The 144,179-nt window shown below is 38.3% G+C and overlaps 3 protein-coding genes and 1 long non-coding RNA gene across 7 annotated transcripts in view; 3 read left to right on the top strand and 1 right to left on the bottom strand.

The window, feature by feature from the left end:
• Window positions 1–20,972: 20,972 nt before the first annotated feature.
• HSD17B11 (hydroxysteroid 17-beta dehydrogenase 11) lies at window positions 20,973–55,563 on the top strand. Its single transcript, XM_027853388.1, has 7 exons — window positions 20,973–21,549; window positions 24,394–24,501; window positions 27,919–28,050; window positions 30,614–30,720; window positions 37,253–37,390; window positions 48,714–48,830; window positions 54,471–55,563. The coding sequence occupies exons 1-7, from the start codon at window positions 21,340–21,342 to the stop codon at window positions 54,559–54,561; spliced, it is 903 nt and encodes a 300-aa protein (XP_027709189.1). The 5' UTR covers window positions 20,973–21,339; the 3' UTR covers window positions 54,562–55,563.
• LOC114036709 lies at window positions 21,655–44,092 on the bottom strand. 3 transcript variants are annotated; one of them, XR_003568361.1, is made up of 5 exons: window positions 44,053–44,092; window positions 43,290–43,354; window positions 43,123–43,210; window positions 41,882–41,977; window positions 30,627–31,242 (listed from the first exon to the last, which is right to left on the bottom strand). It is a non-coding gene; the product is annotated as an uncharacterized LOC114036709 (long non-coding RNA). The 3 variants fall into 3 exon arrangements; XR_003568360.1 differs by lacking the exons at window positions 30,627–31,242; window positions 43,123–43,210 and adding an exon at window positions 21,655–22,224; XR_003568359.1 differs by lacking the exon at window positions 43,123–43,210.
• Window positions 55,564–65,343: 9,780 nt separating the features above from the next.
• HSD17B13 (hydroxysteroid 17-beta dehydrogenase 13) lies at window positions 65,344–89,557 on the top strand. The gene is made up of 7 exons (XM_027853416.1): window positions 65,344–65,766; window positions 74,017–74,124; window positions 76,446–76,577; window positions 76,719–76,825; window positions 78,738–78,875; window positions 82,882–82,998; window positions 88,200–89,557. Exons 1-7 carry the CDS (start codon window positions 65,557–65,559, stop codon window positions 88,288–88,290), a joined length of 903 nt encoding a protein of 300 aa, XP_027709217.1. The 5' UTR covers window positions 65,344–65,556; the 3' UTR covers window positions 88,291–89,557.
• A 33,097-nt stretch (window positions 89,558–122,654) lies between these two features.
• Window positions 122,655–144,179, top strand: part of KLHL8 (kelch like family member 8) — a 49,137-nt gene continuing 27,612 nt past the window's right edge. Inside the window, exons 1-2 of one of the 2 annotated variants that reach the window (XM_027853431.1) lie at window positions 122,655–122,780; window positions 137,164–137,517. In XM_027853431.1, the coding sequence (XP_027709232.1) occupies window positions 137,260–137,517 (258 nt within the window). In that variant the 5' untranslated portion in view covers window positions 122,655–122,780; window positions 137,164–137,259. The remainder of the gene's footprint in view (window positions 122,781–137,163; window positions 137,518–144,179) is intronic. The other variant, XM_027853432.1, reaches the window with a different exon arrangement.

Below are 144,179 nucleotides of genomic sequence, written 5' to 3' on the forward strand. Positions count from 1 at the left end.
TGGTCAAAAGCAAAACAGACTTTTAAAGAGGGACGAGAGAGAGAGAGAGATAAACTCAAGAAAATAGGATGGAGGAAAATGCACAACAATCATAACTGTAAATGTGAATGAACCACACTCACCCATAAAATGGAAGTGGATCGCAGAATGGATTAGAAACCAGAATCCAACAATATGTTGTTTCCAAAACAAAACAAAACAAAACAAAACACACACTTGATACAGAAAGACACACAGAGAGTTAAAATGAGGGATTGGAGCAGAATCTATTATGCTTCAACTAAGTAAAAAAAACATAAGGGCAACAATCATGATCTCAGACAAAGCAAAAGCAAAAATAGACCTAATTAAATAAGATAATCAGGGAAACTACATTTTGCTATAAGGTACAATTGACAAAGTAATATAAACACTAAACATATGTGTACCAACTAGTATTGCGTCCAGATTCTTAAAGGAAAAGTTAAATAAATTACAGGAGGAAATAGTAAAGCTACCCTAGTGGGGAACCTCAACGTATCCCTCTCAGAGCTCAATAAATCTGACTATAAAACAAATTAAAAAGAAGTTAAGATAATGAATAGAACTTTAGAAAAAGATATAATAGACCTCTGGGAAAAAAACTGAATGGGCATAGAAAAAAGTATGCCCTTTTTCTCGGCTGTAGATGGCACATTCACAAAATCTGACTATGTGTTATAGCATAAAAAAGCCGAACAAATGCGGAAAAGCAGAAATATCAAACGCATCCTTTGGGGATAATGACACAATAAAAAGCACATTTGAAGCAAAGATTAAAAATTAATTGGGAACCAAATAATCTTATCCTAAAGAATGAATGGATCCAAAGAACAAATCATAGAAACAATCAATAATTTCATTAAACAATGAGACAACATACAAACATTTATGGGATGCCACCAAAGAAGTACTTAGGGGGAAAATTATATCTCTAAACACTTACATCAATAAAAGCAAGAAAGAACAGATTATGCATGCAACTAAAAAAAAAACTAGAAAAAACTAAAAAATTCTCAATTAAACATCAAAAAAGAGATTCTAAAGATTAAAGGAGAGATTAAAAAAACTAAAAGTTAAAAAAAGATTAATAAATGAAAAACTGGGAGTTGGTTTAATGAAAAACAATAAAATAGATAAATCATTGATTAATTTTATTAAAGAAAGAAGAAAACCAAATTACCAGCATCAAAAAATAAAAAGGGTGAACACACAACCAGTGAAGATGAAATTAAAGCATTTATTAGGAGATATTATGCTCAATTATATGCCAATAAAACTAATAATTTAAATGAAATAGATGAACATTTACAAAAGTATGAATTGTCCAGATTAACAGAAGAGAAAATAGTGTACTTAAATAACCATATCTTAGAAAAATAAATTGAATAAACCATAAATTGATTCCCTAAGAAAAAATCCCCAGGACCAGATGGATTCACAAGTGAATTATCAAACATTTAAAGAACAATTAATTCTAATACTACATAAACTATTTTTTTTTTTGGTTTTTTTTTTTTGGTTGGGCAATGGGGGTTAAGTGACTTGCTCAGGGTCACACAGCTAGTTAAGTGTTATGTGTCTGAGGCCGGATTTGAACTCGTGTCCTCCTGAATCCAGGGCTGGTGCTCTACCCACTGTACCACCTAGCTGCCCCCTACATAAACTATTTTATATGCCTTCTATGATACAAATATGGTTTTGATACCTAAACCAAAAAGAGAGAAAGAATACTATAGACCAGTTTCTCTAATGAAAATTGATGGAAAATTTTTAAATAAAATGCTAGCAAAGAGATTATAGCAATATATCACGAAGATCATATACTATGACCAGGTTTGATTTATACCAGGAATAGAGGGCTCATTTGATATTAGGAAAACTATGAGTATACTTGACCATATCAACAACAAAAACAAAAATCATATCATATTAATAGATGCAGAAAAAGCTTTTAGCAAAATACAACACCCAGTCCCATTAAAAACACTACAAAGCATAGGAATAAATAGAGCTTTTCTTACAATAATAAGTAATATCTTATCTATCTATCTATAGCAGGCATTTTCTGTAATAGGGTTAAACTAAAAGCATTTTCAATAAGACTTGGGAGAAAGTAAGAATGTTTATTATCGTCATTATTATTCAATATTGTACTAGAAAAGCTAGCTATAAAAATTAAGACAAGAGAAAGAAATTAAAGAAATAAGCATAGAAAATGAGGGAACAAACCTACCACTTCACAGATGATATGGTAAAGTTGTGGGATATAAAATAAACCCACATAAGTCATCAATGTGTATGTATGTCTGTGTATGCGTGTGTATGTATGTATGTATGTATTAATGTATGTATAGCCAACAAAACCCAAAAGGAAGAGATAGAATTTCCTTTTAAAATAATCACAGTCAGATAGTACAAAATACTTGGAGTATACCTGCCAAGACATACACAGGAACTATATGAACACTTTTCACACAAATGAAGACAGAGCTAAACAATTAGAGAAATATTAAGTGCTCATGGATAGCCTGAGCCAATATAATTAAATGACAATACTACATAAATTAATACATATTCAGTGTCAAACTACAAAAAAAAATTATTTTTTAGAGCTAGAAAAAATAATATAACAATTCATCTGGAAGAAGAAAAAGTCAAGTATATCAAGAGAATCAATGGAAAAAAAAAAATGAAGGTACTGGCCCTTAGTTTCTCTGAACCTGGCCCCTTTTGGATATATCTGGAACTGTATGTGGTCAGTATGTCATCTGGTATGGTTTTAGGTAACTACATCATCTGAGAGGCCCCAACTGTGAGACTTGTCTGGGACCTTTTACCAGAAAGCTGCATCACTTAGCACTACTAAATCTCAAACTGTGCTACAAAGTAGTAATCATCAAAATAATCTGGTGCTGGATAAGAAATAGAGTGGTTGATCAATGGAACAGACTAGGTATACAATATACAAAAGTAAATGACCACAGTAACTTATTGATTTATCAACCCAAGGATCCTGGCTTTCGGGGCAAGGATTCACTATTTGACAAAAACTAGTAGGAAAACTGAAAAGCAGTCTGGCAGAAACTAGGCATTGACCAATATCTCACATCATTTATGTTGTTATTATTGTTAGATATTATCACATGATAATTATGTTATATTATTGTTAGATACTATCACATGATAAGCTCAAAATGGGTACATGATTTAGACATAAAGGGCGCCATCATAAACCAACCTTGTTGCTGTTTGGTCATTTTCAGTTCTGTCCAACTCTTCATGACTTTATTTGGGGTTTTCTTGGTAGAGAAACTGCAGCGGTTTGCCATTTTCTTCTTCAATTCATTTTACAGATGAGGAAACCGAGGAAAACAAAGTTAAGTGACTTGCCCAGGGTCACACAGCCAGTAAGTGTCTAAGGCCGGATTTGAATTCAGATCTTCCTGGCCTGATACTCTATCCACTGCACCACCTAGCTGCTCAGTTTTATAATGAAGACACAGAAATAGAGCTGAGACCGGCTTTATCTCCATGTTGAGTCACTAGGAGAGAGGCAAAATCTAGGGAGACAAAGTGAGGCCTGATTCTGAGGCTACCGAATAGGGTGTTATTTGAGTCATGTTTTCTATTTTCCATTTTAATTTACATATTTTCCTTCCAATTTTGTCCTCAAGAATGTTATTTTAATTTTTATCTTGTTTCACTTCTTTCTTCTATTCTTGGAGTCCTAGTGGTCAAAGCCCTTCTTCTTTTCTGATATTCTAATTGTATTTTTTGTGCTGTTACACTTTGTTCTGACACATACCAATTATGAAAAACAACTAACCTGGAAGATGGGAATAACTTAAGAATTGTCAGACTCCTCTCTAGGAGGTGGAGGGGGAGAGATACTTGAGATAACTATGATGATGTAAGAAACAGAAGATATTGATAAAAATTTAATTCTTAAAAAACAGAATTATCAGACTCCCTGAATACCATATTTTAAGAAACCATAAATAAAAATTGTCCAGATCTATTAGAACAAAATGGTAAAGTGAAAATAGAAAAAATATACTGGTTACCTCCTAAACAAACCCCAAAATGAAAACACCCAGGCACTTTACTTAAACTAATCTATTTATTCAATGCCATCCCAATTAAATTACCAAAAATTATTTTAAAGAGTTAGAAAAAATAATAACAAAATTCATTTGGAAGAACAAAAGGTCAAGAATATCAAAGGAATTAATGAAAAAACAATATAAAGGAAGGGGGTTTAGCAGTACCAGAGCTTAAACTCTACTATAAAGCAGTAATTATCAAAACTATCTGGCACTGGCTAATAAATAGAAAGGTGGATCAGTGGAACAGGGTACACACACAGTGCACAGTAGCAAATGGTTAAAATAACCTTGTATTTGACAAATATAAAGATTTAAGCTTTTAGGTTAAATTCATTATTTGGTAAAAAAAAAAAATTCGTTCGGAAAGCTAGAAAATAGTCTGGCAGAAATTGGGCATAAACCACTATCTTACACCATTTACCAATATAAAGTCAAAATGTATACACACGACCTGGATATAAAAGGAGATATAAGAAAATGGAACATATTACTTACCAGATTTATTGGGCACTCCACTGGAGGCTTCTTCCAATTTGGCATGGAACCATTAATGAGTACTCCTTAGGTCTTAGCACTCAATCAGTTTCAAATTCGTTTAACTGTACTTTTGTTTAGCCTTATATTTCTACATTTGTTCCACAAGAATAGCATAAAAACTTTGTCAAATTCTTTGCTAATATCTAGGTTAAGTCTATATTTATAGGATTTCTTTGATCTACTAGTATAATAACCCTACCAAGAAAAGAAATGAGGTTAGTTTGGTATGATATATTTTTAAATGTTTAATTTATGCCTTTGTCTCATATTATTGTAATTTCCCAGTACTACCTCCCCCTCCCTTGAAAAAAAAAAGCACAGTTAAAGAAGTTGATGCCCTGACCATATATCATGCTACATTCTAGATTTGTAGTCTACTACCTCTCTACTGAGGAGAGAGAAACATTTTTCATCATCAGTTCTCAGGAGCTGAGATTGTAAATTTCTTTTGTATGAGGTCTTCTTTTAGCGTTGGTTTCCTTTATTTAACTGTATTGTGTATATTGTTCTACTGATTCTGCTTACTTTATTCTGCATCAGTTCATACAAGTCTTCTCATGATACTCTGAATTCTTTATAGATTTTCTTATAGTGTCATGTTAAATTTTTATACAGCAATTTGTTCAATCATCCTCTAAATTAATGGGCACCCCAATTTGTTTCCAGAAGTTTACTATCATAATATGTATTGTTATGGGTACTTTGTTATTTATGTGACCTTTTCTGTCATTGACCAACTTGATGAAGCTAGGGGATATAGTATATAGAGTGCTGGACTTGGAGTCAGGGAAATCTGAATTCAACTCTTGTCTCAGACATTCTTTCAGCCTTATTTTTCTTATTTTTTAACATGGAATAAATAATAGCTAAGAAAGCTAAAATAATAACACTTATTTCCCAGGGTTATTGGGAAGATCATGTAAGATAAAATATATAAAGCACTCTATAATACAAACCTTAAAGCACTACATGAATATTAGTGATGTCTACATGCCTGACAATAAGATTTCGGTTAATAATCATTTATTAAACATCTACTATGTGCCAGGCATTGTGCTAAGTACTGGGTCAGAGATTTCTGAGTCAAAAAGTATGAACAATTCAGTGACTCTTCTGGTAGGGTTTCAAATCATTTTGCAGATGGTTGAACCAATTCACAGCTCCCCCAAGAGTGTATTAGTGTGCCTGTATTCCCACAACACCTCTAAAATGAACTATGTGCATTTCTTTTCTCAATCAATTTGTTAAGCATGAAATGAAATGTGAGAGATGTTTTAACTTTCATTTCTTTTATTTTTAATGCTTTGTCCACATGTTTTTTATCATTTGAATTTCTGAAAAATCTTTTAGGGAATGTCATAGGTGTGGCTCTAAAGCCAGCACCCTCAGTTCAGGATTGATGTTAGGATTAAATAAGGCACCTGTGAGTCATTAAACAAAAGAGATTTACTTTGTTCATACGCAGCAAGGATACGATGGCCCTTGGTTTCTCTGAACATGGCCCCTTTTGGATATATCTGGAAATATATGTGGTCAGGATGTCATCTGGTATGGTTTTAGGTAACTACAATGTCTAAGAGGTACTAACTATTAGACTTGTCTGGGACCTTTTACCAGAAAGCTGCATCGGAAAAGCTGGGGCCAATCAGGTTGAGTAGGATAAAGAGGTCAAGGCAGTTAGGGAATTCAATCAAGAAAATTCTGGTTTCATGATAAGGAAACATGATCTGTTCTTGATAAACCATATTGGCTCTTTGTGATCACTACTTTCTTTTTCAGATGTTCATTAATTACCCCTTTAATTAAAAGTTCTAGAATTTTGCCAGAATTGAGGTCAAACTCCCTGGTATGTTCTTTACTTTTTTGACAAAAGGAACATTTGCCTTTCTCCAAACCCGTGGCACCATTCCTGTTCTCCATAAACTTTGATAGATGACCACCTAGCTCAGCAATTACATACCAATACTTCTGATACCAAAGAACATAGTTCATTTAAGCCTGGTGACTTGAACTAATAGATTTTAGGGTGGGAAGGGACCTGAGAGAGTATCTAGACCAGTTCCCTGATTATACAGAAGAGAAAACTTGAGTCCCCTGAAAGGTTAAGTGACTTGCCCAAGGTCATTAAGGAAAGACAACTAAGTGCTCTCTTGGTATCTACTTATTTACACTTGATATCAACTCTCACTGACGTAGAGTTGGTCTCAGAGGCAGGAAGGTTCAGCTTCAAGTATTACCTCTGATACAAACTAGCTGTGTGACCCAAGTTAAGTTGTTTAACCTCTTAGTGCTCTAGGCAACTCACTAGGACTATAAATTGCAAAGAAAGTGTATTTCAGGCAGAGCTTTCTCATCAGAGAATTCCCTATAACAAAAAATACATATCTCTCTTGATTCTCTATTAGCTGTTATTATTCCATCCCTCTTGGTTCAAAGATAATTAATTGTCTTGAGAACACAGAAGCAAAATGAGAGTTGAACAATTCTGCCTTGTCTCTGTCATTAGTTATCATCATCCTATCACCCCAGAGAAGTGGTTCTACCTTTTCCTTAATTCCACCAAATAATTTTTAAAAAGAAGAAAAACTTGGAAACAATAAACATGAACATGAACTTGGACAGACTTCAAAAGATAGTGGAGGATAGAAGGGCATGGCATGCCACAAAGAGTTGGACAGAACTGAATGACAGCAACAGCCCTTAGTTTTCTTAGAGAGTCTCAGCTCATTCTGAGCTTTACCACTCCTTGCATTAGTCTTACAGGAACACAGCCCATATTTTTTTTTAAAAGCTCAGGTAAATTTTATTTCAATCAAAATAAATGCTAAAGAATACTTTAAATATGAAATGAAAGATTCAGAGTCTAATATATTTTCTGGAATTAAATAGTTATACTTTGATGATAGATTATATCATCATTATGACAAACCAGGTGATCCCTTTATGGGGATTTAACAAGTCCCTTGGATGAATACAGTAGTGAGATCAGATGAGCAATGATAAACCATGCCACCCCTGCCTTGTAGATGACATTTAAAATCATTTTAGGTGGAAATGGGTCTAAATTTTTTTAAAAACTAAATTTATTGTGTTATCTAAATAAAAGGTAATTATTTTTTCTTTACTTATGGTTATTCCCCTAATCTCCTTTTCTTGTCTTATCATAAGACCATCTTCTTCTTTCCCCTGAAAGTCCACTCCCAATTCAGAATCAATTACTCTTGGCTGTGTCCCTCACACACTGGAAATCTCTCCTATTTAGATCTAGCCATTTAAATAGACTCAAAAGAGGAAACATCTAGTCTTCTTTGTATTACAGAATAAGAAGTGAAACAAAGAGAGAGGCTGAAAAATTACAAGAGGCAGGGTAATAATCAAAATGACAAAAAAAAGTGTAGAAAATAAAGAAAAGGAAATTAATGCAATGTTTTAAAAGGTACACAAAGGATAAGAAGAAAAATCAGAAGGTGATATATATAGCATAGTGTTGGAAATACTATGTTAAATTCAATATATACTTTTATTAAAAAAACTACATAATAGAGATTCATGATGACATATGCAATCCTCTTTTTGTTCTTTGTGTAAAGTCAGTCACTTCACCTATCTCAACCTCAGTTTCTTCATCTGTAAAATGGAGGAATTGGATTCGATGGTTCCTCTCAGGTCTAAATCTGTAATCCCGTATGAAATATTCATGTTTGTTTATTTTTTCCAAGTTCAAAAATAAATGTTCAATCACTAGTGATAAAACTTTTTAATCACTAAATGATAGGAAAAGTTGGAACTAAACTCACTCCGAAGTTTCACTTCAAGCACATCAAATTGGCAAAGATGATGCTGGAGGAACAGTGGGAAAAAAATTAGAATTATGTGAGAAAAGCCAACAAATTATTCATACCCTTTGATCCAGTAATCTTCTTACCGGGAATTTACCTGAAAGACAAACAGAATATACCAAAATATTCACAGAAGCATCTGGAAGCAAAACAATAACAACACAATTGGTTTTTATAAACTGAGAAATGACTGAACAACTTATGTAATAGAATATCATTTTACTATGAGAAATTACTAAGATGAGGAAGTCAGAAAAATATACAAAAATTTATGTGATTTTAAAAAGAGCAAAGAAAGTAATACCAGAAGAACAATTTACACCATGAGTATAATAATATAAATGATGTGCTGTAGTACCTAAAACAGCTCCGCCTCACTTAAATCCAAGTCATGTCATTGGACAAACAACAAAACAACAACAAAATAGATAAAGGGAAGGGGGGGAGGACTGTACATGGCCCTAATGGGAAGAGTGGTACATACACACACACACACACACACACACACACACACATTATATATATACACACATATACACACACACATATATATACATACACATATGTATGTATATGTATATGTTTATGTATATGTGTGTATATATATGTGTGTGTATATATATATATTTCTCTACTTAAATAAAACTGTTATATGTATTAAGACTTTGTAAGCAGGAGGGCTTGAAACGAGGAGATACTGGCTACCCTTTTGGAAAGTGGAAGTATCAGATGTTGAAGTTCCCAGGTACCACTGGAGTAGAGACAATAGCCAAATAAGTGAAGGGTTCCCATAGTGTACCCAGACCTTTCATAACAGGAGAAAACCTCTTCCATAAAAATCTTACAGGAAGAAAAAGAGAAGCCAAATCCTTTTATCTTAAGTTGCTAACAAAATAAATGTTTATTGAAGTACTTTCAGTTGCAAAGTGTTCTTTTTAAATAGGTCAGCACCACCTACCATGAGTTGAGCAATGAGTATTTTGTTCATTTTTTTCTTATAAAAAGGAGATTTATTTGCATTCAAAATAAAAAATAAACAGTGAGGCTAATTACTAGTAAAAATTACACTTCAAAGAACTGTATCTCATTTGTCAAATTTCGAAAATATTGGATATGCTTCTGAAAACAAGCCAGCATTTGTGCTATGTAACCTTGCAAGTCATTTCCATTCTTCAAATATGCCTCTTTGATGCATATATAAAGCCTCTTAGAAATCAAAAGTATGATAAGAAATTATGTACTTGGCTGAAATTTAATGCTATACCTAAGCTTTAACCTGATTATTTTTTAGTCCTTATCTTATTCCAATTTTTTTAAGAATTCTATTCTTTATGAGTTATGGAATCAAATATCCTATGTTACTAGTAGGAAAAGACATTAGAGATCATTTATAATGAGAATTAGCAAAACACTTCCTTATACCCAGCATCCCCCAAACAAGAAGTATTATTAAATGAACAGGGCTTCTGGACAGCCCCAGACACAAAAGAACACTGGTTACATAACTTGATTCCGAAGAGATTAATAAATAAAACATGATCATTTAGCTAGTTATAAATCTAGTTAAGATACTGAGAAAGAACTTTGTCACTCATCAAAATTTAGAACTTAAGCTAATTGATGGGGTGCTTGGGTGCTTGTGTTGGGTGCTTGTGCTTGTACTTGGACCCCAATTTCTCCCTAGCCTCAGAAACACTGTCTCTGACAACCACTCCCCAGCCCAAGGACACTGTGCCCAGCAGTTATTCATGCATGGGCCCCAGCAAGACCCTTATCTCTCTCCCTGGTGCAGCTACACAAAGCTGGGTGAGAGAGTACTGGGCTGCTCAGGCCCCAGCCCTCAGATCTTGTCTCTGGAAGCCTCCCAATTCCTTAGCAAATTCCTGTCTTGTGAGAAAGCTTTCCCTTGTTGCAGAGCACCCTCTCATCAAGACAGAGGGAGAGGGGTACCTTGCCCAGCCCAAGGAGTTTTGTCCTTGGCCAGCTCAAGGACTCTTCCTCCTGCCAAACTCCCAAGATCCATATCTCTGTCATCTCCCTCCCTATCTGGTATACTCCCTGTACTTTCCCATCCATAGCTCCCAAGACACCTGCACCTTTAGATTACCTCATCAGTGTCCCTGGGATTCCTTTCCCATGCCTTTTTCCATATAAATCCTAAGCTCTATCCCCAGTCTCTCACAGGTTCCTTAAGAATCCTTGCCCGCTGAAAAGCGTAACGATAAATCTTTGCCACCTTGACTTAAAGAATGCTTGAAGGGCAGGTAGGTGGCACAGTGGATAGAGCACCGGCCCTGGATTCAGGAGGACCTGAGTTCAAATCCGGCCTCAGACACTTAACACTTACTAGCTGTGTGACCTTGGGCAAGTCACTTAACCCCATTGCCTAGTCAAAAAAAAAAGAATGCTTGAGTCTATGAATTCATTTCAGACGACCCCATCCTCTACTTCTGTCTTTGAGGGGTCTCAACCTTTCAGACTGCAACATAATGATCTTACAAATTCCTTAATCTAATGCTTCTTGGATTACATTCCTGATAGAAACCAAATGTTGAAATAACTACGCGTGAACAACAAGAGAACAGGGCAGGTTTCATCAGAGGACTTCATTGCTACTTTTCTCTCATTATCGTTGCTTCACAATGTGACAGAGCAAAGATTACAGGTTTACAATCATTTGTTTTCCCTGGCAGATAGAAGGGAGATCAGAGGTTCCTTGGAATAGCAACAGTTTTGCAGATTCCCATATCATCATAACTGAAATAGTCAAATGCTACCAATGTCATATCTGAGAGCACGCAAAAGACTTGCATCGGCTCCTTTCATCAATATATCTTCCCAGATATAGTCAGCGACCACCCATCCAAAACCCCAGTAATAATGGAATATGAGGACTGTGGCCAATGAGTATTCCACCAAAGAACTCAGGTACAGAGAGTTAGCTGCAAGCAGGCTAAACAGCCATGTACAGAGTCCTCTCAGTAATCCAGTGCAAAGCTGCAGATTTAGAGTAAGTAGAAGCTGGTAGACAGGTAGGTGTACTATACTCCTGGGGCAAGACAGTCCAGCAGGGAGACTGAGGCTAACATGGATGTGTCTACTCAGATACTGAGGAGAAGCTAATCCTTCTAGGTACAACAGAAAATTCACATTCTCCAAATCCACTTGCTCTCACCATGTCTGTGTGAAGCTCTCAAGGTCCCACATCAGCCTAGATGTACTTGGGCCATTCTTGTCCCACCTACAAATGCAGAGAGGAAGATTGTGGTTAGGATGGACACATAAAAGGTCATAGAATATCCCATCTCTCCAACTTTTACTCTAGCAATGATCTAAGGCTGCTAGATTGCACAGTGGATAGTGTACTGGATCTGGAATCAGAAGGAGCTCAGTTCAAATCTGACTTTATTAGCTGTGTAACCCTGGACAAGTCACTTCACATTTGTCTGCTTCAGTTTCCTCATTTGTAAAATGGGAATAATAATGAACTCACAGATAAAATGAGATATTTGTAAAGTGCTTTGCAAGCCTTAAAGTGCTATATAAATGCTAGACATTATAAGCATCATCACCATCATTATCTTTAAAAGGCACCAGATTGAGTAATTACCTATAAAGCCAAAGAGAAACATCAGTAAACTCCTTCATCCAGTCCAGGACTACATAAAAAAAGCATCCAGAAGCTACAGGAGCTCTACAGAAGCCACCATAAGCACAGGCTTACCACTTCTTTTCATTATTACTTTACATTATTCTTTTCATGTATTGAGATTACTGATCTTTTGTTCCTCAAGATGAATGCCATTATGATTTTTTTCTAGTTCTATAATATAACCCTTTGGTAGTTTGATTGGTATGGCACTGAATAGTCAATTAGCTTTTGTAGTATTTCTATGTTTATTACATGGGCATTGCTTAACAATGAGAAATGAATATTTCATTTTTAGGCCTGTCTTATTTCTGTAAACAGTGTTGGTAACTGGAATTCCCAGTTGCTTGTCCAATACTTCTCAAGTAATGAACTGACTGGGGAAGCATTAGGAGGGCTAGAAGCCTGTAGTAGCTCCCTAACTGAGGAAGCCCCAAATGACATGGAAACCAAAGGCAATGCCCTGAATAGGGATACTTGGATTGGAGAGTGGGGTAGAAAAAAAAAAGAGTTGTAACTGGAGACCATGAGATTTGCTTTATGCACAGACACATGAGTGGAGGTGGAATCCAGTGTCAGGGACCCCAAAAATTGAGGTCAGGACCAAATAGGGCCTTACCAGCCACATGAAGATTGGATGAAGGGAGACAGATCATGGCCCTGGCACAAAGTCACAAATTAGAAACTGATCCTGAAGATATGAGTAAACAGAACAAGATGCTGAACACAGCAAAAAAAAATATTACAGGTCAAGAGTCAATATAATGCTTAAAAAAATATCTCTATAAAAACTACAAGTACAACCCCAGGGGAAAGAGTGGCTTGGCCACAGGTCTTTATCAGTCCCTGGGAAAAAAAAATGAACTCTGGTGGAAAGAATTGAGAAGAGAATAAATAGCTTAATATGAGGTACAAAATTTTACTCAAGTAACAGATTGCTTAAAAATTAGAATGGACAACACAAAAGTAAATGACTTCATGAGACAACAAAAAAATTAAAATAAAATTAAAAGATTAAAAAATTAGAAGAAAATGTCAAGTATCTACTATCAAAAACACCTGACCTAGAAAATATTTCAAGGAGACATAATTTAAAAATCATAGGATTCTCTGAAAATCATAAGCAAAAAAGAAGCCTAGATACAATATTTTTTAAAAATTAGAAGGAAAATTTTCTAGATTTATTAGAACTGGAGAAAAAGTGAAAATAGGAAAAAACCCTGCCAATTGCCTTCTGAAAGAAATCCAAAATTAAAAGTCTCAGAAACAACACTGCCCATATCTTGAATTTCTAGGTCAAAAAAAAGGATGCTGCAAGTATCAAGAAACAGTTAAAGTACCAAGAAGCCAATCAGGGTCACAAAAGACTTGGTAGCAAACACTGTAAAGAAAAGAAAATCTGGTAATACAATTTTCCTAAACGCAAAAGATAAAGGCTTACAAGAATTATATACCCTACAAGACTGAACATAATCCTACAAGAGAATACACCTAGATCTAATTTATTTATTGGAATAGAATGCTTTCAGGTATTCTTGATGAAACATCAGACCTGAATAGGAAATTTGAAATCTAAACACAGGAGTCAAGAAAAATCTAAAAAGTAAATTAAGTTTATTTGGGCAATTGGAAGGAGCTAAACAATGGTGAAGTGCTTACATTCAAATACTATGATAAGTGTTCTTTCATATTCCTAATGACTTCAAGGATCATAAGATTATAAATTTAGAGTTGAAAGGGATCTTGAAAGATATCAACTTTAACTATGGCATTTTATAGATAAGAAAACTGAGACCCAGAGAAGTGACTTTTCCAGGGCCATACAGCTCACAAGTAATTGGGGCAGTCAGTATTCAAACCTAGGTCTTCTTGAACCTAAGTTTACTAGAGCATGTTACCTTTCAGTGATTTGCCCAGTCACACTGAGACAAGATTCAAACTCTGAACTTCCCAACTCCCAAGTCATCACTCAGATCAAACCCCAAGGTACCTCACTGTCAAGGGTCACAGAAAGAATTAAATTAGAATTGGAGTTTTGTTTTTTGTTTTCTGTGTTGATGGTCTTAAGAGAGGGAAAGGAGAACATATGAGAGAAGAAAGAAGGAAGAAGATGGTGGAACTTAGTGTTTTTCACAATGCAGGTGGCATGAGATGAATTTACAAAATGGAAAAGAAAGTGGGGGGGGCGTCACATGAATCTCATTCTTATCTGAACTCAACAAAGGCTTGAACACACACAAAGAGTTTAGTGCGGTGATATATTAAACTCAACAGAATCTAGTTTTGATAAATGTTATCTTTCCTTTCATTTACATTGAGTATGTTGTTAACCCAGTTCTATTTCCTTCACTTTGTATTAAATCATACCTCTGTTTATGCTTCAATGTAATCTTCAAAATCATCTTGTCTCATGATGTAATAATATGACATATTCATGTCCCATAATTTCTTTAGCCATTTTTGGAAACTATTTTCAATGATTCAAAGAAAACTTTTCCTAAAAAATCGGTACTATTTGAGGAATGGGCTCTTTACCCATGTGAGGGGACAATATCCAATTTTCCCAACAGGTTTTGCACAATAAAGTGAGCCCTTACCACAGAAGTTGAAGTCTTTGGGTTTATCTAACACCATGCTACTATGGTCATTTGCTTCTGGATCTTGTTGAGGAATTCCTCAGTCTGAGGACCATAGAATCCCAAGGAGAATCTCATCCTCAACCTGGATCCACAGACTAGAGGTCAATAACTTTAGAAATGAACAGAAAAGGAAATAATAAGTAGATTCAAAGCTAGCTTGGGAGCCAGCCACTCAATGCCAAGTGGCTTTCCATTTTATCTTGGCTTTTAGTACAACTTACACAGCCATTAAGCAACACATTGTATCTGACAGAAGCCAGTTAGGGTCGTGGTATCTTTGTGAAAGGATGTAAGTTTTTTCTCCTCCCCAATCTTATATCCCTAATGTGTCCCATTGACCAATTTTTCTATCTTTTAACCAGTAACAAATAGTATTAGTTATTACTGCTGTGTAGTAGGCAATCTGATATCACTAAACCCCTTCCTTACCACTTCTTTTTGTTGCGGTCTGAGAGGTTGAGACCCCTCAAAGACTGAAGTACAAGACGGGGTCATCTGGAATGAATTGACAGACTCGAGCATTCTTTAAGTCAAGGTGGCAAAGATTTATTGTTATGTTTTTCAGCGGGCAAGGATTCTTAAGGAACCTGCAAGAGACTGAGGATGGAGCTAGGGTTTATATGGAAAAGGGCATGGGAAAGGAATACTAGGGACACTGATGAGGTAATCCAAAGGTGCAGGTGTCTTTGGAAAAGTACAGGGAGGGGTGACAGCTAGGTGGCACAGTGGATAGAACACCGGCCCTGAAGTCAGACGGACCTGAGTTCAAATCTGGCCTCAGACCAAACACTTGACACTAGCTGTGTGACCCTGGGCAAGTCACTTAACCCCACTTGCCTCACTAAAAAAAAAAAAAAAGAAAAAAAGTACAGGGAGTATACCAGATAGGGAGGGAGATGACAGAGGTATGGATCTTTGGAGTCTAGCAGGAGGAAGAGTCCTTGGGCCAGCCAAGGACAAAACTCCTTGGGCTGGGCAAGGCACCCCTCTCCCTCTGTCTTGATGAGAGAATCCTCTGCAACAAGGGAAAGCTTTCTCACCAGACAAGAACTTACTAAGGAATTGGGAGGCTTCCAGAGACATGATCTGAGGGCTGGGACCTGAGCAGCCCAGCACTCTCTCACCCAGCTTTGTGTAGTTGCACCAGGGAGAGAGATAAGGGTCTTGCTGGGGCCCATGCATGAGGCTAGGCACAATGTCCTTGGGCTGGGGAGTGGTTGTCAGAGAGAGTGTTTCTGAGGCTAGGGAGAAATTGGGGTCCAAGTCCAAGCACAAGCACCCAAGCACCCCATCATTTTCATTATTAATTTACATTATTTTTTTCATGTATTGAGATTCCTGATCTTTTGCTCCTCAAGATGAATGCCATTACGATTTTTTTCTAGTTCTATAATATAACCCTTCGGTAGTTTGATTGACATGACACTGAGTAGTCAATTAACTTTTGTAGTATTACCATGTTTATTACATGGGCATTGCCTAACAGTGAGAAATGAATATTTCTCCAACTAGTTAGGCCTATCTTATTTCTGTAAACAGTGTTGGTTAACTAGAATCCCCAATACTTTATACATTGTATAGTTTTTGTTAACAGATTTTTTCATTCTATCCCTTTCTGCTGGATTTTGTTGGTAATATATAGTGAGGCTGACTGGTATGGTTTATTTATTTATTTTTGTTTTGTTTTAGTGAGGCAATTGGGGTTAAGTGACTTGCTCAGAGTCAGACAGCTAGGAAGTATTATGTGTTTGAGGTTGGATTTGAACTCAGGTCCTCCTGACTCCAGGGCCAGTGCTCCATCCACTGTACCACCTAGCTGCCCCTGGTATGGTTCATTTTATATTCTACCACTTTGCTGAAGTTATTAATTGCTTCAATTAATTTTAGGTGAATCTCTAGATTCTCTAAGTAGATCATCATGTCAACTGCAAAACGAATAATTTTGTTTCCTCTCTTCATAAATTATTCCCTTAGTTTCTTTTTCTTGTCTTAATACTGTTGCTAACACTTCTGTCACCATATCAATTAGTAGTGGTGATAATGGACATTATTTTTTACCCTCAATGGATTGGAAAAGCCTCCAGTATTTCTCCAATGGTGGCTCTTGGTTTTAAGTATATACTATTTAACATTTTAAGCCAAGTCTCGTTCCTCTCCAGGCTATACCCAGGACTTCTCTACCAAACTAAAATAGGTATCTTTGCCTCCTTTCCTCCTTTACAACTTCCTTTTATGTGTTTAATTACCATTAGAACGTAAACTCCTTGAGGGCAGGGATTGTCTTTCTGCTTCTATTTGTATTTTGCACAGTGCTTAACACAAAGTAAACGTTTAATATGTAAACTTATTAACTAACATCTCAATTCTAGTTTTAAGAACAGTAATCAAATCCATATTACTACTCCTTGCAAGGATATCTCAATCAATTTCCCTGTTATACCATCTTCTTAATTATCATCAGCAGTAGACTTACTTAAAGCCTGTTCTGTGCTAATTGCTAGGGATAATTTTTGTTGCTGTTGAGTCATTGTTAGAAAAATCTGAAAAAAGAATCTACTACCCGAAAGTGTGAAGCAAAGCCTTTATTATGCTTCTCGAGAGAAGCGGGCACACTGCACTCTAGTACAGCACGTGTGCACTGATTTGGAAGCAGCGCCAACTTTTTAAGTGGTTAGTAAAATCCATACTCTTCCCATTTGAGCTGGAATTGGACCCCCTCATTTGGGTTACACTCTTCCTGAACTGCCCATCACATGTTACTCTTTGTTATGTTCATTCCTCCAGGTTCATACATCCCATGTTCAAAAATGGCAGCTATCTCTGCCCTTGGGGTGTGTCAGTTAATATTCAGTAAGCTTTTTAAGCAAGCTTAGTGGAGAATAGCGTTTGCCCAGTCCTGGACCCTGACGGGCTGTAACCAGTTTAGCCTCTAGGGTTCTGTCTTAAGGAAGCAGTGGTTTTTCAGAGTGTTTAGGATACTTTCTGATTGGTTGAGGGACTATCCGAAAGATCTTAGAAGTCTCCCTCAGAATTCCTGTGTTCTACTGTGGAAGCCTAACTTCTAAATCTTTCCCACAGTCATTATGACTGACTTCCTTGTGACCGCATTTGGATTTTCTTGGCAAAGATACTGAAGTGGTTTGCATTTCCTTCTCCAGTTCATTCTACAGATAAGGAACTGAGGCAAATAGGGTTAAGTGACTTCTCCAGTCACACATCTAGAAAGTGTCTGAGGCCAGATTTGACCTCAGGAAAATGAGTCCTCCTAACTCCAGGTCCAGCACTCTATCCACTGTGCCACCTAGCTGCCCAATAGGGATATGAAAAAAAAAAAAAAAAGGAAAAACATGATGCCTATCTTCAAGGATCTCAAATTCTAATGAAGGAAACAAAAACATTAATATTGCTTCATATTTTTATAGTTTTTTTGTCAGTAACTTTTTCTTTCTCTTTTCCCCCCGATGTTCTGACTTCCTCTTCTCAAAGAGCCAACCCATATAGCAAATAATATGTTTTGTGAAAAATAATTTTTCTTAGGTTATTATCTTGGAAATTCAAAGTTTCCCCATCCCCTTTTCTTTCTAAGTTCAGTCCGTCTCCAGAAAGGACATTAAGATACAATCTAAATGGTTCTGTTCCTGTTCATTATGTTGCCTAGACAGGTCTGGAAGAATGTTGATTCCTCTCTATTGTCAAGACAGGTGACATGGAAATTGATGTCTCTTTTCCCAGGATTGAGTGACCTGGGTCATGTACTGAAAGACCCTCATTTTAATATAACCCACCTCCCAGAGTTGATTGGCATCCCTTGGGAGCACTTACTCTTAGAAGGGCATATAACTTGTAACCCTAAAAATCCCAATTCAAGCCAGTTGTGTATTGGCCCCCTTAGGGGGCCCAGTTTTGGACTGAACTCCCATGCAATGCATGTCAAGCCAGCTTGAGAGAAATTAAACTGTGGACACGTGTACCCTGATTTCATTTGTCTCTTTCTTAGAGCAGGCTCTGTTTTCAAATTGGGATTCCTAGGGTTCATGAGGTAAATTGGGATTCACAGTTTAATGAAAGAAAAATAAGAGAAAAAATCAGCAAAACTGATTAATAAATTGAAAGAGTTTGAAAATATGTTCAATGTACCAGAAAACCTCCCCTCTTTGCTAAGCAGATGGGGAAGGATGCCTCTATCTCTTCTTTGGAGCCATTCGTGTTCCATTTTCTCTTTTGTAATTGCCTCAGTCCCTTGGTTAGACTATATAGCCTACCAGTAGTTGTGAAATGTGTTTGATCTGATACTCTTCTAAATTTTTTGTATTATCATCTTTAAAACTAAGGTTGTATATCCATTTAGAATGTGTTGTAGAATATGGAGTAATGTGTTTCTATCTCTTTTTTTTTTTTTTGAGGCAATTGGGGTTGTGACTTGCTTAGGGTCACAGACCTAGAGAGTGTCTGAGGCTGAAATTGAACTCAGATCTCTCATATTCTCCTTCACCTCTCTTACCGGAGTCAATTGCAGGACTCCAGAGCTAGTGCTTCATCCAGTACACTACCTAGCTACCCCTCTAAGCCTAATTTCTACTACACTGCTTCCCATCCCAGCAAGATTTATCAAATAGGGAGTTCTTTCCTAATTTATGTTGTCAGTTTTAGCAGACACCAGGTTATCGTGATCCATTGTTTCTGATCCTCTCTGGTCTAGCCTGTTCCCTTGATCTATTTCTCTATGTTTCAGACAGCACCTGATGGTTCTGATGACTGCTGTTTTATTATATAATTTGAGATCTGGAGGTGCCAGCTACCCTTTATCCTTTCCTCTTTTTATTATTTCCCTTGATATTCTATCTAGATCTTTGTTTCTCCAGATGAATTTTATTATTCTATTGAGTTATGTAAAGTATCATTTTAATAGTTTGGAGGTAGCTAGGTAGCACAGTGGATCAAACCCAGGGCCCAGAGTTAAGAAGACCTGAGTTCAGGTCAAGCCTCAGACACTTCCTAGCTGTGTGACCTTGGGCAAGTTATTAAACCTCTATTTGCTTCAGTTTCTGCGGATAATAATAGTACCATCTCAAAGAGTGGTTGTGAGGATCAAACAAGATGATATTTGCACACAGTACCTGGTACATAGCAGATATTAAATAATGCTAGCTATTATTATTAAGACTGATAGAGCATTAAAACTGTTAAGAAATTTTGGTAATATTCTCTTGGCTTAGCACGGTGCCTGGCACATAGTATATGCTTAATAAGTGTTTATTGATTGACTAATTGATTTACTATATCATCATAGCCCACCCGTGAACACTGAAGATTTCTCCAGCTGTTTAAGTTATTCTTTAAGGAATATTTTGTAATCTAATTTATATCAATATTTTGGGTGTTTCAGCGGATTGATCCTCAAGTATTTTATGCATTTGATAATGATTTTGAATGGTACCTTTCTTTCTATCATTTCCTTTTGGATTTCATTATCATTTTATAGAAATGCTGTTGATTTCTGAAGTTTTATTTTGAGGCTCCACCACCTCCTCCATCTGCTAGAAGCAAGCATTTCACAGAATCACAGGTGGATAGGGGAAAGAGAGCTTCTTTTTAAGAAAGAAGTTAAGTTCCTTAGCCAGGGTCTCAGAGGGAATAAATAACACCTTGGTTTTTTTACTGCTGGGCAATTCATTTTCCATTTTACCACACTTTTCAATGGTTCCTTGCCCTTGAGGCATTTTGTCTGTCCTAAAGCAACTTATTTATAGAAAACTTTAAGGCATTTGAATCTCATTTTTTTTTCTCAAAAAGCAGAACCTGGGGGCAGCTAGGTGGCGCAGTGGGTAGAGCACTGGCCCTGGAGTCAGGAGGACCTGAGTTCAAATACGGCCTCGACACATAACATTCACTAGCTGTGTGACCTTGGGCAAGACACTTAACCCCATTGCCTAGCCAAAAAAAAACAAAAAAAGAAAAGAAAAGAAAGAAAAGGATCCTAAGGAAAACAAAATAAAGAGTCAGTTTTCCTGGGCAAGTCACTTAACCCCAACTGCCTTTAAAAAAAAAAAAAAGCAGAACCTGTAACTTTTAACCTACATAGACTTCACTAATTCGTGACGCGAAATCACAAGGGATTCCTGAATACAATGGAGATGTCAGTCATCAACCTTCAAAGAACGGTTTTGGACCCAAAAGGGTTTTGTTTCGCTTTTCTTGGAAGAAATGAGAAACAGTTAATCAAGATTGGAAAGAGTAAATAACTCACAACCCAGGATGAGTTCAGAAAGCTGGAAAAAAGCAGAGTGAAAACCTCACAAAGGGCCTCACAAATCCTTTAAACAGAGCTAACGAGAGCGAGGAAGCCTTGCTCCCATCAGGACTTTGTCCCCTCCCTGCCAGAAGCTGGCTAGTGAGCACTCGGTCTGCATGGTCACCCGAGCCAATTGCAGGAGACCTTATAAAACGCTGCCCTGCGGAAGGAGCCCTTCTTTGCCTTGTTTGTTTCTCTGATTGAAAAGCTTCCTAGCCCAAGGCTCTGATCGGCCGGAGAGCTCTTTGCTGCAAGAATGCACATGTCTTTGCAACTTCTTCTGCTTCTCCCTATTCTGATTTTCTCCATCCTAGAGTCTTTCGTGAAGCTTTTTATACCTAAGAAGAGAAAAGCAGTCAGTGGAGAAATTGTACTTATTACCGGAGCTGGTCATGGAATTGGGAGACTCACTGCCTGTGAATTTGCCAAACTTAAAAGCAAACTGGTTCTGTGGGATATCAATAAGGTAATAGCACTACTCTGTTTTTAAACCTTTCACCTCTTACAGCATCTCAGTAAGGCAGGTATGTAGAATTATTTCTATTGCACAGTTGGAAAAAATAAACATAGATCAGTTAAATGTGTTTATTTAGGATCATGTGATAAGCAGAGAAGCCGTAATTCCTAGATCTTAATCCAGGGCTCTGCCCTCTGGTAATATGACACGGTTTTATTCATCTGACTTCCTCCTCCCCTTACCCCCCAGGTCCCTGTTTCTGATCTCAAAGATTCTCTTAAATCCTTCTTCATTCCACCTTCGTCCCTGCCCAGGTGCAGGGAGTGAGAGATGCCCGTCTCTTAAGCGTCTTGCCTCAGCCTGAGAATAAAAGACTTGGTCCTAGGGTCATCAGTGTCTTTGATATAGTTCTATTTTGCTCACAGGTGCCGTGAAGCTCGCAGTTAGATTAATTAAGATTTCATATGCGTGTGCTTTGAGCTTTTCAGGCTCTGGCTTTGGAGTCAGAGAACTTGAGTTCAGTTCCCCTCCTTTGATGCTTGCTTACTGGGTGACCCTGGACTAGTCACAACGTCTCTGGGCTTCTGTTTCCTCTTCTGAAGATGGTGGGAGGTGTGGGTTGGGGGCGGGAAGGTGAACTGGTTTCTGAAGTCCTTTAGAAATCTAGATGAAATCACTGGAACCCTGTAAAATACAATGAAATACCTTTTGAATAAATCCCTGTTTGTGATTACTGATGAAAATAAAATAGCCTTTCAAGCAGATAGAGAAAGCCTAAAGCTGCCCTTCTTTCAGATTTCTCCTTGCCTGTTTTGTTAAGTGCTTTACCTACTAGAAGCAATAAATATTTGTGGGTCATATTTTTTGGTGAGTATATTTCTCCTCATGCCTTAGTGGAGATCCAGGTTTAGGGTGAGGGAGTCCTGATTGACCCTGCTCATCCCTACTTTCAGGTGACCATTCAAACATACCAAGGCGTTCTGCAGGGCATATTAAGGCCTGGAACATTACTCAGCCTTTCTGAGGCCAGCCTATGGACTGCTGTGTTGGGGTCAGAGTATGGTAATTCCCACTTTAAAGCCGGACAGGGTGACCCAAAACAAGATTTTCACCCAACTGGGAGGATCACTACCTACCTACCCAGTCAAAATGCATTCATGTTAGGGAATTTGTAGTTGAACTTGCCTGACTTAATATAACTATGAAGAAATGAAAACAAGCTTAGGGAGAAGTTAGTGACCTATGATGAGCTGCCTGAGACCTTGTACATCATCTAATCCAACTCCCATTGTACAGAAAGGGTAACTTCAGGAACATTATGTGAGAATTAAGGCCACACAATAAGCCAAACTGGGCTTCAAGCCCAGGTCCTCTGATCTTAGATTCATTCTGCTGCCTGAGGCATCACAATAATTATTAATGTCAACTAGGCCAGTGTTCACTCATTGCAATTTAGTAAATTTTCACTGTTTTCTAAAATAATGTCTTTTTAAGCAGTTATAAATATTGACTAAGTTAACAGTATAGTTTGCACTTGACAATTCTTGAAACATCCTTTCAAAAACTACCGTTGGCCTAAGTATAAGTTGACCTCAACCTTAAGCAGATTATTACTTTTTTAAAAAGGGAAGTTTTAAAAATTGCTCAAATGCAAACTATCCTATGAATACTTTGTGTAACATGTGAAGAGGAAATAACAGTCTCATAAAACGATTTTGTTTTCTGAAACTGATGTGGTACCTTTCTAAGGCTGATCCTGTAACTGAAATAAACTTTCTCCCATCCTGTCTTTTATAACACAATTTGTCACCTTTTGCTCTCTAAAAGATCCAGAGTCTAGTCTAAAATGGCAATTCTCAAGCTTTTTGCAATAGTGGAAAACTTTACTTAACAAAACTTTGGGAGAACTCTTGTAGTAAAATATTTTTAGAAGATTTTATTTAAATGCCTTCCACCAGTGGTTTCGAATAACACTGGGCTAATTTTTTAAAGATTTTTTTTCAAATCATAATTTTATTATGAATCTAACAATGTTACATCCCGTGACTATCATTATTCCATACCAAAAAGGAACTTATATTTGGGAAAATGTCTCACAATATTTTTCCCTCTTTGATGTATATAAGAGTTGTTACCTGAGGGAAGGGGATGGAATCATGAAGGTCAAAAAGAACTGACCTCAGAAAAGCTCTAAGCAGCAGAAAAACTGCAGGTGTCCTTGGTCCTTAGTAGGTGCCTGGCACAAAGTAGGTATTGATTAGGTGGTAGCAAGTGTTGCTGACTGATTTAGTCATTACTACAGGGAGTTCACTCATAGCCCTTAAACCAATGAAATCACAATTTAGGAACATAGGATCAGATGGAGAACTTATAGGGGACTTAGAGGGCAACTAGCCCAACCTCAATTTACAGATGAGGAAACTGAGGCCTCCTCCAGTGGCTCCCTATATTGACTGAACACAAAAATTGTGTGTGAGTGATAGAGATAGTAAAGTAGGTGGGTTTGTGGTGTGTATATTACAACGTCCTTCTTTGTAGAACTCTTTGGATTACTTCAAGGAAGTTTTTATAAAATTTAAGCCACAAGCAAATATATCACTTTGTTGAGTGATTATAGCCACAGACAGAGCCAATACTCATCTTTCCAGACCATAGGTTTAGAGAAGGGCCCTGAAGCTTCACAGTCTACATCCTGAATAGAGTTAAATTTTTTTAATGCTATTTTTATTTAAAAATTTTTTAAAGATTGTTAAATTAATTTAAATAAAATTACTAACTTAATTTTCAGTTGTCATATTTACAATGTGACAGTAATTTGAATTCTAGCCTCACCCCTTTTGTCTTTGATTACAGCATGGCCTTGAAGAGACAGCTGCAGAATGCAAAAAATTGGGCGCGAGAGTTCACACCTACGTGGTAGACTGCAGTAACAGAGAAGACATTTACAATCATGCAAAGAAGGTAATAATTCAAGTGTAATATAGATGGATGGACCATCTAACAAAGATTGGCTTGCCTACTTGTGACATAGATATCTGACCTGGGATCTAGCCCACCTTGTCTAGGGAGATTTCTATTTCCACATTTGTGGAGAGTCCAAGGAAGTCCATGGATGTACCCCTAGTATATTTCCTACCATTAGCAGGAAATTAACAGGCAGAATCTAGGACATTTTTGGCTGGGTGATCCATCACTCTCCTGTCTCCAAGAGGGCTTTTGGGATAGAATTATATCTCTGTTACAGTTTATGTATGTATAGTCTAGGGATGTAATGTTCTTTTACATTTTCAAAATAAAAAGGTTCAGAATAAAAGCCACTTTCCCTGAATGTGCACAAGGGAGCTTACTCTTGCCAACTTTACTCTGTCCCACAAAACTCTGTTTACATGAGATGTGTATTGAGCTGTATATCAAGCAAATGCATTTCTTCAAGCAAATAATAAGCAGAGATGGGGAAATTATACAGATTAGGGCAGATGATGTAATACATAAGAGCAAATTTCAGCTCAACCGAGAAAGAACAAATTCAGTGTAGGCACCAAGAATCAAAGGATAGATTCCCCATATGTGTGCAACCATTCAGAAGTCCAACCTTTGTCTCTCATCTGTTATTCTCTTTCCACTTCTCTCTCTCCTTCTCTGAAGTCTCTCCAAACTGAGGCAGCATGGCTGTATCAGAAGCCTCTCAGTTAATCGACTTCAGAGTTCAGATCTGAGAGTGGCTATTCCAGATTGAAAGTCAACAGCAACAATAAGCATTTGTTAGGTCCTTATCATGCGTTAGGCACTATGCTAAGTTCTGGGGATAAAAATACGAGTAGAAAGAAAGACAGTCCCTGCCTTCAAGGAGCTTAGAGAGAGCTTCTCTCTAATGAGAGAAGACAACATATAAAAAGAAAGAAGTGAAAAAATACTTAGATAGGCTGTGGTTTCTTGATGGATTTTCTGGATCAACAACTACTCAAAACCATAGCTTATGAACCCTGATCAATGTGTCTCTTAACTAAAAGACCCATAGTTCAAAGCAAAGCACATTTTATCAAACTATAAATCAAAAGTAGAATAAGTGATACAGAAAAATCCCTTCCCCATGTACACAGAGGTTACCACGCTAACAGAAACACATGCATTGAGCCCATGAGGTCAGGGAGCATGTGTAGCCAAAGCCATTTAACAATACATAATCACCAAGATTCTCTAGAGATAACGCAATGCTGCTTTTCACTGATCTTCTCTCTCCTGGAGGGATCAGATTTTATATTTCACTTCTGCTGATCCCTTCTGTCTCTTGGTCTTAAGCTTGTAGCCTTGAAAACTGTCTAGAGTTCATTGGTTGCTGCTCCCAACCAGCAAGCTACAAAAGCCCTTAGATGTATTTTTAAAATTTTAATTTTCAAGATTTTTTTTTTATCATGAATTGGACAAATACACTAAATTTAACCTTTCCAGCCTAGTATAATGCCTGGAATAGAGTAGGCGCTTAATAAATGTTTGCTCATTTGACTGGACTTAACACTAAAAACCCAAGATCTTTTGTTCTCTAGCTATGCTCATTCTTGAGAAATAGAGTTTTTGAACCTAAGTTTGAGACTTTATAATTATTCCTATTAAATTTCATGTTGTCACATTCATCCCAGTGTTGCTTAAACCTGTCAAGGCCCTTGTAAGTCTTGATTCTGGCATAAAATGTGTTAGCTACCTTGATGTCACCTGCAAATTTAGTAAGTATCCTGTGCAATTAATTTTTTTAAATGGTCAGCAGCATCGGAACAAAGCACAAATTCTTGGGGCACTCAACCGAAGGTCTCCTTCTAAGTTTACATCAAACTCTTTTTTTTTTCTTTTTTTTTTTTTTGGTGAGCCAGTTGGGGTTAAGTGACTTGCCAAGTGTCATGTGTCTGAGACTGGATTTGAACTCATGTCCTCCTGATTTCCAGGCCAGAGCTCCATCCACTGCGCCGCCTAGCTGCCCCTACGTCAAACTCTTAATGACTAGTCTGTATCTGGTCCACGTCTCTCTCCATCTTTTCCACAAGAATAATACGAGATATTGAAGTATCTCAAATGCTTTACTAAAATCTCATGCATCCACAGCATTACTTTGATCTACCAGTTTTTTGATCCTTTTTAAAAAAGGGAAAAGATAAGTCTGGCACAGCCTGCCTTTGATAAAGCTGGGCTAGGTCTTTTAAATCATCCTTCTCTTTGTTAGATGTTCACTATCTCATAAATGATCCATTCTAGAATTTTGCCATCAATCAAATTCAAATTCATCAGGTCTGTGGTTTGCAAACTGTGTTCTCTTCTCTGTTTTGATAAGTGGAGGACATCTGTTACCAACCCTGCAGTGCATCTCCTATTTTCCTTATCTTTCGACTGTCACCGACAATGGCTTAGCAACCCCATCCTCCAGTTTGGTTTGGTTTTGTTTTCAATACCAAAAGGTAGAGTTCATCTGGTCCAGGTGACTTGGATTCATCATGAACCACTCAGTGCTTTCCTTACTTGTCTATGCTGTGAACTCCCTTTTGGCCATTTTCAATCTATCACTTCCATGTGCAGCTCATTTCCCTTGAAAGAGAAATTGGAAGCTGACTAAAAACTGAGCAACTGAGCCCTATCTCTGTTGTCATCATCCTGACCACCCCAAGAAACCAGCCACAAGTGTCCTAGTCCTTCTTTTTCTCTCTCCTTTCCCATAATAAAGAAAAAAAAAAACAAAAAGCAAACCCTCTTTTTGTTGTCCTCAGTTTCCCTCACCATTTTTGGTACACTGTGAGCTGCAGGGCTTCCAAATTTATTCTTATACAACTGTGCCATATTTATATGTTCGTCCTCTGTTACCTATCCTTGCTTGTATCTTCTGTACACATCTTTTAATTTCTAATTTTTAAAATAATTTTGTCTCCAAATTTAAACACCAAAAATATCAAGCATTTTCATATACACATCAGAATGCAAAAAGAGGATTTTGTATGAAACCATTAGTCACCACTTCACACAGCTTGATTTTTAAAAATTTTATAATGCCTTTCACATGTTACTTTCAGAACTGCCCTGCTTATCTGTGTTTCCTGCTAAACTTTCTTCTTTGCATTTTAAAAAATGCCCCAATAGCCCTCTTTTTCATGGCACCACTATGGCTCACCTCCTTTCTCCTCTAAACATCTCTGCCAGATTAAAACATTGCAGGGAAGTGGGGGAACCTTGTAACAAATAAACATAGTCACACAAAATAAAAGGTAGTCTCCTAAACCTAGTAATTTTTTACATCTGGAAGGAAAATATATTCTAGAGGTAGTTTTGCCAATCACTATATCTAAGCCTATGTTTAATAGCAAATGTTTAATAACATTTTTATTTCCTTTATTTTAAAAGGTGAAAACCGAAGTAGGAGATGTTAGCATCTTAGTAAATAATGCAGGTGTAGTCTACTCAGCAGATTTATTTGCCACTCAAGACCCTCAGATCGAAAAAACATTTGAAGTCAATGTTCTGGCCCACTTCTGGGTAAGTACAATTTATTTTGTAAAATCGTTTCCTTTGAAATTGGCTGAAGGCCAGACTTAGAGGGGCATTTTAGAAAGAGAACAGAATCTAGTCAGGACAGAGTAACAGGGCTGAGTACACAGTCAGGATTCCCTTCAGTTCAATACAGACACACTTTAGGAGTTCAGTGAATTCCAGGCAATGTGTGCTAGCTACTTAATGCTAAATTTCTGTAGAGTTGTTGTGTTTGTCCTTTGTTCTTAAAGAGGACCATGACATCAAGGAGATGATGACATGACTTGCGATTGACTTTGTTTTAAGATGAGGTGGCACAGTGGATAGACTACAGGGCCAGGAGTCAGGAAGACTCAACTTTCTGAGTTGAAATCTGGCCTCAGACACTTATTAGTTCTGTGACCCTAGGCAAAATTTCTATAAGGACTGGAGAGATGAAAACAACAGTAAAGAGTCCTTATGCCCAAAGAGCTTACATTCTATTGAAGTTTCCCTCCACCATACACACAGATAAGTAAATATAAATATATCACGTGCTTTGAGGTGTTTATCTCAACTACCATTCTCACTGAATCAAGGGCCCCCCAGAGCAAGGAGACCTACCTCTTCCTCTCAGGGTTCTAGGGGTAACTTTTCTAGAGATTAGCTTTCTAGTACTGAAGTTCATGAAGCCCTACTCGTGTGCTTCCTCCTATGATTAGCAGTTGAGAACCAATTTAGTCATTCAGCCTTAAGTAGCTCCCTGCCCCAGCTTGATCAATTTATTAGTTAGGCTATCAGTAACCAATCAATTGGGTCAATGACCAAAGACCCTGAGTGAGGCCTGACTAGGTTTTTTAAACCTAGGTGTGCTTTAAATAGCTTTTAGAAAAGGATCATTTACTAAAGTAGTATAGTAAAAGCAGTTGTTACAAAATATCCTCTTCCTCCTGTCCAGCCCCACCCCACCCCCCAAAAAAACCCAAATCTTTGGCTCTCTCACAAGTACAGAGTCCAAAGAAAAGTAGGCTCAGCTTTGGAGAACACATATGGCAAAGAGATGATTCATATTTCCTAGCTGCTGGAAGTTCCCCTTAGACATGATGTAGTTTCTTTGCTGAGCTCCATATGGAGCCATGAATGATGTCCTTGGCTCTCAAAACATGATGCTTTCAGTTGATGAGTGTATGCCACTAGGAAAACAATGGGAAGATGGGAAGTCCAAAATTCATAACACTCTTCAAGTCTTGTAAGGTTCTCCTCAGACCAGAAAGCAAGAGGTAAAGGTAGAGGTCAGGTGGGGGAAGGAGGGAGGGAATTAAAAAAGAAAGTAAATAAACACTCTTTATAAATTTATATATTTATATATTTATATTCCTTCTATATCTTGAATATGGAACCCTTAGCAGAGAAACTTACTGCAAAGATTTTTCCCAATTATCTGTTTCCCCTCTAATTTTAGTTACAGGTTATTTGTTTGCACAAAACTTTTTATATCTTATACTCAAAATTCTTTGTTTCATCTGATATCCCCAAATCTTTTCATTTGTTATTTAAATTTTTTAATCTTTTGTTTCTAATATCACCTGCATTTCCCACAAAGAGAGTCAGTTATCCTTCTTAAAAGAGTAAAAAAGAGGAGGAAAAAACAATTTAGCAAAATTAATGAACACATTACCCATTACGTGCCATATTCAACACCCATAATGGTCACCTGTGCCTGCAAAGAAGGGAGAGAGAAGCATTCTCGTATCTCTTCTTTGGGGCTAAGTTTACTTATTATATTTTCACAGTATTTATTTTTGAGGTTTTGGTTTGGGTTCTTTCCATGTGTATTATTGTAGTCATATTGCTTTCCTGGCTCTTCATATTTCACTTTGCATACTTTATTCACCCAAGTCCTCCCCATGCCACTTTGTATTCATCATTTATCATAGCACACTGATATTCCATTTCATCTATGTACCACAATTTCTTTAACTATTCTTCAATCAATGGGCATCTACTTTGCTTCTTTGTTACTGCTGAGAGTTCTGCTGTAAATATTTGGTTTATGTGAGACTCTTCTTTTTCTCACTGGATCTTTTTTAGACAAACTTTGGCCTCTCTAGCTTGTACTTCTGAAGTTGATTTTTTGAACCTAGGTATAAGATGTTAGGTTTACTTTTTAATCCCCCTTTACCTGCCACCCTCTAATAGTGCCACAGTGAGTTAAGCTTTACTAAAAAGAAATATTTGAAATTTTAAAAAATAATTTCAATAACAATTCTAGGTAGATCCATTTTTACATGAGGAAACTGACGTACAGGGAAGGCAAATCAAAGTTGGAGGTAGAAGTAAGATAGATGCTCAGATTTTTTTTAGATTTTCTTATGTTGTTTAATTTTTCATATAAGATTTTCTTATGTTGTTATTTTTTACACTACACAGGCTAAGCAAGTCTAACCAAGCTTTATCATTCAATTTTATTTAGCATAATTGTCAAATTATGAAAATAATAATTTTTCAAATCTCTACAAGCATGTTATGAATAGATAATAACAACATATTTTTTTTCCTTTAAAAAAAAAACTGACCACACTTTTTCAAGACTACAAAAGCATTCCTCCCTGCAATGATGAAGAAGAATCATGGTCATATTGTAACAGTGGCTTCAGCTGCAGGATATACGGTGGTCCCCTTCTTATTGGCTTATTGGTATGATAGTAACTTATTTTTCTCATTCTTGTTTTGTTTCTTGTTTACTATATGTTGTTTCCCCAATTAGTTAACAAAGTATCTTTACTGTTAATGGTTATGAGATAGGTAACTTGGAAAAGTGACAATCACATGAAGTCATTTTTATCATGGGTATTATGTATGTGTAAACCCGGTTTCCCTAGTAGAATCCTAGTGATGTGTGAAAGGGGAATAATGCATTTCCAAATCAGTCAGATCTCATAATATTTCTCATCCCTTGCAACATGGATGAATCGCAAGAAGCAGGTGGATGCTTATACCGTGAACATTGTTCCTGGCTCCCAAGAAAGTCCTGGTGAAGTGAGCCATTGAGTAAACATATAGGGTACAGATTGTGGATCTCCTGCATTCCAGTGTGCATTCCAGTGTATACCGCTGCAGAGAAGTATTCAGGACCGAAAGTGGTGAATGGAGCATAATGGGGTAGTTCTCCCTGCTCCCTTGAATGACAAGACCATCTCTCTATCAGCTACACTATGGCTGTTAGGAATAAAAGAATAACCAAATGTAAGGCTAGGGATTAGGCTCATGCTCCCTGCTTTCCCTTTGTTGCAGGAATTAACATTCTGACTCAATGGCAAGAATTGAAAACTGCAGGAAGCTCACTAAGAGAGTAGGAAGTACACATTCCCTAAGCCAACGCAACCTCCTTTGCTAAGGAGGCACTTCCAATTATAATCTGAAAATACTGGGAAGTTTTTGATCAAGTTGTGATGTACTTGAATCGACCCTCAGCCTGCTGAAACAAAGACACAGAGATTGAGGAGGGGCCACTGGAAGAGATAAAGTTATAACTGGGTCACTGGCTAAAGGGTACAATTCTCTTAGCCTTCTAAACACCCCCCAGTGAGCCTCCTACATTGAAGAGTTCCCAAGTTTGGAATCAGTGAGTCTGTGTTGAGCCCCTTTTGATAGGTACTCTGTATCCCCTCCCTGATAGTGATTCAGCCTAGGAAATACTTGACTTGAGCAGGGAAAAAAAAAACCAAGATGTAATATCTTCATTATCCTCCCAAATGGATGGCAGTGCTTTTCCTGTGTTTCTTTGCAATTATGTTATTCTATGGAATTTGCTTCTAGCAGGGCTTTGAAGACTGAGGGACATCATTCCCACATTTCTCCATTGTACACACAAGAAAAAGACATCAAATCCTAGACCCTGTGAAGCACCACTTTAAGCTTTAGTCTCCAAAGTACTTTATAACAGTGGATATATTCCTATAGTTATACCATTCTTTGATTCCTACCTTGCTTGGTACTTCAGAAGAGCCATGATTCTGTCATTGTGGATACCCCTATTGATGGGAGATCATAATCTCCTCATATCTTAGTAGACAGTTTCATGAGCTGATATGGTTGAACAAAACATAACCTGGTAGCCGAACATAGCTAGGCTGGGTCCCAGATGATCCGTCACTGGGCCTATATTCAGTGATTTCCTACCGGGGCAAGGCCTTCCAGAAATTGCATTCCACTAACAGTTTTTAAGAACCCAGGATCACTAATATGTCATCAGCATTAATGGAAGCTAAGTTTAGTGAATGTACTGGAGTAAATAGTAACTTCCTCTGACAATTATAATATGGCTCTAGGTCATCCCTAGGGCAATGATGCCATTGTCATAGAACCTGGCTATAGTTCTGGCCTTCAAAACGGCCGCCTTAGTAAATTGTTTTCGTTGTAAGCTTTAAAGTAATTTTTAAATAGTTCATCCAGAGTCTTATTATGTTGCTTTATCAAGACATCAAGGTAACCTTGGGTTGTAGAAGGCTCTGCCAGGAGAGAACAGGTTCCTTAAAAGTCTGCCATGCTTGAAAGGTTGGTGAAGTATAGTCCTGCCAACAGATACAATCTGCTTTCCAAGTCCTAATCTAGTTAAGTATGAGAGACTGATCAGCAGGACGCTAGGCACGTAGTGATGAATTCTTTGGCCGTAAAACAAATAAAATTATGAAATGGCCCTCAGTCTTATGAGCAGCTCCATGGAGCTTCTGCAGTGACAGAAACATGATTAAGAATTTCACAGTTTTTAAAGCATCTATAAACATTAATCTAAAATTCTTGTCCAGTGATCAGATAGATATACTACTGGAGCACATGATTCATGTTCTCTTGATATTAAGACTTTAAGTGAAATAGAGGACAGAAAGAAAATGATAGTTGAATAGAAGGATAGCACACAGGTCCTCCTGGGACAGACAAATAAAGAGCTGGTTCTGTCATGAAGCCAAAGTAAGCAAAAGCATCATTTTCTGAAATTCTTGATTATCTTGTCTTGCAGAACTCATAGTAGGATATTAAGATCATAGATTTAGAACTAGAAGGGACCACAGGGTTACTGAGTCTATACCTTTCAGAAGCACAGAGAGATTGAGAAACTTGTCCAGTATCACACAGCCAATAAGCATCTGATATAGGATCTGAACCCATGTCTGCCCGATGTCATATCCAGTGCTCTGTAAACCATCTACCTCTAGACAAATAGCTCTCAAGTCAAATCAATCAACAAGTATTTATTAAATGATTATTATGTGTCAGGCTTTATGTCTGAGTACTTAAGACAAAAGCAAGACTGCCTCTGCCCTTAAGGAATTTACATTCTCGATGAAGAGACCATGTGCACATGTGTATCCAAAATACAGCAAGACACTCACATGTCAGGCGGAAGGGAAGACATGGGCAGCTGGAAGGACCAGGAAAACCTTGCTCTAGGAGGTGGCCCTTGAGTTGAGTCTTGAAGGAAACAGAGACCCTGGGAGGCAAAGGGTTGAAGGCACTCTTCCAGGCGTGGGAGTTGGCCAGTGAACAAGACATGGAGATTCATGTCTGACTAGTTGGCCAGAAACAAGACACAGAGACTCATGTTAGTACCATCAAGTTCTCATGGTTATCCCATGGAGTGCAGGAAGGGAAGTAATGTGTAAGAAGACTGCAAAAGTACAAAGGGGCCATGCTATGAAGAGCTTTAAATGCCAAACATAAGAGTTTAAAATTGATCCAAAAAGACCATCACACATTATACCGGCAACTTATGTGCCAACATTTATTGAAGATAATGATGAGGTAGAGAAATTCTGTGAAGGAGTCATTGCCCTCCCAATTAAATCACCATGGATATTTGAGGGCTTGAATGCAAAAATGATCCCAGGAAAAGACAGAAGCCTCATACTTTCATATGATGAATACATCTTCAAGATGACAAGTACCAAATAACATAATTCAAAATGAATCTGATTATATTCTAATATAACAGGTAGTTAATGATGTGGCAGTCAATTTTTTTATGCTTCATTTAGTATTTTATTTTTCCCCAGTTACATGTAAAAACAATTTTTAACATTTGTTTTTAAAGCTTTGAGTTCCAAATTCTCTCCCTTCTTCCCTCACCACCCCCTCATTGGGAAGGCAAGCAATTCAATATAGGTTATACATGTGTAGTTATGCAAAACATATCCATAATAGTCATGTTGTGAAAGAAAACAGACAAAAAAAACTTCAAGAAAAATAAAGAAAGCAAAAAATATATATGCTTTAATCTGTATAAAGATACCATCAGTTCTTTCTCTGGGGATGGATAGCATTTTTCATTCTAAGTCCTTCAGAGTTTTCTTAGACCATTGTATTGCTGAGAATAGCAAAGTCATTCACAGCTAATCATCTTACAATATTGCTGTTACTTTATACACAGTACATCTCACTTTGCATCAGCCCATGCAAGTCTTTCTAGGTTTTTCTGAGAGCATTCTGCTCATCATTTCTTATAGTATGATAGTATTACATAATCACATACCACAAGTTGTTCAGCCATTCACCAATTGATGGGCAACCCTCAATTTCTAATTCTTTGTGGCAGTCGTTTTTTTAAAAAGCTGTCTAAATAGCCAATCACAGAGCAAGATAAAAAGACAAATTATATATTGCATACAATTAAGTCAGTTCCAACATAACCAGTTTAAAGAAGCTGTTGATGGCACAAGCAGAAAAAGAGAAATGGATAAAGCAACATACATCAATACAGAGTATCATTTTCTCCTACAGAAGTTTAGCAGATAGAAATCAGTTACCACACTGAGGAGATCAAAAGAGCTTAGAAACTGCCTCATCCAGAAAACACTGCTTAGATTAGATTAATTTAGCTTATTAACTAATGGCTTATTAGCTAATAAATTAGCTTAGATCTAGATTAACATTGATTTAGAATACCATCTCATTTGTAAAATCTAACAGAGATGGAAGAGAGAAGATAAGAGCTATCATATTTTTCTTTTTGGAGGCAGTCAGAGTTAAGTGACTTGCCCAGAGTCACACAGTTAGTAAGTGAGGCCAAATTTGAACTCAAGACCTCCTAACACCAGAGCAAGTGCTCTATCCACTGCACCACCTAGCTGCCTCCAGTATCATCTCATTAAATAGAAACAATGCAATGGAAAACAAGTTTGTGGAAAACTTGTGAAAGATTCAACTAATCCAGGTCATCCCAAAGTCATTTAAGGATGAAATTGTAAAGACAATGAACAGATGAAAATGGAAAAGATTTTTATAATAAACTTAATAACAATGAATCCTCAACATTTGGATTCTAATATTACAGTCCCTGATATGTTTTATGAGGAAGTAAAAATAATACTCAAGAAAATAAAGATGAATTGAAGAGCTGCTGAATACAAAGAAGAGGTGAAACAATTTTGACCCAGTCAGCATTGAAGGATCAATTCTCAACATTACTGGAATAACTCAGGATAATAAATGCTTGGAAAAAATCTTAGGTCTTATTATCACTCAAAAAAAGTGGATGAGAAAATTCAAATATCTAACAACCCATAGTCCTACTTTCCCATCTCCATAAAATTTTTATGAAAATAATTGAATGCATTCTTAATGAACATTTGAAAAGGGAACCTATCGAACATTTGAGAAGGATTTTGTAGATGATAATCCATAGCATACCATATTGTACAGTTGCACAAGTGATTAAGAAGTGTGTTTTTTGTATGGTCTGATGCTGAGTGAAGTGAGCAGAACCAAGAGAACATTGTACAAAATAACAGCCATGTTGTGTGATGACTAATATTGATAAACTTAATCCTTCCCAGCAATACAAGGATCTAAGACACTTCCAGAGGCCTTGTGATGGAAAATGCTGTACACATCTAAAGAAAGAACTATGGAAGTTGAATTGCTGTTTTTTTTTTCTTCTGTTGAGTTTTGTTTCCTCTTTCTGATGGTTCCTCCTATTGGTTTTAATTTTTACTTACAACATCACTAATATGAAACTATGTTTAATATGAATGTAAATGTGTAGCCTATATCAGATTGTGCACCGTCTTGGGGAGGGTGGTGCAGAGGAAGGGGGAGAAAAATTTTAAACTCAAAAGCATGTGGAAGTGATTATAGATAAATCAAAATAAATTAATGAAAAAGTGTGTTTTTTGATAACTATTTGGTTCAGTGGAGCAAAATATGCCCTTAAATAAATAGCTCTCCTTCAACAAAGTATCTCCTATAAAAAAATCAAAATTATATAAAAATGTATTTAACTCTGTTATAAACAAAACAAAAACAACTTACAAGGCTGTCATCATTTAATTCTTGGTATGAAACAAGACATAACGTAGGTATTTGCTATTGTCATGGGAGATATCTAGTGATGAGCACAAATAGAGATGAAGTTTTCCAGATGTTTCTATTTGTGGCTGACATTATCCTAATTATATCAAGTGAAAGAATATTGCAGGGGTTCCTAAATGAGATCCATAGTTGATGGAAAGTTTAGCCCAATTATTCACACAGGAAAACTTAATTGGAAAAAGAATGCCTACTGTCCAGATTGAATGGATTACCCATATAGCCACTCTTTATGGACCATCTTTCTTGAAGAAATACTTCAGTTGGACAAAGAACTTGGCTCAGAATTAAACAAAACAAGAAGAGCAAGTTGGATGGCCTTTGCCATTCTTTTTAAGACCCTGAAATAAATTGGTTCTTCTTGAAGCAAAGGTTCATCTTTCGAGTATTGGTGTTCTTACAGTGATATTATTTGACTATGAATCATGGACTATCATAATCTGTGAAGACCTGGAGTTGTAGGTTACCCAAAGTTATATGATGGGCACCGTCAAAGACTGTGTTGGTGAAATGGTACAAACCACATGTTAGGGAAATGTATGATCAGAAAAGGAGATAGGCTAATCATGTACAAAGAGGGCCAGATAACCCATGGAGAGTGCTTGGGCCCCACTGATATTCTGACAGAGACAGAAGATCTAGAGGAAAATCCCTGGTTCTGAGGGTGAGTGCCTTGAAGAGATTTTTGGGAGAATGCAGACAAAATTTGCATAAAATAAAAAGGCACAGATGTTATGATTTATACAACTGAAGAGACTATACGTAGTGACTGTTAGTTTTTAAGAAGGGCATGGGATGTCACAGAAATGGATTTGGAAGAAATGTCCAGGTTAAATGTGTTCCTTTTATATATTTTCCTCATCAGTTCAAGCAAGTTTGCTGCTGTTGGATTTCATCGAGCTCTTACTGCAGAAATGGCTGCCTTAGAGAAAAATGGAATCAAAACATCATGTCTCTGCCCTAATTTCATAAACACAGGCTTCATCAAAAATCCAAGTATCAGGTAGGTGTAAACTTAGAGAAGGTAAGAAAAAATAAACTGGAAGTTGCTATGCCCATCAGCTTCATGGATAACAAATATCCAAGGCAAACTTTAGAGAAACTTGCCCTAAGATTTGGGTTTTGTATCATGTGGAAGCACAGATAACATGGGCAGAAAGAGAGCTCAGATGGGGATGTCATGTGACAGGCGAATCTGTTTACCCTATCTTCCTTCCCCATTGGAACATGAAAGTTCACACCACACGTGAGTTCCAAGCTGAATTCCTTATCTCACTCATGTATATGGCAGGTTCGGGATCTAATTTCTAAGCCCTGTTTGTTCCTTACATCCTCCCTCAGTTCTTAGCAATTTGGGTGAAATATTTCTCAAGCAAAGAAACAATATGTTTGACCTTATCAAAGATAGGGCAAGCTCTATCTGAAATGTGCCATTATCACAACCAACCCTAAAGGGAGATGGGTGAAGGGGTGAAGAAATGCTTACCAGGAGTCCAGAAAAAGACTGAAGCAATAATAATAATAACAATAACATGGCATGATTGTGGCATCATTTCTTTAGTGCTTTAAGGTTTGCAAAGTGTTTTACATATATTACCTCACTTAATCCTCAAGCACCACCCCAAGTGATCTTAAAGCCCCGACGGAGGCAAGGAAGGATAGGGAGCTGACTGTGAAAAAGTCTTCTGAACACATTTTTTACAGCTTAACCTCAGGCTAGTGCTGACTGTAATCATTTATCTCTTATATTTTCCAATAATTATAGATTCTCATAACTTGCTTCAGCCAAAGTTCCATCTCTGATATAGGATAATGGCATACAATCCAACCATATGATGAAAAGCATAGAATTGTATTGTAATAAAATTATATAGAATATTTTAGCTCATATTTGCTTAACAGAAATGATGTTGCAAGTCTTTAAAACAGAGACAAGTGCCTACATTAATCAACTGTCTTTCCTTTTTTTCTTCTAACACTAAGGAGCTGCTGCTAGGCCCACACAGGGAGTTGGGTTCTATGTGCTCTGTCAGTTTTCTATACCCAGGTATGCAGTTTGGACTAAGTTTAGTCTTGAGAAATTTAGCTTCTAATAGATGGAGTGGGGGAGGAGGTGCTATTTCTCTCTCTCTTTCTCTCTCTCTTTCTCTTTCTCTGTAAGACAGTTGGGATTAAGTGATTTGTTCAAGGTCACACAGTGTGTCAAATGTCTAAGACCAGATTTGAACTCAGGTCCTCTTACATTCTTGGACTTGTTAAATCTATAGCCCAGTGCCTCCAGAAAAAAAAAAAATGTACTTATAGCTTAAGTTATGATTCACACCTAGGATTAAAAAGATACTCAGTTGTACAATGTGAGTCAGTTATGGGATAGGTCGTAGGTAATTCTTTTGTGTATAGACACAGAAGAAATGCTAAACATAGGATAACAGATTTAGAGTTATAAGGGATTTTAGAGGGGATCAAGATCAACCTTCTCATTGTAGAGATTAAGAAAATGAGGCACAGGGGAAGCGCGCAGTGGATAGAGCAGTGACCCTGAAGTCAGGAGGACCTGAGTTCAAATCCAGCCTCAGACCAAACACTTGACACGTACTAGCTGTGTGACCCTGGGCAAGTCACTTAACCCCAATTGCCTCACTAAAAAAAAAAAGAAAGAAAATGAGGCACAGAGAGGTTAGTGTCAGAGACAGCATCTGAATTTAACTCATAATGACTCCAACTCCAACACTATCCACTAGGCCACAAAAATTACTCACAGCAAGCATTAACAGAACAATTGAAAATAGGATTCAGTAACAACTTGTAACTAATTTTGTAATCAGGTGGGAGGCTGATACATAAATCTCACCAGAACAAAAAGCAGGTTTTTAATTTTTTTTTTTTAAATTAGGAATTTTACATTTTGCCTTAACTTTTTCACTGTTCAATTCCTGGTCAATGTCTACACATGAAGTGACCAGATTTGGACCAATACTCTTCTTGGTGACTGTCCTCTCCAAAAATGCTGAAGCAATTGTTGGGAACTCTTTTTCTTGCCTCCATTGATGGGAACTATGAACCTCTTGAATTCACAAAGTCACCTCTAAGCTTGAACATATCCATCTCGGGATTAGATATTCATTCACCCATTAGAATGTGAACCCCTTGAGAGCAAAGAATGTTTTTGTCTTTCCCCAGTACTTATTTAGCACAGTATGTGGCATATAGTAAGCACTTAATAAATGCTTGTTTGTTGATCTAACATCGGGAAAAAATAAAGGCAAAAATGGAAAAGGCAGTCAAGGACCCAGGTATAGGCTTGCCTATACTAGCTGCCATGTGCATGTGGTCAACATGATGCTGGAGTAGAGAAAGGCAGGCCTTTTCCTCCCCTTCCTTGGAAATCCTGTAGTTACATGATGCCCTCTACAGAGTCAGGGAAGAGAGAGCTATTGGATATAGATTGTCCTGAGACATAGAGAGGTTAATAGCTTACCTGTTAGGGTCACACAGCTAATAAGTTGCAGAGGCAAGATTTGAATGTAGGCCTTCCTGACTCCAAGTCTATAACTATCAATTATGCTACACTACCTCTTATGGTAACCACACACACACACACACACACACATATGTATATGTGTGTATACATATATATATTTACACACATACTACATGTGTGTATACACTATGTACATGTGTATGTGTATAATGTGTGCATTGAAATATATAATATATATGTATTAAAAACTCTGGTTTGGAATCAAAACAAGAAAGAAACTATCATAGTTAAAAGAACCCACAACTCACAATTTAAGATTAGAAAAACTTAATTGTTACTCTAAGCCAAGATACGGAGAGATACTGGTTGGCTAACAAGTCTATAAAGCCAGTAGGGTCTCCTCATACAGACAATTTCTAGCCAAAACACAATGAAAATGGAGCAGTTACACCGAATTACAAATTATTGCAACGTAAAAAGTCGTCAGAGTCAAGAAACTGTCTCAGCCAGGAAACACCTGATTTCTTTGCCAGGAAAAGAGACGTAAGAGTCAAGGGCAGCACCAGTTTAAAAACATGATCATTTTCAACTATTACGGGGAAAAGTAAATGGAAAGTTTTGAGCAGTGTTGTGTCACAAGACCACAAAAAGCGGTGGAGGAGAAAAGCATCTAAAGGAAGCTTGGCACGAAGCCAGGCTAAGACAGATTAGCGTAAGAACAGTTACAGATGAACCTGAAGAAAGGAAATGGAACGTATCTACCAATGTTGCTATAGTGGTCTATATTATCTTTATGAATGACAGTGGAATCCTCTTATTTATACTCGACTACAGAGTCCCCAATGTGCCATAGAAAATGAAGATGAACATCAGGGTCCAATCAAATAGGTACAGAAAAAACCGATGCTGGAGGCAGCAAAACAGAATTCAGAGATTTATTTTAAAGTATCTCAAAGGTGGGAAGATTCCAGAAGAATGGGAAAAATCATAGGCAATAAGTCTGCCAGTTTAGTCTGGAATTTCAAAGTCAGCAAGCATTTATTAAGTATGTACTATGTGCCACTCAGCATCGCGTGCCCACGTCAGAGAATGTGCTGTGCTCTGCGAGCAAAGCAGAATTGAAGTAGCTCAAAGGAAACTTGAGATATGCAAATTTAGATAATCCACCCCAAATGTTCACACAGACTGTTTGTGCCTGACCTGTGGTAGAACATTCCAACCTCATGTTGTTCTGATCAGCCACAGTCAGACACACTGTAAGTCGACTCTAGCGTAGTGATGCCATTTTGGTCCTCTTTGAGAATGAAGGACGACAGCCAACCAACCACGTGCCAAGGTCTGTGCTAAGCACTGGGAATACAAATACAAGCAGAAGAGAAAGCAGTCCTTGACCTCAAGGAGTTTATATTGTAGTGAAGGAAGACGACACAAAAAAAGAAGCTGAAAGAGGGAGGATGGAAACAGGAGGGTAGTCAGTGAAAGTACAGGGTCAGGTGTGCAACCTGGAGACCTAGCCTAAAGTCATTCTTAAAATGGAGGTTCTGGGAAGAAGCAGCCAATGAGAGAGAAAGAGGGAGAGCTTAGAGATGGTGAGGATTTCCAGTGGGTGAAGTCCAGAGGTGGAGTGAGCTTCCAAGGTGAAGAACTTTCTATGGTGTGGTGGAGAAAGTCAGGAGAGATGGAGTCTCACAAAGGTGGGGTTTATTGATAGTATTCAAACCTCTTGTGGATTAAAGGTATTGAGGATACATGTGTCCTGACTGCTTCACCCCCCCCCCATCTCATGATATTGAGTCTGATTCTGAGAAATGAAGCAGTACACGCAACAGTCCCATGCAACCATCCCTATCCCAGGGTAGTTAATGCCTGTAGGTGTTATATTGAGGCAGAGAAAAGGAGCTGATGTTTATAACAGTGCAACAATCTAGGGTAAGTAGATTTCTGAAACATTAAAGTAGACGAATCATAAGTTGATAAGATAAAGATAAATGCAAGGGTTTAAAAACAACAAACCTTTTGGTTTCACAGGCTGTGGCCAATGGACTTGTAATTATCCCACTCTTCAGCTGTCCTTCTCCGCTGCTGCTTGGATCAGTAGGTGCCTTGAGGCTGGGGAAGAAGAAAGGAGGTAGACACAGGAAAGGCTATAGGGTGCCTGTGGCAGAGGAGTGTGGAACTCAGGCTTAGGGTCAAAGGGATGCCAGGAACAGCATTAGGGGTGGCAGGCTCCTCCTTTTTGACGGACGGCCACTGAGCCTGCCCCACCCTACTCCATAATGTAGCCAAAAGTTGCAGCCAAAGTCAGAAGGCCCGACAGGATAAGACAAGCAGAACCAAGATCATTATCTGTCATGAGACCCAGGTGTGCAGTCCCTACAAAATGTCTGTATTTTCACATAAATATTGGTTGTGCTATCTGAGTCAGAATTGAATGTGTACAGCTTTGCCCCCTTGGCAGGTAGTGCAACTAGACATGGTCAAACTGTGGCTTTCCTGGAACTACTAAGTTTGAAAAAACTCACGTATTGTGTCAAGGCCTGTTTGGAGGCAGCTCAGCGGTGAAATGGATAGAACTAGAATCAAGGAGATCTGAGTTCAAATGTGACCTTAAAAATCTACTAGCTGTGTGGACCTGGGCAAGTCACTTACCTTCTGTTTGCCTCAGTTTCCTCAGCTAAAAAAGGGGATAATTATAGCACCTATCTCACAGAATTAAATGGCATAATATTTATGTAAATATTATTTGTGCCAATGCCTGGCACATAATAGGAGCTAAATAATATCTTATTCCATTCCCTAACCACTCTGAGAGACTGGCAGGTCAACCAACAGATGTTTTATTACTAGGCATTGTTTCCTAGTTATTATATATTGTCCATATTCTAATCAATTATACGCTAAACAAATGTGTGTGCTTGCCAGCTTTTCTGGAGGGCCATTTCTATTATGACTAGGACTTACTGAAATGTAACAAGTTCAGAGAAGGAGATGGGATTTATCAGTAAATAGGGGTCAAGAGCTGAATTCTGGGTAAATCCACAAATCCATAAACTCTCTAACAAGTTAGCACTGCCCCATAGAAAGAGGTAGAACTGGACATTAGTGACTCTCAGAGAACCATAGAGAGAATAGCCCTTACTTAGGATCTGTATCAAGCACAAACTAGCCCGGTGAGCTTGGGACTCTCCCAAGTTACAGATCTTTAGCGCTAAATGGGATTAAGTGGCTGTCAGAGCCACCTGGTAGTTACTCACCAATCATTCTGTTTCTGTATACGTGTCCCATATCCTTCCTCTGTGTAGAGGACTAGTCACATTAGCAAGAAATCATCAGTATTACTGCCTAAAATAGAAACTAAGAAGAGTTTAGCAACTGAAGATTAGCTAAGATGGTAGAGTTTGAAGGAAATAGTACAACTGACCTCTCATCCACAACTCCTCCATGAAGATCTAGAATATGTACCAGACTGAGTCCTAATCAGGAAATCTAAGGAAAACAAATCAAAACAAATCATTTTTTAGCCCAGATTAGCATAGGGAGGCAGACGTTGAAGTCTATGGATCTTAGGGATAAAGTACGGCCAAGGGCATCTTGTATGGAGCCTTCCAGTGCTGGGATTGAGCCTGTCCCTGGCTATGCTCCAGGACAAGAAGAGGTCTATATCTATTGCAGACGTACCTGACCTTGTGCAGGAACAGGTTGTCAACTGGCTGCTCTGTAGCTCACTACCCAATGCTGGGTAACAGATCTGGGGCAGAGGAGAGGACCTATGGCTATGGGTGGTGATCTAGGGTAAGTAGTGGTAGTGGGCCCTAAACTATGTGCTGAGTGTGAAGCAAGTACAGAAGAAGGAAGCATCTGTGTGACTCTGATCCCAGCAGTGGGGATGGGGGTTGGGGGAGGGTCCTGACTTTGAGTTTTTAGCCCATTGTAAAGTCTACAGTAGAATAATTAGGGCAGGAAAGCCAGACCAAAGGAAGCTGCAGTTCTCTTACTCTTAACCTGCAGAGCTGTCCATCTGGCAGACAGTGATTGAGTCCCCAAATAATCTACTAGTGTTTCAACCAGGAGTAAACTCACAATTGTGTTGCTCAGACCCAAACCCAGGTTGGGAACTTACAATGTGTACCGGCCGTGCTGACCCTCTCCTCCTATAAGGAGCAGGCTGCCAGAGTCATACTCACTCTCGAGTCTTCGGTCCTCAGCCGGATAAACACACAGAGATTAGCCATCGGCAACACCAGAGCTTTATTCAGAGGCCATCACAGCAAGCCCAAGCAGCAAGGCCAGAGCAACAGAGCAGGAGCCAAGAGAGAGAGCATGATCTGACCACGCTCGTCCTTAAGTACCTACTTAGCCCCTCCTCCCCAGCCCGCTTACTAGCCAATGATTGTAGGGTCAGATACCGGAAGGGGCTGTCTGAGTTTAGCACACCAAGGAGGAGGGAGTGACGTAGGAGGCTAGGACCGGATATAGGAAGGAGGCGTCTGGGATTAGTGCATAGACAGAGTACGTGACCTAGGAAGTCAGACTCAGATACTGGGAGGAGGCGTCTGGGGTCAGTGCTACACAAAGGGACCCAGGAAGTCAGGAAGGTCACAGGATGGAGGCGTCTGGGTTTGACGTTGCATATAGGGAGGGGACTAAGCAAAGGGAACTCAGTCCTCTGCCATCCCACTCCCACGTGGCACCGCCCCTTGCCTCAGGAGCACAAGCTCCGGCTACTTCCTTGCACCCAGCTTATCTCACATAGCACTGCCCACTGCCTCAGGGCTTCTCCGTACCCAGCCCATCCCAGTTCACCATGACTCCGCCTACCACAGCCCCTGCCTCGACTTCCAAAAATACCCAGATCTTACCCTAATCTTGCCACAGCGCCCACCTGATAGTTGCCAACATCAGACAGTCCCTCACAACAATGCTCAGATCAGAAGAGCTTGCAGGTCCCTGGACTGAGCTGTGATGAAGCAACACCCAGAAACAAGAAGACACAAAAGAAGACCAAGTATGATCCCTTCAGAGGTGCCCAGAGCATGGCCCTAACACAAAGTCTAAAATCAGGAAGTAGGGCTTGGAGAATAAGCCCCCCCCCCAAAAAAAATCCCACCATTAAGTGTTATTATGGTAACAGAGATGTTCAAGACAAAATCCTAGAAGAACAGAATGACTCCAAAATGTCTGCAGGAAAAGTCTCAAAAATGAACAGAGCTTGAGAACAAGTTAAACTAGCATTCGTGGAAGAGATAAAGTTTTTTTTTAATTTTTTATTAATTTATTTTGATTTATCAACAATCACTTCCATAAGCTTTTGAGTTTTAAATTTTTCTCTCCCTCCCTCCCCCTTCCCCAAGACAGCTCACAATCTGATATAGGCTATACATATACATTCTTATTAAACATATTTTCACATTAGTCATGTTGTAAGGAAGAATTAGAACCAATAGGAGGAACCACTAGAAAGAGGAAACAAAACAGAAGAAAAAAAATAGCAAATAGTATGCTTCAATCTGCATTCAAACTCCATAGTTCATTCTATGGATGCGGATAGCATTTTCTATCATGAGACTTTTGGAGATGTCTTAGGTGCTTGTATTGATGAGAGGGTCTAAGTCTATCAAAGTTAGTCATCGTACAACATGACTATTACTATGCACAATGTTCTGCTCACTTCACTCAGTGAGATGAAGTTTTTTAAAGAGTTAAAATGATTTTATAAATGAAATGAGAGTACTAGAAAAATACTAGAATTTCTAATTGCTTTATCCTAGCATATTACTTTAAAATTGTTACAATCTTTCCCCTGATAAGTCCTTAAAAATGCACTCTTGGGGTCTAGAATGTATAAGGGGTCAACATCAGACCAGGGTATCCGGGATTGGTGTCAGTGTTTGAAGAAGCAGGAAAAGGTCATTAGAAATTGTATGTAGCAAATCCTTGAAAAGGAAATGAAAGAACTAGGGGGAAAGTTGGGGGTCGGTCAAATGAGAGCTGTGGAAGAAAGAATTGGAAAGAAAATTAATTTTGTGCCTCTTATCCCAAGAGGTACAAAACACATAACCTGAGCAACAACCCTCTTGAAAAGTAGAATGAATCAAATAGAAGTTAGTGACTCCAAGAGACAGCAAGAAATATTAAAACAAAGTCAGAAGACTGAAAAAATAGAAGGAGGTTTAAGGTATCTTATAGCAAAATCACTGACCTGGAAAAACAGATCAAGTAAAGATAATTTAAGCCAAGACTACCTGAAAGTTGTGGACAAAAAAAAAAAAAAAGAGCCTAGACATCATATTTCAAAACATCATAGAAAAAACCTCCTGGATCTTTTAGAGCCAGAGGGCAAAGTAGAAATAGAAAAAAAAATCACCAGTTACCTCCTGAAAGAAACTCCAAAATGAACTTCTGGTCAAAGAAAAGATACTGCAAGTAGTTAGAAAAAAAGGATTCAGGTATCAAAGAATCTACCTCAGTCAGAATTGCACAAGATTAAGCATCTACCATTTTAAAGGAGCAAAAAGTTTGGAATACAGTATTCAAGAAGGCAAAAGATAAAGGCTTACAACTGAGAATAATTTACCTAGCAAAACAGTATATTCTTAGATGGCAAAAAAATTGACCTTTAATGAAATGAAGGATGTGTCCAGGCATTGCAGATGAAAAGAACAGAGCTGAATAGAAACTTTGAAATATAATTTAAAAGTCAAGAGAAAAATTATTTTATGTAAACATTTTGTGTAAATTATATATTCTGTAAATATGTAAATATTACTGAGCATTGTAAGGGGAAAAGCAAAGATAAACTATTTAATATTCTAATATGGGGAGACGACATATGTATCCTCTCAGAATCCTCTAATAATCCAGGGTCATAGAGGGAGTCACATGAGACAGAGGATCTGGTAGTGGATTTTTTGGGGGGGGGGGCGGTGTTGTTGATGATCTAAAAAGGAGAAAAGAAAAGGAGGGAGAAAGGAACACTGAGGGGAAAAGAATACCAAGACTTGGGAGTGAGAGAAAGTTATCCCAAATATGCACAAAGCATACAAACAAGGAGAAAAGGGTGGGGAAACAGTCTGACACTTGAACCTGGCTTTCATCTGAACTGGTCAAAGAGGATGAATACACGCACACTGCTGAGGGCCAAAATGCATTTCACTCTATTGGAGAGAAAGGAGAGAAGTTAGGGGGTGGGGTACAAAAGAGGGTAGATTAAAGAAAGGATTAGTCCTAAACAAAACAAACTCTAACCACAAAGAATAGTTCAGTTTAAAAGGAAAGAAAACAAGATAAGAACTTTTGATTGGTCTCTGGGTGAGTCAAAGAGCAGAAGGGGAGGAGAACAGAATCAGATTACATCAAACCTAGAACACAGGTGCTGAGCACACTCGTTTTATACCAGCCTCAAAACAGCTGTCTAAATCCTAGCTATCATTATTATTAGACCCACCCAATAGACTAATGTAGATATTGAACAATAGTTTGAAATCAGTTGTTCAGGTTGCTGCAGCCTTACCTGTATAAGTATTAAGAACATGTAGAATAAGGACATCTCAGAAGTAATTCAGATTTGTGTGATGGTATCTAACTTTCAGTAAGGAATTTTTAAATGAAATCTGAGTATGACATTGTTATTTATATTTTGAGCTATTTGGAACAGTATACCAGTGGTATGTCTTCACTTCCTCTGGATTAGAGGAAGATATCTAGTTAGCTAAGTGATGGCATAGTACTATGGGTGGAATCCCCCAAACATTCCATTCAAGTAAGTTGACTTTTTGATTGTTTGAGAGTCAGCGTAATATGGTAAAAAATGTGCAATCTTGCAACACCCTGACTAGGCAAGCAGATCCCAACATTGGATAGTGGTATATTAAGACATGGCACAATTCTCTTCTGAACCCATTACTCACTGGTGTGGATTATGGGCCAGACTTAGGAACATTAAATAGATTGAATATATTTAGGAAGTTTAAGGATCACCTAATCTAGAATAATACAATTTCTTTTATTCAAATTTCTAATTGCTTTATCCTAGCATATTACTTTAAAATTTTTATAGTCTTTCCCCTGACAAGTCCTTAAAAAATTCATTCTTGTGGTCCAGAATGTATAGGGGATGGACATCAGACCAGGGCATTTGGGATTGGTGGCAGTGTTTGAAGAAGCAGGAAGAGGTCATTAGAAATTGTATGTAGCAAATCCTTGAACTTGGGGACCAAGAAAGACCTAGTAGTCATCATCCTTTAATTGGTGCCAAGTGAACAGGAAAAGTTTTTCAAATAATGCAAGATGAAACCTGGGACAGAAAGAAGAATGTACTCATCAGTGATAATAAGACTTATATGTGTGTGTATGTGTGTGTGCATATGTACATATACATATATGTTGTGTATGTACATGTATGTGCATATACAGGTATTATAAAACATGTATATATTTTGTGTGTGTACATGTATGTGTGTGAATATATACATATATACACGTTGTGTATCTTGGAATAATACAGCAAAAGTTGTATTAAAGTTGTAAAATAACTTCTCTTGTTATACAGAATTAATAGTTCTAAAAAATTAAATCAAGTAAAATCCCAATGTATAGTAAATGTTTAACTTCTGTCATTATTTCTATAGCACAATCAACATCTTTGGTTATATTGGTAATTTTTTTATTATATTTGTCATCAAGTTAAGCCTAAAGTCTTAGTGAAATATGACCAGTTTTTAAAGATTTCCTTTTTTTGTTTTGTTTTGTTTTTGCTAGGCAATGGAGTTAACTGACTTGCTCAGGGTCACACAGCTAGAAAGTGTCAAGTGTCTGAGGCTGGATAAAGATTTCCTTTTAATTTCAGGTTTTTACCTACCCTGGAGCCAGAAGAAGTAGTAGACAAGCTTATGAAGGGCATACTGACTGAACAGAAAATGATTTTTGTTCCATCTTCCTTAAGTTTTGTATCAGTGCTGGAAAGGTAAGCATCTTTTATACTTGTATCAGCATTAGAAATGAAAACTTAGATGTTTGTGTCAGATTTAAAATTAAATGTTTAAAGTCTTATTTAGAATTAATTTACTAGAATTAAATTACTAAAAATTAATAAGCTTAATAATGAACTTAATTTTCAAAAGTATACTTATGTTACCCATGGACTAGTGAAGGCTGACCCCGAAGGAGTCAATATCTTTGTTTGGCTCATCACCCCAAGCAGGTTCTCCATGGAATGACTCCTGTCTTGATGGTCCCAGCTATGAGTAAGGCTGACAGCCTTTATTTGCTCTATCACAGAAATAACTAAGATTTGAAGGATTCATTGGAGCCGGTAAACAAATATGGAAATATGAAGCTATCAAATAGCCCATTAAAATACTTAAGAGTACCCTCAAAACACTTAGTAGGGCTGCTGACTAAATACTCCTCATTCACCTCATACTTTCACCATCTGAGCAACTCACAGAGTAGGTAGTGTCTACTCTTGGTCCCTCGTGGCATTGCTTTAGTCTTCTTCCTATAGGGTGATCTTCTATGATGACCTCTTCTCTGAAGAAGCTGTTAAAGAAATCTCCCTCCCACAGGCCTGGGCTGAGGTTAGGGGAACAATTTAAAAATTCAGGAACTTTCGGTCTCTGGCGGACTCACAAATGCAGGTTTTTTTACCCACAAGTTCAAGACTCTAGGCTCAGAGGAATTCCATCATAAGTAGTGAACTATAAACAAATGTGATTGCATTCTCCATCATCTTTCGGCAATAGTTGAGAAGGTTCTAGAAGACTGTAGGTAGGAAAATTTAATCCCAATTTTCAAAAAGGGAGTGGGAGGGGGAACATCATAGATGACTGAGATTGCTGTGGATTCCTGGAAAAATGATATAATTTTTTAGCATACAGAAAAAGGAGATGTGATCAATAGAGGGCAGTTTGGGCTCACTAAGAAAAGTAATGCCAAATCAGCCTTATTTCCATCTTAAGGGATAAAATGACCATCTGGTACAAAAGTCCAAAACGATGCTGTATGAAAATTGGTTAAAGGAATTAGCCTAAAGAAGAGGAAATAGTCATAGGATGTATAGTTATAGGGGATCTTAGAGGTCAAAGGAGCATAATTTAGAATTAGAAGGAAGTCTTAGAGATCATCTGGTCCAATATTCTCACTTTGCAGAGAAGGAAACTGAGATCCATAGAGACAGAGTAACTTGACAACCAGTAAATGGCCAAGCCAGGATTTCAAAACCGGCTCTCCAGGTTCCTAATCCAGCATTCCTTTTTATTGTTATTATCGATTATGCTACAATATACATTACCACCAACTTTAAGTAATAAAGGGATTAGACCTATTGTGTTAAGCTCCAGAGGGCAGAACTAAGGTCAGTGGATAGAAATAACAAGAAGACAGATTTCAACTCAGTATAAGAATTTTCTGGCAATTAAAGACCAGCCAATTAAAGGCAAAGTGAAAGAAAGCAGTATAGCTCAGTCTGTCCACCCCTGGGCTTCTACATAACTCAACGCCTGACCACAGCACACCTCAGCCCTCTGACCTCAGCCACTCTGATCCAGATCCAGGAGGAGGAGGGTCCTCAGACTCAGCTATCAGGGTGAAGAAAGGGGCCTCAAAAACCTAGAGGTGAGGGGACCTCTGACAGCAGCTAGGGAAAGAAAATGTTCCCTCACAACTCTGTCCAATCTCTGGAAGAGAGGGGAGCTCAGACTCCAGACAAAGGAAGGGCCCTCCCCCCAGGTCAAAGGAAATGGTCTTGATGAGGTTACTGAGATCCAGAAAGGAGCTGCTATTCCCAGGTAAGATGATCTCAGCACCAAAAATGAATAAAAATATATTAACAAAGTATTATAATGTCCATGATGCCCTAAGACATGAACCCAGAAGAGAATAATTCCAAAACACTTATAAGCAAAGCCTCAAAGAAAAACAAAGATCAACTAGAATTCCTAGAAGAAATTAAATTATGCAAGAGTTAAATTTTTTTTTAAAAAAACTTATCATGAGAGCAATAGAGGAAAGAAATATAAAACAAATAAGAGCGATGGAAGAGAAACTTAGAAAGAGAAGTAATAGCTGAACACAAGCAACCGACTGCTTAAAAATTAGAATGGATCCAAGATAATGACTATAGAAGATGAGGAAAAATATTAAAACAAAATCACAATATTGAAAAAATAGAAGAAAATATAAAGTATCTCACGTCATAAACAACTGACCAATAAAACAGATTGAGGAGAGATAATTTAATAATTGCACTACCTGAAAACCATGGCAAAAAAAAAAAGAGCCTGGATATCATTTCATGAAATGAAAAAAAAATGCCCAGAAGTATTACAAACAGAGGGTTCCAGAAGGCCAAGGATATAGGTCAAGAATAACTTAGCTCACAAAACTGAGTAAAATACTGCAGGGGGGTGAAAAATGGATCTTCACTGAAATAGAGTATTTCCAAGCATTTCCAAATAAAAGAATAGAGTTGAATAAAAAACACTAAAATATAACCACAAGTCCAGAGAAACATAAAAAGGTAAATACAATGAACATTCAGAAGAGACTTTATGAGGATGAACTGTTTACATCCTGGTGGAGGTGGGGATAATACAAGAGTCCCTTTAGAACCCTAATGTCATGAGGGGGTCAGAGGGAGTCACATGAGACAGAGGGCCTGGGAGTAGTTTTGTTGTGTTTTGATGATGTCTAAAGAAGAAAGGAAAGGAGGGGAGAAAGGCTACACTAGGGAAAGGGAGAAGAGGAAGGATGGGGAACTTTTCTGTAGGATGCATAGATAAAAGTCTATACAAACATGGAAGAGGTAGAGAAAATATTACATGAACCACACTTCCATCTCCGAAGAGTGTAGGAGACACACACATAAGAGTTAGGTATGGAAGTACTTTCAACTCAACATGGAAATGAGAGAATAAGAAAGGGGAAAGGGGGGGGGGGACTAAGAGGAAGGGTAATTCAAGGAGGGATTAGTAAGAAGGAAAATAACCCTAAAGTTTTGTTTTGTTTTGTTTTGTTTGGAGAGGTGGTTAAAAGGAAAGAAAAAAAGGATAATAAAGAAGGGATGGGAAACAAAGAGGAAATAGTATGAAAATAAGAGGGATGTAAATACACAACTAATGATCATAACTGTGAGTTTGAATGATTTTAACTCATGTAAACCAAAAAAAGTTAGGAAAATATATTGGAAAGCAAAATCCAACGATATGTTGCTTAGCAGAAACACTTGAATCATAAAGACTAACACATAGTTAAAATAAGATGTTGTAGCAAAATCTATTATGCCTTAACTAGACTCAAAAAACCCAGGGTAGCAAGCATGATTTCAGATAAGGCAACAGCAAAAATAGACTTAATTAAAAGAGGTAAATGGGTATTCTAAGTTTTGCTGAAAAGTACCATGGACAATGAATTAATTTTAATACTTAACATATATACATTAATGGAATAGTATCTAAATACTGAAAGAAAAAGCTAAATGAATTACAGATAGAAATAGGAAAACTGTAATAGAAGAGAACTTTAATATACCTCTACCGGAAATGAAAAAATATGCCACAGTAATTATCAAAAAGTTTTGGCATTGATTATAAAAATACACTGGCCAGGGTAACAGATTAGGTATACAATGTACAAAAGCAAAGAAACATATTAACATAATGTTTGATAAACCCTACAGTACCAGCCAGTGGTTAAGGATTCACTATTTGACAAAAACTGTTGTGAAAACTGGACAGCAGTATGGCAGAAATTAGATTTAGATCATTACTTTACACCATATACTAATATAAACTTCAAATGGTTATATGACCCAGATACATCATAAACAAATTAGAAGAAAAAAGAAATTATTTTCTATGAAGAGGAGGAAAATCCATGACCAAAAAGTGAAAGAGAGGATTATAGGAGAGAAAATGGACAATATTGATTACGTGAAATTTTAAAGGTTTCACACGAATCCAATACAGTTAAGATTAGAAAGGAAATAATTAACTAGGAAAAAAAAATTTGCATTGTTTGTCTGATAAAGGTTTCATTTCCCAAATATGTAGGAAACTGATTCAAAAAGAATAAGAGCCATTATCTGAATGATAAATGGTTGAAAGTTGGCAGCTCTCATGGGAAGAAATCTAAGCTTTCTATAGCTATGTGGAAAAATGTAAATCACTAATTAAATTAAAATGAGTTTATTTATTTATTTATTGGTGATTGCAAATTAAAGCAGCTCTGTTGTTCTTCCCTATACCCATCAAATTATCAAAACTGACAAAAGAAAAAGAAAATAACAAATGTTGGAGGAACTGCAGTGAAAACAGGCAGATTGATGCACTCACTGTTGGAGGAATGAATAATAGTCCAGCCATTCTGGAGAGCATTTTGGAACTATGACCCAAAGTTACTAAACTGTGCATGCCCTTTGGCTCAATGATTCCACTACTAGGTCTGTACTGCAAAAAAATAGGTGAAAGAGGAAAAGCACCCATGTATACAAAAAACATTTATAGCAGCTTTTCTTGTAGTGCCAAAGAACAGAAATCTAACAGGCATGCCCATCACTTGGGGAATGACTGAATGTATTATGGCAGATGACTATAAAGGAATACCTTTATGCTGTAAGAAATGAACAAAGAGAGTTTCTGAGAAATCTGGGAAGACTTATATGAGTGGAAAGGTTCAAGATGAGGATGTCCTGTCAGAGGTATTACCAAGGAAATTTATGCTTTAGCTAGGGTGTAGGACTAGATGAAGTCTATGATTTCATGAACTAAATGCAGTGTGATCAAAACCTTTTCATACCCCATATGCTATTGAACTGAGTGATCTACTTGTTTGACTTCTTTCTGAACAAATAAACGATCAGGTACTAATATGCATTCATACTTAGCAATGCCTCTTATTTGATCACTTCCTGGTATGTTTCAGTATGAATTTCAAGATTAGTAGCCTTATGCTTACTGTGTTCAGGGTCTAGTGTTCTGCTTTAAAGAAATTAAATGTATTCCATAAGAGGCAGCAAGACATAGTGAACAGTTCTTACCTTGGAGACAGGAAGACCTGAATTCAAGGGCTGCCTCTGATATATCCTGTCTCTGCAGCTACGAGCAAGTCATTTGACCTCCTAGTGTCTCAGGCAACTCTCTTAAACTGTCAGTTGCAGAATAGCTGCTAATACATGGTGATAGAGGGGATTACTTCACAGGGAGTTCCCTTAACCAATGAATCATCAGTCTAAAAGAAATTAAATGAGTTGCATAAGCTCTTAAGAGGGAAAAGATAAATCTGTATTTCCTAGAAAATATCATTTATTAAACTTCAAATTACCCCTCTCCCACCATTAATATATGTAGTTTTAAAACCTGGAGACTTAAGCTTCTCTCTTCTTGTCCCAAAGAGCAGTTCAGCCTCCCTTTGATGAACACGGACCTCAGTCGTCTGGTTCAGAGGATGTGCTGAAACTCAGGTTCTTGATCCTACACAATATGGAGACTTGAACATGAAGGAATCTTTGAAATGTAACTAAACGTAAGGACAGTTGTTATGCAGATACTGCCTACAAGACCTCCAATACTGATTTCTTAAATTCTTTCATGCATTGTCTTTCTTTTAGACTCCTTCCAGAACGTTTCCAGAATGCCATGAGACGCATCATGAATGTTAAGTTTGATGCAGTGATTGGATTAAAAAACAAAGCACAATAAATGCCTTGGAGCATTTCCTTCATGAAGATCATTACTTCATGTCATATATTAAGATATACTTCCTTCCTGAAGAATGGCTACTATTTGATGTAATTCAGATGCAGCTTATCCAGGACTTGAAGATTTGAGTGTTTCTATTTTTTGTGATTCTCTTTCTCTAATAACAAATTTTTCCTGAACCATACTAATTTTCATTTGCCCCCTGACAGTCATATCCAATGATGAGAGAATGCTCTCATTTTTGCACCTTGGTATCACAAACTATTCCACCTGCAGAATAGCTTACAACCTCCTTTGATGACAGCTCTTCAAAGCTCACACTCAAATTTTTATACTTCAGTTACATGTAAGTTTTTTAACAATTCAACATTCTAGAAGAGATGACTCCTCCTTTTCTCTATGACATCGTTCAGAACTTTTTTTTTTTTTAACCCAGACCTGTGATATCAACAGTATAGGGAAGTCTTAGTCAGGAAAATGTCTGTATCCATACAGATCTGCAACTGTACTTCAATTTAAAGTCTTCAAGAGTTTCCTGGAACACTGAAAGGCTAGCCAAGTCACGGAGGCAGTATGTGTCAGAAGTTGGGCTTGAACCCAGATCTTAATATGTCTCTAATCAAAAGATAGAAGTGTATCATTATCTGAGTGAAGTTGACTGTAGGGGCATTTGGAGACAGAACTTCCTTTGGAACAAGAAATGGTGATTCAGACAATTTGTTAAGTTTTTTTTCTGAAATATAACATTTTTTTTTTTTTTACAAAGAGGTTTAAAATATGGGGATGTTAAGAGGAAATGACTGGGGCAAAAACAAAAGACAATAGAACTTTTTTTTAAAAGAGGGAAATATCCTCTATTCTAATACCAAGTTTTTTGTCTCAGGTATGAAACTAAGGAATTATAGATGTATTGTTGAAATGGAAATATCTCAACAATAAACTTTTGGACTTGAGGCAAGGAACATATTTATGAATAATGATAATAAAGGAATTAAATCTAAATCTTTGGTATCTATATTTTCTTTAGTGTTTCCATGTTCCAGGATAGAGTCTGACTCAAAATAGTCTATTTTTCTTAAAAATTGTAAAGAAATTGTAAAGAAAAAATTTCAGGATTAAAGAAGCTCCCTAGATAGGAAATTACATTTAGAAAAGAAAGCAATGCAATAGTACCACTACAAGTGAAACAGAAGACAAATTAGGTAGATTTCTGTTTAAAGAACCCACTTGCAAAAGTATGCCAAACATATACAACCACACCAGCAAAATGGATGCAAGGATTTACATTGGCCCTCAGAGATCTGCAATTGGCATGACCCAAAAGAGCTCACCTACCTCTCTTGACAATTGATAACCTGCTATTTAAGGAAGCTATCAGGAGAGAGAAGACCATCGTTACTCAGATTTTAAGGCTGGGGACTTAGTGTCTGGTTTTATTTTATGTCAGTTAGCAAACAGTTATTAAGTGTTTACTATGTGCCAAGCACTGTACTATGCATTGGAGATACCAAAAGAAAGCAAAAACAGCCCCTTTCCTCAAGGAGCTTATATTTTGTGATTTGTCCAGTGAAGTCCTAATGCATCTGCTATCTTTGCATCAAATAATCTTAACAGAAGTAGTTGAAGATTTTGGTTACAATCCTGGATTTTGTTTGAAGATATGGGAAGTTGAGAATAATAACATTAGTTTCAACTCTTTGTTAAGCTCAATAGAATTGAGAGTCAATAGAATATATAGGAAATGTTAAGTTTCACAAGTACATATAACACGCTGTACTTTTTGTTGCTGTTATGTTAACATGCTACACTTTAACAGCTGGATATGTTTTCCTGACATATTCCAGAGAATAATCAAATTCTCCCTGTCTTGCCCACCAGACCCCTATCATATATAGATCTAGATCTATGTGTGTATGTATATGTATGTATGTGTGTATATATATGTTTGTGGGTGCATGTATATATATATATATATATATATATAGTGTGTGTGTATATATCTATATCTATGTGTATATATATGTGTGTATGTGTGTATATATATATATGTAGCATTTAAGCTATGTTTTCCATTCACTGATTTCACTAAAAATCTGCAATCCCTCCTGGCTCAGTAATGTATGCATTCCAAAGGCATCTTTGTGTGTGAATATTATGAGTCATATCCTAACTCATCCCAGTCATTCTCTGATAAGAAATTAAACATTTAGGTAGAATGCTAAGCAGAATACAGTACCCTTAGAAAAGGTAGAGATCACCACTTCTTCCATGGTTCCTCATCTTTACTAGATGAATAGTCTTGTCACTTTTATTGCAATCAGCCAATAGCTTTGCACCCACTCCTGAGCTTGTCAGTGGTCCAGGCTGAATACCACAGTCTCCAAACACTATGGATGACTTCTTTTCCCTTAGGCCTCCCACCTAGACCATAGGATGATAGATTTAGATGTGAAAGAGATGTTGGGGACCATCAAGTTCATTCGCTTGATTATACAGATAAAGAAACTGAGGCACAAAGCAGTTAAGTGGTGCCCTAAATCAGAGTTGGAAAGTTTCTAATGCAGAATTTGATCTTCTGACTTACATCTTCAACTGCTTACTGGACATCTAGAAATGGATGTCCCACGGACTTTCTACACATATATCCAAAGCTGAACTCATTCTCTTTCCCCCCACATCCCGCAGTCTTCCAATTTTCCCTCTTTACTTTCAAGTGCTCGCATTTATCCAGGCCCATAACTTAGGTGTCGTCCTCCACTCCTCACTCTCTCATACCCCACCTCCATATCCAATCAGTTGTCAAATCCTATCATTTCTACCTTCACAACATCTCTCATTTATACCCCTTTCTCTCCTCTGACGCTGCAACCATGCTGGTTCAGGCCCTCATCACCTCAGACCTACACTATTGCAATAACCTGCAAGGTGGTCTCCTTGCCTTACGTCTCCCCACTCCAGTTCCTCCTCCATTCATCTGTCATCTCCCTAAAGTGGTCCGGCCATATCACTTTATATGATCAACTCCAGGGGCTCCCTTTTACCTCTGGGATCAAATATAAAATCCTCAGTTTGGCTTTAAAAGCCCTCCATGACCTGGTCCCTTCTACCTTTCCACTATTCCTAGACTTCGTTGCATTCCACGTACTCTACAATACAGCCACAACGGTCTCCTTCCTTTTCTTTGGACAAGACGCTTCCGTCTTCTGACAGAGCATTTTCATGAGCTGTCCTCCATGCCTGGAATGCTCTCCTTCATCTCTGTCTCCCTGCTCTCCTCGACTCCTTCAAGTCTCAGCTAAAATCCCACCTTCTATAGGAAGCCTTTCCCCAGTCCCCTTTAATTGTTGTATCTTCCCTTTTGATTATCTCTAATTTATCCTGTATTTAGTTTGTTTGTACACAGTTGTTTGTGTGTTATCTCTCTCATTAGATTGTGAGCTCCTTGAGGGGAGAGACAGATTTTTGCCTTTCTTTTCATCCCTAGTGCTTAGCACACTGACTGGCACATAGTAGGTACTCAATAAATGCTGTTATTCAATATGCTACTAGAAATGTTAGCTTTAGCAATAAGAGAAGAAAAGGAAATTTAAGGAATTAGAATAGGCAAAGAAGAAACAAAGCTATCAGTCTTTGCAGATGATATAATGGTATACTTAGAGAATCAAGCAAAAAAATTACTTGAAATAATAAACAAATTTAACAAAGTTGCGGGATATAAAATACACCCACGTAAATCATCGGCATTTCTATATATTACTAGCAAAGCCATCAGCAAGAGCTAGAAAGAGAAATTCCTTTTAAAGTTACTGTAGACATTATCAAATATTTGGGAGTCTACTTGCCAAAACAAAACTGGGAACTACATGAACACAATTACAAAACACCTTTCACACAAATAAAGTCAGATCTAAATAATTGGGAAAAGATCAGTTGCTCATGGGTGGGCCCAGATAATATGATAAAAATGACAATTCTACCCAAGTTAATTTACTTATTCAGTGCCATACCAATCAAACTGCCAAAAAATTATTTTATAGAGCTAGAAAAAACAAAAACAAAATTCATCTGGAAGAACAAAAGGTCCAGAATATCAAGGGAACTAATGAAAAGAAATGCAAGGGAAGGTAACCTAGCTGTACTAGATCTTAAATTGTATTATAAAGCAGCAATCATCAAAACTAGTTGGTACTGGCTAAGAAATAGAGTAGTGTATCAGTGGAATAAGTTAGGTATACAAGACACAACAGTCAATGACTATAGTAATCTACTGTTTGATAAATCCAAAGACTCCAGCTTCTGGGATAAGAACTCACTATTTAACAAAAACTGCTGGGAAAACTGGAAAATAGTATGGCAGAAACTAGGCATAAACCAATATCTTACACACTATACCAAGATAAAGTCAAAATGGGTACATGATTTAGATATAAAGACTGATACTATAAGCAAACTAGGAGAGCAAGGAATAGTTTGCCTATCAGATCTATGGAGAAGAGAATTTATGACCAAACAAGAGATAGAGAACATTATAAAATACAAAATGGATGACTGATTACATTAGATTAAAAAGGTTTTGCACAAGCAAAGCCAGTGTAATCAAGATTAGAAGGGAAGCAGAAAGCTAGGAAACAATTTTTATAGTCAGTGTCCCTGATAAGTGCCTCATTTCTAAAATATATAGAGAACTGAGTCGAATTTATAAGAATACAAGTCATTCCCCAATTGACAAATGGTTAAAGGATATGAACAGGCAGTTTTCAGAGGAAGAAATTAAAGCTATCTGTAGTCATATGAAAAAATGCTCTAAATTGCTATTGATTAGAGAAATGCAAGTCAAAATGACTCTGAGTTGCCACATCACACCTATCAGATTGGCTAACACGACAAAACAGGAAAGTGATAAATATTGGAGAAGATGTGGGAAAATTGGAACCCTAATGCATTGTTGGTGGAGTTGTGAACTGATCCAGCCATTCTGGAGAGCAATTTGGAACTATGCCCAAAGGGCTATAAAATTGTGCATACTTAACTCAACAATACCACTTCTAGGTCTGTATCCCAAAGAGACCATAAAAATGGGAAAAAGACCTACATATACAAAAATATTTATAGTAGCTCTTTTTGTGGTGGCAAAGAATTGGAAATTGAGGGGATGCCCAGCAATTGGGGAATGGCTGAACAGGTTGTGGTATATGAATGTAATGGAATACTATTTGCTATAAAAAATGATGAGCAAGTGGACTTCAGAAAAACCTGGAAAGACTTATATGAACTGATGCTGAGTGAAATGAGCTGAACAAGGAGAACATTGTACACAGTAACAGACACATTGTGCAATGACTGACTTAGATAGACTTAACTCTTTTCAGCAATGCAAGGATCTAAGACAACTCCAAAAGACTCATGATGGAAAATGCTATCCACATCCAGAAAAAGAATCATGGAGTCTGAATGCAGATGGAAGCATACTATTTGCTCTCCTTTTCACTTGTCGTTTTGTTTTACTTCTTCTTTCTCATGGTTCCTCCCATTAGTTCTAATTCTTCTATACATCATGACTAATGTGAAAATATGTGTAATATTAATGTATAGGTAAAGCCTATATAAGATTACATACTGTCTTGGGGAGGGAGGAGGAGGAGGAGGAGAAAAATTAAAACTCAAAATCTTATGGAAGTGAATGTTGAAAACTAAAAATAAATATTTTTTTTTAAAAATGCTAGTTGACTCTACCCAATATGACTGCCCCATAATCCTCTCTGGTTTTGATCACATAAATCAGAAGTATCAAACTTACGGACCACATACGGCTGCAAAACTCAGGCTTAAAATGTAACTGGGAAGTGCTTAACAAAATAAACAAAAACCCAATAAAACATTGATAATGTTAATTTGTGATTTTCCAAGTCAGTATGCTACCTGCAGGGATCAGTTTTCTATTTTAGTTTGATCCCACTGACATAAATCACTGTCTAGATTTAAAAGTCCACCTACATCTGGTAAGTGAGCTCCTCTTTTTTTGAACCTCTTTGGTTAATTCCATCATTCTCCTGTGCACCAGGGAATCCAACTAACTCTCCTATGAGTAATAAATGCAATGTGTTGTCCTAATAAGTCCCAAACACTCTCTGGGGCTACTTTATATACTAACAGGTTGTCCAATCTTACTACTTGCTCTGGGATAGTTTCCATTGGTTCACTTTCATATACTTTCCCTATATACCAAGATTTCTTAGAATGGTCTTAGTTAAGTTCTTGATAGCAAATTCAAGCATCATGCTATCAATTTCTTGACATGATATATGTTACATCATGCTTTCTGTTTCTATGAGAGCTTTTCTGAGGGAAGGCTATACCTAAGTGATAGACTTCCTTTACCAATCCTCAGGCAAAGTACATACACATAGTGAATCTCTATGTCCTCTTCCCCTGGGACCCCAAGACACATATTAGTAGGCAACCATGGCTCCTGTCCAACTATCAGTAAGTGTGGAATAAAATCTGTGATATTATAATTGGTACTGTTGTATGCAGACAGTAGGCTTGCTGTAAGAAACATTGCACTGGGCTCAGACTTCCAAGTCGCCAGTATGTTCAGCAGTATGCATCTTGCTGAGGTATAAGATGTAGTCCTACATTTCCTGAAAGAGAAGCCATACATTGAAAAATATTCCTCCTTCAATACTTTAACAACTATAGACGTTTTCTTGTTCTTGGTTGGGTGGTATTGTTCAGTTGTTTCAGTCATATCCAATTCTTCATGACCGCATTTGGGGTTTTCTTAGCAAAGATTCTGGAGTGGTTTGCCATTTCCTTCTGTAGCTCATTTTACAGATGAGGAAACTGAGACAAACAGGGTTAATCAACTTGACCAGAGTCACACATCAAGTAAGTGTCTGAGACCAGATTTGAACTCAGGAAGATGAGTCTTCCTGACTCCAGGCCCAGCACTCCATACACTCAATGTTGGTTGGGTACAACTTGACATACCAGGTGAAATGGTGTCTTGTCACTAGGGCAATATTCATGCTCTTCCTACCTCCTTCCAGAGATAAACTTTATAAATACACATACTCTAGTGATTCACTAATACTTATACTCTTCAAATATGCAAGCATGAGTTAGGAGCTGTTTACTCTGAACACATTGAGTGCAGGTCTTACACTACTTACAGAGATCTGCTGCTATCTTAGGCCAGTAAAATCTATTTTTAATTAACTTAGTCGGGCGGAGCCAAGATGGCAGAGGGAAAGCAGTGACTGTCTTGAGCTCTCTCCCAAAGCCCTCCAAATACCTAAAAAAATGGCTTTAAACAAATTCTAAAGCAGCAGAACCCACAAAAAGACAGAGTGAAACAAATTTCCAGCCAAAGGCAGCCTGGATGGTTGATCAGAAAGGTGTATCACGCCGGGCGGGCAGAGGAGTGCAGTTCAGCGTGGGTGCACAAGCTGCAGCGACTCTGGAGCAGGCCTCAGAGGACTGAATTATAGGCAGCTGTGGCGGTTTCCAGACTTCTCAACCCCTGAAGGCCAAAGACAGCGTGGAAGTTCAGTGGAAAAAGTCTGTGACTGCGGTAAGAGAAAAGCTATGCAGTAAGAGAGGAGCTAGGTCTCAGCAGCAAGTCTCAAGCGCGGCCCGGGGCCCCGGCTTTTTCCTGAGCTTCCGGCCCACAGACTGAGGGGAAATCAAGTAGCTGATCAGAGGGGGATTGCAGGGATCTCTTTGCCAGAGCTGAGGCAGAAATCTCTTGCTTTACCGGTGCTGGGATCTAAGTCATAGTTCTGAGGGGCGGTCCTGGGGTGAGGAGGAATGCTGGCGTGGTGGAGCTTGTTGTGGCGGTGGAGAGGAAACACCTCGCCCCTTATCATACCACCTTGGAAGAACCAAAAATTTATAGTTCCCTAGAAATACCTCTGAAAACAGCTGTACAAACCCCCGAAGCTTGGGACAGTACACTCTTCACATTGGAAGCAGACTTTTACCTTAACAAAGAGTTTAGAATTCAAGTAATTGGCCAGGATTACGAGTAAGCAGCACAAGAAGAGTCAGTTTAACTCAGATGTTCTCTCTTGATCCAAGTGTTCAAAGTCATCATATCTTGATTTCATGGTGATAGAACATAATGCCTGGAGTAGCACCAACCCTTCCCTGATACTATGTGTGAGATCAGTGACAGTCCAGTATAGCAGTCCATCAGCCCATCAAACAGTTTCAGGTTCTGCCATTTTCTAAACAGCTGGGTTCCCTCTACAAGACAAAACTTGCGTTCCCTAAGATCACACCCTCCCTTCTTGGTCTTTATCACTTCACATCACCTTTTTTCATGCTCTTACTTCTGCTACCAGCTATCCAAAGACAACCAGAAGCAGAGATGATTTTTTCCAAATGCTACAGGATTTACTCTACTGATTATATTCTCTCTGGTGGACATTCTAAACTTTCAACTGCACTTCCTTGTGATGGAGGCCTGCCTCCCTATATGTCACATATCATTTTCACCCTTTCAATGGGTATTATCATAGTTCACACTCATGTGGTCATGGAAAAGGGCATCTGCATTAGTCTTCACTGGTCAACGATGTAAGCTAAACTCATATTTGGCTAATGCTGCTACCCATCTCTAGCAGACATTATTCAACAGCACTGGTCAAAACGTGACAGTGGGTTATTATCTTTTCATACTTGAAATCTGGCTGTATTTAACACAGTCTTTGAACTTCTTGGTTACTACCCTCTTCAAAGCCAAGAATTTTAACTTGTATACACAATAACAGGTCTCACTTCCTGTAACACTGCTCGAAAGATTAGTATCAAGGTGTTACAAAAAGAGCTTGCTTGTACTGTATCTGCATAAACCAACACAGGTGAAGATGTGAGGCAACTGACCTTGTCCTGGAAGCCTGTTCATATTTATCTTCCTAGTGATCTCCAAATAGTGTTGTAAGGGTCAGGCCAGACTGTCCTTTCTCACCTTTCTGCTTTTGATCCTTCTCCACCAAATATCTACAAGTGAGAACATTAGAGGCTCAGTAATGATGGCTTAGTTCTTCACAAAATTTTTATAGTGGTCACCAAATCTGAGAAGAGTCTGACTGTGAAAGTCTTTGTACTTGGCCAACTGACAAGCGTGATAAGTTGACAAGTATTTATATATTTTCTAGTACAGTGTTCATTCCATATTGAGAAACTATATGACCCAGACATCGTCATCATCATCATCATCATCATCATCATCTTCATCATAACTAACACTTAACTAGCAACTACTATGTGCCAGGCACTGTGTTTACATTACATTACAAAATAATTTACAATTATTATTTCATTTGATCCTCTGGATTAATTCTCAATTTCTTCTAGTCCTCAAGAATTAGAGTCAACAAAGACAGAGCCAGGAAGACCTAAGTTGAAACTCTACCTTTAATACTTATAAGCTTTGTGATCATGGGCATGAGGCTCACTTCTCTGAGCCTCAGTTTCCTCCTCTTTTTTTTTTTTTTGGCTAGGTGATGGGGTTAAGTGACTTGCCCAGGGTCACACAGCTAGTGTTATGTGTCTGAGGCCAGTTTTGAACTCAGGTCCTCCTGAATCCAGGACCAGTGTTCTATCCACTGTACCGCCTAGCTGCCCCTCCTCCTCTTTAAAATGATGATAACAATACTTACCTTACAAGGCTGTTTTGAGAGTCAAATGTTGAAACTATGTGTAGAGTTTTGCAAACTTTAAAGCATTATGTAAACATCAATGTTTTTAAACAAAATTTTCTTTACTCAACAATGTATAAATTCAAATGATACTCAATAAGACATCACAAAAATGAATTCTGAAGATGCTAAATTATGTTGATGTAAATAAATCAAAACAAACTTTCTCCCTTTTAGAATTTAAGTGTGTATTAAGGAGATATAAACCAAAATGAATAGCCACTATGTTAATAAAATTGTCTACAGAATGAGAATAAAGTCTGAAGCTCTGTAGATTTATGAGAACAATCTCTATTTAATAGATTTCTCTTCTTGAATTTCAAATGTTCACACATCTCTACCTGATCACTAAAGAGTTATAAATTGGATTGTTCATATTTTCAATAAGGCTCCAGACTTCCCCCATTACTGAGCTTTATACTCCCTACTGCATAAATCAATTGTTTTAGAACTGATATTTTAGGGAAAAAAGTAAGCAGATAGTTGCGGTTTATGAACTACATGGTCAGTTCCTCTACATGGTGAGATATGAATTTTGAAAACATGTCATGGAAATAATCATCAGCTAATTGAGTTTCACTTGTCGGACTCTTAAATTGAAACCCCTAAGCTTTTTTCTCTTTAAAATTCCTTTGAAAGCCTATTTCTATATTCTTCTTTTCTCTCATGCAAATGTTCATTTTTCTGGGAGAAAGAAAAGCCAATTCCATTAACTTAGGTAGTATTTCTAGAATTGCCCTGGATCTAATAATTCTCTAATTGTACCAGGCATTTTAGAATAGTTCTGCAAGGACTTAAACGGAGAGAGATGAGAGGATTCTCCCAACCCACCCTTCTGTGGAGGTGCCCCAGGGATGGCCCACTGCATGTGTTTTTCGACTTTTTCAGTGTATTGATCAATGGTGCTGACTTTTTTTCCTCCCTAAAAAAATATTTGTCCTATGGGATGTGGATAACTTTGGCAATGTAAGAAATTATCAATAAAAATTTATTTTCAAAAAATTTAAACTTGTTTTTTTCAGAGTTGTTCTGCAAACAAATGCCACGAATAGGCTAACTCCTCATCTTTTGTGCAGGCGTTTGTCAGCACCTGGCACCACTTCAAGTGAGTCTATTGCAAGAGAATCAACAGAACATGAGAAGAAAGCCTGCTCTTGTGGCCTTGCATATCACCCTCCTGTCCCCTTTAATACCTGGGACACAACTGGAGCTCCAACCTTAACACCTTTCTCCGTGGCTCTCTCCACTAAAGGAAAATAATAGGTTAGGAGAGAGAACTGCAATCAAAACAATGAACATCATCGTCGAACTCTTTCTACTTGTGGCCATTGTCATCTATTCCTACCTGGAGGCCTTGGTGAAGCTATTTATTCCAGTGAAAAGGAAGTCTGTCAGTGGAGAAATTGTACTTATTACAGGAGCTGGTCATGGAATTGGGAGGCTCACTGCCTGTGAATTTGCCAAACACAAAAGCAAACTGGTTCTGTGGGATATTAATAAGGTAATGAAATACATCTCTGTTTCTTTCAACTTCTCAACTTGTGTGGCCCAAAGGCAAAAATACTGGATTTAGAGTCAAGAGGGCTTGGGTTTGAATCCAATTTCAGACATTTCCTGCCTATGTTACCCTCTGCAGGTCATTAAACCTTTTTCAGCCTCAATTTCCTCATCTATAAAATGAAGATAATATCTGTAGCATTTACATTGCATGACTGTGGTGAGGATCAAAGCATGAGAGAGTATCTGTCAAGTGCTTTACACTTCTTAAAAAGCAACGTAGCTGGGGCAGCTAGGTGGCATAATGGATAGAGCTCTGGCCTTGGAGTCAGGAACACCTGAGTTCAGATCCAGCCTCAGACACTTGACACTTACTAGCTGTGTGACCCTGGGAAAGTCACTTAACCCCAATTGCCTCACCAAAAAGCAAAAAAAAAGCAACGTAATGGTCAGATGTTCTACCTCTACCAACTGAGAACCTTGTATAGAAACTAGGAGAGTTTTAGCCTTTTTTTTTTTTTTTTGCATTCTCAGTTTTAAAACTTGGGGAAACATCTTTGGAAGTAAATTCTCTGGTACTATATTCTCCCCTTTTACATGATGTCTTAGAGCCTTAGAGCTCTGTATGGGACCCCACAGTGACGACTGAACCTCCCTTTCACAGAGCACAACATGTGAGGAAATCCAGGTCATTCTATGTTCAGTATTTCTAGAAGAAGAGAGAAGCATACTTCCTCCCTTCAAAAGGATCATGCCACTAAGCTTCAGATCATCTCAGCTCTGTGGAGAATTTTCAGTTACTAGTGTTGGATTTGAGTTGCCATTCATATTGTTAGACTCACGGTCTTTGGTGGCACTTGCCTTGTAACAAGGTCTGCTGGTCTTAAAAAAAAAAAGATTCTTAATGTCATCAAAGGAGCATTTTATTGAGCCTTTTGGGCTCAATAAAAAATGTCTTCTGATTTTCTTCTCACTGCACATTGGCAACTGCTACTTTCCATCCCTAGTTTTCCTCATCTTTGATCTACAAGAATCTTGGAGGTAGCCCATTCCTGTCTTTTTATTAATTTTATTTTATTTATTTATTATTTATTTAGAGCTGGTAAGAACCTCAGAGACCACCCTACTTTAGGTGCTCTTAATCCGGTCTTTTTTTATAAATATTTTGATAATTGTATTTCAAAACCAATTGTATTGGTTTTCTTTGGCATTCTATGTATTTTATTTAATGCATTAAAAAAATTTCTGAAAAGAGGTCTATAGGCTCCATCAGACTGCCCCAGGGGTTCTTGACAAAAAGAAGTTAGTCTAATCCTTGGTCATTTTTACAGATGAAGAAAGTGAACCCCAAAGGAGTGAAGTGACTTATCCAGGGTCACACTGGGAGTAGGAGTTTGAAGTCCTGTTCCTGTATATTTTAAATTTAATGAAAACAATCCTAAAGTCCTTAGTATTCAAGAGTAAAAGGTTGATGAGGAGGGCCCTTTCTTGTTCCTTTGCTGTGTAGGGAAGTTATAGATGGCCATGTTAACATAATTTCTGAGTTGCATGAAGTCATTATTTTGTACCTAGAATTCCAGAATTCTTTTTGTTTCGTAAAGCTTTTTTCATTAAGCAATTTACAGCTGAGCAATGTTGTAATGATGATCAGTTGTGAAAGACTTGGCTTCTCTGATCAAGACAATTCTAAAGGACTCATGATGAAAATATGCTGTCCGTCTCCAAACAGAGAACTGATGAATTCTGTGTGCTAATTAAAGTATAATTTTCTCACTTTTTTTTCCAATATGGCTAAGATGGAAATACATTTTACATGATTTCACATGTATAATTGATATCATTTTGCTTGCCTTCTCAGTGGGTTGGGGAGGGGTGGAAAGGAGGGAGAAAATTTGGAACTCAAAATTTAAAAAGAAAATAATACTAAAAATAAATATTTTTTAAATACAAATTTGTGGCTGAGCTGAGAAATGTTTATTGTAGCCAGATAGCCTTCATAAAATTCTGTGACATGAGAAAGCAACTGCTTGTCAATAAGTGTTCTAATACAATCTTTTACTAGCTAAGATGCTGATAGATTTCTCAGAAAAGTCCCTTGTACTTTTTTATGAGCTTTTCTTAGTACATTAACTTTTCATGGATTTTTATCTTTTCTTTTTAATTTGCCAAATGAGTATTTTTAAAAAGCATTCCTACAGTGAAATCATGAAGTAGGAGATCATTTTATAGGTGTCCAAAGGAATTAATAAAGAACTTCTTTTAAAATTGAGAAACTCAGTTTAAATTAAAAAAAAAATTAGTCCTCTTTGTAGTCATATTTTCTTCTGAACATCCCATATTTCTTTTTCCTTTACAGACCAGAGCCTTTGTATGCCCCAAACAGAGATGCATGGAATTAAGCATAGTAATCAAATATTTTGTAACATATGTATATGAATTTCAGGAGAAATCATAGAATATGCTAGAGGAGCCAGATTTCCTTGAATCAGTTGAATTTTCATTGTAAATTACATTGTTAAGACTAAAAATCCCTCACATTATACAATCTATGTAATGGGAAGATGGAGGAATCTTAGGGGCTACAATCTCTCCAGCACTGCCTTATGTCAACAACATCACTTTAAATCCTTTCTCCACTTATACCCAGATGCCTGTGAACAAATAACCTAGCTTTCGAATTTTATTTTAAAAAAAAGGGAGAAAGCTTGGTCATAACAAGCAACAATAAACAAAGGTATCATTAATTCTAACAAACACAATCCTTCCCAAAGGTCAAGTTTGCCCTGACACAGGGAAGGAAGGTATATAGTTTATTTGCCTTTTCATATATGCTTCTCTTCCCTTACTTTCATGTTAACCAAAGGAGAGGAGACAGAGGGGAACATTCAGAATCTACAACCTGCACCTCTTAATCCCCATCTATTGACTCCCAATCCCCACCATCCAGCCCCCACCCCAACACCACCAACACCACCAACACCACCAACACAACACTGCCCCACACAAGGCAAACAAGTCTTCTCTTCAGTCTCTTCTGAGTATTTGTTTAGAAAAAAAGGCCTACCACTAGAGGATTATGTGTATTTTCCAAACACTAGGCAAACCAGGAAAGAATAGTCTCTGTTGATACAGTTAGCACTCATTCTCTTTAGGTATATATCTTAAAATACAAAATCTTCAAAGAAGTTACTCTATAGTTTTGACTTTAGGAAGCTAATCTTCAGTTTTTCCTAGTAAGTAATTACAAAATTCTCTAAGCTAAGACATATTATAAGTTAACAAGTATCTGGTAGACCTTCACTGGACATGCTTTGATAAATATTAAAATGATTAATTGAGTCTGTCCTCAAGAAGCTTAAGAAGACAGCAAGATAAAAACCAAGAAATGTGCAGAAGCCATCCGTGTGTGTGTGTGTGTGTGTGTGTGTGTGTGTGTGTGTGTGTGTAGAAAGAGACATAGTTAAAGTGTAAGTCAAATAAAAAGAGGAGACAGGGAATGGAGAGGTAAAGGGAATAAGAAAGAAAGAGAAGTGGAAAACATGGTTCTGTCCATGAAAAATAGTCAATAGAACTAATATCCCAGATACCTATCCAGATATGTCCTTTTAGGAAAGCAAGATTTTTCTTAGAGATTTTTAAATTTTATAAGTCTCAGTTGTATAAGAAGCAAAAATTGTATTGTACCATGAAGGGGCTGTGTAGTTAGCTTCCTGCCTGGAGAATAAATAAAATGGCTTCATGAAGTCCCTCTGAACCCCGAGATTCTGCGACTTACAATTTGGAATAATGCCTGACTCTCAGACATTTTGCAGCAGTGGGAGATGTTTGATTTTCTATTGCAGCTGGGTCCTTTACTCCTACAGCCTGAGGGCCATATTCCCATCTTGCCTTTGGTGATACAAAGTGTTGCCTTGGGAAAGCGATGTGATACACAGAGTAAATACAACACAGAAAGAGTAGTCAAGGTTGAAGATAAACTCGACCTGTCATGTAAAACCAACTTCATATTTCAGTGACCATTTTGTAATCTAGAGACAGATTTCCTAATGAAAGTTCAGGTTCATCTTAACAATTGATTACGGATATAGGGGCAGCAAGGAAGGTGAAATGGATTGAGAGCAGATTCTCCCCCACCCTCCCACTCCCAACCCCCACAGACATGACTTATGGAAGTAAATGGACAGCCACTGGATCATATGGGGTCCAATTAGCCGTGGCTTCCTGAAAGGCTTACCTTTACACCAGTTCTACTTGTATGTGATCCCAAGGAAAGGCAATGAGGTAAGGTTAGCTCCATGACTGGAAAGTATCTCTATAGGGTTTGATTTTGACTCACCAGGGATCTTAACATTGTAACCCTATAAATAGGGATAGTTTGTTCACCTTCTAAGGCTGCCTTACAAACCAATCGAGTGAGGTCACAAAAATGCTAAAGGAAACCATTGTAACATCCAAGGTCATGGATAAAACCAGCATAGTTTTCATGGAACGTTACTTCTCCAATAAATAAAACCATCCAGGGTTAGGTACCAAGCAAGTCTCCCCCATTGGAAGGCCTGGAAAAAGCACCATATCTCCTGAAATATTCTTGAAAGAAGACCAAGGCAGTTTCATCAGGAGAAGGGAACCAAATATTTACTCTAAGCTAAAAATCACCAGGAGGGTCTCGGGACAAAGCTGTACTTTCAGTGTATTCAGTGATTTCTTTTTAATGATGGTTTCAGTTCATTATCCATAGTTATTTAGTTAATGAATGCATAGGGAGCATTGTTTGCTTCTTCTTCAAATCCAGATTCTATCCAGACTTGATAAACTTCTTTCATTACTCCTTACTGGGCACATCCTATAGGAATGTTCTTGAAGTTATAACACCAGTCTGTCTTTGAAAAAGTTCCAAGGGCCAGCTAGGTAGTACAGGGGGGAGAGCACCAACCCTGGAGTCAGGAGGAGCTGAGTTCAAATTTGACCTCAGACACTTGATACTTACTAGCTGTGAGACCCTGAGCAAGTCACTTAACCCTGATTGCCTCCAAAAAAAAAAAGTTCCAAGAGGTCATTCTTGAAAGTTATGGTAAAAGCTATACAAACTGATCCAGAATGAAGTAAGCAGAGCCAGGAGATAATATGCCCAATAACTCTAATAATATACATAGAACAAAAGGAGAACAGGAATGCTGTATAAATATAATGACCAATTAGCTTGGCTCTAGAGAAAAATTGAGAAAATGTGCCTTCTGCTTCTTTGCAAAGGTGGGAGATTAGGAGTACAGAAATTACAACATGACTAACATGGAAATATGTTTTACATGATTGTACATGTATAACCTATGTCAGATTGCTTGCCTTCTCAATGAGGAGGAGAAGGAAGGAGAGAGAGATTTGAAACTCAAAAAAATTTTAAATGAATGTTAAAAATTTACATGTAACTGGGGAAAAAATAAAATATTAATAAATTTTTAAATACTTAATTTAAATATCAAATAAAATATTAAATTAAGTATTTTAATTAAAATATTAAATTTTAAAACGGAGTGCAGAATACTGCATACCTGTCAGACAGACTCTGATATCTTCATGCAAGTTAGTTGTTGAACTGCTTTTTTCTCTTTATTTTTTTTTTTTATTTTAAATTCTTTGTTACAAAGATTGCTTGTTGGCTGGGGAAGTGGGAAGAAGGGATATGTATGGAAATGAATGTGACATGAACACAGAAGATAATGTGATAATAATTACTAATATTTATACAGCATTTACTAGTACCAAGCGCTGTGCTAAGGCTTTATACAATGATTATTTCATTTGATCCTCATAACAACCCTGGGAAGTAGGTGCTATTATTATCCCTATTTTATAGATGAGGAAACTGAGGCAAACAGAAATTAAGTGACTTGCCCAGGATCACACAGCTAAGTGTCTGAGGCTGGATTTGAAACTCCAGGCCCAGCACTATAACCACTACTTATTCAACTAACTATCTCCAGCATGAATTTAAGGAAAAAGTTATAGGAAAAACAAAATAAATGATGTCTAGAGAGTATAGTAGCTGACTATATATATATAGCACTGCTGTAGGTAAAGATTCTAGACCAGCATTTTCCAAACTAATTTGACCATGGAAAATATCTGAATCAATCAATAAACATTTATTAAGTGCCTACTATGTTCCAGGCACTGTGCTAAGTGCTAGGGATGCAAAAAGGGGCAAAAGAGGTCCCCTGACCTCAAGGAGCTTACAATCTAATGGAGCAGACAATATGTAAGCAAATATAAGCAAAGCAAGGCATAAACAGGATAAATTGGAATAATTAAGAAGGGCTGGGGAAGGCTTCCTGTAGAAGGTGGTATTTAACTGGCCTTAAAGGAAGCCAGGGAGGTCAGTAGGCAGAGCAGAGGAGGTAGAGTAGACTACCCATGGGGCACAGCCACAGAAAATGCCCTGAGATGAGAAATGAAGTGTCTTGTTCATAGAACAGCCAGTCTCACTGAATTAGAGGGTGTGTAGAAGGTGAAGACATCTATAGCAGAAGGCCTTTTTGAGGAGTTTAGCTCCAAAGAACAGAAGAAACCTAGGATGAATGCAGAAATGGAAGGATCAAGTGAGGGTTTTTTGAGTATGGGGGAGATACGGACATGTTTGTAGGTAGAAGGAAATGAGCCAGTAGACAGGGAGAGATAGCGGATAAATGAGAGGAGATGACAGAGGAGGGAAATCCGTTTAAGGTTTTCTGTTGTTTCCAGAGTAAAATGCACACTATTCAGCCTGACTTTTAAAACCCTACCCAGTCTGACTGCCATATTTCTAGACTAATTTTTTATTATTCCCCTTCATAAACTCTACATTTTAGACAAACTGATTAGATTTAGCCCAGAGACAACTTTCTAGGTAAAGCGTTCCTCTATTTCCCATCTCACCCTCACCACCAATTGGTTGTGTTCTCTTTATCTTTATGTAAGTTGTATGGCCCCTGATAGAATATAAGCTCCTTAAGGTTTTTGTAAACCTAGCACCTAGCCCTGGCCATGGCTTATAGTAGGCATTTAATAAATGTTTGTTGAATATGAATTTTCAATTTTAAACACGTTGCTAAGAACCCATGAATGCTGGTCCTGGGAGGCCTGTGGCTATGAAATATTCCTGGGGCAAAGAGGAGGGAAGACAAAAATTTTAGAGCAATATTAGAAAAAATTTAATATTGAAAAAAAATGCAACATTTGATAAGTATTTGGATATATTATTTCATTATTTGATATTTTAGAGGGGAAAGCATAACTAGCAGAGAACCAGGGGTCAAAGAACTGTTGACCCCAAAAATAGCTTGTTCTAAGAAAGAAACAAACTGATTAGGTTGTGTGTCTACGTTTTATTTCTCTCACAAGCTGGCAGCACACATGAGTAGGAGTTACAGTCCAGAAGTGGCTCAGTTTAGGGGTTCAGGGACAGAGTTATATGCCTCTCAAAGAGTAGATATTCTCAGTGGGTGCCGATCAACTCTGATTGGTCAACACACTGAGTTCAAATCTGACCGTAGGCACTTACTAGCTATGTGACCCTGAGCGAGTCACTTAACCCCATTGCCTCCCCCCAAACAAATGTAATTAATTAAGTAAAAGGTTCTATATAAGAACTAGGTGCAGTGGATAGAGCACCAGGCCTGGAGTTCATATCTGGCCTCAGACATTTACTAGCTATGTAACCGTGGGTAAGTCATTTGACCCTGTTCACCTCAGTTTCCACATCTGTTAAAAAGTGAGCTGGAGAAGGAAATGGCAAACAGCTCTAGTATCTTTGCCAAGGAAACCCCAAATAGGTTCACTAAGAGTTGAGCACAACTGAAAACACCTGAACCACAAACATGAGAACTACTACTGTCACATACAAAAGACTAAGTTCAAGGACGAAGACATTCTGTGAACAGTTCTAACCCTCTTGGTTTCTATTCCCAACCCTATCATTGCAGTTTACCTTCTATCTGAGTAGCACAGTAGAGACTTGCATAGAGAAAGACCTGAGTTCAAATCCAGCCTCAGACACTTACTAGCTGTGTGACCCTGGGCAAGTCACTTAGCTTCTGTTTGCCTCAGTTTCTTTGACTGTAAAATGGGAATAATAACAGCACCTTGCCTCATATGGTTGTTGATGTGAAGATAAAATAAGATTGTATTTGTAAAGTGTTTAGCGCAGTGCCTGGTATACCATAGGTGCTATATCAATGTTTGTTGCTTTTCCCCTTTCCATCTCTTTTTACATTTGCAGCACGGTGTTGAAGAAACAGCTGCTGAATGCAGAAAACTAGGGGCCACGGCTCGTGCTTTTGTGGTTGACTGCAGCAAAAAAGAGGAAATTTATAGCATGATAGACAAGGTAAGGGCTAAGTACTTCTCCGCACAAACTCTTAATGAATCAATTACAAGGGATCCTGGAGAAAAGAAAGGACTGATTCAAACATTTAGACCAAAGCCTTTTGCATTATTCTCAGCCTTGAAGTAGCGCTCTGTGATAGTGTTTTCTCCCTGCCTACATAGCATACTCTCTTATCTAAGCATTATGGTTTGGTTTGGTTTTTATTGGAGCTGTGATTTTCACTGGTATAAGGGGAATTTCCAATGAGGAAACTTTATCTACTAATGCAGCTGTTCTCATAGGTGTAAGAGAATTGCCCGGGACATCAAAAGGTCAAAGAACTTGCCTCTCAGGTACAGAGGCAAACACACACACACACACACATACATGGTCGTACACATTCTCACACATACACATATACATACATAGATATTCTATCTAATACACTGAGCTGGCTCTCACTGTCATGTTATTATTGACCTTAAATGTGCACAGGAGCTTGGCTGGAGACAAGATATATTCCAAAGAAAATGGAATTTTTTTTATTGGGTCCATTTCTTTTTTAAGCACTCCTGTTTTGCATTGCATTGGCTAGAAGGTACAGTGGATAGAGGGCTAGGCTTAGAGTTAGCAAGACCAAAGTACAGGGATGGGCCTGAGTGAGCCCTTGCAATTTACAAATTGGCAAATGCTACAGATCAGATTTATTGATTGATTGATTGTCTAGATTTGAGAAAATGATGGTGAAAATGTTAATAATGCAGATTATGCATAAAAGTGTGTACTGTGTACATGGGGGAGGAAGGGAGGAAGAGTTGGTTGTTAAATTTTTACTAACATATCCCTGCCTACCTTTGAATCTTGTCTCAGACACTAGCTGGGTGACCCTGGACAAGTCACTTAACCCATTCAGCCTTAGCTTGCTCAACTAAATAATGAGGATAATAATAAGACCAACTTCACAGGGCTATTGTGGGGATCACAAGAAATAATATATGTATATCACTTTGGAAACTTAAAGCGTTATGTACATATTGGCCATGGATAGGGATTTCACTCATAGAGGAAATTCTTGGGTGAGAAAACTCCCTTGATAAATGCGAGTTGGAGTACTTAATCCACAATTTATAATCTTAGAGTGTTGTCTAGAACATTGAGGGATTAAATGACTTGGCCAGAGCGACTCAGCTAGTCTGCGTTACATAACATTACTATGTTATGACATAATATCTTTCGTTTCTTTTTTCGTGTGTGTGTGTGTGTGTGTGCATGTGTGTGTCTGTGTCTGTGTCTGTATCTGTGTGTGTGGCAATTGGGGTTAAGCGACTTGCCCCTAGTCACACAGGTAGTGAGTGTTATGTGTCTGAAGCCAGATTTGAACTTAGGTCCTCCTGACTCCAGGGCCCCTGACATAATATTTTTCATGTCTGCTAATCTGTAAAAAGCTCTCCTGAGCTTTGGTGACAAGCATTCTATAAAATAAGTTTGGATAGATGTAACACCCTGTTACATTGATTAGCTCGTTTTTAAGCACAGGGGCAATATGATGACATGGTTCCTTTCTCTGAATCTTGAAGGAATTTCTTTTAGATGAAAAGTTATAAGTTCAATCAAAATTGCTCCAGGCCCCCAGTTAGGAAAGTTCCTAATATTTAGGCAGGGGATGGACTTTCTGCCTCATTTTCTATTTAAATCTGTCTCTAGCTAACCTCTGACTTCTTTGTAGTTAAGTCAAAATTCAGGTTACTGGATAAACAGACATTGGGTGGATAATTTTAAGAAAAGAGGAGGCCTTTTCCCTTAGTCCTTGAAAAGCTGGTGGATTCATCCTGAATCTTCTGCTACCTATAGATCCTCTTATAAATCCTCCTTCTTTTTTCCCTATTTATTGTTTCTGGCACACATCATTCTATGTCCTGGCTCCATGCCTTCACCAGACTAGCTCTCATATATTCCCTCCTTATTCCAGTCCCACAGCATCCTTAATTTCCTTCAAGGCTCATCTTAAATGCCATTTCTTCTCCTATCTCCCCCACCCAAATAACTATATTGTTTTCTTTCAATATAACTATAAGCTTCTTAAGGGCAGGGACTATATTTTTTCCTTTGTATCCCCAATGCCTAGCATAATATTTGGCAGACAGTAGGAATTGAATAAATGAATATATGAATGAATGTTTACATTAATATACTTCCTGCTTAAGCTGGGAGTGGGGGTGGGGCGGGCTGTGCTTCCTCACAATGCAAACTGAAGAAATAATTTAGTCCTTGCTTACCTCTACCTGAAACCTTCAGGGTTGTGTTGTGATATACAACATTAATCTGTTCTTTAAATTTAAAAGATAAAGAATGACATTGGTGATGTGACCATCGTGGTGAATAATGCTGGAGCGGTTTACCCAGCTGATCTTCTGAGCACCAAAGATGAGGAAATTACCAAAACATTTGAAGTCAACATTCTAGGTCACTTCTGGGTATGTATAAACCACAAATACGGACCTGTGAAAGAAGGATTCCTTCATTCCTGTTAGCATCTTTCTTGGCTAAGATTGAAAGCAATGTATTGAAAATAATGTCCATTTCTCCTTCTTTCTCCCCTTTGAACTATTCTTAAGATTATTAAAGCGCTCCTGCCTTCTATGATGCAGAGAAACCATGGTCACATTATCACTGTAGCATCCATATGTGGACATGGAGTGATTCCTTATCTTATCCCTTATTGGTATGTATTGATTTCTATTACGGCATTTTTCTATTTTCTTATTTTGATGGATTATTCAAACACTCCATCCCTTTCCTAGTATTTTCAGAACTCTAAAGCAAATACAGTTTGTAATGTATCTACTTGAACCAGAAAAGATGTGGTTATGCATATTTGAACTGCTTTTAGATTTGGAAACAGTATGGATTTGAATCACAGAGGTCAGTCAAAGATAACCATAAGAAAATAAATAATGCACTTTGAACTGTAATGTACAGTGAAATAAAGAACATTGGAAGCAGAAAGGCTACTACCTACATGTGATAGCCTCAGGGCCAGTGTGCCAAGCCAGCTGGAGATCTCTTGCAAGAGAATTTTTGTGTGTGTATTTGTTTCAAATGACTTGGTGTGTGAACTGTTGTTTATTTTTCTATCATCTCTTTACATAATAATGTTAAACCAGGTAGGCATTAGACTAACAAATATGGTGCCAATGCCTATCTGCAGAAGAAAATACTAAAAAAGGGCTTGTAGCGCCATGCCACTTATATGAAACTCGACTTTGAAAATTCTATCAAAAGCTAGCCCAGTTTCTTCCCTCTGCCTTATACCATCTGCCATGCTGCAGGTTAAAAAAAATAGCGTCAGTTTGTCAATATTTTGACAAGACGTTTACTCACTTGTAGTGTGTTATGATAATGGAAGTACATGTCAGCGGCTTAGTGGGTACCTGAGCACCATATTTTTGGCCATGTTCTGTGCTTTCCTTAAGAGACATAATGTAGTTATGCCCAAAGAAAGACAAAGAGGTCATGCAACCACAGGAATACATGAATGTGGTTGTGCTGAACCTCCTTTCCCCCCCGAGATGTAAAACATGCAACTATTTCAATATTTAAAAAAAATACAAACTTAAAGGAATTTCTCCCTTTCTTCTCCTCTAAAGAACGGTAACTCATATTTATGCAGAACTTTAAAGTTTACAACACATTTTCCTCACAACAACACTGTGAGATATGTAGTGTCATCTATATTTTGCACATGAGGAAACTGAGTCTTAAAGAACCCCGTGACCCCAGAGATCTTCAGAACTAGATTTGACTGCAGATGCAGCATTTTATCCATTCTCCCTTACTACCCATGTAAAAAGCAGCTAACTTTTTTCTTTTTATTATTTTCTTAAAGGAGTTAATATATTACAGGCATACTAGAGACAAAATTAAGAAGTCCAAGTGGTAGCTTTTCCAGATTGAAAACTGCAAAGCTAGGTGCAAATGCTGATAGGAAAATGTGTACCATGGAGTCATAACTTTAGAGCTAGGAGGACACTAAAAACCATCTAATTCACTCTCCTTATTTTACATCTGGGGAAACTGAACCCCGGAGAGATGAAGAGACTTGGCCCAGGGTACCCCGCTCCTAAATAAGGGAGACAGGATTGAAACTCTGATCCTCCGACTCCAAAGCCAGGACTGTTTCCATTGTATAGTACAAGTATTTCAGTATAGCTATCGATTTCATAGAGTTTTGCACTCACGTTTATTTTTTTTCCTATGTAAGAAAAAATAATTAAAGCTATAGAGACTGAATTCAAAGACATCGTAAAGACAATCAGTGATTGGCTAAACATTGTTATAGTCGATATTTTTAAAAATTGTTTATGCCTGTGAGCAATGGTCATGATTTGTCCCTGGGAAATGGCCAATTTTACAATTTTCTTTTATGTATTCACTCTCTTTAAGCATGTAAGGAATCTAAATTAAGATGAATTTTTTCATAATCTAAGAAAACTCAATATAGAAGAATGTGTGAAGTTGGATATAATATTCTGCTCATTTTCCAAACAAATAAACACTTTATACTGTAGAACTCTCATAAAGAAAAGCACCTCATACTTTCCATTAGATGATAATTATTCATAATTCTTTTGTAGTTCCAGTAAATTTGCTGCTGTTGGGTTTCACAGAGCCCTAACAGCAGAAGTTGCTGCCCTGGGAAAAAACGGAATCAAGACCTCTTGTCTCTGTCCTGTTTTTGTGAATACTGGATTTACCAAGAACCCAAGCACGAGGTGAGTAAGACAGATGAGTACAGGATAGGACTTAAGAAGTCTAGTTTTCATGCAGATCAAAGCTAAGAGAACCCTAAAGACTGGAGGAAAAAACACAATTTTACCTACCAATCTGACTATATTGTGTATGTGACCTCTGAGTGAGGGGCAGAGCTGGCCAGCTGGGGCTAGCTCCTCATTTCCCTCTGCAAAAGAAAAGGGAAGGACACAGTACTGTGTCTATCTCTATGCCCACAGAACTGGCACAGAGATGCCACTCTCTCCTCTTCTCTTCCCCTTTCTCAGAGGCAGAGACTGCCCCAACCACCCTGTTCAAAGCAATACAGACTACAGGAGACCAAAGAGATAAAGTCACAGTTTTTGCTAGGAGCAATGTCCCAGAGTCGCAAAGATCCTTTCCTCTGCTTATTTGGAAAGTTTACAAAATACAGACTCTCAATTATTAATCAAGTAATTAATAATAAAATACTCATTAGTAAAATAATGAATAATAAAAAGCTTAGAGATTAGAAATATCTTCTAACCATTGGACAGACACTGGAATCTCACTGCATTTCCTTTCTTTCTGCATAAATCTCACTTGGGCACTATGTTTCCTCCTATCCCAGGACTATTTCAGAAAATATAAATAAATAACATTCAGATTCCACCACAGATGCGTGCAAAAACTAAAACAATGGTTTTAAAAAGTAAAACAATGTCAATATAAAAGATTAACACAGTAAAGTAAGAAACAAGTCAGAAATGGTGCCAAATATAGCCAGCACTGGCATAAGGAGGGAAAGATGAATGAGTAGCTGTTAAGAGATGATCGATCACTTGCTGGAACTTAGTTCTTTGATTGTCTGGAGTGGAGACTAACCAATGTACACAACTCAGTCTCTAGCCTGGGCTACACATTGCAAAACTGACCCTGGAAGGTCCCCTCCTGCAATTCCGCAGCTTCTCAGCTTCCCAGCATCCGCCATCTGTCTGGACGGTTGTTTGTAAGTCTCTAACCATGTGGCCTTAGCATTCAGTTCCATGATGAATCTTCAGGGTTTAGATGAAAAACCCAAACAAAATGCTTTCCAGCCCCTAGGCTTTTCTTCCTTTGCCTGTGAAGAGAAACAGCTTTTTTTGAAGGTATATTGAGTTTGAGCTTTCAGTTTGTAAAGTTCCAATTAAGTGGATCTCTTGGCACTTATGATAAAAGTAGTAGTTAGAAAGTAGAGAGCATTAAAAAACTAGCAATAATGGTCAATCAGCTACCAAGGAAGCAGGGACAAATTAGGTCCTGGATATCTAAGGTAATATTCAGTCTTCACAAATAAGCAGAATGGTGTGGGAAGGACACCATAATGGCCTTTCCCCCACCAACCATCATCTGGCGTGTAATTGTGTAATTCAAGTTGCTTAATTAACGCAATCAACTCCCTAAGATCAAGGATGAGTCTATATAAGGGTAGACCCAATGGCCACCTAGGCTTCTTCCACTTATGAAATTCCATGGTTCTATGAACCATTTCATTTCACTACTAATAAATACTAGTTGATAGGATACTAGACCCATGAGGGCAGGGACTGTTTGTTTCATTTTTGTCTGTGCTCGTGGCATCCATCACAGTCCCTGGCACATAGTAGGAACTTTAAAATTATTAATTAAATAATTAAATTGATAAATAATTAAAATTATTAATTGATTGAATTGAAAGGGATAATTGTCCTGAAGTCCTCCTTTATAATGAAAATATTTCCGAAAGAAATGGCAAATTAAGCCCCTTGTACTTTCTTATATTTATCTTGGGATTTCTTCTGTAGGTTATTGAAAGACTAGAATCAAAATTAAAAGGGTCTTAGAAATCCTCTACTCTAATTCCTTCATATTACAGATGAAAAAAAAGAGAACCAGAGAGGCAAGTGACTTACCCACGGTTTCTCTATAGTAGATCAGTCTGACTGCAGATCTGTTCCTTCCTTGACAAAAAGCTGGGAAGATGGAATGCTATATGGGGAGAAATGAAAACAGAACAAATTTTTGCCTAAAACCAGGGCAGTCCAAGATTCCCATACAATAGGGTGCATGGCTTTGGTTGGTTAGTCTATTAATAGAAAGAGACAAACCTTAAACAGTATTGATATAGACTTGAAAATAAGTACAACCTTCTTCACCACATCTAACTGAGATCAAGCCAACCAACTCCTTCTAAACTAGACAGTCTTGGAACTCAGATCTATTAACTTTTTAAAGTATTATTAACTTTATAAACAAAAATGTTACATGGTGTTAGATGGAATCCTGGCGATCTGTGTCAACACCTTCCTATAAGCACTGACATTGTTAGAGATAGGAGATACATAGACTATTTTAGAAAAGAATGTTGAGTTGGTTTAAAATAGATTTAAGGGATTAGATCTGGTAGATAGAGTACCTAGAAGACTGTAGACAGAGATTCACAATTATTGTGCAGGAGGCAGCATCAAAAAATATCCTAAAGAAAGGGAAGAGCAAGAAAACAAAATGGTGGTCTCATGCGGCTTTACAAATAGCTGAGGAAAAAAGGAAAGGAGAAAGGAGAAAGGAGAAAGGGAAAGTTGTACCCAGCTGAATACAGAATTCTAGAGAATAACAAGGAGAAATACGAAGGTTTTCTTACATGAGCAATGCTAACAGAAAAAAATAATAGAATGGGAAAGGCAAGAGATCTCTTCAAGAAAATTAGAGATTGGGGCAGCTAGGTGGCACAGTGGATAGAGCACTGTCCCTGGAGTCAGGAGAACCCGAATTCAAATATGACCTCAGACTCATAACACTCACCGGCTGTGTGACTCTGGGCAAGTTACGTAACCCCAACTGCCTTACCAAAAAAAGAAAAAAAGAAAAAAGAAAATTAGAGATATCAAGGGAATGTTTCATGCAAAAATGGACATGATAAAAGACAAAAATTAACAAGACAACAGAAATAGAAGACATTAAGAAGAGGTGGCAAGAATATACAGGAGAACTGTATAAGATAGATCTTAACATCACTAATAACCATGATGGTTACTGATCTGGAGCCAGAAATCCTAGAGAATGAAGTCAAGTGGGCCTTAGGAAGCGTTGCTAACAGTAAGGCTAATGAAAATAACAGAATTCTGTCTGAGTTATTTAAAATCCTAAAAGACAATGCTGTTAAAGTACTGTATTCAATATGCCAGCAAATTCAACAGTGGCCACTGGATTGGAAAAGATCAATTTACATCCCAGTCATAAAGAAAGGCGATGCCAAAGAATGTTCAAATTACCAAACGATTGCTCTCATCTCATATACCAGCAAGGTTATGCTTAAGATTCTGCAAACTAGGCTTCAGTTCTATGTGAACTGAAAATTACCAGAAGAGCAGGCTGGTTTTTGAAGGGGCAAAAGAGTTAGAGACCAAATGGCCAACATTTACTGGATTATGGAGAGAACAAGGGAGCTCCCAAAAACATATACTTCTTCTTCATTGACTACACTAAAGCCTTTGTCTGTGGGGATCACAACAAAATGTGGCAAGTCCCCAAAGAGATGGGAGTACCAGGTCATCTTACTTGACTCCTAATGAACCTGTATGTGGGCCAAGAAGCAACAGTAAGAACTGAACATAGAACAACTGATTGGTTTAAAACTGGAAAAAGAGTATGAGAAGGCTGTATATTATCACCTTATTTATTTAACTTATGTGCAGAGTACATCATGTGAAGTGCCAGGTTAGATGAATTAAAACACATGTTTGTAATATGTTTAGCTTCACAATGCTCCACCCATTGGCCAAACCTTTTCTTCTAGGGCCAAGTAGAACAAATCTAACACTTTTCATATTTTTTCATGTAAAAGAATAAGTACGTAGAAGCAAAGTGTGGTCCTTGGGGTTGGGGAGAGAGTATGAGAGGGACACAAAGCAAACTGCTAATATTCAAAAAAATTCAGTAAGGGAGCTTATTTGCAAAAGATTTTTTTTTTCAGATTTCTGTTTTAGCCAATAAAAATCCATTTTTTTAAAGGTTATGGCCTGTTTTGGAGACAGATGATGTTGTGAAGAAACTAATGGATGGAATTCTAACTGACAAGAAAATGATTTTTGTTCCATCATATTTGAATCTCTGTTTGGCATTAGAAAAGTAAGTATTGTAGAAGATATACTTTATTGGAGAAGGGGAAGCAACTGGGGTTAAGTGACTTGCCCAAGGTCACACAGCTAGTAAGTGTCTAAGGCTGAATTTGAACTCAGGTCCTCCTGACTCCAGGGCCAGTGTTCTACAATATATACTTTAAAAACAAGCCACCAATAGTGGTACCAGAGGTTTGCAACTGTACATTTTGCCAAAGACATATTCTAAACTTGGGGGAAATAGACTGTGACCACAATCCCTTTATGAAAGTAGTAATGACTCCTTTCTACCATTATCATCCACTCTCACCTGAATCATCTAGTCAGGTAACAAGTATTTAAGTCTTTACTATGCACCAAACAGAGCGCTAAGCACTAGGAACACAAATAAAGGCAAAAACACAGTCCCTAACCTCAAGGAGCTCACATTCTAATGAGGGAGACAACATGTAAATAACTAGGGATAGACAAGATATAGAGATAGTACAAGGAAGGTAAACTCATAGGGGAAGCCACTAACAGCTGGGGGTGGAGGAACCAGGAAAGACTTTCCATGCATGGAAAACAGCTAGTACAAAAGCATGAAAATGGAAAATAGAGAGCCATGTGGGAGAGACTGCAAGTGGGCTAATGGAGATAGAGCAATTAATCAACAAGCATTTATTAAATGCCTACTATGTTCCAGATACCGGGTTAGGTCTGGGAATGTAAGTACAAGAAACAATTCCTACATAGTAGTTTATACATTCTGATGAAGAAGATAAGAAGTACCTATATAAATATTAACAGCATGAATAAATACAAATAGGTGCAAATTAGTTCATTACAAGGTGGTTTGGGAGGGAGAACACTGCAGTCAGGGGGATCAGGAAAGGTTTCATGTAGAAGAGAGTGTTTGAGCAGCATCTTAAAGGAAGTGAAGGACTCTGTGAGGCAGAGATAAGGAAGGAGGGCATTACAAGCATTGAGGGCAGCCAGTGCAAAAACTTGGAAATGGGAGATAGAATTTCATGAGAAACAGAGACATGGCCAGTTTGGCTGGATCACAGAGTGTGGGAAAGGGAGTCTAATATTTCCAATGAGCCTGGAACTATCATTGGAAGGGAACAGGTCAGATTATGAAGGGATTTAAATCCCAAACAGAGGACTTTGTATTTGATCCTGAAAGTAATAGGAAGCACTGGACTTTATTGAGCTGAGGAGTGACACAGGCAGACCTTTGCTTTAAGAAAATCATTGGCAGGGGAATAGAAGCTAGATTTGAGTCGGGAGAAATTTGAAGCCAGGAGAGTAGTTGGAAAGCTATAGTCTAAGAGAGAGATGGGTGATGAAGGCGTAAAGTAAAGTGGAGGCTGTGAGAGCCAAGGAAAGGGGACATAGAGCAGTGATGGTGTCAAGGTAAAAATGACAAGATTTGGTAGCAGATTGGATATGTGGGGGAATGCAAGTGAGGAAGACACCAAGGGCAAGCCTTGATGATTGGGAAGATGGTGGAGCCCTACTGGAGTATTAGCAGGAAGTTCAGAAAAGGGAAGGGTTTGGGGAAGAGAAAGATAACAGAGTTCTGTTCTGGATTTGTTGGGTTTCTAAGAGATTGCCTCTTGTAGAAACAAGGAGGCAAGGTGATTAGTGGCTGTTGATGGTGGAGAATACTACTCCTGCTGTAAGTTCTAGAGAGAAGGAGAAAAAAAAAAGATAGGCGCACCATTTTTATTCACAAAATTTTTCCAATTCAATTTTTTTTTTTAGTTTTGAAATGTGCTAGGCAATGAGGATACAAGAAAACAACGGGAAATGTTTTTGCTTTTCTTTGCACCCCCAGCACTTAGCATGATGTCTTACACGTAGTAAGCACTTAGTAAATGCTCATTGATTGACTTGGGGAGAAAGGCTTCCTCTTCCTCCATGCTCCTCAATGCAGATGCCTCTATTTTCTCAGTACAGTTGGAAGTGAGGAAATCTACTAAGAGATCCTGGAAGAGATGGGAATTTTGAGGATCAAAGAGAAGCTTTTGAATAGCAACTTAGGTATACAGAGAAGATCAAAGAAGAATAAAAATGTTGTGGTTCAACAATGAGGGACCACTTAAGATTAGATAACATTAACTGGCTGGGTCTGCTTAGCATGATGTCACAACATGGTTCAGCAGCTTAGGAGTAGGTGGATGGTGGGGATGAGTCAAGGTTGATGCTTGGCAAAGGGGAGAATGGCAGTAGGACAAGAAGACAGTGAAGGACAGTGAGTAGAACTAACCACTCAGGGTCCCAGCTGTGAATGGAGAAAAGTAAGGCCAGAGCAGTAATAAACTACAGGGTCATAAAGACGAAAACAGTTTTAGGGGGAATGACGGACAGAGAGAAGTGGAAAAACACAAGATCATCAAGGTTACGTAGTTATGGGTTATCAAGGTCATGAACATCCCTGTGGGTTGCTGAAGAAGAGGAAAGTCAATGTACTTGAAGAAGTTGATGAACTTGAGGGTCAAAATTTGAAGATACATCATTTATGTTTGATACCTCTAAGACTTTGGAAGCCAAAGATTAATCTGGATGTAAACTATGAGCCAGTCAAGAAAAGAGGGTAATCTAGATCCTAATGTACCACAACAAAAATCTGGATAGGATATTTATTTCATACAGTGAACCTCCAAGGAGGAGAGATTGCTGGGTGATACTGGCAGAGGGAGAGAATCTAAGGCAAAGACAATAACAAAACTGTGTAGTAAATCTTCACCAAAAAGAAGCAGAAATTCAGTTCAGAACCTAACAAGTACCGATTAAGCACCCCAAGTCAGGGAGAGGAAGTAAGAAGATTTACTTGGAAATAATCTAACTCAGTTATGCTCTTGGGAGGGTGTGATTGGTTTTAATTTGTTTTTTCAAGCAAGAAAACTTCAGCTTAACAAGGAAGCATACTGAATTTTAATATATTTATTGCCATTTGATAATCTAGACGAATAAAGAATCCAGTTAGACAATTTTGTTAAATAAAGCCACTCCTGCAACTGCAAGCGGAAATGTGTGGGATCTTGACCAAAGTTATTCAACTTCTCTGTTTCCTCATCTGTAAAGTGGAGGTTTGGTTAGGGTTAGACTCAACAGACCTTAAAGTTATTTAAGGTCCATATGTAACAAAAAAAAAAAATTAAGAGCTCATATTATATTCCACAAATAAATGTTTTCTTTCTTCAGCTTTAAGCTTTAAGCCATGGAAGAAGGGTGTTTGGAGCCATAATTTAACCCTACTTCTAGGATATCTTATAGTCTGAAATATACCTACCTATGCCAGGTCCTAGAGATGCCAAGACCACAAAAATGGTTCCCAAATATTTCCAGGCATCTCCTTCATGATCACTCAAAGGAAGGTCAGATTGGACTTTCTCACTGACAGAGTGAGATCTCTCTCTTTCTCCGCTGTATATGTCTCTATTTAAACAAGGCATTCTTTTTGCTGTGTATATTTAGTTTCTTCCTGGTTTAATTAATTAATTAATGAGCACATCCAATTCAGTCATTAGAAAAACACTGGAACAGCCATGAAGATATTGCAAACTGTCACAAAATAGGGGAATATTTCTTTTCAGAATCAAATACTAAATGTTGCTTTTCATTCTGAAACATTTTCAATATTCCAAGTTTTCAGTACTTTTGTGCTTCATTCTGATATAGTCATCTTGCTTACTCTGCAGCCTCTCACTGCCTAAGGAAGTTGTTTTCATCCTCGATTCACACCTAGTAATCATATTTTTTCTTTTTTTTAATTTGTGGAATAAAACAAGCATTTCCATAACATAGGAAAATAAAAAAAGACAATTGAACATGAAACTGCAAATCTACTATGCACAACTTTCAAAAAAACTGAATGTGCTATGTAGTTGGTATTTACATGAGCAAACATAGAAAGGCTTGAGTTTGGGGTTTGTTTTTTTAAACCTATTTTGGTCTCCATATCAGTCCAATCTTATGATCTGCCATCGCATGATCATTTTATCTCCATTTCCAGGGAAATTTTTTGCCTTGGTGTTATATGCAAAAAAAAAAAAAAAATGTTATATGCATAACATCCCTCTTGCAATTCTTTCCAAAAACCTATGAACATTTATTGAACATCTACTCTATGCTAGGTGTTGGGTATAAAAAGCCTACTGGGGGAAGCAAAATATACACATGTGCAGAGCTAAATAATAATAATACATAATTAAAATAATTATTCAAGGTAAGATTAAAAGGGTAGGTGGCACAGTGGATAGAACATAGGGTCTGGAGTCAGGAAGACCTGAGTTCAAATCTGGTCTCAGACCCTCACTAGCTATGTGACCCTGAGCAACTCACTTCACCCTTTTTGCCTCAGTTTCCTCATCTGTAAAATGAGCTGGAGAAGGAAATGGTAAACCACTCCAATATCTTTGCCAAGAAAACCTCAAATAGGGTATTGATGAGTCAGACAGAACTGAAACGACTGAACAACAGAAAAGAGTAGAAGAGGTACCCTAAGGGGCCATACTCTGGAAAATAAATGATGAGGATCCTTTTCAAGTACGGGTTCAAGTATGGAAAACCACCGAGGAGTCTTCTAACTCTCAAATTCTGTGATTTTGTATGCCACCTCCTCCTTCTAGTTCATTGTGTTGAGAATTAATGGGAAAAGGAGTAACCTGCTCTGAAACAGGTGGTCAAGGATGTGGTGTCATTCAAAGCAAGCAGTTTTCTGCTAGTGCAAAATGGAAACAGTGTGGAAAGACAATATTGAAGATATTGAAGAGGATGTTTCTTAATGATTTAGAGAAACCTTAGTATTCTGAATGTCTTCTAAAATATAGGGCTGACATATTGGGGGTTTTGAATATAAATATGAAAAGGCAATAGGGGAAAGAAGAATAAAAAGTTCTCTCCCAGTAGAATATTAGCTTCTTTAGGGTAGAGAGCATTTTGTTTTTGTTTTTATATTTCCAACACCTAGCACAGCACCGAGAACATAGTTGGTGATTAATAAATAAATGCTTGTTGATTAATTGACTAACTATGAAAAGGAACCAAATCCAGGCAAGGCAATCATCAGAAAATCAAAATTTGACAGTGAAAAAACTACTGGCAAAGCGACTAATCCTTAGGTTAATGTCCTGTGCATCTGTTACTTTCACCCATTTCATATGAGTGCTGGTGTCTATATTCTCAAACAATGTTTGAAAAGCTTTCCTTTTTCTTCCACAGATTTCTTCCTGAGCGTGCATTGGCCGCCATAAATCGGGTCCAAAATGTTCAGTTTGAAGCAGTGGTTGGCCACAAACACAAAAAGAAATGAGGACTTTAGATTGAACTGGTTTTAAGATGTTTTCCAGTGCCAAATCTTAGGACCTTTTATAAAAATAGAATGAATACTGAGTGATTATGCATATAGGACTACTATCTTCATCTTTCTTATTTTTGAGGGAAAAATCTATGGTTTCAAAATTTTATTATATTTCCATTTCGTGCAACCATTTTTTATTCTATTTTTGTCTTTTCCATACCCTGGTGGACAAAAATAACTTTTCTGTTAGGTCTCACAAAAGGATTGTAGATTAGAGCTGGGAAGGACTTTGGAGGCCACTTCCTCCAATCCCCTCATTTGAAAGACGAGGAAATTGAGTCTCAGGAATATTAAGGGACTTGTCACACAGGTAGGATCATCAGAGGTGGGATTCAAACCCAGTTCCTAGATAGCCGGGGGTCTTTCCACTATGCCAGCTGCCTCCTAAGAAGTTGGATAATATAGGCAAAATGTCAGGTTCTCACCTCTGTATTTTCTCCGTAAGACTTAAGGGTCTCCCTGGTCACTTCTAGCTCTAATTCAATGATCCTATTATCAAGTGTTGCAGTCTTAAATGAAATTTAAACAGGTAAGCTGACCATGAAAGGCATAGCTCTTAAATAGTTAAGCTTCACAGTTAGAAAACTTTACTTATTAGTTTGTTATTCTCTTTCTCAAGTAGAGTGACTTTTATCTTCTCTCTCCCACAATTCAGTTGAAATTAAAATATTTCATCTCATCCTCTCTGTGACATTTTAATATCCAAGATCTCTTTCCTACACCCCAAAGTCACCCTGCCCCTATCATTCTCCTTCCTTTCTATGTTCAAAAATCCCTTGATCTCAGAAAAGCGGGGAAAATCGATCTTAAAAGCCTCATTTAGTTTAGAAATCAAACACCAACATAGCTTCCCTACTTAGACAACCAAGGACCTTTAGACAACCAAGGATCCTCCCTACTCCTACCCCCCCCCGGGGACATTTAACCACAACAAAGATTTGAGAATGAACGCTGACCCAGAAAATGAACCAGAATTCTTGAGACTCTTACAGTATGTCTGGGAAGTGTTGCCTTGAGGGGATTAAAATAACAAGAACAATTTGTAAACCAAAGTACAGTATGTGTCTTAACCAAACACTCACTCCTAATTACTTCATTTCAAATCAGTTATGTTTTTGTGAGCAGCAAGGTTGCACAATGCTAGCCTGAAGTTAGAAAGACTGATCTTCCTGAGTCCAAATCTGGCCTCCGACTACTAGCTGTGTTACCCTGGGTTAAGTCACTTCGCCCTGTTTGCCTCAGTTTCCTCATCTGTAAATGGAAAAGCAAATGGCAAAACGCTCCAGTATCTTTGCCAAGAAAACCCCAAATGGGGTCACAAAGAATCAGACACAACTGAACAACAACAGCTTTTGTGCCAACTATCGAGTATCTCTTACTTACCACTATCTTTTAATCAATGTTTGTTTTGTATTGTGCTTTTTTCCCCGAAAAAAAAATCCAGTACCAACAGTAAAAACATTTAATTTATATTCTATATACTCATCACTTTTTCACAAATGTGGTCTCTAAAAGGACCTGGGTGGGTACAATGAAAGGTCTGGGGTGGGGGAGGGAGATGATGGATGAGATACACAGAAGGAATACAGCATTCAAACACCACAAGTCAGGCAGTTTCTTACATGAATGCTTGTGGCTCCCAAGCTCCATGGGCAAGCGCAGTCTTCAGCTGAGGTGCATGCTTACCCTGAGCTCCGAATCCTGGGCTTCTGTCTTTTCATCTGGTGTTGTTGTTTGTCCTTCGTTCGAAGAGGACCATGACATCAGGAAGGTGATGCCGTGACTTGCAAATGAATTGGATTTAAGTGAGGCAGGGCTGTGCCAAGTCCCCAGCCTCACTTTCTCCATCTAGGTCCGGTAACAAGACATAGATCAGGACAACTAGAGATGGCCCCCCTATCTGAGTGCTATTATGAGGCAGATTCACAGGGACCAAGGAGAAAGGGAAACCTTAGAGACAAATGGCCTGGATTGCAACCTCCTTACCAACTACAAGGGGATTATGATTATGAAAGTTGACTAAACCAATGACGCTCGGGAGAGCCTTGCAGACCTTGTCTAAATGAAGCTGGCTGGCTTCAGCTATTGGGTACATAGGAACGTCAAGGGACCCAGGTGGGACCACTAGGGATCAAACATGGAGTCTGCAACATGACTTCTGTCAGCCAGGGCCTAGCAAGTGCCATTCCTCACAAGGAAGTTCACACTATCTTCTCATCAGCATTATAGTTGAGTCAATCATATGAGTCTGTCTCAGCTTGTACATCACATTCTGGTGGGTACTGCTAGATATTTTCCTATTTATTTGGTAATACTTTCTGATTTTGGTGCCCATTGCTACTATTGTGGCTACTGTTGACCAGACTCAAATGACTCAGGCCGTTCCAATGCTTTAGGCTTGGGGCTAGAATGAGATGAAGCTTTTACAGACCATCTAACATTTCTCACGTGGATTTGGCGAATCAGAATTCATACTAGAGAGGGGGAAAGGGGAAAGTCAATACACTAGACTTATGTGTATAAGAAAGAAATCAGTTAGAGGATATTCTTTACAGCCAGCTAGAGATGGGAAGGGGCTGCTGTGTTGTTCCAAATCTATGTCCAGATGGGATAACTATGCGGCAGCTTCTCCAAGATGGCTTCCTAGATTGTCTTTATTGTCTTCTTCTGAGTTTGTGTCTTGATCTTCCCTGTCACCATAATAACTATCTACGGTCAGGATCTTTTCTTGTTGTTTGCTCATTTTCCCTGCCAACTTCTTGACTTTGAATTATTAAATATATTAAATATATCAATATTAAGCTACAAGTTTTTTGTGCAGCTGTTTTCAGAGCTATTTCTGGGGGGAGAGGAGGGGTGAGCTTTCAGTTCTTCCAAGGTGATGCGATCTAAGGAGACGTGTGTTTACTACTCTCCTGGCCTGTGCACTGGTCTGTGAGTTACCACAAGCATTCTTTTCTGCCCTAGAACCATTAGCAGGGTCTCCCCACTTCCCTGGGGTAGCAAGCTCTGGTGTGCTAGTGTTTCTCCTCACCCTAGGAGTGTGATCCAGGACTGTGAATGGATTCGAGCATGGGCAGCACAACAGAGTCCTATACCCAGTGCCAGCGAGGGGACCCCCGTAATCTCCTTCTGACATCCCCTTCCCATCTGTGGGCTGAGAGCTCTGGAAGCAGCTGCAGCCGCTGTTGATTCTATAGCTCCCGAGGTCTGCCGCTGGTCAGCTACTCTCCACTCTCACCCTGGTACAACAGACCTTTCCTGCCAACCTTCTGAGTTGTGTTGGGCTAGAAAATTGTTTCTTTCATCCTTTTGTGGGTTCTGCCACTCCAGAATTGGTTTTCAGGTGTTATTCAAAGTTGTTTAGAGGGAAATTTGAGAGAGCTCAGGCGAGTCCTTGCCTTTTCTCTGTCTTCTTGACTCCCCCCCCCCAAAAAAAGGCCTATTTCTGACAGTAGCCTATAGCAAACATCATTAAAAATGCTCCCTATTTTTTGAGGGTTCCAGGATGGTGATTGGCAGGGAGCAAGGTGTTACCTATCACCTCCACTTCCAGATGTATCATTTGGGTTCTTTGGGTGCAGTACTTAATTGAGGAGAACAAGAAAATGGAATTTGAACAATTCCTCATTAATTTGAGGACAGAAGATTTTATGTAATATCCCTGGTGCTATGGGGGCATTTGGGCCCAGATGGGTAATTAACTATGAAGTTATAAACAGGGAGACAGGAGAAGACACCAACTTTTTTCAGTATGGAGCAAAAGAAAGAAACAAGCAATTAAAATACATACATCTTTATGAGATCATAGCCAATTAATATAAGCATTGGTCAACCCAGGGAGTTCTGGTCTTAAATTGTCTGGCCCATGCCAGAATGATTACCTTGAGTTATTCTCAAAAGTAGGGATCAAAGGTATTTAAAACATTTTTCCTTGGGATATCATATGTGACTGCTCACTCAGGTTTTAAGGGGAGGGAGAAATAAACTTGCAATATACAAAGATCCTAACAAGGTTAAAAAGGTTTTCATTATTACTATAGTAGCATATAATGTGTGTATGCATGTGTGTGCTTCTCTTTTCCAGCAAGCAATTCTGATTCATTTACATTCCCTAAAAGAAGATTGGCAATTATAGCTACAGAAGAAACATTCTTGTACACACACTAACAAGTCATTAAATGAATCCCAGTAGTCAAAGTTAAAGCCTCCCTAAAACACTCCGCCCTACTGGCTTATTTTCATTTTAATTATTTTAATTTCACATTGTATGCTTAGTTAGGAGACAAGAACTGGAATACCTCTAGTTGCTAAGGAAGAACAAGAGAATCAGTCCTTAAGGTGCTCCAGTTCACGTACCCAATTCTCTGCTATCTCCCTCATGGATTAGTGATGCATGGAGAAATCAACAGAATGCAAGAAAAATGATCATCAATTCTCAGAGTTCATTATTCATATCGTTGCCAATAATTTCCCTTATGTATTCTTATGCACTAGTCTAAGTTTTCTAAAATATGTTATTTCCCATCCATTATTGGTTTTTCAAACTTGTTAGAAAATCTGAATGAATTTGAGATTGAATCAACTCATTTGATTTTCTTTTTATCATAAATTTGACAAATATAAACAAAAACTAATTTTCCAGAGAAAAGTGTATAATTTTTCAAGAGAAAAATGTGCAAATCTTTGAGACTCTATTATATATACCTTGTTATTTATGTATATGTTAAATCTAACATGGTATTATCAACTGCCCTGCTAGTACTTTTCTGAATTTCCTTCTTCTGTCTTCTGTATATGTTTTTGTTATTTTAATATCTTTGTTTTTGTATCCTATTCATTTTTTCTCCCTCCCTCCACAGCAAGCCACTTTTTGAAACAAATATTTTTAAAGAAAAAGAAAGAACAGTATAGCAAAATTGAAAAATGATTATCAAACATTCATTTTTTTTTCTCCTTCCTACCCCCTCCATTCACTGGAGGGGAATCACTAAAAAGAAAAACACAGACTCCGTGTATTACATAAGTACAGTCAGGCACAATAAATTCCCCCATAGTCACATCCAAAAATGTGTTTGCTGTTCTTCATTAGTCTATTATCTTTCTATCATGAAATGGACAGCATCCTTCTTTACCAGTCCTCTGGGATCACGGTTGTTTATTTAGTTGATCAGAGTTCTAAAATTTTTCAGAATTGTTCATTTGATGTTAAAGCATAAATTGTTCTTCTAGTTCTGCTCAGTTCACTCTGCCCTGTGTATGAATAATAAGCTTGTTCCTAAAAGTTTTTCCATGTTTTTAAAACTGTCTTTTCTCTCATTTCTTACAATAGTATCCCATTACATTCATATGTCACATTCCCCCAGGGATGCCTTCCCTCTTTGGTTTCTAGGTTTGGGCTTGGTTGTTTTTGTTTTGTTTTGTTTTTGCCACCTTCTGTTTCCACTATGTCACTGCTAAACTATAACCCAAAGAGATCAGAGAAACAAGAAACTCCATTTAGAGATGCAGCTCAGGACAGCCATACTTCATTCTTCTCCTAGCTTCACTTCTTACTTTCAGTTCTCTGGTCTTTGCCACCATACCTCCACTGCCTTCTCACACTGGAAGTTCCTTCCATCTCTGTGGCCCCATTCCCCTTTGGTGAGTTCCTCCAGGAGCCTCCATTTTGACCAAGTGCCCAGGTGGTCATTGCTTTTCCTGCTTTGCTTCTGACTCTTTATACTTTGCTGACATGACTTGTGCAGATATCAGCCCCTCCTTTTTTATTCCTTCTTCTTGGATTGCCTTTCCCCATTCAAATGTAAGCTCCCTGAGGACAGGTACTATCTTTCTTTTTGCTTATATTTGTATCCTCAGTCCTTGCACAGTGCCTGAAGTAACTGGAATATAGTAGGTATTTAGTAAGTATTTATTGTTACATATGTACAAAAATATTTATAGCAGCTCATGAGTATTTTTAAAATATTTAATTGATAACCTTTCCTTTCTTTTCTTTCTTTACATCATGATCACTAATTACTCATACCCCACCACAACTCTCTCCTTCCCAAAATAATAGCTCTCCCTTGTAACAAATAAGTTTAGTAAATGGACACATTGGTCATGTTTGAAAATGTATGGTGACTGCTAATGGTCCAGGATGAAGGGGATGACTTTGGCATTTCCAATGTCTGATCGATGGGAATAATGCCAAGAAAGAGGACCGTGATTCTGAAGAGGATAACAGCGAAGATGAGGAGGATGAAGAATTCCCTTTGGCAGATGTGGTACCCATAGTTTTTTCAGCACCACTGAAGAAAGTCTCATGGAAGTGTATGAGAAGTCAATCAGCTTGCCCCAGAACAACCAAGGCTGACCTAAAGAGTATACATGCATTGAATTTGCTCTGCAGAAGAAGCAGAAGAGGCTTTGAATTCTTGTGACAATATAGAAATTGAAGGCAGAACCATCTGACCAGAACCAAAGGGACAGAAAACAGCTAACGCAGCACCAAGGAGCCAGTCCTATGAAACTTGTTCCTCAAAGATCTGTCCAAAGACACAACTGAAGAAATACTGAAAGATTCATTTCATGGCTCTGTTTGTGCCAGTATAGTGATAGACAAGGGAGACAGGGTTGTCTAAAGAGTTCGGTTTTGTGGACTTCAACTCAGAAGAAGATGCTAAATCTACAAAAGGGGCCATGGAAGAGGGGGAGATGGATGGAAACGAAAGAACTGTTGACTGGGCTAAGCCCAGTGGCTTTGGCAGTCATGGTAGTGGTGGTCATGGAGGCTTCAGCGGTCAAGGAGGTAGTAGGCTTATAAGGCTTTGTTGTCAGAGGCTGAGGAAACTTTGGAGGGTTTCAGGGTGATGTCCAAGGAAGCCAAGGAGGAGGAGGAGGAGGAGGAAACAATGAGCCACACGGAAACAAAACGAAGTTTGAATAACTTCTCCCTATTCTCTTTTCATTTGTCATTTGAATGGATACTAGGGGCTTTATCTTGTCATCATATCATTGACAGAGCCTTCTGAGGACATTTCAAGACAAAAGTCCAAAGGTCTTCTCTGAAAAGCCTGGGTGATATTTCAAAGAAGAGAACACGTTGGTTTTGACTGGATCAATGTTCCATGTAAACTTTTTGCAAATATGGGTGATAGATGTGGAAGTTAACCTTTCTGTCTGAGTTGTCTCAAATGTAAAATGTTATACCTCATGCACAAAACCATTTTTTCCTATTAAAAAAAAAGGCTGAAGCACTAGTTGTGGCATCCATTCTGAAATAGATGGAAGGCATGGAGGACTTCCTAACAGGAGGCGCCTTCATCACATCCTGCATCAGAGATAGGGACCTTCGGCCACTTCAGCCCAGAGCTGATGCTTACTAGTCCTCCAGGTTTGAAAAAAAAATCACAGGTCCAGGTCCCCAGGGTTCTCTGAGTGTTCTAGAGATGGGGAGAGGAGAGGGAACAATTAATTGTTAGGCAGGAAGCCTCAGCCACTAGCCATGAAGTCTTGAGGCTGCTCTGCATAAAACTAGCGATCAGCCCCTGGAACAGACAGAATCAAAGCTTGAAGGAATAGACAGTTGATCTAGGGGTGGTAACTAAGGTGAGTAAATTGGGAGTTGGCATCACTAAGTAAGCACATGGAACCAGGATACGTTCCCTAGAACAGGGGAGAATCCATGATCTCTTTCATCTTTTGGGCCATGGCTTCATATCCTTGCGGGTCTGAGGATTCAATTCAATTCAATAAGCAGTTATTAATCACCTATTATGTGCTACTTAGGCACTGTGCTAAGTGCTGTGGCTATTTTTTTTAAGGCAAAAGAAAGTCCCTGCCTTCAAGGAGTTTACGATCTAATGGAAGAGACAACATGCAAACAAATATGTACAAAACAAGTTATATAAAGGATAAATAGGAAATAATTAAAAGAGAAAAAGCACTGGAATTAAGAGGGGTCAGAGAAGGCTTCTCAGAGAAGGTAGAAGTTTAATTGGGGCCTACAGGAAGCCAAGGAGATCAATAGTCAGAGTAGAGGAGGGAAAGCATTCTAGGAATGTGGGATAGTCAGATAAAATGCCCAGAGGCAAGAGACAGAATTGTTCATGGAACATCCAAGAGCCCAGGGACACTAGATCAAAGAGTGCATACAGGAGAGTAAGGTGCTAGAAGTCTGGAAAAGTAGGAGGGAGCTATATTATGCAGGGCTTTGAGTACTAAACAGAACATTTTGCATTTGCCCCTAAAGCCAATAGAAAGCCCCTTAAGTTTATTGACTAGGTGATGGGGTGAGGTGGGAAATGATCAGATTTATGTTTTTGGAAAATCATTTTAGTGGCTGAACAGAAGATGAATTGAAGCAGGGAGAGACTTGAGGCAGGCAGACCTACCAGCTGACTATTTCAATGGATCAGGCTTGAGGTGATGAAGTGTGGGCCAGAAAATTCCAGTCTGTAACAAAAATCACTAAGACAGAACTCCTGGCATATTCAATTTATTAGGGATACCAATGGTCCTTAATCAATTGGGTCCAAGACCTTCCTTATGGTCAAGGACCCCCTTACTTCAGGAATAATTGCTTTTCTAGCCATGGAAGGAGCTCCGCAAATAGAATGGGGCAGTACAATTCCGTAATTGGTCAATTCCAGAAGTGGAGAAAACTCTATGATTAGTTGAGGGGCATGCACATTAATCATAAGCACTTTGTCAGCAGGCTTTTAAATAATTAATTCCAGGTCATTAACTGCAGGTTTTTCTCAGTAAAAGTGTTTCACATGCCACCTCAGCAGAGGTTTTGAAAGGAAATCAAACATCTGGTGTTTTGGTCAGCAGTATCCTAGGAGTTAGGCAAGTGGTGGGCGAGAAGAAATGTCACAAGTGAGCACAGACAATGATTCATAGGGGTGAAGAGTGATGATGCTGTAATAATCAGCTCAGGGGTTAAATGTAATGTAATTCTCTATAGCAGACAGTTCCGTGATTTTTATCCTATAATCTATAATGATATCACTAATAAATAAGAGGTTATTTAGTCCTACCATATTTAATTCTTAATCTAATTAATTAAAGATTAATTAATCAATCTCAACTCTATTCCAGCTAACATCAATCACTGATCCCCATAGAAAGCACCATAAATTGATAAAATACTGATTAAATTGAGTAGGGGGTGTCAAATTTTCTTCACAGAAAGCCCACACTAGAATGGTGGCAGTGTCAGAGGAGAGAAGGGAGTGCATTTGAGAGATGTTGTAAAGGTGAAATCAACAGGTCTTGGCAACAGCTTGAATATGGAGAGTGAGAGATAGTGAGGATTCAGAATTAGTCCTAGGTTGTGAGCCTGAGGGTCTAGGAGGATGGTTTTGCCCTCTACAGTAATAGCAAAGGGGAGGGGAGGGGGTTTTGGGAGAATATATTGAATTTAAGATGTCTACTGGACATTTCATTTAAGATGTCTCAAAGGCAGTTGGAAACATGAGATTGGAGTTCAGCAGAGATATCGGGGCACGAAAAGTAGATTTGGCAATCATTGGCATAGAGATGGTAACTAAATCCATAGGAGCTGAGATCACCAAGTGAAGTAGTAAAGAGGGAAAAGAGAAAAGGGCCCAGGACAGAACCCTGAGACACACTTATGGTTAGAGAGTGTGATCTGGAGGAGAATCCAGCAAAGAAAACAAAGAAGAAGAAGCCAAATAAATAGGAAAACCAGGAGAGAGTGGAATCCCAAAAATCTAGGGAAAAGAGTAGGAAGAGAGAGTGATCAGCAGTGTTAAAGGTTGAAGAAAAAGTCAAGGAGAATGAGGTTTGAGAAAAGGCCATTGAATTTGGCAACTAAGATCATTAGTAACTTTGGAGAGAGCAGTTTTGGTGGAATGATGGGCTCAGAAGCCAAATCCTAAGGTATGAAGAAGAGAGTGATAAGAGAGAGGAGTTTAGCTACAAAGGGCAGAAGAGATATATAATAGTTAGCAGGATGGAAGGACCAAGTGAAGGTTTTTTCTGGGATAAGGAAGACATGGACATGTTTGTAGACAACAGGAAAGAGATTGAAAATAAATGAAAGAGTGGAAGTCACATGAGGGTAATCTGGTGAGGAGATGGGATAGAATGGGATCACTTGATAAGGTAAGGAGTAAGGCTCCTTCATCACGAAAAACAAGGGTGGAGGAGAAAATGGCAAAGGCATCTGAGTGATGGGAGGTGAGGAATAAGGGAGAAGAGGGGATTCATGGTGAATGGCCTCGCTTTGTGGTATAAAATACATGAGACAAGGTTCACCATTGAGAGAAGGGGGAAGGAGATGTTATGGGAGGCTTAAGGAGGGATGAAAAGGTTTGGAAGAGCCACTGTGGAGAGGGGGAGAGTGAGTTGATGAGTGAAATAGTATTGCCTAGCAGCAGTGAGGGCCCAGTTGAGATTGTGTAACATAAGTTTGCAGTGGACCCAGTCAGAGCAATTGTATGATTTTTTTTTCACCTTTGTTCAGCAGTATGGGGCAGGAAGGTGAGGAATGGTGGGAGGGATCCAAGGCTGAGGTTTGTCTGAATGTAATCAGTTATATGATAAGAAGGATAAGGATTCAAGAGGGAAGAAGAGGTTAGAGTTGAATTGGTTCACCACAGAGTCAAGATGGCGAGAAGAGGAGAAAGAATGACTAGTGCAGCGAAGATGGCCTGGGAGAGAATTGAGGGATCAAGGGATTTGAAGTCATGGTGAAGAGTTAAGTAAGGGAAGGCAGGGAGAGAGGTGAAAAGCTAATAGATTATGGTTAGACAAGGGGATTTCAGAGCTGTTTTGTATTTAACATGGAAGTGATGCATTTGTGGGTGATGGCAAAATCAAAGGTATGACCGTCTTTGTGTGTGCCTAAGGTGGGCTGGAGGGCTCATGGGAGGTGAGTAGGCTGAGGAACTGAGTGGTTAAGACAATTAAGGAAGAATCAATATTTATATTACAGTTTCCTAGTATGAGGGCAGGAATTGGGGAGGAGAGAAAATTGTAAGCCAGGTATAGAATACATTAAGAAGGAAGGGAAGTGACCTGGCCTGAGGAAGGAAGGAAAGGGTGTGTATATTTGTGTGGGGGGGGTGTGTGTGTGTGTGTGTGTGTGTGTGTGTGTACGCTACCAGGATTTTGATTGGATGGTAGATGTGAACAACATGAATCTCAGTAGCTTTATTAGGATTCCATCCGTTCAGATAAATTCCAATCTTTAAGGTTTCCAATAAATGTACTTCACGAGAGTTTAGTGATTATTCCTTTTAACATCACGATAAATTGTAAGCTGGTTTTAAGAAAGGGAAATACTTTTATGAAAAAATGTTTTGCAAAATCTTTGTGACTTTTAGAAGGTCTATTAAATTTTGATTTGCAAGCCAAGGGAGAATAGGAATTGTTAGAGGAAAACCTGCCATGGGTGGGGAGATGAGGTAACCTGGGAGTTTGGGGCATTATTAAATTCCATTGTTTCCCCTTTGGGGGCTAGGCAGGTTGATCATGAGCAAGGCAGTTGTTGTGGAGTTGGAGAAGACCAGAGGGTGAGCAAAAATGCCCCTACAGGGTTAGAAAGTAAACTATTTAAAATGGAAAAGGAGAGACAGTTTCCGCTCCAGCTCCTGTGAACCGTAACTCCTTGAGACTTCCATTGAGAGGGGAGGTGTGAGAAATTAATATTTCTCTCTTGTATTTAATAACTAATTTTTGTATTAGGATCAAGGTTTTTCTCCTTTTCTACTTCCTTATCCAGAAACCAATCAGTGTGGAAAATCTCTCTTAAAGGTTGTGAAAAATGATTTTTCTTAGTAATCATTTTCTTGAAGACTTAGAATTTTCCCCATCCCCCTTTTTCCAGATTCTCCTTATCCTGGCCAACCCACAACCCAAGCTACCAACCAGTGTGGGAAATCCTTCTTAAAGATTTACTCAGGGGGCAGCTAGGTGGTGCAGTGGATAAAGCTCTGGCCTTGGGGTCAGGAGGACCTGAGTTCATATCTGGCCTCAGACACATGACACTTACTAGCTGTGTGATCCCGAGCAAGTCACTTAACCCCAATTACCTCACCCCCCTCCCCCTGCAAAAAAAAAAAAGAAAAAAGAAAAAAAAATTTACCCAGTCCAAAATCTAATCAGACAGTAAAAATAACTTTAAATTTGGGCTAGTGGGTGGTTTCCTGCTCATTGTGTTGCCTAGACAGGTCTGGGAAAATGTTGATTCTCCTTATTGTCAAGACAGGTGATATGGAAATTGATGTCTCTTTGAGCAAGATTTAGGTGACCTAAGTCACTATCCCAAGACCCTCATTTTGATATAGCCCACCTCCGAATGTGTTAACCAATCAGAGTTGATTGGCACCCCTTGGGAACACCTACTCTTTGAAGGACATATAAACTATTACCTTCCTTTTACTAATAACATGCTGGCCTTATTAATAAAATGATTAAATTACCCAGAAACTGTGTCTTTCAAAATTATTTTAATCACCACAGAGCCCTTTGGAGTCAACCCCAGAACAGTCAGCAGTAATGCCCATAGCTGCACTAAGCCCAATATAATAATATAATAAAACCCCAGCAGTGGCAGTACCAGAGGCTATACTCAGCCTGAATTTAGATCCTTCATAGGAAGGCATTTCTAGATCGGGCCACAAAGGGACAGCACTTTGAGGGAGGCAGGACATTAACATTAGTGCCATTAGGCAGTGAAGTTGATGGGGTTGGGATCTGGACCCCAGAAACGAAAAATCCTGGACTTTCCCACATGGCCAAATCTCTGACTTTCAGCCTGAGGCTATAATCCAATCAACTGGCCTTTCACTTTGGCTACACCTAATCTCCCAATTCTGTTTAATGTGTAAACTTGCCAAAAAGCTTGTTTGGATTTTGTCTTAAGAATTTGCAATTATACAGGAATAATCCCTAACATTTTACTAAGAACCTGGCAATGGAAGGGTACAGGGTGGGTCTGCTGAGAAAGAATTCGACCACTCAAGCCTTTTTTCAGTCCAAGTAGGGAGTTTATTATGACAGGGGCTGGGTGGGTGAGACTGCTAGTGAGTCTGGGCTTAATGGGGGGTGAAAATGATACTTTTATACAGAGAAAGGGGAAAAGGTCAGTGAAAAGATCTTGATGGGATTAAGGAGTGGTAAGTAGACCTGGGGTCCCAGAGGTAACAGAGAATGAAGGGCTGGGCTGGGTCCAGACAGGCCACAATGAAAGGACAATTGAAAGGATTATACTGGGATGGGCTGGTTGTCAATGATGTTGTGGGAAGATGGCTAGCTTCTTGATGACTAGGGTAAGGAGAAATTGCCTACCCACCTCCAAAAAAGCAAGAATAAAGTCCCTCAACAGAGGCTACTAAAGGGGGCAAAGATTTGTTATCCGCACTACTACCACCACCACAACAAGGTTTCCAAGAGTGGGGAGGGAGAGTAGGAATACTGGCTAGTGGGCCAAGGAACACTGAATGTCTGTTGGCACAGGATGGCTGTTTTTTTTTTTAATTGTTGTTCACGAGAACAAATCTCAAAATCTGAAATAGTTTTAGAAAGAAATTTATTAGGTCATTTGATAGAAGAGAAAGAGAGACATAAAGGTGGTGTGGCTCCCTCTCCTCCAAATTCTGGAAGGTTTACATTACATAAGGTTTAGACAAGGGAATAGAATACAACCACACATAGGCGTTAAGCAATTTTTGCCAAGAGTAAATGTAAACATTGGATAAAATCTGGGGGAAGCCAAAATACGGGGGAAGCCAAAATACAAGGGAACCCAAAACATAAGCTTGGGTTGACCCAAAACTAGACAGTTTGGCTGGATCCAGGACCTGAGGGAACTCACAATTCTATTTTTAAGACTTAGTTGAACTGGCATAAATTTTAATACTCCTCCACAAGTAAATTCAAACTCCTTACCTTTGTAATTTCACCCTTCGCCTACATTCTGGAGAAACTAGCCTAAAAGTCAAGTTTTAGTCTTGTAATTACCTCCACCATTTACTCTGGGAATTTCCAGTCATTTGAGTCTTAATTCTACTATTTTAATTGGTATCCCCACCCTGGTATAGTCTACCTCGGTAACCGTCACCTTTCACCCATTTAGTGCAACTGTAAGTTCCTCTGTAACCTCACCCACTAAAATACGAGCCTTTTCAGACTACATCCAAGTCTTCTGACTAATCCAATCACCTAAGGATTACTCCAATTTCCCTACAAGAAAGTAATGAGAAAGAACTGTGGTCACTCTTAACCCACCTCCTCATTCAAATGCCTATCAATTGAGATTGTTTTATCTTTGCCAGAGGAGGTCCAAATGAAGTACTGCCAGGCCAGTTAGAAGTGCAGATAACTCTGTCAGACCTTTTCTGCTGACTTAAGTTGTCTTGGGCTGGTTTCACCCCATCCTTTTGTGGGTTTTGCCTCTCCAGTATTAGTTTTGAGGTGTTATTTAAAGTTGTTTGGAGAGGGGAATTTGGGAGAGCTCAGAAATGTTCTGCTCAGTTTACCTTAATTTTCAAAAACACATGTGAATGTCTAAATTCTCACATTCAGCAAAGGTTCAAAAGTAAATTCCAATACTCCAAAGTTTTCTGCAAATTTCAGAGTCCTCTCTTTTGGCTAGCAAATGGCTTACGTCTACATTGCCTCATGGCCCTCAGAGGAAACTTGGGTGATAGAAGAACATTGATGTTTTATTTTTCACTAAAGAAAGAACCATTTCCTAGGAGAAGTAGTTCCCAGAATACAGAATACTCAGAAAACATCATAGGGGATGAGAAGAGGGGAAGAGTGACCTTTAAGTCCAATCCTAACTGGTATTTTCTGGGCTCTTACTTACGGTCTCCCTTTGAGATGTTGACTCTCAAAAGCCTACTTCTGCTCATATCATGTCTTTAAGGACAATATATGAAAACAAATCTGAATTGGTCATGAAAGTAAAATGCCAAATAAAAGTCAAAGGGGAAGAATTACAGCAGTGACAAAATCCAACCGCTCACCGGAAACAGTGAAATAAGGGCCACTCATTTCAACAACTGAAATGAGGCTTCTCAGTACATGAATCCAAGAAGCTCTCCAAATAAGGAGACTGAATGAGTTTTGAAAGAGGAAGAAACTTCCCTTTTCAATTCCCACATTTGGTAGCAAATGAGTCTTCAAATGAATGATTATGTGGCAACCCAAAATCTATACTAAAGAAGGGGTAGAGGAGAAAGCACACACAAGACTTAGGTATCCAAAGAGATTTATAAGATTATACTTTTTTTTTTAAAAACAGACTAAAGACAGGAAGGGAATGTTGCAGTTTTTCAAATCTGAAAGACTGAAGTGATGGTGTGGTAGTAACTCCAAAATGACTTCCCAGCTCTCCCTATCCCTAGAGATGCTCCCTCCTTTTGAGGTGGGAGGCATTTCATGATAGTGATTGGTGGAGAGCAAGATGTTATCTATTACCTGTTCTTCCAGATCTAATTTTTCCCCTTGGGATTCTTCTTGTATGTTCTAAAATTCAACAAGGGAGTGGTAATTCATTTCAAATAGACAAAGATCATTAAAAAGGGAAAGGCCTTCATTATTATTATTAATAATAATCAATAGTGTTATATTACTTTATAGTATTAATATTACTATTAACATTAATAGCTCAGCCCAGATAGCTAGGGGCACTCTCTGGTTCCATACATAAGACCAAGTTCTGTAAAAAGAAAACCTCGCCTCTAAGAAGGGGTCTGTTACTGCACACGATCTGATACAAAGTGAAATGTACCGTATACAAAATAACAGCAATATTGTAAGATGATCAGCTGTGAATGATTTGGTTATTCTAAGCAATACAATGATGCAAAACAACTCTAAAGAATTTATGATGAAAAACGCTGTCATCCCCAGAGAAAGAACTGATGGTGCCTGAATACAGATTGAAGCATACTTTTTTTTACTTTTTTTTTCTTGTCTATGTTTTCTTTCACAGCATGACTATTATGGAAATGTTTTGCATGATTACACATGCATAACTTATATCAAATTGCTTGCCTTCTTTGTACGGGCAGTGGGGAGGGAGGAAGGGGGAGAATTTGGAACTCAAAGTTTTAAAAACCAATGTTTAAAATTGTTGTTACATGTAACTGGGGAAAAATAAAATACTAAATAAAATTTTTAAAAAATAAAGAAGGGGTCTAGCTCTTCAAGTTGTACACAAGCGTACAACTTCAAGTTGTATACCTCCACCCCAAAAGCCGAAGGAAAATCATTTAAAATGACAGACTGAGGGGCAGCTGAGTGGCTGGGTGGATAGCTCCGGCCTTGGAGTCAGAAAGTCCTAAGTTCAAATCCAGCCTCAGACACTTGACACTTACTAGCTCTGTGACCCTGTGCAAATCACTTAACTCCAATTGCCTCACCAAAAAAAAAAAGGAAATCTTTCAAGAAGATCCCTCTGTAATCTGCTGGAATCGAGCAATGCCTTCAGTGTCTTGGAATATTCCTTGACAAAGGGTCTTTTCCCATAATCCTCACGGTTCAGTACGTATTGATTGTGATTCACCTCTATTAAATGGACTGTGGACATTACATGGAAAGCAAGAAGATCTTAACACAGATGTTCAGGCCCATTGTTCTATCCACTAAGCCACACCTCTGGAGTCAAGAAGACCGGAATTCAAATTCAGCCTCAGATACAAAATGAACAACAAATCAACAACAACAACAACAACAACATCTCAGAGTTCTTGTGAGGCTCAAATTGATGTGGTTCAGGGGTTCAGGGGTGCTGGGACCCCAATATCACAACACGCGGGTCCTACCCGAAAGAATTCGACCCAAGCCTTCTTTCAGCCAAAGACAAGGTTTATTAGAACATCCATCATATTGGGCAGACTCTTAAGGAGTCTGAACGTTAGTAAACTATTGGCTTATTGGTTAGATTATAAGAATCTAAGCCATGGCTAGATTTTAAGAATCCCAGCAGTGGCTACATTAAGAATCCCAGTAGTAGTTAGATTATAGGAATCCAAGCATCTTAATGGAGACAAGGTGGATCTTGTAGACAGAAAGACTGTGGGAGGGACCTAGGAGTGGCCAGTAAGCTGGGGTGAACAGAACTCCTGGGACCTGGACCTAGTGGCAAAGGAAAATGGAGCCGAGCTAGGATTAAGGGTGGGAAATGGCCGGGGGCCATACATGGGGAGGTAAGACAAAGGAAGGCCCGGCTAAATTAGCAGAATTGGGAGATTGGGTGAAGCCACAATGAAAAGCCAGTTGATGGGATTATAACCTCAGGCTAACTCCAGAGATTTGGCCAGGTGGGAAAGTCCAGGGTTTTTCCTTTCTGGGGCCTAGATCCCAACCCCATCAAAATGAGATAATTTTTGTAAATGCTTAGCACAGTGCCTGGCACATAGTAAGTGCTATGTACATGTTAACTATTAATAATAATAATGATGATATTAGCTATTATTGTTTTAGTGGAGACTCCAGAAGTGTGGACAGCAATATCTGCATCAGGAATCAATGATATAATGAAAGAAATGAGGAAACAGATTCAAGGCTCTACAAAGAACCCAGCAAAAAAACAGCTACACCAGATATTTGAGGGCCACATTTTGATGGCTCCTGCAAAAGGACTTCCAAGAGCTGTGAGTTAATCTTTTACCGAAGGAATTCTCTGAACTTGAGCCTACTTTCCTCTGGACTCGATATGTGTCACAGAGGTTAAAGGGGAATATTTGCATCAACTGCTTTTATTACACCCCTATACTCATCTCTAAAAACAAATTATCTTAACTGATATCAACTGATAATCATGGCAGGGAGTAGCATACCAGTGGGACCTCCTGAGTGAAAGAGCACTAGAAAAACAACCATAATCCCTCAAGGTTAACCCTTCAACCCTGAGGTGTCATAGAAACCACTCTCTGGAGGCCAGATTCACGGGTGTGAATAGGATTCAGAATAGTAGCTTTAAAGTGTGTGCTGCATTTAAAACCAGAACGTGAAGCTCTCGGTGCAACTTAAATAGGTTTTTCATCTTCACTTCAGTTCTACATTATCTAAGTAACTCCTACAATGTCTCTTCTGGCCAGCTGGGGAGACCTAAAGGACACTCAGGGTTTGATGCCAAACCCTTCAGTACTGAGCTAGACTACACATGACTCATGGGGAAGTGACTTAAAGTCCCAAAGATCAGAGGAAACTCACCTGTTTGCCTTGGCCATAATAGTTATATATAATTAACTTTTAACTTAGATTAACTGTCAACTTTGGCAAAGATGAGACTGTTGGAGGCAATGTACTATGCTCATCAATTTTTTTTTGTAAAGGAAATCAATTTTATTGAAATACAGATATAATTTTTCCATCTAAGTTCACAGACTCATGATCTATTCATAGACCCTAGAACACCTCTTATACAATTTTTCTTTCATATCTATGAATATCTTTTTAAATAGTTTTTTGTTGTCTTTTATTTTTTACATCACTGTATCCCTGCCCCTAGCCTACCAAAATTACTTTGACCAGGTCTTTTCCTGGAAATGAATTTACCAGGTCTTTAGAGACATCCCATATGTAACAAATGATATTTTTAAATACAAAAAAGCAAAAGATGATAAAAAATGGGATAACTAAATAATACATATAATAACATGTAAAAAAAACCCCAAAACCCTGACAATCTTGTTTTATTTCTTCCAGGAATTCTAGTTGAGGCCCATTACATTTAAAAAGCTCTAGATCTGATCTCAAACTAGAATCCAAGATTTAAATCATAATTCTATATATGTATATACCTGTTTCCTAGGAAACAATATCACTTCATTTACATTCTACAGAGAAAATATGGTGTTTGCAGTTTAAAAATTCTAAGAAACAAACACATCTTTATACATATAATAAGAAGGGTCCTAGAAACCACAAACCAACCACTACTAAATCATTTCAATTATAATCTAAACGTAGACTCATTAAAATATCATAAAAATCCACTAATCAACCAACAAATATTTATTAAATCCCTACAGTGTGCTCAGTACTGGGGAGGCAAAGAGAAAAAAGAAAGTCCCTGGTGCTTACATTCTATATTAACATAAACACATATCTACCAATATCTAAAATATTTAGATATAGATATACATGCACAAAATATACATAAAATGCAAATAATGGAGGGAAGAAAAAAGTTACATGATAACTTTATTATATGTTTAAAAGGAATAGCAAGTTATATATGATAGATTTGCAGTTTTATGTAAAATCATCTTTTTTTATTCTACTGTGTTATGGAAATGCTTGTTTTATTTCTCAAATTAAGAATAAAATAAAGAAGGAAATTTAAAAAAATACATACACAGCAATTTGCTTTTTAAGACAAATTCACACTTTCAAAATTGTTTTTGTATTTTTTCTTTTCTTACTTTTTGCCAAAGGGATTAAAGACCTGATCAAAGTAAATTTGGCTTAATGAGTGAGAAGGGGAGTCACTGCCTTTCATTTTGATGATCTGTTTATTTGTTAATGTGGGCAAAGGTAATGAGGCCATTCTATCTATCTTGAATTGGTTGATCCAAATGTTTGCACAAGGATTTTCGTTGGTTTTTTTTTTTTTTAAGTTAAACATTCATAATCTGGTTAAATGAAATCCTTGAACCTGTTTGTGTGGCATTCACAGTGGCATAACACTCAATACTGACAGCTAAAACAAACATCTGTTTTATCCTATCTGATTAAAAAAAATAAAATAAATCACAGGGTCAATTAACCTATACAGAAGGAGATTTAGTTTTCAATTATTCCACACAAATTCTGTTCTGCACAACTGCACATGTATAACCTATATCAAATCGCTTGCCTTCTCAATAAGAGAGGGAGTGAGAGAGAGAAGTTGGAACTCAAAAAAGTCTTAAAACAAATGTTAAAAATTGTTTTTACATGTAATTGGGGAAAAAATAAAATAAAAATACTAAATTCAATTATTCTATATACTTACCATAAATAAGGGCACATTGAAGAAGTTTCTAGGGCATGATACTTTGCTCTCTTTGCTCATTTCTTTTACGTATTTTGAGAGCAACTGTTTTCCTTTAAAAATCCATCCAGAAATTCTAAGTGCTGTGGCTAATGTAGTGCTCTATCATATTTTTTCCGTGTTTTTTCATTTTATTTGTTCACCTCTCTTTTTTTCAAAATTGAGACCTTGACAATTATATATAGGCATAACCTATAAATTATAAATAAGCACAAATTATATATAGGCATAACCACTTCCTAGAAAGTCCATTTTAAGACGTTCCACAGAAAATGTCAATGAAAAAGGCTGGTCAGCATAGATTCATTATACAGAAAATTGGGATAAGAGGAATTGGACACAATCTTTCAGTGTATTCCAGCTCTGATGTTCTGCGGTTCCATACACAGGTAATAAGAGTGAAAGACCTGGGGAAAATACAGTGTGAAAAATGGGAATGAGTATTATCTGTGTGAACTTTTGGCAAGTGACTTTATCTCTTTGAGCCTCAGTTTCCTTATCTATAAAATGGAGGGAATGGACTGGATGCCCTCTCCAGCTCTGATTCTATCACCTTTGATCCTGAGACTTCTTGTTTAGAAGTGTTAACTTTGCAAAAGATGAGACTATTAGAGGCAATGTACTATGCCCATCACATTTATGGATTTGGATTCAAATTAGAATTCATGATTTAAATCATAATTCTTCCCCTTAAATTCTCTGAGGTATAAGCTTCCTCATCTGTAAAATGGAGACTATTATTTGATCAATCTACCTCACAAGATTGTTTGGGGGAATTTTTGTTTTGTAAACTATAAAGTGAGGTGGACTATAGTGATACCCAAATTATTTCTTATCTAGATCATGTTGAAAGTGAAGTAAATCGAGGTAGAGTCAAGATGGCGGTGTAAAGGCAGGGACTCATCTCAGCTCCCCCCACTAAATCCCTACCTTTAAATAATGACTCTAGAAAATTCTAGAGCAGCAGAACCCAACCCACAAAAAGATGGAGTGAAACAAATTTCCAGCCCAAGACAACTTAAAAGGTCCACAAGAAGGGTCTTTGCAATAGGGTGAGAGAGGAGGGCCGTCCAGCACAGGCTGTGCCAGTGGAGACCCAGACCCAGCAAACCAGGAGCAGGTCTTGGGAGTCATTGAATCAGCAGCAGCGGTGGTTGCTTCTGGAGCTCTCAGCCCACTGAGGGTAAGGAGGTCAAACAACTGATCAGGAGATTACAGGCGTCTCTTTGCTGTCACTAGAGGCAAGACTCTGTTGCTTTGCCCGTACTTGGGTCTATGTCGCAGTCCTGGGAGGCAGTCCCTGGGCAAGGAGCAACACTAACCCACCAGAGCTCGTGGCCCCAATGGAGCAGACATCCTCCTCAGAGGCAAGGCAGAAAAGAGTGCTTGTGGTCACTCACAAACCAGAGCTCAGGCCAGCAGAGTAGTAAACACCTCTCCTTAGATCATACCCCCTTGCAACAACTGAAAACTTACAGGTCCCCAGAAATATCTCTGAAAACAGCTACACAAAACCCCTGAAGCTTGGGACAGTGAGCCCTCCACCCTGGAAGCATAGCCCTATTTTAACAGAGTTAAAAATCAAGAAATAGGCTGGGAAAATGAGCAAGCAGGAAAAAAGAAAAAAAGAAAAAGTGACCATAAAAAGTTATTATGGTGACAAGAAAAATCAAAACACACACTTAGAAGAAGATAACAAAGTCAAAGCTCCTACATCCACAGCCTTCAAGAAAAATATGAATTGGTCTCATGCCATGAAAGAGCTCAAAAAGGATTTTGAAAATCAAGTATGAGAGGTAGAGGAAAAATTGGGAAGAGAAATGAGAGTGATGCAAGAAAATCATGAAAAAATGAGTCAACAGCTTAGTGAAGGAGACACAAACAAATACCAAAAAAAAATATAACACCTTAAAAACAGACTAGGTCAAAAGGCAAAAAAGGTACAAAGAGCCAATGAGGAGCCATAAAAAGCAGAATTGGCCAAATAGAGAAAGAGGCACAAAAATTCCTTGACCAAAAAAAAAAACTCCTTAAAAAGTAGAATTGGCCAAATGGAAAAGGGGGTACAAGAGATCACTGAAGAAAATAATTCCTTAAAAATTAGAATTGAGCAAACAGAAGCTAATGACTTTATGAGAAATCAAGAAACAATAAAAACAAAACCAAAAGAATGAAAAAATAGAAGGCAATGTGAAATATCTCATTGGAAAAACAACTGACCTGGAAAATATATCCAGGAGAGATAATTTAAAAATTATTGGACTACCTGAAAGCCATGATCAAACAAAGAGCCTTGAGATTATCTTTCAAGAAATCATCAAGGAAAACTGTCTTGATATTCTAGAACAAGAAGGTAAAATAGAAATTGAAAGAATCTATCTATCACTTCCTGAAAGAGATCCCAAAATGAAAATATTATAGGAATATTACAGCCAAATTCCAGAGCTCCCAGATCAAGGAGAAAATATGTGTTCTTTCTCTGCATTGACCCAGTGATTTGCTCACCTTGGTATTATCCCAGAAGCTGCTCTGATTACTCAAAGAGTCAAGGACTATACCTGCTTGATGTTCTTTCTACCCATGAAGACAGACTTAAAGGTGCCATTTCTAGATCTTCCTGTCCTCACGAGTCATAGCTCAAACAGACTAATTGGACCATATAGGCAAGAACAGACAGGTTCATATTTTTCTGACCTATTTTAACCTTGTGTTAATGCTTATAGGTTCTGGTTCAATAAAACTCTTGGCTGACAACCGTGGCCTTTGAGCTACTTCTCTTCTATTGCCTCAGATAGCCAACTCAAACCCTCTCCCAATCTGTGGTCCCAATAAAGAAACTCATCCTACCCAAGGATACTCATACTATCCCACCTAAGCCTGATATCAGTAAGTGGCCAAGCGAACTCTACCACATCTGGGTCTGATTAGGAATGGCCCTCCTATATCCAGCACTGATTACCTATTTTCTACCAAATCTATTTTGGGGGGGCATAAAACTTCCCTACCTGGACCCCAGTTTTGACCATCTGCTCTCTTCAACACAACTTACTCCACCTCACCTTGGGTGAATTTCTTGCATCTGTGGGGACGAACCTCTGCCTGTCTATATTGTTATATAGTGTGTGTATATACATTTTTTTGTCTGCTTGCTGCACTGCATAGTAGTAAATAATCTTATTTGTACTAGTATCCTGAGTACCAATTTCCTGTAAATTCCCAAATGAAGGTGTGTTTTAACCTGAGTTGTAAGGCTAAGTAAACAATAGAGAAATTCAAATGAAAGCAACTTTGGGACTTCATACACACTAATCAGACTAGCAAAAATGACAAAAAAGAAAGAAATGTGAAGCTTAATGATTGTATTCCAACCTACGCTGAATTGTGGGAATGTATAAAAATCAAACACGGGCAGCTAGGTGGTGCAGTGGACAGAGCGCTTAGCCGTGGAATCAGGAATACCCGAGTTCAAATTAGACTTCAAACACTTACTAAATGTGTGACCCGAAGCAAATCACTTAACCCTGTTTGCCTCAGTTTCCTCATCTGTAAAATAAGCTAGAGAAGGAAAAGGCAAACCACTCCAGTAGCTTTGCCAAGAAAACCCCAAATGAGGTCACGAAGAATCAGGCAGGACTGAAACGACTGAACAACAACAATAAAAATTAATAAGCTGCTAGAGCTCGTGTGCATTGACTTTTTGTCAATGGAAGGAGAAAGGAAGAACATGAGCCCCCCCTGGTGGTAATAGAGTCTTTCACTTGGAATGTGCAAGCCTGCCCGAGTATAGCACTTCCGAGAAAGGGGTGCGCCAAGTTCCAAGTACGAGACAAAGGTCGAAGTGATGAGACAAGTACCTGGATATGAGGAATTAATTTCCTGTGAAGAAAGAGTCAAGGATGAGTCAGAGACTCCCTCAATAGAACCCAGGAAATTAGAAGAAGCGTTCCCCTGCTCAAAAAGTCTAGATTTCTTGAACAAGCCTCTGAAATAAAATTCAGACTCTTCTGTTTGGCACTTAAAGCCCTTTCCCAAAGGACGTTTGCCTCCTATTCCAGATTTACTGTACACAATTTCCTCTCACGCTGCATCCAGCCAAACGGTTTGCTTTGATCTTCACCACTTACGACATTTGAATTCCCAACTATTTTCCTTTCCACCGGCTCCCTTACCTCCACCTCTCAGAATCCCTTGCTCACTTTAAGACTCAGCTCAAATGATCCCTCCTCCTCCTATAAGAAACCTTCCCCAATGAGCCTAGTTCTTCTCTAAAGTACATTTGGTATGAATGGAAATGGATGAATGTAAGGGATGTTACTAAGGTAGAATAGGTACAATGTGCCAACTGATTGAATGTGAGGTAAGAGAGGGCACAGGGAGTCCAGGATGACTTCAAGGTTAAGAATCCATTCTATCTGTAAAGTAATGGAAATGGAAAGAAAATTATAAAGTTGGTACCATAAAGTTCTGTATTGTTAATTATGTAACTATATATTACATTTTTTAAATCATACTGCTCCTTGAAAAATATGCAAGCATTTTTCCCCTTTGTTTTTTTAATAGAAAGATAATTTCTTTCTCCTTCCCTCTCCAGGCATTGTCAATTTTCTATCATACAATAAAATAATAAATTCTGCTTGTTTCTGTTACAAATAAAAGAAAATTAAATTTCCAAAGATTCTAACTAGAATTTGTTACCTTTGCAATAATAGATGTTCTGCAAGAATTATAAACCTTGGCTCTTATCTATGATTGGCTTAAACCAGACATGTCTTTTAAAGTTCATTACAGTAACTCTATTTAAAAAAGGATGATATGCAACACCTTATTTGTTAGAAATTTCATTATCAGAGGTAGGACAATTTTAAACAGCATAGAGATGTGCTCCAAAATGTTGGCTTGAAGGGTTGATAAGTAAGCTAAATAAATGATAGGAAAATACCATAACAGTATGGCTATTATTATTATATTAAATTCTATTAAATTACTACCACATTAAAATACATTAAATTATATATTATATTAACTACAATAACATAAAAGGTGACAGAAAACATAAAATGTGTATTTTGGGCTTTGGAACAAGGAAAGACTGGTTTAAAGTAAGACTGAGAATAGATAAAGAGAGCTGGCTTGTCCCTAGATAGGTTTGGGAGTGGGGAAAGAAAAAAGATTTGGAGGGAAGAGGTCTTGAAGCAGATCTGGCCAGGGTAGGCCTGACCCTAAATCTGGTCAGAATCATGTATGAAGAACATACTATCCCCATTCCCTCCCCCCATTTCCTGGTTTAATTAGCAGGGGCCATACTACCCAGTTACCTGACCTGATTCATTGACAAAGGATAGACCCAGAAAGTACCAAGTTCATCCTGGAAGTTATATACACCATCAAACATCAGAGAGGGATTGGGAAAATGCCCAACTCTCTATGTTTCCAAGAGAGGGGGCTAGCTCTATCCCCAGCTCCTTTCTGAGTGACATTAGACCTCTTATTAGTCTGGTAAATATGGGCTTATCCAATTTGTCTCTTGGTTCACCTTCCAACCACTGGGGAAACTGTGCCTGTCCCTTACCTGCTGCGTTTCAATAGATGCTAATCATGTAAGCAGGACACAGCAGTCAATTACACATGCATTCTTGCTTATTTACTATTCTCTATTCATACTTATCAAAATGGAGCAGTCCTGCCAAAAGGCAGCTTGGGGTTGTTCCTTGGGGGACAGTTTTGTGACCTGAGCGCTGAATACCCAGAGGAAGATAGGACTCCTGATTGACTGAGAGATCGCTGAACATGTGATAAGGATGTTAGGTATATGGACTTGGGAGACAGAGAGAGAGAGAAATTGAATTCAAGAGAGATATGGGAGAGAAAAGGATTAATGGCGCATAAGGAATGCTGCCTCTACCCACCAACATACCCCTTGGCTTCCAGCACCTGCCAAGCAACCTTAGAAACCACTAAGAGTCAATTTTCCTAGTGGGATCATTCTTTTGGTTGTTGTTGCTGTCGAGTTCAGATTTCATTTGCTCCTAAACCAAATAGTTTATTTACTTTTCTTATCTATATTGTCATTTGCCCTAATCTATGTAATATCCTTGATTTCTGTTTTACTATTTGTCTTGATAAACAAGTATGTGCTATTCATGATTGTCTTTTGAGGAACCAGCATTTGGTGGTTTTAGAAGTTCTGAGCTGCAGTGGGCTATATTGATTGGACCCATTAATTTCTGAATTAATACGATGAGACCCAGAGAGCAATGGGCCAATAGGTGGCTCAGGTGGAGTCCAACTTTCCCAGGTTGGAAACAAAACCCAAGTCCTAGGTTTATTTACTAATCCCATTTTTTTAATTTTAATTTTGTTAATCCTTTTTTTATTTTCATAATTTCTATTTTGATGTTTATTTGAGGGTCTAAAATTTGTTGCTTTTTTTAGGTCATTTTTTAAAGTTATGTATCCTATTTATTGATCCATTCTTTCTCTCTTTTGTTTAGGAAGGAGTTGGGATATATACATTTTCCCCTAAGGACTGCTTTGGCTGTATCCAAAAATTTCTATTGTTACTATCCAAAAATAGTTTATTTTATTATTTATCTAATTTGTTTTTTTTAATCAATCCAATTAAAATTTTTTTCAATGAACAAAAATCTATTTTCTCTTCCCTTACTTCATCTCTCCCAATTAAAAAAAAAGTATCCTCCTGACAAATATACATAGTCAGGCAAAGCAAATTCCCAGATGCTCATATCCAAAATTATGTCTCATTCAGCTCCCTGAGTCCATCACCTATCTGTCAGGAGGTTGGTAGCATGGTTTATCATTGGTCTGCTAAATATAATGGTTAGTTATGGCATTGATAAGAGTTCTTAAGTTTTTCAAATTTGCTTGTTTTCACTATTATATAAAATTTTCTCCTAATTCTGTGCAGTTCATTCTCTATCAGTTCTTATACAGTTTTTCCAGTCTTCTCAGAAACTGTCTTTTTCATCATTTCTTATATTACAATAGTATTCCATTACATTCATATATAATAACCTCATAGATTGCAGTTACTTGAAATTACAAAAAACAAAAACAAAACAAAACCTGCTATACTTTGTATGTACGAGTCTTTTTTCTTTCTTTGATCTTTTTGGGGTGTGGTCCTAGTAGTGGTATAGCTTAGACCTACCAATTTTTTAGGGTTAAGTTATTTAGTCTCCAACTAATTTTTAGTCCTTTTTTCAAGGGCCCATTATTGAACATCATTTTTATTACATTGAGTAAATAAAAAAATATGTTATTAGTTCTGCTTTTACACAGTTGTGTCATCTAGGTAGACAGACTCAGAAAGACCTGAATCTGAATCCTGCTTCATTCATTTACTAGCTGTGTGGTTCTGAACAAGTCACTTAACTTCATCCTCAGTTTCTTTTTCTGTAAAATTGGGATAATAAAAGCATCTTCCTCACAGGATCAAATGAGATGATTATTTAAATCACTTTACAAACTTTAAAGTACTATATAAATGCTAATTATTATTAGTTTGTGAGGTTTTATATTTTAATATGTGGTCAGTTTCTGTAAAGTTTTTATATCCATCTGAGAAATATGTATGCTTTTTTCTATTTATACTCAGTAATCATCAGAGACATTTCGTAGGTAACTTTTCTAAAATTCTGTTCAGATCTTTAACTTTTTTTCTTTTTATTGGATTCACCTAAGTCTGAAAGGGTTACAATGAGGTTTCTGACTATTGTGGCTTTACTGTCTACTTTCCCCTTTAATTTGTTTTGTTTTACTATTAAGTATTTAGATGTTATAACTTTTGATGCACACATGTTAAATATTGACATTAATTATTTGTCCATGGTGCCTTTCAGCACAATCTTTTGTTGATCTTTTATTTTTTTTTTAAATCAAGTCTAGATTTGCTGTTACCTTATTTGACATCATTATTATTACCTCTGATTTTTTTTTGTTCAGCTGAAACATTAAATTTTTTCTCTAGTCTCTTATTTTAACTCTGTGGGAATATATCTGTTCCAATTATGTTTCATATAAACATAAACATTATTGAATTCTGCTTTTTAATTCATTTGGCTATCCTCTTCAGTTTTATAGGTAAATTCATCCCATTTATATTTATAGTTGTCATGCATTTTATCCATTCTATTTATATGTTTATGTGTGTGTGTATGTATGTGTATATATGTGTGTGTGTATATATATATATATTCTCTTTTATTTCCAGTCACATCTTTACAAAAAAGAAGGTGATGAGGGAAAAGGAATGTGCTCAGTGCCAGTGCTCTATGCTTGATGCAATCTGCTTTTGCTTATTGATCCCTCTTCTTTTTCTCTCACTCTTACCCAATCACAAATTCTTACCCTTTCTTCCTTTCTTTCTTCCTTCTTTTCTTTCTTTCTCCTTCTCTTTTTCCTTTAATCCCTCTTCACAATCCACCCTCTGAAGTATTTATTTTGCTTATGAGTAATCCCTTCCCAAATCTATCCTTCCTCTTATTTTTCCTTTCCTTTCTCCCCTACCCTCTTGTTTCTCTGTTGAATTGAATATATTTCTGTACTAAATATTTTGTGTGTGTGTTCTATTCTCCTTTGACTAATTCAAATGAAAGTGAGGTTTATTCACCCTTGGTTTCATATAGTTTTCTATTTGGCCAACCTAATTATGTGATGTAAGTTCTCTTTCTGCCCCTTTCTTTCCTAGTCTATTTCTTTTTCCTTCTTTTCCTTTCTTCCTTTAAGATAATCAATATATAATAATATCACTCCCAGGCCTTCTGTCTTATTTAAATCCCTCTGTGACTACTGATGACATTAAGGATCTGAGGGGATATTTGTATCATCTTACCCTATTTGAAGGTAAACACTTCATTTTTCCCCTGATCTTTTCCATGAAGAACATGAGATTTTATTAAATACTTTCTTAAAATCAAGGTAAACTATTTACTGCATTCCTCTCATGTATCATTTTAGTAATACTGTTGAAAAAGAAAACAAAATTTGGCCTGGTATGACCTGTTTTTAATGAAACCATGCTAGCTCTTTGTGATTGGTGCTTCCTTTTATAGATAAGCCTAGAATTCTCAGTGCACATCAGTATTTAGTTTTAACATATATTCATGAGTATTCCATGCATTCTAATCTTGCACCAAAGACAGTTTAGTAATAAATGATTCTTAAGTAATACCAGGCACAGGTTTTTTAAGCTTCACATAATGGTCACACCTCACTTTTTTTTTGCAAAAATTTTGCCATAAAATCTGTGATGATTATGCAGTGAAATATGGTACTATGGCCCATAGGCCAAATATAGTTTGTCTGTTTACCTCTGTTTTTGTATGACCAGCAAGTAAAGAATTATTTTTACATGTTTTAATAAAGTTTTATTGTATTTTAAAATGTAAACATTTAAAAACAGATGGAGCCCTGAAATCAGGAGGACCTGAGTTCAAATCTGGCCTCAGACCAAACACTTGACACTTACTAGCTGTGTGACCCTGGGCAAGTCACTTAACCCCAATTGCCTAAAAAAAAAAAATTAAAAAAAAAAAACAACAGATGGAGAGCTAGATTTGGCCCTCAAGCTATAGTTTTTCTTCCCCTGGTCTAGACAATCAACAAGACAATACATCAGGCCCTAAATTAAAGCTTTTCAGATTTGCAAAGTGCAAATTTCAGCTCACTTTGAAAATTTGACAATTGGCTTTCCTGCCTTGGTACTGGCTCCACATATGCTTGAATCCAGGAAAGTAAGTCAGCTTCTTAAAAATTAAAGTTTAGTTTCTGCAAGTTTACAAGCAGAATAATCAAATCTGCATATGTTAATATTCATTAGTACCATAGACAGATTTTATCCTGAAATAGATGGAAGGGGTTATAGCTAGCAAATACAGAAATCAATATCTATATGTCTATATAAAAGGTATAGGCTTTCCTAAACCGGGCCATAAAGCCACTTCCTGGCCATTTCCATGTAATCTACATTCTGAACGTCTTCCTCCTATCACTTGATCTCAGACTCTGCCCTTGGTACTCTGGACCCTCATAGGTAAGCCTTCACCTTATCTTGCCTATAACCAGGTTGTCTCACCACTTTCTAGTCATTGTCAAAGCATGCCACCATCACCGCCTCCTTTCACATGTCTTCTTTCATTATCTTGTAAGTTTCTTGAAGGCAGGAACTATCTTACTTGCTTATATTTTTAGCACAGTGCCAGCATAGAGTAAACACTTAAATGCTTTTCCATCCATTCATTCACTCATTACTGTGATATCCTAATATTTCATTCCTCTTTTTTTTCTTTATAAGATTTTGTGGTTGGTTTTCTTTTTTTTTTTTTTTTTACTTTATTCTCATTCTCTCTAACTATCTCCTCCATCAGTTTATCGCATTACTGAGTTCATGCATTTCCTGGAAAATGGATGTTTTATGTCTTCCCATAACTCATACTGTTTAATGATTTTTTTTAAATTTTGGCCTTGGACATGATTCAAGCTACCTGCTTTCTTCAAATTATAAACATTATGGATTCATTTATATGTAAGAGAAGAGTGATGTGATTCTCTCCCTCACCCCTCAGTTGATGTAGTCACAAAGGACAAGAATATTAATAAAAGTTGGACAAGAAAATTGTATGGGTTGCCTAGGTTCACATAGCTAGCATAATTGTCTGAGGTCAAATTTGGATTCAGGTCTTCCTGATGCCAGATCCAATGCCTTATCAATTGTGCCATCCAGCTGCCTCTATGTTAATGAGGTGTTAAACTAATTCTAAAAGATCCATTTATGCTCTCATCCCTTTGTGAGGTACAAATGCTTTTCTGTTGGGTCAAGAGGAGAATGGTTTGGGATTGGCTAACCAAAGGAATTTGGCCACGTCTCTGGGAGCTTTAAATAGCTAAGAATCTTGATGAATTTCAGTGAGGGACCCTGGGACTTTTGTTTTCTCCTCTCTCCCTACATTGACCTCTTCGTTTTGAAGTGAAGCTCCTACCAGATCAGTAGGAGACACTACACCCAGTGGGGTACAAAGATCTACACTCCAGACCTACGCAGATTCATAGAGACTGTCCATTGAGGGAGGAACTACCTTCAGGTGGCTAGTCCTGGCAATTTAAAGTCTAGCTGTGGAGAAGAGTTGACCCTCAGGACCTTGAATAATAACTCCAAAAAGGCTCTGCAGTGACAGTAGTTGGGAGTTGCCTTTGTCATACATCTATCTTACACGTTTGCCTCAGCACCATTGTATTCTGTCTTTACCTGTTCTTCCCTGTTTATATATTATGTAGAAGAGAGATAAGAGGACAAGTATTCTTACTATGCGGTTGAAGAAAACGACTTCAACTGAATTGAATTGAATTCAATTGAAGATTCAAGATGAATCTTACTGGCTGATTGTTTAGGTGTGAAGCACTTTGGTTGGGGAATCATGAACCAGAGGCATTTATTAAGCACTTATTATGTACTAAACACTGTGCTGGGGATATAAATACAGCAAAAAAAAAAAAAAAAAAAAAAAAGACAGTCCCTGTCCTCAAACAGCTTACTTCTAATGAGGAAAGACTACACATGAAAGGCAACTGAAAAGGAGAGTGAGGTGGTAAGGGTGTAGGGTCAAGAAGGGACCCAAATAGGGTTGTGATAGTGAGGTCTAGAGAGTCAGAAGTACTGCTGGGAGGTGAATGAGGAATGGCCAGCCTTGGCCCATCTCCAGAATGGAGCTTCCTGGAAGAAACTCACGAGTGGGAAGAGGAGACCAGTTTAGCAGAGAGAGGTTCCAGAGTGAGAAGGCCCCAGGTGTTGGAGTAAAGTTCTGTAGGAGAAAACAGCTCAGTCCTGGTGACAAAGTCTGGAGTGTCAGAAGCAGATCCAGGTAGAGAACGAACTATAGAGTACAAGAAATGCAGACCGAAAGGGTTACTCCTGGAATCTGAGCGAGCTGCTATCCTCTGGGGGACCCAATTTGCCAGTGCATGTTCCACAAAGCCAGAGGTTACATGTAAATAAAGTTTCTGTTCCTATGTCCTCTGAAAAGCACTGAGATACATAAATTAGAATCATGAGTTTAAAACAAAAGTCTCTCACAAACCCTGTTCTCATAAAATATGAGAGCAGCCAGACAGGCAAGAAAGGGAGGCTGCATAACTTAGCAGCAAAACCATGGAATAGCCTCATATTTACTTTGTATATATGCAAATGGGATCTGGTACATATGCACAGTGCTTCACTTGGCGGACACAAGGAAACGATGCTGGGAGAACTTGTAAGGAAAATACTTCAGGAAGATTATGGCACTTGCTTGGACACTCTGTAACTGGTTCTAGTCAGCTAACCTGGTGTGGGGAGACGGCTCTCTGGTTTTAGAGGCATTCCAAAAAGTCTGTCAACTTCAACCACCTCCTCTTCTTCCTCATTCAAATCATCAGAAAGTATTTATAAGTGCCTTCAATGTGGCAGGCACTATACTAAGCACTGGGGATACAAAGAAAGGCAAAAAAAAAAAAAATCCCTAACTTCAAGAACCTTACAATCAAAGGTGGGATGTGTGACATTTGAAAAGTTCAAGAGGAATAATTTCTGGGTAATTAACCATTTTATTAATAATGCCAACATTTTATTAATAAAAGAGGTCAGTGGCACTTTCGAATGCCAAAGACTCCCTCCTGGCAGTGGACTCACAGTTTATATGCCTTTGGAAGAATAGGTGCTCCTGAGGGTGGCAATCAGTTCTGACTGGTTAACAAATAATAAGAGAATAAATATTATAATAAGGCCGGCCCAAGGGAGCATGGGCCTTACAATGAATATTACAAAGTTCTAATGAACTTTGATTGTGTCATTTACTTCTAAATTGCCTAGCCTTGGGCAATCTATTCAAAGAATTTATCCCTACCCAAGCCTGAGTAGACCACCTCACCTGGGTGGTGTCTGAACTTGATTGTTAAGAAAGTTAATACAATCTCTTTATCAGTAATGTCTTTCAGAGACTGAACAACCTGTAGGCTTCTGAAAAAATCCTGGTCCTAATTCAATAATTGATTATTAATATGAGGGAGAAATAATCATGGGGGAGGCATGAAAACAACAAGCCAACAAGATATATATAGAATAAATGGAAGGGGGTATTGGAGGGAAGGATCTAACACTAAAGGGGTTAAGGAAAGGCTTCTCTTAGAAGTTGTGAGTTTAATTGAGACTTGAAGGAAGCTAGCTAAAGGAGAAGGCAAAGATGAGAAGAGAGAATTCCAGACATGGGGGACAGTCAGTGATGATGCCTAGAGTTGGTCTTGTGGAAGGAATAACTGGGAGACCACCGTCACCGGATCATGGAGTATGTGAATGAGAATAAGGTGTGAAAAGATTGGAAAGGTAGAAGTGGGCCAGGTTTTGAATTCCTGGGGGTAAGAGGGAACACTGGAGTTTTTTGAACAAGGGGGTGACATGATGAGACGTGTTCTTTAAAAAGATCAGCGACAGCTGAGTGGAGGAAGGATGGGAGCCAAGAGACTTACGTCAGACTGACCAATGAGCAGGCTATTGCATTAGTCCAGGCATGAGGTGATGAGGACCTGTGTCAGGGGGATGGCAATGTCAGAGGTTTGGCTTCACTCAGCACATCTACTACAAATATATTTTTATATACTTAAACGTATAGTGTTTCTCCCCAAGCATTGCAAGCTACTTTGGGAGCGGGACTAATTTTGTTGTTTTTTTTTCTTTGAATTCCCAGAGTTTAGCACAGTGACTGAAACAGATCAGTGCTTTATATGATGATGATGATGATATATGCATATATAAATACACTCTCTCAGCAAACAGCCTATCTGGGGAACATGAAAGGCAAGTCCTCCAGCTGTCTTTGGTTGTCGTTTACCCTCCCTGCATGACAATTATATTTTTGTTGCTGCTGCCTGCCCCTGGACACACAACACATAAGCACATAGAGCTAGATATGGATACATAGAGATAGCTGGATATCTGTATATCTAGCAGCATGTATACGCACGTTGCTATGTTGATTAATGAGGCAGCCTCGAAGGTTTCTGCAGAGGAAGCTGTTAAGACCTTCCCTCGCTCCGCGCCCAGCACGTGCCTCTCGCCTCGTCTCGTCTCCCTCAGTTCCAACTCAGCCAGAGGGAAGAGTAGAGCGGCCCGAAGAACTACACTTCCCAGGGTGCTCTCGGCCCGGGTCGGCCCACCCGCGCATGCGCGGTGACGGCGCGAGGGGGGGCGGAGCTGCCGGGGCGCGTGTCCCACACCGTAGCTGGACCCGCTGGCGCCCGCCGCCGTTTCGCGGAAGCTCAGGAGCGCCTTGCTCGCAGCCTCTGCCCCGGGCGGAGCAGGGCACCCGGGAAGTCGGCGCCGCCTGTGGTGGAAGAGCGCAGGAGTCGGGGAGGAGGAGGGGGGTGGACCCATTTCAGAAAAAGCTAGGTAACGAGGCCTCCGGTCCGCTCCGACACCCCGCCATTGTCCCCTTCGTGCACCCCGCTGTGCACTTGAGGGGAGACCCGCGGCCCCCCGTCGCGCTGGGCCTCGGGGGGCGGGGGGAGCCCGCGGCCGCCTTGGGCAGGCTCGCCGTCCCCCGCCGCGGCGGCCCCCCCCCCCGCCGGGTCGCTTCCCCGCTGGGGGAGGCAGGACGGACGCTCCGGACGCCGGACTCCAGTGTCCGGCAAAGGGGAGACCCTTCGGGAAGGGGAGGGGGCGAGCCGAGAGCGCCCCCCGGAGCCCGGGGCCTGGAGCGGCCTCGAGACCCGGCGGCGGCTGGGGCCGGACGGCCGGACAGAAGCTGCGCCAGGCTCCTCTCCGCCGCCCCGGGGGGCGGGGGCGGGGGTCCTCGGGGCCGCGGAGGCGCTCCGGGACCGGGGAGGGGGCGGCCGGGTCTGCTGGACCCGCGTTCAAATCCAGCCTCAGACACCTCCTGGCAGCGTCACCCTGAGCCAGTCACTTCACCCCGTTTGCCTCAGTTTCCCCATCCGTCAAATGATCAGGAGCAGGAAATGGCAAACCAAATGGTGACCCAAACGGGGCCACGGGTCAGACACGACCGGACGCAGCCGAAGGTAGAATCCGCAGGAGTGGACAGCGGCTGTGGGGGAGGAAGTGGCCAGGGCAGGACCGCGGTGCCCAGAGGGTCTGCTCCGTTTCGGACACTGGGAATTGAAGGCTCCTGGGGCCGTCGGGCTCAAGTGTCCGGCAGGCACGCGGAGGTCAGGCGAGCTCGGGGCTGCGCACCTGTCGGAGGCATCCGCACGGAGACAGTTGAATTAGTGCGTTTGTGCGATGTGGTAGCTGACATTTATATGGCCCTTGTTGTTGTCCGAGGGCTTTACCGTATTACCTCTAATGGTCCTCACGGTAATCCCGCAGTGGAGGTGCGGCTGCTTTTGAGCCTCGATGGAGTCAGGTTTGTGTGATTAAAAAAAAGGGCGCAGCCACGCGTGAACCTTCCCCTAGTTTCCTGGAGCTGGGCATGCCTCCCCTTAAAAACAAAAAAAAAAAGCTACCTTGAATTTATTTTGTGCGCAATTATATGTGCACGTAGCTGTCCTGGTAGAATAGAGATTCTTACCCCTTCTTGTGTTGTGGGTCCCTTTGGCCATCTGAAAAAGTCTATGGACCCCTTTTCAGAATGTTTTAAAAATGCACGAAATACGTAGGACTACAGATGAAAGCAATTATATTGAAATGGTGAAATGTTCTAAAAAATATTCCCAGACGTCCCAAAACCCCAGGGATGAAATGTTTTCCTCGCTTAGCAGCTAGAAGGCATTTGTTCTATCAGTTTCCTGATAGTGGTTTTGTGGCTTCATGAGAATAAAATCTTCCCGCCTCCCAGTATTTTGCTTGTCGGTTAAGTTAGGAGTGTGATATTTCTCTCTGGTATTTTGCATCGTGGTATTTAGAGGTTTGTTCAGGCACAGGTGTTTGGCTTCTCTGCGTCTTTGGCAGCTTTTCTCTTATAGTTCTGAATTTAATGAAACACTTGAGCCCCTCACCATTCTTATTAGCCTGTCTTGTAAGAGAACTGTATTTTAAAAATAACTATTTGAAACGTTTAGCAGAGAATTTTATCTGCTGATAGAATTTTTTCATTGTTTTACTCTCATTTATGTTGACTTGTTTAATATTTGCCAGTTTGCTTTTTATCAATACTTTGTATACTTTTTTTCTCTCCTTCCTCCTTGGCCCAAGTGCCTTGTATGGATGGGGAACCTGTGGTCTCAGGCCACGTGACTTCGAGGCCGCAGGTTCCTCATCCCTGGAAGAGTATGGGCAGCCAACAGCTGGCCAAGGTAGCTTGTGGACCATCTCTCTCGACTAGAAGTCTCTCTTTTCTTACTACTTCATGATGTAAATTTAGTTGGTCAAAGAGTCGAGTGTAATAATAGCTCACTTTTATCTAGCATTTTATGGTTTATACCAAGGCATGCCTTGAAATTTACATTTTACACACAATGTTTTGTTTTGTTATTTGGTTGGGCAGTGAGGTTAAGTGACTTGCCCAAGGTCACGCAGCTAGTAAGTGTTATGTGTCAGAGGCTGGATTTGAACTCGGGTCCTCCTGAATCCAGGGCTGGTGCTCTGTCCACTGCACCACCCAACTGCCCCGAAATTTACATTTTAAAAATATGTACTAATTGTTATGAATATTGATGTAAAGTAGATTGCACTATAATGTTCCCAATTATCTATAGTTATCTTTAAGGTCATCCTGGACTTTTAAGGCAGTTTAATCTCTCGTCACTTGATAAATATCGGTGTCCTGATATCACTTACATATTCTGAGGTACTAAGTTTATTGAGAGAAAATTTGTTCCATTCTGAGGGAACTTTATGAACTAAATATTAATAGATATCTAGTATTAGAAGCTTAGGGAAGTCATTATGACAGTTAAGTATACCCCTTATAAGAATAGGAATTTGGGCTTAAAAATCAGATGTATGTTATTTTGGTTTTCTGTATTTGGATATACCACAAAGAGTCATTTATTTTGAAGTTGAAGACTTAAGTTTATGAATTGAAAATATACGTGATTGTATTTATGAGTACTTGAATTTGATTTTATTTCTACCATGTTACATTAAGTCTCTGCTTTTTAAAATTTATTTATTCTGTATTAACTTATTGAAATGAATCAAGATGAAATGAAAGGTTTTTAATCTCTTATTTCTTGTACATATTAGATATAGTTTCAGAGTTGTATAAGATGCTTTGAGTCCTACTTAAAGGGATTTTGTCTTTCTTTCTATAGACTATATTTTCTAAAAGAAAACTCTTAATAGTTCATTTTCCAGTGGATTTAGTTAGTCTATGTTAATGTGGAAAACATGGATTTTTTTCATCAAAGAAACGTATTTGTAGTGAGTATGTTATCAGAATTCCAATGACTTTAGTTCACGTGAGTTAGGCCTGTTCTAACAATAACAGAATTGGAAGGACTGTTAGTAAAGTTCTGTATTTCATTGCCCTTTCTTGGGATGGTTGTTTAAATGAATGACATAGAGCATTTACTCTCTGCTTTCTTTCTAGTATTGAAATGTTATATTTTAGGATATAGCATCTATAACCTAATAATAACATGATGTTTATGTTCATATAGGACCATGACAGGACAGATCCAGCATTAGACATTCATGGTTTATTTTCTAAGGCTACTGTATTTGAAAAACACAATAACAAAAGACAAACAGGGCTTCATTTTTCATAATGGAAGCTTAGATTATTTGCTTTTACAGGAAAAGGAACATTCTCCTTCCCTGTGATATGCAATATAAAGGCATCTAGTGAATGTTAAATACTAGTTGATAATTATATAGCTTTCAGTATTGTTTTAAATGGAAAACAGATAAGTATAACTTCAAGAAGTATTCATCCTCTTTTAGAAATTTAAAACTTGTTTATATGAATTAGGTCATGTTTTATAATATAGTTGATAAATTAGAAGTTCTCTAATATGCCTAATTGAAATTTGAGATTTTAGACTTAACGTCAACTAAGTTAAATTTCATCTTTTATCCCTGAAATCTGAGCTGTTGTATCAGACTGATCTGTTTCCCTGGGGGATAAGTTGCTAGGCTATGGAACTATGTGGTTTAAGGCCAACTCTTGTTTCTGGATCAGTTAACTGCTAGCATCCACAAAACCTAGTGAGGATTTAATGGGCAAATGTTGCCAGTCACAGTGTTATTAATGAGTTTGGGCAGCAAGACAACATTGGAGAGTATGTGTTGGGGGTTAGGGGGTGGAAACTGGCAAACATTTTCACCTAAAATTGAATACCAGATTCATTTTAGTGACATAAGTCAAAAATTTAAGATATATAGAATAAATTATAGGTCTGTGTGTTTTCTAGGCTTTCAGTGTAAAGAGAAATAGAGTCTATAATTTTCTACATTGAGCACTTAAGATACAGTCACCTCAACCTAGATTTTTTCACCCCTGGTGATTGGTCGGTCGCTCATGGACACTTCCTTTTAATGAAGGGTCTAGGCCAGCCATGCTCACTTCTTCATTCCTCTCTGGGCTCTGCTTCTGTCGCTATGGACCTTTCTCTTCACTATGTTTCAGCAGCCATCCTGGAACATGCCTCAGCCCTTGCTGCCTGGAAGCAGCCTTCTCATCCTGGAAGATCCTTTTGACCCTATGGTCCCCTACTCCTCTATTGGTGAGTTCCTCTTGGAACCTCCAGTTGAGGAAGTGACAAGGCCAGCCGTGCTTATGCCTTCATTCATCTACCATCGCCGCTCCTGAGTCTCCAGATTTTTCATCCATAATCCTGTGTATGGGTACTTCCCCACTCCCCAATCTCCTTTTCAGCACCCTTTTATGTGTTGTCTTCTTCCATTAGAATGAGAATCTTTTTGTTTATATTTATTAATGGCAGAACCTAGCTTTCTTGTTACTTGTATTCCCAGCACTTAGAACAGTGCCTGGTACATAGTAAGCACTTAATGTTTGTTGACCTGATTTTAGATACCACTTTTACTGTGCTCTGAAAAGGAAATCCTTACAATGCAAACTTTCAGCAACATGAGTTTTATTACACAACTTTCCTAATTTGCCAGTTAAGATCTGCTGTGAGAAACATTTGTGAATAATTTTCTGAAATTGACTAAGTGAAAAAATTATAACTAGTTTTATACCTATTGTATTTTCACATGCTTTTTGTTTTAAAAAAAAAACAACCCAATTTTACAGATTACTATCTCTCTGCCTTTGTTTTTATTGAGTAAGAGTATATAGGTTTCAAGAATTGAGCTAAAATTGGACATGAGCACAGTAGACATTCTCCAAGGTCGGTCTGGTTAATAATTTCTTTCCAGTATAATGTGAAAGAAATAATCAATTTACTCTTGTTTTTTGGCACAACTCTGCCAGAAACAAATTTATTAATTATCTTATAACTCTAAACATCTCACTTTAGGGAATGAGAGAAATCCAAAGAGAAAGAGATCTCTCCTGTCTCTGAAAATCTCTCTGGCCCCAGTCATTTTTGATAAATAATTTAACAAAAGGCAGAATTCCACAATGAGATAACACATACCTAGAAAGTCCAGGACTTCCTGACTTCAAGGCTGTTGCTTTATCATGTATGCCGTTCTGCTTCCGTAACAATTTTAAATGGTTCAAGTTACTCTAAGATCCTAAGAGCTGGGAGTCTTAGTGACCACCTAGTCTAAGCCCTTCATCTTTTCGATGAAGAAACCAAAGCTCAGAGATGGTAACTGGCTTGCCTGAGGGGCCTCACACCCACCTCTCTTGACTTCTGGGATCCTCTCTTTCCACTACTCTGCATTGCCTCCCGTATAAAAGTTCTGTAAATGACCACAAAAATCATGTACCATTTATGTAATGTATATGATGTATCCGAGTACACAGAACATTTATGAAGTGCTTACTATGTACCAGGCACTGTTAAATGCTCGCAATACAAACATAAGCAAATGGAAACTTTTCTCTCTGATAGTATTGACTAAGAAAAGGAAAGAAATTGGAAAGAAAAAGGGACTGAACCTGTATTTGCATTAATATAGAGAACTCTTCACTGAGGGAACTGCCTTTACCACCATGCAAGTTGATACCTTTTACGCAACTTAAATTCTTTTTTTTTTTTGGCTAGGCAGTGGGATTAAGTGACTTGCCCAGAGTCACACAGCTAGTAAGTATTATATGTCTGAGGTCGGATTTGAACTCAGGTCCTCCTGAATCCAGGGCTGGTGCTCTATCCGCTGCGCCACCTAGCTGCCCCCTGAAACTTACATTCTTAAGAGAGTTGTGTAGAGCCCTGAGAGGTTAAGTGACCAGTGTCACACAATTGGTATTTGTTAGAAACTAGACTTGAACTCAGGTCTTCTGGCTTTAAGGTTGGCTTTTATTTACTGTACCTCTCTATTGATAACTGGAGGTAGTGTGTTAGAATGGAAAGAATAAAGGACTTAGAGGCAGAAAAAACTTGATAGTAACTGTGTTTCTCTATGCCTCAGTTTTCTCATCAGTCATATAGGAGTTTTACCAGTCCTACTTAACATACAGAGTGATTGTGAGAATCAAATGAGTTAATCTTTGTGAAACTCAAATGTGTTTTATAAATGATAGCTATCGCTAATTAATATTTCTTTAAAGTCTTGCCTCGTATGGACCTTTAAAAGATTATTTAAATAGCCTATGTCCCTTTTAAAAGTTGTCTAGAGAAGTTTGAACATCTCTATCATGCCTTCTTTTTCTAGAGGTCCTTCCAGGTTTACTTAGACCTTTGGGCTCACTCCCCACCTTTCTAAAGGCTGTGTGGAACAGAGAGAACACAGTAGGTTCTCCTGCATTGATAACTGTAGCTATTGGGCTTTTGGCCCTTATATGCAATATGTAGAGAGACTCAAGGCAGGGAGTCATTTTGTTGTTTTATTTTATTTTGTTTTTGCTTTTTGGTGAGGCAGTCGGGGTTAAGTGACTTGCCCCGGGGTCACACAGCTAGTGAGTGTCAAGTGTTTGGTCTGAGGGCAGATTAGAACTCAGGTCCTCCTGACTCCAAGGCCAGAGCTCTATCAACTGCGCCACCTAGCTGCCCCTTAGGGAGTCATTTTGCATAGGTACACTTCAGAGGAGGGCGAAGGGTCTCTCTTAGATGCCAGTATGTGAAAGAATTTCTCTAAAGATTGGTATACCCCTCTGATTCTTCTTGCCTTTCCCAATCCTTCGAGAGTCACTGGGAACCAGCCTTTAGTGCCATCGGGAGAGTCAGGCGTTTATTAAGTGCTTGCTATGTACCAGTCACTATGCTAAGCACTAAGGACCCAGAGACACAGAAAACAGACCCTACCCTCAAGAAGCTAAATTGTAATGGAGAAATAACATGTAAATAATAATCTGCATACAGGCAATATGCAAAGTAGGTTGAAGGTGGTCTGAGAAGTGAAGGCCCTAGTAGCTGGTGGGACCAGGAAGGTCTTGCAGAAGGTGGGGTTCGAGCTGAGTCTTGAAGGAGGCCAGGGAAACACAGAGGTGAAGGGCAGAGCATTCCAGGCATTGAGGCCAGCCAGGATAAAGATACAGGAGGTGGAGTGTTGTGTTCAAGGAACTGCAAGTAGGCCAGTGTAATTAAATCATAGACTAAAAAAAAGAAGAAAGGGGCCAAGTTAGAAAGAGTTTAAAATGCTAAACAGAGGAGTTTATGTTTGGTCCTGGGGTAACAGAGAACCTTTGGCGTTCATTGAGTGGAGGGAGTGGGGAAGCTGACATGGGGTCAGACCTGTCATTTTAAAAAATCGCCATGGTAGCAATTTAGAGAATGAACTGGAATGCGGAGAACGAGGTAAGGAGACAAGTTAGAAGGCCATTGAAGTAGTCCAGGTGCAAAAGGTAGTGCCTTGGAGTAGAGTTTGGGCTGTGTACTTGAAGAGAAGGGGACGTACATGGGAGAGATGTTATGAGCGTAGAAATGAAGAGATTTGGCAACAGATTGGATGTGTTGGGCTCGTCGGAGTGAGGAGTGCAGAATGATAGTAATGTATAGCATCAATTTGAGGGAAGATTTAAATGAGTTGCTCTTAAATTGTTCTCAGTCACAGACCACTGACTTCTCAAGTTAAGTAAACATTTGGCAAGCCAGACAAATATTATACACACTAGTCTCAATGGGCGGGTGCTTGTACCCAGTTTAATCCCAGAAGAATGGAAAGGGGACCTCAAAATATAGAAATGAGGGTTGAGAGGCAAAGAGAAGTAGAGTCTTTACAAAACACAGGGCATGACACGAACAAAGGTGGGGGAAAGGTCAGGATTAGAACAACATCTGGAAATCTCTTGATTTTAAAAGCTACAAAGGAAAGTAGCATGGTAGGATCTCCTGATATGAAATCTAATCTCTCTCTCTCCCACTTTAATCCTCGCATTTACTTTGGAATTCTAGTTTTATCATCTTCTGTTATAGCTGGCCCCACACATATGAAAATCTTTTCAAACAAAATGCATATTTGGTAACCTTTGTTGTGGCCCCCAGCCGACTGACAGGAAAGTGTATTTTTGATAGTTGATAATGTCTCTTCCTGGAAACAGCCTGGAATAGGCTAAATGAGTGGAGATCTGTACTCACTTTGCCTGTTTTCTCTTCAGTGAAGTTTTTATAATTCATTGAGATCAGATGATGTTGATCATCATTAAAAGGAAGCATGGTGTAGTGGAAAGTGTACCAGACTTAAAATCAGAAGGCCTTGGTTTGAGACCTGCCTGGCATCGTCACTTCATTAGTTGTTAGCCTGAAACTGAATGTGATATATTGTTCTATTACTGTCAGATTTCTTCCAATCTATTCCTACTGTGATTTATTGTCCTTGTTCAAAAAGCCCCACTTTTTAAACAGCCTTCTTCTGGTGTGATCCATGGCTGTAAGTCATGGAATACTGTGCGGTAGGCTGAAAAATAGATGTTTTGAAGATCTCCAACTGTCAGGGGAGGAGCACATGGTAGACGGGAGCAGATTGTAGCACCATTGCGTGAGGTATTTTTTCAGTAGAAGTGGTATGAAAGAAGTCTTCAGAGAAATATACAACCACAAAAAGATGTGCTGAGCACATAGCAAAAGTGAAAAACAAACTTCTCACAGCACAACTGAGAGATGTATCTCCTGCGTGGTCCATTGGAATCTCGACATCAGGAGACCTTGAGAAAGGCCTTGGGATGTTGGGGGCCCCTATGTGGTGAATTTATAAGAAATTGCTGATTAGAGTTGCGTAGGATGGACAGGCATGGATGGATTGCAATCTGCATTATTGGAGAGATTATCCATGTCAATGATATCATAAGCCTGTAAGTGTATGTTAAAACCAACAGCACTTTGTTGGTCTGCCTTGGTGGGATTACTTTCAGTAGCAGAATAAGCCTGCAGTTGACTTGTCTTGGTATCAACAATGGTACTAACTTGAAAATAGTATGTTAATGTAATTAGCCTGTTTACAATTATTAATAGTTACTTTAAAGTAGTATTGCTGTCATGCTCCTAACTCGTGGAAGTAAATTTCCCAAAGCCGAGTTCAAATCATTGTTGCTTTAACCCCTAACTACCTTTTGTTCTTTCTTATCTCAACTATAGGATATTATTTTTAGGTATAATTATCATCTAGAGGCTTCAGGGCAGTCCTTGGAGTCAAGAAGACCTGGGGGTATCTTACACAGTGGCCTATGTGTGCATGGGTAACTTTTCAGTGCCCTAGATACCTTCAGATTATGAGTTGCCCATCTTGCATGGGTGAAGAGAGAGTTCCGCACGTACGTCTGGACCAAAAAAAGAAAGTATTCTAGTTAAAGAAATATTAAATCTATTTTCAAATCCATTCCATAAAGAAATCTTTTGGGGGGGTGGGGGAAGAGGGGAAGAACATGTCTGGATCTGTGATTTCATCTGTATAAGGAACACTCAGTCATTCAGTAAGCATTTATTAAGTTCTTACCATATGCCAGGCACTATGCTAAGCTCTGGGGATACACAGAAAAGCAGAAGCAGGGTTCCTGTTCTCAGAATGCACATATTCCCAGTGAGGAATTTCCCTCACTTTCAACCAATGCAGGTCTGTACCTGTTCTGCAATATTAGTTTCTTAGGTCCCTGAGAGTTGAACAGGGTCACCTAGCAGCAGTACATACAAGAAGCAGGGTTTGAAGTCTCCGTGACATTCTGTCCACAGTGACAATTTGCCTTTCTAAAATGATCATTATTATCAATCCTAAAGCTACTGAATTTTCATATATTTACCATCTTTTCTATTAGTTATAATTAAGAAATAAAACATTAAATTTTTGGTTCTTCTGTTTCATTTTCTAAAAAGGTATTTGCTAATTTTAGTAGTTAATTGTAAAGCAGAGTATGGTTGCGTCCAGAATTAACTTGTGTAATACTGTTGGATGTGAAATGATGTTTATTTTTAAATAGTACCTTATTCTACCTTATCTGTAGAAAACACATTAATTCCATAATACTTGAAGTCTACATCTACCCAAGAATGGAGTGTGACAAATACTGACAATGTAGAAATAATTTTTACTTAGCTTTGGAATTTTTTGTACCATATTTTAGTTCATTTAACAAATACTTAGGAGCACCTACTATATACAAGATACTAGGCCAGGCATTGAGAAAATATAGAGATTAGTAAGACAAGGCCAGTGCTGTCAAAGAATCTTAGAAGAACTAAGGTCTGTACACAAGTATAAACCAAAATATGCTCGTGATGCATGTGAAAATGGGTACATCCATTCATGCCACCCTCCTATCCATTAAATTCCTAGAGCTCTCTATCTCCTCCAGAATCAAATACAAAATCTTCTGTTTGTCAGTCAAAGCCCTTTACAGCCTGGCCCCCTCTCCTGGACCTTTCCAGTCTTCTTACACCTTGCCCCCTCCCCCCACCCTCATGTACTCTGTGATCCAGTAACACCGGCCTTCTTTGCTATTCCTTATATAAGACACTTCACTGCCAGCTCTGGGTGTTTTCACTAGCTGTACCCCATGCCTGGAATACTGTCCCTCCTAATTTCCACCTCCTGGCTTCCTTCAAGTCCCAGCTAAAATCCCATCAACTATAAGAAGCCTTCCTTGATTTTTCTTAATGATATTGCCTTCCCTTTATTGATTGTATAATTATCTAATGTCTCCCCCCATTAGACTGGGAGTGTCTTAAGAGCAGGGACTGTCTTTTGATTTTGTGTCACAGGGGCTTAGTATAGTGCCTGGCACATAATAAATAATTATTGATTGATTGATGTTCACAATACCATAAGAGCTCAGAGAAGGAAGAGATCGCTTACTGAACGATGCCTTCATGAAGGAGATCGTATTTAAACTAGTTAGCATTTTATCAGGTGGAGGTGAGAACATTTTAGGCTGAGAGAACAATGAAGGAAGTCATTAATTTCAGAGAGTCATATTTTAGTCCTTTTCAGACACAAAAGCAGAAAACAAATTACATTATGTCATTGGAATAGTATGAGTTAAGCCTGAAAAGATGGATTAGAGTTAGATTATAGAGGGTTTTTAATTGAATTCCAGACTTAAGATGATTTGACAATGAGGAACCATTGAAAGGCTTTTGAGTGAAAAGCCATCAGCACATACTCTACCAAAGGTTAACATAGCATCAGCATGTAGGATAGATTAAAGGAAATGGAGAGGCTAGTTACAGGATTGTTGTAACCCAGTCTAAAAAGTGGTGCCACTGAGAATTGAAAAGCAACAGATATAGAAGATATAGGCGTATTTTAGGTTCTAGGAATTTAACAAATTTTGAACAAGACATTAGAATCATGTTGTAATGACCTAGCACAGAAAGAGCCCAGAAACTAATTCGCTCTTGTCTGCAGCTCTTTTCATCTTTGGGGATATATATTAACAGCTCTCAGATTAATGAAAGCAGAGCTGTCCTGTCTTCCTATCTCAGCATTTCCCTGGACTGGGAAAGTAGTTATGTGCTTTGATTTCAAAGACCTATTCAGCTAGATTGAAGGTCAGATGAAATGTACATAAAGCATTTAATTAGGCAAAGGATTGTCTTAGTTGTCAATAAAAATTTGAAAGCAAGATTTCTTATGGATAAAGTAATAGGTCATAATCAAAAGTTCCCTAAAATCCCCTTTTCTCTATACTGAGTGCTCACTGATCTTTATTGATTCATTAATCGTTGACATAGGTAGGTTACTACTATTAGATTTTAGAGATTAAAAAATTGAGAAAGTTGCATTGAATGGGTATACCATGTTGAGGACTTTATAGCTAAAGTTTGTCTCTGGGCTTCAATTCATATGTTGCTCTTTAGCTAAATATCAAAATTACAAATTCCCTTTGGGAAAAGAAAGATTTTAATCATAATAGTACAATTATATAAGTGATGTAAGTTTGAAATAAATATACAGCTTCATTAGAGATTACTTTTGGGGGAAATTCTTTTATTTGCTTCTATTTATGAAAGACAAATCACTATAATTTCTATATTAAGACAAATTTTGTTGAATTTTAAAAATCTGTTCTTTATCTTGGTAATATTAGATGTCACTAAATAAGTTTATGTAAGAATTGTATAATTATAAGCTGCTAAAAAAAAACCTTTCGCTTAGATTACCTCATTTTTAAATACTGACTGTAGAAAAAAATAATGATCACTCTTAAGAATTTTTAAAGACTACTGTGGTTTCTGGATCTGAATAACTATAGGATATATAAATGGGATTGGCAACAGAAGGAGGATCTTTATGGATTATACAGTTATGTGAGTCTTGCCAGTGAGAAAGAGCATGCTGCTTTTAACTCTAGGTTATATTAAAAAAAAAATCAAAAGTAATATCTGTTGAGTGCATATTAGACAAGTACTTTTTTTTTTTTAAACAAGCACAAGGAAAACAGTCTAGTCAGTAGTTCACATTTATGTATTCCTTTGGAGTTGTCATAGATCTTTGTACTTTTAAAAGTTGTTAAGTCTTTCACTGTTAATTAGTATTACAGTATTGCTATTACTTTGTCCATTGTGTTCTCCTGGTTCTCTTGACTTTACTTTGCATTATTTCATGTAAGTCTTCCTGGCTTTTCTGAAACCATCCCTTTTATCATTTCTTACAGCCCAACAATATTCTATCACAACTTGTTCAGCCATTCCCCAGTGGGTATCCCCTTAATTTCCAATTCTTTGCCACCACAAAACAAGCTGCTATAAATATTTTTGTACATATAAGTCTTTTTTCCTTTTTTGTTTTTAATCTCTTTGGGATACAGACCTAGTAGTGGTATTGCTGGGTCAAAGGATATGCCAAGTTTTATAGCCCTTTGAGCATCGTTCCAAGTTGCTCTTGGTTCTCTATGTATTTGAGAAACGAGTCAAGAAAAACATGAAATGGGGGGGGGGTGAAATTTCACAGCCAGTTTCATGTTTTTCTTGACTCTTTATTTGTAAATAAGTTTACCAAATGGTAAAATTAGCCAAGGCTTTTCCTTATATAAAGTGCAATGGCACTTCATCTCCACCATCTCAAATAGAGACGATGGAGAAGAGGCTTATACTTTTGAAGCCTGGAAAGATTTTCAGTTTCCCTCTCTGATTTTATGAAGATCGTGAACTCTGTGGTGTGGTACTGAAGGTTGTATTGTATATTTTCTTCCCATCTGTTACTTTGTGTTATGTGACAATCTTAAGCTTTTTCTGTTACCTTGTCCTACTCTCATGGCTCATCTTGGCATGTAGGTGGAGATCTGAGAGCATAGACCGGAAATGTCAAACACAAGGCCCACATGAGTGCAGCCTGAACCAGATTAATTTGTAATTGAAAAATATTTAACTAGACATGGAAACACAGGTCATGCATTTTAAAATGAAGTCAATATGCAGCTCACAGGGGGTCCTTGTGTATGCGTTAGTAGCCCCCATTTCTGTTTCGGTTTGATACCGCTAGTGTAGACATTACAGACCCTAAAGGATAGATAGGAACTTTTCTGACCCTTGCCTGTTTGCCTGAAGAAAAATCTCTATGTAATGTCCCTGACCAGCCATCATCTGGTATTGCCTGAAGACTTGTATTAGGCAGAACCCCCCCCCCCTTTTTTGTTGTTGTTTAGGCAATTGGGGTTAAGTGACTTGCCCAGGGTCACACAGCTAGTACGTGTCAAGTGTTTGGTCTGAGGCCGGATTTGAACTCAGGTCCTCCTGACTTCAGGGCCGGTGCTCTATCCACTATGCCACCTAGCTGCCCCTAGAACCCCTTTCTTAAGTAAGTCTGTTGTCTCCTAATTGTTGGACATTTTTACTTATGAACTTAAACCCAACTCTGCAACTTCATCCTTTGTTAGTTCTGCCTTCTGGACCAAACAAAGTAATTATTAATTCTACTTCTAGATGATATTAACTGATAGTAGAGGCAAGGTTGTTATTTTTAAAGAAAATGTATTTTTATGATTGAAAATTTTCTATATTTCTATACTGCTCTGAAGAATATTGAATTTTGAACTAAATCTAATAAAATAATTTTTTAAATAACTGGGGATAATCTCTAACCAGAATAAATATAAAATATAGCTTTTATCAAGAACAGTTCCTTTCAAATGACAGCATATAACAAGTATCTAATTTGCTGTGCTTGAAGATAATTTGACTAATTCTGGTGAGAATTCATTAATATAAATAAATTTGAAATTGTTATCTGAAGTGTATAGATCATCTACCCTGGTACTTGAGATATTTTGTTGGCTTTGATTTTGATGATGGAGGGTATTGTTATAGCAGATCTAGAGAACAAGCAAAATATGATACTAATGATGGTTTTTTTCCCCCTTATCTACTAACAGGGAAATGACAAATTGAACTGAATGTGAAAAATGTGTGAAGATTAATAGGTTATATCTCTCCTCTTCCCCCTCAAAATTTTTAAAAATCAATGGGAAATGTGTGAACAAATCAGCATTGAAAGAGGAATATTGTCAATGGCTTCACCGTCTCTGCGCCCAGAATCAACTAAGACTCATTTGATAAAGGGGAAAAAACAGCAGCAGCAGCATCACCAACATGAGGACAGATCCTCAAATAGAGATGGTGATGGGGAAGAATCTTACACGTTTGAAGCCAATGAAGCTTGGAAAGATTTTCACAGTTCACTCCTACGGTTTTATGAAGATGGTGAACTTTGTGATGTGACGCTAAAGGTGGTATTGCATATTTTCTTCCCATCTGTTACTTCATGTTATGTGACAACCTTAAGGTTTTTTTTGTTACCCTAGGCTACAGTTACGCCTCATCTTGGTACGGAGATGACCCCTAGGTTCAGGAATGCCCACGCCAGCGTAGTAAGAACTATGGTAGGGCTAAGCCAATGGCACTCTGGTTTTTGGGGTTTTTTTGTTTGTTTGTTTTTGTTCACAGAACAGTATTCTTTGCCATGAGAAGTTGGAACACTGAATGTTTAAACCGATGACAAGGGTTCCTGGGCAGTCAGGGCTTCATACTCTTTACCCAGACCTTGGGATATCTCTGCCTTGTCTTTTTCTTTTCTATTCCTTCATTTCCCCAGGACTCTAAGGAGAGGAGGTACTTTATATCTCCTCAGATAGAACTCCTATTATGACTTTCTTGCCACCTAGCTAGCAGGCACAAGTTTCAACTAGGGATAGAGTCTAGGAGTGCAAATCCTGGGAGTTGGGGAAGAGTAGCAGGAGACTGAGCAGTAATATAATGCAGGACACTCTAAGCTCGAAAGTCGAAGTACTTGCAGTGGACAGTGTGTCTATCATACAAGGATCAGCGTAGCTAAAATGAAAGGGCTCTTCCCCAGAAGATGCCATCTGAACATACTCTGAGACATAATTCTTACTTTAATAAAAAAAAATTTTTTTTAACATGTATGAATATAATTAATAGAAACGGAATCTTGCCTCCATTATCAGTGGGGATGCTGTAGAGGAGAAGTGGCACTTATCTTGCATATCCTTGCCCTCTTCCTCTCTCCCACTCTCCTCTCTTCCTTTCTTCACCCGAGTACCCCCAGATCAATGGGAAATGTGTGAACAAATCAGCATTGAAAGAGGAAGTATTGTCAATGGCTTCACCATCTTTTTCTTCCCTCAGATTTTCCTGGAGCACTTTCTCTGACCTATACTTTGCTCTTGAAACTTTCCTCCTTGTATTTATACTTATCTATGTAGATGTTATGTCCCTAATAGAATATATAAGTTGCTTAGGAGCAGATAAACTTCACTGTGTCCCTTTTATCTTTCTGTGTGGTGGCACCTATGCATTACATATAGTATACACTTAAATGTTTGTTGAAAAAGAAATACTTTTTTCCTAAACTTAGAGCAATTAATAACATTTTTAATGTTCCTAGAAATCTGACGTTGGAGCTAGATACTAATCTTTTTTTTTTTTTTTTTTTGGCCATGCATCTCGTCTTTATTTATGAAACTGATATTTTCATTCCAAGTAAAAATATCATACCCTGTCAAAATATTTAACAAAATCTTCACTTTATTATACAAAGCATTCACCACCTTGGCTATATGTCATCTATATATTTATTAAGCATGCCATCTGTGTCTATATCCTATTAATTGATAAAACATTTTGAAACATCACATCATAAAGCACAGATCCTTTGTGCAGTCCAATAGAGCTGTCTTTTTTTTATTTTTATTTTTTTTAGGTTTTTTTAATATATATATTTTTATTTTAAGTTTTCAATATTTACTTCCACAAGATTTTGAGTTCCAAATTTTCACCCCATCTCGCCCCTCCCCCCCACCCCAAGATGGCATGCATTCTGAATACCCCCTCCCCTAGTCTGCTTTCCCTGCTATTTCTCCCCCCCCTTCCCCTTCTATTTTCCTATGGGGCAGGATAGATTTCTGTACCCCATTTCCTGTATTTCTTACTTCCCAGTTGATTGTGAAAACATTTTTTTTTAAACATGTGTTTTTTAAACTTTGGGTTCCAAATTTTCTCCCTTCCTCTCTCCCCACCCACCCTCATTGAAAAGGCAAGCAACTCAACATAGGCTGTACATGTGCAGTTATGCAAAATACTTCCGTAGTAGACATGCTGTGAAAAACTAACTTTATTTCCCTTAATCCCATCACATCCCCCCATTTATTCAGTTCTTTCTTTTGACCCTGTCCCTCCTCAGAAGCATTTGCTTCTGATTACCCCGTTTCCTAGTCTGCCCTCCTCCTCTATCATCCCCCTCCTCTCTTGTCCCCTTCCCCTCCTATTTTCCTGTAGGGTAAGACAGATTTCCATACCCAATTGAGTGTGTATGTTATTCCCTCCTTAAGTCAAATCCTATGAGAATACGACTCACTCATTTTCTCTCACCTTCCCCTGGTTCCTCTCCACTGTAAGAGCCTTTTCTTTTTTGTTTTTTTGTGAGATAATCTACCCTATTCTACCTTTCCCTTTCTCCTTCTCCTAGTATAATCCTCTCTCACCCCTTAATTTTATTCTCCAGTTATGACCCCTTCATCTTCAACTCACCCTGTGCCCTCTATCTATCTATCTATCTATATCTATATGTATATATAGATAGATAGATAGATAGATAGATAGATATACATACATATAATTTTTTCCCTCCAACTACCCTAATACTGACAAAGGTCTCATGAGTTACAAATATCATCTTTCCATGCAGGAATGTAAATAGTTCAACCTTAATAAGTCTCTTACGATTTCTCTCCTGTTTACCTCTTCATGTTCCACTTGAGTCTTGTATTTGAAAGTCAAATTTTCTGTTCATCTCTGGTCTTTTCATCAAGAATACTTGAAAGTCCTCAATTTCACTGAATGACCATTTTTTCCCTTGAAGAATTATACTCAGTTTTGCTGGGTAGGTGATTCTTGGTTGTAATCCTTCGATACTAATTTTACTGTGTTGTGATATGTCATTGATGTAATCTCAATTTTCAACAGAAAGTTTCTAAATTTAACCTATCAGCTGGTTAGCCTGTCTGCTTTTATTTAAATTTTCAAGTTAAGTCAGCAAATGTCGATTAAGCTATTACTTTGTGCCAGTCACTGTGCTCAGCACTGGGGATACAGAGAAAGGCAAAAACTCCCTGCTTTCAAGGATCTCACATCATAACCAGATAGGAAACATGCAAACAACTATCTACATGTATACAGTGCGTAAAGGATAAATTAGAGATAACTTAGATGCACTGAGGGGACTGGGAAAGGCCTTTTGCAGGTGGTGAGATTTTAATTGACACAACTGAGACTGGAGACATCAAAGAGGAGAGAGAGCATTCTGGGCTTGGGGGACAGCCAGTGAAAATGCACAGTGCATCCCCATGTTACCAAATAAATGAAGAAGAATAATGTGTAACAAGCTGGAAAGGTGGCAGGGGCCAGGCTACGAAAGGCTTTTAAAACCAAACAGAGGATTTTCTGTTTTGATCCTTTAATAGGGAGCTATTGGAGTCAGTTGAGAGACTGTGAGGAGGGAAACATGGTCACACCTGAGCTTTAGATCTTCAGTAGAAAAGTCCTCCATTACTCTTTGTTTTCCACTGACCACTATTGAATGCTCGTGCTAAAGAAAAGTAACATCTCTTATTTTTTAAGATGAGCTTTTTCTTAAAAAAATATTTTTCCAATTACATGTAAAAACAATTCTTATTATTTGTTTCTTAAAACCTTAAGTTCCAAATTCTCTCCTTCCCTCTTTCTACTACCCCATCCCTTGAGAAGGCAAGCAATTTTATATAGGTTATACGTGTGCAGTCATGCAGAACACATTTCCATATCAGTCACATTATGAAAGAAAACACCAAAAAAAAAAAAAGATAAACAAGAAAAATAAAGTCAAAAAAAAAGAAAGTATGCTTACGTTTGTAATCGGACTCCGTCAGTTCTTTCTGCAGAGGTGGGTGACATATTTTCATTATAAGTCCTTCAGAATTGTCTAGAATCATTGTGTTCCTGAGAGAATAGCTAAGTCGTTCACAGTTCCTCTTAACATTATCGTGTACGCTGTTCTGTTTCTGCTCACTTCACTTTGCCTCACTTCATGTAAGTCCAGGTTTTTCTGAGAATATCCTGCTCATCCTTTCTTATAGCATAATAGCATCCCATCACAATCATGTATCACAATTTGTTTAGCCATTCCTCAATTGATGGGCATCCCACTCAATTTCTGATTCTTTGCCACTACAAAAAGAGTTGCTATAAACATTTTTGTATGTAGGTTCTTTTCCTTTTTGTTTTTAATCTCTTTGGGATACAGACCTAGTAATGGTCTGGGTCAAAAGGTATGCATAATTTTATAGCTCTTTGGGTGTAGTCCCAAATTGCTTTCCATTCACAGTTCTACCAGCAGTTCATAAGTATCCAGTTTTCCCACATTCCCTCCCAAATTTGTCATTTTCCTTTTCTGTCATATTAGCCCATCTGATAAATGTGTAGTGGTACTTCAGAATTGTTTTAATTTGAATTTCTCTAAATCAGTAGTGACTTAGAGCATTTTTTTATATGACTGTAAACTATGAACTGAAAACTATCTGTTTATCAATTGAGGAATGACTCTTATTTCTATATATTTGACTCGGTTTTCTATGTGTTTGAGAAATGAAGTGTTTATCAGAGAAACTAAACTCACTGTAAATTGACTATGATAAGATGATATCTAAAAGAATAAAATTAAGAGATGAAAAAGAGGGAGGCATTGGGAGAAGGGGGAAGGCAGAGGTGGAATGGGGTAGATTATTTAACATAAAAGAGGTGTAAAAGGAAGAGCTTTGACAGTGGAGGAAAGATGGGAACTGGGGGTGGTAGACATTGTCTGAACCTTACTCTCACTGGAGTTGGTTCAAAGAAGGAGTAACGTGGGCGGTCAGTTGGGTATAGAGGTTTATCTTATCCTACAGGGACGTAGCAGGGGACAGGAATAAGAGAAGGGTGGGTGGGGATGACGAAAGGGAGGGCAGATTGAGGGTGGTGGTACTCAGAAGCAAAACACTTTTGAGGAAGGACAGGTTGAAAGGAGAGACAGAGGGAAATATAAATGAGAAAAATAGGATGGAGGGGCACACCCTTACTGTGAAAAAATTTTTACAGCAAGTTTTTCTGATAAAAGTCTCATTAGAATATGAGTCATTCCCTGATTGATAAGTGGTCAAAAGAGATGAAAAGGCAGTTTTCAGACAAAAGGTATCAAAGCTATCTGTAGTCATATGGAAAAATGCTATAAATCACTATTGATTAGAGAAATTCCCTTAGGCTTTTTCTTTCCTGTTTCCCTATTTATGCTTCTCTTGAGTCTTACATTTGAAAGTCAGATCTTCTATTCATTTTTAGTCTTACCATTAGGAATGCTTGAAAGTCCTTTGTTTCACATGCCCCCTTAGCTTTGGCAGGGGAAGATGAGGAACAAATTGACTGCCGGTTACATATGATTTCAGACTTAGTAGATACACTGGCTGGCTTTTTGGAATGGGTGTTTTTCCTTTTTAAATCTTTGTTATAAGGGAAATCTCCCTGACTAGAGGAAGTAGAGAGGAAGCTGGCAGCTAAGGGAGTACAGAACCTGGAGTTGGGTAGTTTGGATCTGACCTCACACACTTACTAGCTATGCGACCTGTTTGCCTCAGTTTCCTCATCTGCAAAATGGAGATCATCATAGCTGCAGGGTTGCTGTGATGACAGAATGAGGTGACACATGTAAAGTGCTTTGCAAACTTTAAAACCTCATAGAAATGCTGGCAGTTAGTAAAATATGTCTGGACATGAATGTGCTGTAAAATGGAAAGGCATCAATAAATTTTAAAAAGCCAGCTAGAAAGAGACCATGAGGAGCCTTTCGTTAAAAGAATTCCCAAAAAGAAGGTGGTCAGGAGGTGCTGACCAAGTACAGCACTGCATGGGCATTGGAGAAGGAAAGAGATACTCCCACATGAGAGCGTTCTCTGAATCCCCAAGAAAGATGGACCCTCGGTGGAGGAGGAAGCTGGGAACCCAGGTGTGAAATAACAGAAGGTCTAAAACACCCAGAGGTATTCTGACCTCAGAGTCAGCTGGGATTCCAGCATAATCCTTCCACAGTCCAGTTGCTTAACAGCTGGTTCTATGTCCAGGGCAGAAAAAAAGAACAAGCCACAGGATGTAGAAATGCAAAACTGAGACTAACAGGAAGAACCATGGTTTTGCAAGGAAGAAGGAATAAGACCAATTAAGTGGAACAATGATAGAAGAGAGAAATGATGCAGGCAATTAAAATGAAAGAGATGCCAGCTTTAAAAAAAAAAAAAAAGGTACCACACTGTCACCAGGAGGAGATTCAGAATTAACTTTCCATCTTTGCGGGAGCCTCACCTAATTCAGTAGTATAAATCATACAGTTTGTATAAGCCCTTGTAGGAGGGTGACCTTTGACATTCTATGGGATTACATTTAAGTCCTTATTGTATAAATAAAATAGTTCCCTGTTTTGAAAAAAAGAAAGTCCTTTGTTTCATTAAATGCCCATTTTTCCCCCTGAAAGATTACTGTGTTTTGCTGGGTAGGTAATTCTTGGTAGTAATCCTAATTCCTTTAGCCTCTGGAATATCACATTCTAAGCCCTCTGATCCATTAATGTAGAAGCTGCTAAATCTTGTGTTATTTCTTTCTGGCTCTTTGAAGTATTTTCTCCTTGACCTGGGAGCTCTGGAATCTGGCTACAATATTCCTGGGAGTTTTCATTTTGGGGTCTCTTTCAAGAGGTGATTGGTGGATTCTTTCAATTCCTCTAATTCTAGGACATCAGGGCAGTTTTCCTTCATAATTTCTTGAAAGGTGATGTTTCCACTCTTTTTAATCATGGCTTTCAGGTAGTCCAGCA

The sequence above is a fragment of the Vombatus ursinus genome, unplaced genomic scaffold, assembly GCF_900497805.2.
Source record: "Vombatus ursinus unplaced genomic scaffold, bare-nosed wombat genome assembly UNPS02009975.1, whole genome shotgun sequence".
NCBI lineage: Eukaryota > Metazoa > Chordata > Mammalia > Diprotodontia > Vombatidae > Vombatus > Vombatus ursinus.

Coding starts and splice junctions, on each gene's coding strand:
- HSD17B13 (XM_027853416.1), top strand. CDS start 65,557: ATGAACATCATCGTCGAACTCTTTCTACTTGTGGCCATTGTCATCTAT. Junction 65,767..74,016: donor TTCTGTGGGATATTAATAAG/GTAATGAAATAC, acceptor TTACATTTGCAG/CACGGTGTTGAAGAAACAGC. Junction 78,876..82,881: donor ACCAAGAACCCAAGCACGAG/GTGAGTAAGACA, acceptor ATTTTTTTAAAG/GTTATGGCCTGTTTTGGAGA.
- HSD17B11 (XM_027853388.1), top strand. CDS start 21,340: ATGCACATGTCTTTGCAACTTCTTCTGCTTCTCCCTATTCTGATTTTC. Junction 21,550..24,393: donor TTCTGTGGGATATCAATAAG/GTAATAGCACTA, acceptor CTTTGATTACAG/CATGGCCTTGAAGAGACAGC. Junction 24,502..27,918: donor TTTACAATCATGCAAAGAAG/GTAATAATTCAA, acceptor TTATTTTAAAAG/GTGAAAACCGAAGTAGGAGA.